Genomic DNA, 144,179 nt, shown 5'->3' on the forward strand with positions numbered 1-144,179 from the left:
TGCCAAGAACTCAGGCTAATTACCATATTGTGGTTGTCCTGCATCTGCAGCCATGAACTCAAGCAACTGGCTAAAAGAACCTCCTTCTCCTGGTTCAAACTGTGACATACCCCAATATTGTTGAGGCATTGGAAATGACGGGGAGAACTGTGTATGAGGTACATACTGGCTTGAGAACTGAGGCTGTTCTTGTGGAAGTGGATTCGAAGTAGGAGGTGGCATCGACTGTGGCTCCAGTTCCTCATTGTCATCATCCGCATCCTGACTATCCTCATCCATACCCTCACCACCATCATCCATATCCTGATTACCCTCATCCATATCCTGATTATCCTCATCACTTTCTTGACCCACAAGATTCGACAAGTTCAAGTGGTCCCCATATTTTGACCGGTACTAGTACATATAAGTTTCCAAAGAATGTTGTGAAGGCATGCGAAGCTCAGAAAGAACGTAGTGATACCTGTTTGTCCAATGCATAACCCAACTTGAATGAGTCGGTGTTATGGCCCAGTTAAGATTCTTAGGACCAGTCAGGACTTCTCCATGCGCCTTGTCCAGATTTTACTCCTGCTGAGGTACTCCCTGAACGAAACCGAACTGTCACCTATACCTATCGGTAGCATGCCACTCGATACATTCAAATGACACCAACAGAACAGTAGCAGACCACACAACCGGCTGCATATAGATCTCAGAAGGAATTATGTTTGGATCCACGCGATCCACAGCATATGCAACCCACACAAACTGGGAAAAATAAATGAAACTCATGATTACAACCCAGAATATCAATAAGCATAAAAATGCCTCATAAAAATGCCCCAAACTCATAAATCTTTAATTAAAACACACCCGGTCTTCTTGGAGTTCATCAAAGGCCTTCCTAAAGTGAGGTAGATTCAAATATCTATATCATCGGTCACCACGCTCCCAGTTACGCCACCTAATATCATATATTCAATTAGCTAAACTGAATTTTAAATATAAAGCTACGGGTAGATTGTAACGTAACACTACCTGTTGGCTAGTGGAAAACTGTGGGGTTCTCTAGGGAGCGGCGATAGATATGGCAGTCGGATCCAAGGCCAACCGAGCAGAAGTGTTATTGGACCATCTATTTCCTTACAGTTATAACGAGATGTCCTGCATAACCCCCTGTAGAGGTGTGTTAGGCATGCCGAACCCTAACTATAATGTCCAATACTGGCAAAATCACGAAGCAAGGGTAGAAACTTCCAGTGCACACCTGCCCCAAATTTATCCCCAAACAAGATCGTCCCGATCAGCAACATAATATGCAACTTCACATACCTCTGTATACTTAATTCATCAGTCAACTAAATGTTTTCTTTTAGTTTCTGCAGCCAAGTCAGGTTTATGCAGCATCCTCTACACTCCGACTTACGCGGTGCCACTCTAAATTGATGCAAACATTCTGCCTCCAACGCTGAGAAACTACTCATTGTTATCCCAGTAACTGGAAGACCATCCGTCGGGAGACCAAGAATTAGAGCCACGTCTTCAAAAGTTACGGCACACTCACCAATTAGAAGGTGAAATGTATGTGTATTTGGGTGTCACCGTTCTATTAGAGCATTCACGAGTGCTTTCTGATTTTGTACGACACCAATTTGAGATGCATGATAGAATCTAGTAACTCGTAAATGGTCCTCCACCCGATCGTTGTACCGATCCGGCGGAACTGGATGGTCACAGGTCAACATTCTTAATTTCTACAAAAAATATAACAACTTATTAGTCAACTCACAAACTATTGCTAATTTACTACTACAAAGCAAGAATTTTTAAACTACAGACACTTATTAACAAAATCTTCACAACTAACTCAACAACAAATATTACTTAAAACCAAACATCTGTTATAAATTATTTGACTTAATTTGATTAAAACAAATAATTACTACTTCCAAAATGAATTATTAATAACATTAACTAATAAATACAAATACATAGATTCATAATAATACATACATATACATACTTTCCAAATCAAATCTCAATAAAATTAGTAAATTATAGATGCTGTTTGTTTTTTTATTTACGATATATCAATAATTTTTCTAATATATAACATTATTATTATTTGTTTTATTAATTACCTATTAGCTATTACTTAAATAAATTTAAACATATATTTCAAAATTTTAAAAAATATTAATAATTATCGTCAATATCTTCTTAAATTCATTTTCTAATAACAATAATAATTAACTTTTCTAACAATGATAATTACAATTAACTACAATAAAGTAACACACTTTTATAAATTAATACTAATAATCATTCGGTTCTTATTTATTTCTATGTCCAACTGTTCATTGTAGTCCCAATAATATTTAATAATATCGTAACAATTATAAAAAATTAAAAATTTATAAAATATTTCAAAAAACAAATTGTATCCAAAAATTAATAACAATTCGATTTAAATTTTATAATTTATTTTCTAAATATTTTAATATTTCACTTCTTCTTCCGAAATTCTAAAAATTATAAAAAAATATTAAACAAATTAAAAAAATATTGCGTTTCTTTCTTTTAAACTGCAAGAACAAGAATGTATATAGCATCATCGTTAACACACTAACAATAATAATAATTAACACACTAACACTAACAATAATAATTTTTATACAAAAATAGTGAATAAATTAAAAAACAAAATTAAAATTAGTCCTAATCATTCTATGTGTATTTCTAAGCTCAGATCCTAACATCATTATTAACAACTAAATTTTTAACAATAATAACTATAATTATAAAAATTAAAAAAATTTTAAACAAACTTACATAATCTGGCAAACTGAGATAGTGCATAATATGAAGCTCAGGGCGATCAACATCTTTAATTTTATTTCTTTTTGACATTTTTCTATGCTCTCCACCATGCAAACCCACCAACAGCAGAATGAAGAACAGCAATGGAGTTTTGGGTGAAAGTGAAGGCTCAATGTACAAACTCGGATGGTGAAAATTTTTGTTGCATCCAGCAACTCGGTATGTGGGGCACTGTCTGGGGAGCAAGGATTGAGCGCCGCGTGTCCACCATGCATCAACTCGGACCCTCCGTTTTCATTTCAACAAGTCGGACCCTCCGTGTTGCACATAGTGTGTCGCACGGTCCGATTTGTATGATATCCTGACACCACATCCATGTTCAGCACCCCCTTCCATAACCCGGTTCAACACATTTCAGGAGTCCATATGAAAATTAAAAAGTGGTAGAAAATCAATAGAACTACATAAACTCATATCGCAAAAATGAAAGAACAAAGAAAAAATAGGAAAAAAAGATTTCAAAACAACAAAAAATAAAATGACACTAAAGTTCAAACAAACCTAGGAGTCACATTAGTAACATGATGCATACAAAAAACACAATAATAAACACCACCCTCAGATTGAATTGATTTTCCAAATACACATGCAGAATACCACCAAAGTCTCTCTTCGACAATAGCCCTTATTACTCCAAACACCACAAAACAACCCTCTTGAACAGATCAACCATTTTTCATTATTCATCACTACTCATAATACAGGGGAACAAAATTATCATAACTGAACTGTATAAATCATATAATCAACTAAATCTAAAAATCATTAACCCAAATATAGACCTCATTGTTATCTTGAAGATCTTCAATGGTGCATCTCCTAGTTAAACGCATGAAATTATCTTCTAATGAGACAATCTTACCCTTATTGGCAATAAACAAAAGTTGAGTACCATGAATATCCTGCTCAATCATACTAACAACTACAACAGAAAATTCACAAATCATATGCAGAAAAAATGAATATATAACTTAATTGCAACAAAACTGCAACAAATAAAAAAATTTAACAAAAAACACACACACAAGCCAACCTTTTTTGAACTCCAAAACCTCAGGAATATCAGGGTTAAAAAATATTTTAGTAGCATGCATCACATTTTTGTAACCCAACTTGACCTGTCAAACACAAAACAAATTATAACCTTTTTATCTATTATCACATACAAACCTTTTCACAATACAACCTAATAACACAACTCACCTCTGAACACTCTAACCTTAGCAAGTTGAAGAACAACAACTGGTTGCTCTACATAACCAGATCCTAGAAAATGGTTCACCTGATCAACATACTCTCTAAAAAGAGTGTAACGCATGGTCAAGCTACAATATTTTTTTTCAAAAGTAAACAAAAACACAATAATCATACAACAAATAAATAAAACCAGTGGAATAAAAGATAATGCTTTAATATAAACAAAAATCTTTTCTATAAATATTAACACATTCTTAAGAAGCAAGCTCAACAACAATCATCTTCATAATCTTCCCTTCTCTTGCATACTCTTTCTCCTCACCAATAGATGTTAGCAGCCCAATGACATCTATAAAAATATATCAAACATTTAAATCAACTATAACTCATTGTACACAAAAATTAAGGAAAAATAAAAAACAGAACATACCAACTAAATAGGGATGAACGTCAATCATATTCAAAAGTTCAATAAAAGGATAAACACTGAAACAAGTCCTAGAGATGATATCATCATTAACACTAATAACAGTAGTACAATGCAAGAAAGCCAACTTGAACTCATGCTATGTTGCTCTATAACCACCTTAGTTGGGAACAACAACAAAATAAGTCATTCTATAGACTTCTCCTTCAACAATGACATCTCTAAAGCTATTAATCAATTGCTTCTTAACACTAGCTTGTATCTTGCAACGCTGAAAATTACAGAAAGGCAGAAACATTATGAAAAAGTTGATAACATCAATTTAAAACAAAAAATGTATAGAACAAAAACCATCCCAATATCAAAGATTAATTTTTTTTTTCAAACCAAAACATAAATTCCTTTAAAATAAAGTGAAGATAAAAAAATCACTATAAGAAACAATTAAAAGATCTAAACAAAAAATATCAACATATAATAAGAAAATTACATTTTCATCAACCAAGACCATCTCTATTAAATTAGCCACCTCATGATTTCCAAAAGAAGGTATGATGAGTCCATATTTGACGATATATTTTGGATTGATTTGAGTGGATTTCATCATATAAACCCACATTTATTCATCTAAATAGCATACTTTTGTGTTCTCTCCCTAAATTGAGCTTAATTGTGAAAACATGTTATTTTGTGCTTAATTTAATCAATTTTATCCCACTTTCATCCCCTTCGATACCTTGATAGTTTTGATGAGTGATTTCAGGTATAATAGGTAGGAATGACTTGATAAGAGTGGAAGAAAAGCATGCAATTGGGAGAAAACATGAAAAAAACAAAGGAGAAGTACACACTGGAGTGTGCATATGCACAACCTACTATGCGTACGCATAGATCAGCAAGTGTGCGTATGCACCCATCCCTGTGCGTACGCACAGGTCCCGGCACGTGACTCACTTAAAGGAAATTGTTGGGGGCGATTTCTGGGCCTCCAGAGCCCAGTTTTGGACCTTCTGAAGCTGATTGAGTGCTATATCAAAAGGCCATCATTCTATGTGTGAAAGGGGAAGAGTAATTAGGGTTAGTTTAGTATCATGTAGATCATTTTCTAGAGAGAGAAGCTCCCCTTTCTCTCTAGTCTCTAGAAACTAGAGTTTTTAGCTTAATTTCTTTGTAATTTCTCTTTTTAATTCTTGTTTTCATCTAATTTCTTCTACTTTTCTTTGTTCTGTTGTCTTAATTTCCTTAGTTTATCTTGTTAATTTCTTAATTTGGTCACTTTTATGTTAATGGATACTCTTGTTAATTTTAATTTCAATTAATGCAATTTATGTTTTCATGTTAATTGTTGCTTCCTTTAATTGTTATTATTATTTTCTTGCTTTTGGTAGCTTTAGAATTAAATTTCATTGCCATTTAATTTGATTTTTTTCATGCATACCAAGTGTTTGACAAAAGGCTTGGCTTAGTTTTTGTCTAATTTTTCATATTCTTGGTTGGAAAATTGAGTAATTAGGTGAACTTGAGTTGTGGATGTCCATTCTACATTGTGTTAGGATTGTTAGTTGGTTTGGTTTTCACTAACTCTAAGCCTGCCATTAATAGAGTTGGCTAGGACTTGTGGATTGAGGTTAATTATGCCCTTTTGACTAACCCTCGATGTTAGAATTGACTAATTGGGATTAATCTTACATAATTACCATGTTTGTGGTCCATAACTAGGATAGGAATCCTCAATTTTCCAATTCTTGCCAAGAGCTCTTTTTGCCATTTAATTTTCATTTTCATTGCTTTTACTTGCTTCCCATTTAATTACTTGCCATTTTAATTCCTTGCCTCTTATAATCAAAACTCCCAAATCCCCCCATAGCCAATAATTGATCACTTCATTTGTAACTCCTAAGGAAGACGACCTGGGACTTAAAACTTCTTGTTTATATTTGTTTTGAATTGTGACATCCTTAAATTAAAATTTAATTGGGAGTTAATTGTTGATTTAGACTATACTGGCAACAAAGAGATTCTATTTCGAGAAAATCTTGATCACTACTAGAAATATGATTTTTTCGGACGAAAATTTCAAACGAAATTTATTCCGTCTGAATGACTTTTTTATTTTGGACAAATTTGAGACAAATATTGAACAATTTTTAATGGAGACGTTGGAATAATATATTTTGTCCTAAATTTGTCTAAATTTTATTCCAAATTTTGGCGCCAAATTGTTTTTGGATGGCGCCAAAATTTTCATACAGATTAGCAACACATTTCGGACAAAAACTATAATTCGTCCGTATTCCATCTGAATATGCGCAATAACTTCAGACGGATTTGGGACACATTTTAAAAAATGTTAATTCTATTCTAAATTTATCTATAATTAGTCTTAAATGTTTTTACTATAGCTAACCCTTCAAAATAGCTAAAATTTTTTCCCACAAATTTGGGACAAAAATAACATCATTTGTAAATTCCGTTTGAAAATGCATCAGTTTTCAAATGGATTTCAAATGTTTATTGAAAAATTTTAACATTTAGTATAAAAGTATTGTTTATATTTTAAATTAGTCTATGATTTATCCCAAATATTTTTATTATTCTAAAATAAAGTTTTTTTTTTCGTAAAATAACCTTAACTATATATAACTTATAAAAGGTATATTTTTTCGTAAAATTTTAACATTTCGTATAAAAGTATTGTTTATATTTAATATTAAATTTTTTATACTAATTTTTATATACCATGTTATATTTAATTTTTATTTTTCTAGTTATCTCATATTATTTTTCAATTTATTCTTTTAATTATTTACGTCATAATAATTTAAAATTTAATTTTGTAACAAATTTAAGATAAAGTGTATCTAAAAGAATCACATATATAAAAATTTAAAAATAAATTATATCGAATCTTCTAAAAAAATAGTAAAAACAAAATATAATAAAAAAATTACGTAAAATAAAAAAGTCATATACTTTTTCATAGGAGTAAGGTATATTGTAAATTAAAAAAAATATAAATGAATACATTTTATAGTGCACTTTTTTTATACTCTTCATTTTGATCTTCATCCTCATTGTTCTCATCCTCATCCTCGTCTATGTCTTCATCCTCATCATCATCATCATCATCATCGTCATCGTCGTCATCATCATCTTCATCTTCATATCTTGTACTATTGGTATCCAATAAATCAACAATAATATCAATATCATTTGAGATATGATTGTTAGATTGATTTGTGGCATCTTATTGATATGCAGAATCATCTGTTGTTTTAATCTCAATCTCACCTCTTGCTTTAGTCTTGAATACAAACCACCATTCTGCTTTTTCCTTGGTGTTGCTTATTGGATGAGGTGCAAAATATACTTGAATTGCTTTATGTGCAATAATAAATGGATCATATTTACCATATCGTCGATTCTTTCAAATCTGTATGATTTCATACTCTTTGTTTATCTTTGTTCCTTTGCCAATCGTGGGATCAAACAATTCACATTTAAATAGTATAACTCTTTTTAGTGGTAGTCTAGTATACTCAACTTGAATAATTTCATCAAGCTGGCCATAGAAATTATTTTCATATTCACCACAACCTGTGTCTTTGACACATATTCCATAATTCTGAGTTGACTTTCCACTTGAGTGAGATCTTGTGTGGAACTTGAAGCCATTGACTTTGTAGATAGACCAACATTTAACAATTCTCAAAGGACCCCATGCCAAAGAATGAATATCTGAATCTGTCACATTATTTAAAGGATCATGAACATATATTAAATAAGAGCCAGTAAGTTAGAATACAATATGTCATCTACAAAAAAAAAGTGTACAACAAGACTATCATGTTATGTTGACTTACATAATTTTTAAACCACTTTGCAAAATTTGCTTCAATAAATTGATCAATTTGTTCATCGCTTAAAGTAATATGATCTTAGCGTATGAAGTCCACAAAGATTCTATAGTACATGAATTTTAAAAAACTAAAATTATTGATATAAGAAAATATTATTAACATGTAAGAATATATATATATATATGAAAGATAAATACTCACTCAATATATGGCTTAATTTAGTCACAATTTATTAGAATATGATTCATGGCTGCATTGAATTTTTTGTCATCTAAATAACGAGTTTTGCATTCACCAGCCAAACAACCAGGCAAATTAAAAATAGATAAAGTTGGTTGCATTGAATTATCACCCGCATCATTTTGTTTTGTGTTAATGCTAGTTTAGTTAAAATAGTACTCACAAAATTGAGAAATCTTTTCAATTAGGTATGATTCAATGATAGATCCTTCAACATATGCTTTGTTCTTGACCTTTTTCTTAAGATGATGGAGAAACTTGTCATGAAAAAATTTATAGAAAAAATCAAATAACAAATAATTAACTTAATAAAATAATAAAAAAAAAGGTTTCGAATAAATATAGAGGTGTAACTAAGGTACCTCTCAAAAGGATATATTCATCTATATTGCACAGGACCACCAAGCAATGCTTCAAATGGCAAATGAATAGGTAGATGTTCCATTGAGTCAAAAAATCCAAGAGAAAAAATACATTCTAACTTGCATAGCACAATTGGAATATTTTCTTCAAGCTTATTGAGAACATCTTCTCATAACGATGTTGAGCACGAATCTCGGAAGAATTGACTTAACTTTGTTATTGGCTTCCATATTTGCTCTAGCAATAAACTAAAAGCAATTGGGAGTAAACGTTCCATAAATATATGACAATCATGACTTTTCATTCCATATAACTTGCCTTCCTTCATGTCAACACATCTCCTTAAATTTGAAACATATCCATCAGGCATCCTTAACTCTTTTACCCATTCACATATTGCTCTCTTTTGCTGGAGAGTAAATGTGTAATTTGCTTTGGGTTTTATAATTTTACCTCCACTTTCTTCTGGAAATTCTAAACTTTTTCTCTTGCAGTATAATGATAGATCCATTCTAGCCTTTATATTATCTTTAGTCTTCTCTTTGATATCCATGACAGTATTAAATATATTATCAAATACATTCTTCTCAATATACATTACATCAAGGTTATGACAGATTAAATTATGACGCCAATAAGGCAAATCCCAAAATATGCTTCTTTTGGTCCAATTATGCGTAGTTCCATATCCTTCTATCTCAATATGCTCAACATCACTTATCTTATCATAATTCTGAACTATATCCCATATTTGCTCTCCAGTCAAACTTAACGGAGGTTCTGATCTCTCAATTCTATTATTATAGAATGCATCCTTGTTTCTTCTAAACATGTGATTATCTGGCAAGAATTGTCTATGGCAGTCAAACCATGATGACTTTCTCCCATTTTTTAATTGGAATGTCTTGGTTCGTTCTATGCAGTATGGACATGCTAGCCTGCCTGTTGTCATCCATCCAGTTAACATTCCATATGTAGAAAAATCATTAATAGTCCACAACAATGCAACTCGCATTACAAAATTTGACTTGGAATGAATATCATAAGTTAAAACACCATCTTTCCATAGTAGTTTTAGCTCATCAATCAACGGCTGCAGGTATACATCAATCCTAGTTTTGGAATTATGAGGACCAGGGATAATCATAGATAAAAACATGTAAGGAGTTTTCATGCACATAGAAGGAGGCAGGTTATAAGGAGTGACAATTATTGGCTAACATGAATATTGTTTCCCAGATTGACCAAAAAGGGTGAATCCATCAGCACATAATCCTAATCTGACATTGCGTGGTTCTTGAGAAAATTGTGGATGTTTTCTATCAAAATACTTCCATGCTTTTGAATCCGATGGATGCTCAAGAACTCCTTTAAACTCGTAATCAAAATGCCATCGCATGTGAGATGCTGTGTGCATTGAAGCATAAAGTCTTCTTAATCAATGTATAAGCGGTAAATAGTGCATTCATTTCAAAGGCAATTCTTTGCCCTTTTTACCTATTTTGTACCTTGGAGAATGACAAAATTTACATTCTTTTCTTGGTATATCATCCTCCTCGTAATATAGCATACAACCATTAATGCAACAATCAATTTTATTGCTTTCCATGCCAAGTTTTGATACTAGCTTCTTTGCTTCATAAAAATTGGAGACAAGTAAGTTATCCTTAGGCATCATTTCCTTCATAGCTTTCACGATATCATTAAAGATTTGTTGAGATACATTCCCTTTAGCTTTTATACTCAACATTTTAACTGCCATTGATAATTCTGAATGACCAACACATCCCTCAAATAATGGGCGCTGAGCATATCGTAATAAATCATAAAATTTTTTAGCTTCTGCATTCGGAGGCTCCTCCATGTCATCTTCAATTGACTCATCAATTCTGGTCCAACAGCATCAACCACCAGAGATTCATACGAATTTCTTATTGGCACACTAGCCTATGAAGAAAAACATGTGCCTTCTTAATTATCATGCTCTATATTCAAATGCAATAGACTCTCTCCATGTGAATCCCAACAGCAGTATCTTGGCATAAAACTATTGTTATATAAATCTAGTGAAACCTCATCCTGAGTTGAGAAAACTTTATTTTTATGTTTGTTGCAAGGACATCTAAGTACACCACCGTCAAGTACAAATTGAGGTTGTTTTGTAACTATATCAATAAAATGTCGAACACCATCGATAAATTCCGGTCGTAATCCTCCTCGGTTTGCCAAATTTCTATTGTACATCCACTTTTGATGTTCTGGAATTTCCATATCTACATATAAATTAATTAAATTATACTTTTATGAGATAACCAACTATGAGTAGAACTAATTTAATTTTATAAAATTATAATATTATATTTTGATAAATAACAAATCATCTTAAAAAATGTACCACACTTCACTGATAATTTAAATTACTATTAAAAAATTAGTATATATACTATTTAAATGAAATATTTACAATAATTTTTTAGAAAAAAAACTTAAATGTATGTGTTGAAATTTATATTATGAAAAAACGACAATAATAAATAAAATATATACTAATTTTAAAAACACATGGTAAAAATTTCACAAAGTCAAATAAAAAAATAATATTATTCTATAAAAAATATATATATCAATAATAATGATAAAGAAATTTATATGAACAATGAATAGTAAAAATTATGTAAAAAATTATAAAAATATACATCAGTGAACATAAAAAATTCTAAAAATTCTAAAAAATACAAAAATACAAAAATAAGCTTGCAAAAGATCTTATCCATTGTTATTAAAATCGGACCAGATTGGCCAGTTCGACCAGAAAATTGGTGAACCGAAGTCATTATCGGTCCGGTTTGATATTTGGACCGCAGAAGGTTCAAAATCGGAGAAAACCTGTCAAATCTAGAACAAACCGGTCAGAATCGGTCAAATTCGATAAGGTCGGCCGACCGAACCGTGTGAAGTTTAAAATTTCTCAAAATGTTCAATCCAAGGTTCTGAAAACTGGTTCAAAATAGCCGGTTGAACCGGTCAAACCATGAATCGTTACAAAAAACGGATCGGTCAAATACTAAAACCGACTATTTTGAAAACCGCCATTAAACTGACGAACCGGCCGAGAACCGGTCGGTCAAACCGAACCGTGAACCAGCCGCTTTTTTTGAAATAAAAGCAAACGCCGTCGTTTATATTGGTGCCGAGCCTTAACTCCACTACTCTAGCCCAACCCTAACAAAACTCCAGATTCTAGAACTTGTCGTCTGCCTCTCTCTCACACTTAGTCCAGAGCTCGTCTCATCGAGCTCCTGGTCCTCCCTCACTCCCGTCCAGCCACCACTTGCTACCACCGCCGTCGGAACTTCCAACTTCAAAGAGCCACTGATTGCTCCCTCGCTTTCCCTTCATCCCGCAGCAGCCATGGCAACCTTCCTTCCCTCCATCGTGCAGCCACCGTGCGAACGTGGAAGCCTCTGTCGCGTAGCCACGGTCCCGCCGGTGCTAGCTCTGTTCCACCGTAGCCACTGTCCCATTCGAAGGTGCTCCTTGTCTCGGTGTCTCCCTCTTGCGTGCTCTGTTCAAGGCTTCTAGCTTCCAGGTAATTTTTTTAACTATAATTGAATAATTTTTTGTTATTGTGAAATTATCTGAACTGTGAATTATGAATTGTGAACTGTGATTTTTGTTTTTTGGACTTATGTTCTATGTGATTTATGAATTTTTTTACTTAATTGATAATGCTGAACCCTAACTTTTATCTGTGTGTATTAAGTGAATTTGTGAATTTTGGATATTCATAAGTTTTTTTTTCCCTACATATATGGAGCTTTAGGACTGAACTGAGAGTTTAGTTGATTCTTTGTTAAATTGTTTCCTCTTTTTTTAAAATCTTTTTCATTTTTGTTGAAATTTCATGTTCCGTCATTGTTTATGAAGCTAAATCCAGTTTTTTTTAGGGAAATACTTATTGTATTGCTTGGTTGTTGCTATAGGTATTTTCGAACAATATGGGAAAAAAGTCTTATCCCGTGATTACCAAATACAAAGAAGGTGAGAACTGGACCAAGGTAACCTTTAAGCCAGACTTGGAAAAGTTCAAGGTTGAAGAAGTTGTAGTTTTGATGGAAAAATGGGTGGTTGACATGGCTGGCTGCCTTGGAAAGACTGTCAAGGTTGAACTCAACAACAAGGCAACTAAACTGAAATCCTTCCACAATTAAGCCGATCTCTACCTGAAATCTGCAGAGAAATCCAAATCAGCACCCCTTCCTAGGCTTGTCTCTCTTTATTGAAGTTTGGTTTTGGGAGAATTATCTAATATTCTTGAGAAATTTTTTGTACTAATTAATTTTCATGTTTGTTGTTATTAGGAGCTTTGCCAAAATTGGTGATAGATGGGAGATTTGTGAGAGTCTAAGTGATGGGCAGTTTCAACAGGTAATTTACAAAGCAGAATTATAACTTATAAGTACCTTAAGGAGAGGTAATTTTTGTGGGTAATTGTGGACTGTTGAGGTAATTATAAGTACCTTAAGGAGAGGTAATTGATGTTTGATTGGTTGTTTTTGTTATCTGACGTTTGAGTTTGTTTGAATGAGATCATAACATTGTGGTTATGTAGTACTTTTAATTTGGATATTTTAAAATTTATATTAGACTATAATTATATTCTAATTTATTTATTTAAATTTTATTTATTATTTTATTATAAAACGGCTTTTTCGGTTGAATTATAGTTGAACCGGTTGAACCAATAAATCAATAAACCAATCATTAGAGCGGTTTGATGACCGATTCGGTTGTCAAAACCTTGGTTCAATCATAAAAAGTCAAAGAGATCTACTGGAACCTTACTAAATCATACCAGTATTATAAATCTCATCATTTTGAATATGACCGTTCATTATTTCAAGTTTTTAACGTTATTTAATTTAAAACTTAAAAAGTATTCCATCCGTATATGTTTTTAAAAAGATAAAAAAGATGTTTTTTTTTTAAATCAATTCAAACTTATTCTTTATCAATTCTACCCTTTATTCTTTTTTCCATAAAGAGACACAAATAACTTTTTATCTTAAAAATTATTAATCCAACTAAACAAGATAAATTAAATAAAGAACTAATCTTAAAATAATAATAAAATTATTAATAATGAAAAATTATACTTGTAAACATTAAATCACATAATGATAGATATTAAAAAAAGAATTTACCTATGTAAAATTTTTTTAGGAGATCTCTTAGCACACTGCTATAGATACACTAACTTAAAAGAAGAATTTACCGCAATTCTTGCAATAAGATTTTATATATATGTAAGTGTAGCTTCATACATTAATTTATCTATTAATCAAATAATTGTGTCACGCATACAAGAATTATATAAACATGGTAAAGAATTTGGAGAAAACTTTACTTGGGATCTTAATTGAAACTTATCGACATGTGTATTAGATGTCTCTTGTACGGGTTGTGAGATGGATCGAAAACTTGCTAGTCGAGACAATTTGTCTGATTGGAGCGATGAGGTGGGTACTTATAAAGATACTCCTGACACTTAAGTTAGAATAGATTTAGGAAGTACATGTGTGTGGAATGAGTAATGTAACTTAGGGGTATCTGGCACCTCTTTATATAATTTGATGCAGTTATCTTATCTTATCTTATCTATCTTATCCATTAGTATAAAAGATGTATTTAATTATATTGATCTTCTAAATATTTATTTTTTAAGATTATTATGTAACAAAAATTTAAAAACATAATTTAATTCAAATACTTTAAAATTAATATTAGATATAATTTTTAAAATATCTATCTTTTAGAAATCAATATTCCATAACTTATTTTTAAATATCTTCGTTATAATCTTATCTTTTTTTTAATTTGAAAGTAAAAATTAGATATAATATTAATTTTAAATCTTTTCGTTATAATCTTATCTTTTTTTAATTTGATAGTAAAAATTAGATATAATATTAATTTTAAAATTTATTATATGTAGTTAAATTAAAGCCACTTATTTACCTGTGCCAAAAAACAAAATTTTAATCAAAACCGCCATTTCGTTTCAGGGATTTCAGATTTAGAGTGCCTTCTCCCTCCTCATATCACAGCTATAGTCACTTCCTTCTGCGTCCTCTGCCTCCTGCCTGTGGTCGCTAGGGGTGTTCAAAACCGATCCAATCCGAACAAAATCGATCAACCGAACCAAAAAAACCGATAAGCGAATAAACCAAAAACCGAAAAAATCGAAAAAAATGATTTGTGCAGTTTTTTTGCGGTTTGGTTCGGTTTTCGGTTTTGGTAGAAAAAATCGAACCGAACAAAACTGAACCGGTGTTATTAAAAACCCTGCTATAAAGCAGCCTCTCTCCTAAACCAGCCGTAGCCAATAGCCATCCCTAGCAGAAACCCTAACTCCCTCGAGCTCTCTCTCTCAACCTCTGTAGCGCTGAATCTCAGCGGAAGCTCTTCCTTCTTCTTCTCTGCCATAGACGCCGCCGGACAGCACCATCGCGGCGGCGCGGCTCTTTTCTCTTCCTCTCTCTTTCTCATAGCTTGTAGCGCTTCTCTTTCTCCCTCAGCCTCGACAGCTCCACACACCACCTCTCCAGCAGCCGTCACCTCCACGAACAAACATCCACTGTCTTCTTCGACGAACCGCAGCAGCACGCACCAGACGCAGTCGAAGCAACCACCGTTCATCGTCCGTCTCTCGTTCGTCATTGATCTGTCCAGTCTCTCTGGTCCTTGGTTCGTCGTCGCCGCCGTCCCACCATCCTGGACCTCCGTCGTCTCTGTTATGGAGCCTAAGTCTCAGGTAGTTTTTTTTTGTTCCGATTCTATTTTTATTAATTCTAGTTTAGTCTTTTTACTGATCTTAATTTATTGATTTTGATTTTGCTTTTTTAATTTTGAAATTTTTGTTCTGTTTTGATTTAGGGAAATTCTTTGTTTAGGGTTGATTTTGATCTTGCTTTTTTATTTTGAAATTTTTGTTCTGTTTTGATTTAGGGAAATTCTGGTTTAGGGTTGATTTAATTTTGAAATTTTTGTTCTGTTTTGATTTAGGAAAATTCTGGTTTGGGTTGATTCTGAACGTTTTGTTTATTCAATATTAATGCAGGAGAGGAGAAAGTGAAAGAGGAAGAACTTGTGGAATTGGTGCACCACATGAACATTTTTGGAATTAGTTTGGTTGTATTTTTTATTCAGTTTGGTTCTATTTCTTGATTTAGTTTGGAATTGGTGCACCATTTTTGCAAAATTTTTAGAATTAGTTTGGTTTATTTCTTTACTTTCTTGATTCAGTTCAGGTTGATTATTGTTCCATTTATTTCCCCTGTTTTCGCAACTTGCTAATGATTTTAATTTGTTTTGCTTCTGCTAATTTGTTAGTGATTTATGAGTCAAGTTGATCATTGTTCTATTGTTGATTTTGTGAAATTGTTAATTATTTTAGTACCCTAGATATGACTTGATGATTAGAATAGGATAGGTTTTCAAAACAATGTAAAAACTGAACAAACCGAATCGAACCAAACCGAATTTAATTGGTTTGGTTTGGTTCGGATGGTCTTAATAAAAAAACCGAACCAAACCGAACCGCATAATTAATATAACATTAGATCGGATGACTTTTCCTTAAAAAACCGAACCAAACCGCATCGCGAACACCCCTAGTGGCCGCCGCTGATCTTCCGGGAGGAACGCTAGGCAAGCTTCGGACCTCACACCTCAGGCAACCTCCACGCTCGTGCGTCACGCTCAAGGCTACAACCCCACTCGCTCACACTATTTTGTTCACACCGTTCTGCCTCCTGCATGTGGTCACTTCCTCCGGTTTTAGAACTTGCACCCCCGCCAGCCTTAGACGATGTACCTGAGGCGACTTCCACCCTCGTGCTTAGCTAGATTGCCCTTGCCTCCTCCTCTCTGTGCATCCTCTATCAGCTTCTAATTTTTATGAGTAGTGATTGTTACTCTGCCAGGTTCATTGTTAATTTGATTTTTTCATTGTTAATTGATTATTACTCAACATTGTACTTTTAATTTGGTTCCTAATTTTTGTGTGTCCTCTGCCAGCTTGATTTGTGTTTTTTTTTTTATTTATTTATGCATGATTTTTCTATTTTTAAGGTCAATTTCAATAATATGTCAATCTTTCTTTGCGAGTAACCAAGCTATTCAATGTGTGTATATACTGAGACTGAGATTGAGAAGATGCATCTATGTAGATCATGTATCATTCATCAGTTATATAAAACAATAAAAAGTAAAGATGGTGTTATATCTAGATATATGGATCAGTGTTTAAATCATGTTGCTGATGTTGCTGGATATATTGTGTTATTCAATATTCATTTCGTAATCTCCCAAATTCAAGACTGCAATCTAAGCTAAAGTGATTGGTAATGCTATAGATTGCTACTAAGTTTCTTAAACATTCTTCTAGATAACAAGTTTAAAAATTGATATAATGTTAATATGTTAGAGTAGTCTTAAAATTGTACCTTCTTTCTTTGAAACAATTAAGATTATTAAAAAGTTTAGAATGATAAATCTTGTATCCATTAAGATTTTATGATTTTGAAAAAGGAAAAAGGAGCTAATTAGCGACTTTAATTTGCTGTTTTCTTTATAGTCAATGATTCAGTGTGGTCTTTACTTGTAGAAGCTTTTATAGGCAATAAATAATAAATAATTAGTAGGAATTGAAGACTGTGGTCTTATTTTTATTTTTTTAGTCATATGGTGTGTGTGGTCCTTATACAATTTCAAGATTTGTGAACCCTTTCGTGAATAGTTTAAGTTTGTTAATCTTTTGATTATATCCTTTGTATGGCTTCTTTTTAGAAAAGTGGGAGTCAATAACAAGCTCTACGCACTACAGTTTGTAATTATTGAAAAGGCAATAATTTCTCTCGAGGCAACACACACACATACTTTGGTGGAGACTACGACATAAGCATGCATTCTTATGAAGAAAGGAGTAAAAAGGTATTTATGACTGGAACTTTGTTGGTAGAACACCTAGCATTGTATTATGTGATAATTTGATGTGATTGAGTTTGGTTTTTGGCTATGAATTATAGTTGTCTTTGATATTATTATGATTATGGTTTAATAGTTGGATTTACTTTAATTGTGGCTGTGTTGTGATTGTTGTTTTGGTTGAGTTGAGTTTTTGTGACTGAACCATGTTGCTGCCTTGTTGAATTAGTAAATTAAAAATTAGGAGGGAATAATTGAGGATTCGGTGCAGATGATGATTGAGGTTGTTATACTTGTATTGCACACATGGATGCAGGTATGAGTGTCCAATATAAAAGATGTATTTGTATGTACACTTTTGATTGAGTGAGTAATAAGAGTTTGTGTTGGAGTATGTGGGAAGCAACAGTTTTTTGAAAGGGTGTTAGAATGATGCAATGAATTAATGAAATTTTCTCTAGAATGCGTAAGGTAGGGTAACTTTACATTCCTTTCTTGTTTGTGGAGTAAGTGACCAACTATAATACTATATTTTCAACATAAATAACTGATAAATTAATTACTAGTATTTTTTGTTTCCACTTTTTATACAATCTGCCCCTTTCACACATGAAAGCGTAAAATGAAATATGATGCGGACAACTAGCAATGATGATTATAAAATTAAAACAGTGAATAATAATGGAGTTTTGTTTGGTGTTTTATTTGGATGCCTAAAACTAAAAGTGATGAAAGAGAATATATACTCAAATGAAAAGAATGGAATTTATTAGGACAATCCTATTTATAATTTTTTTTTACATAAACATATCATAATGTAATGTTCAATACTTATAGATTACTTATAGATTCTTATGCAAAATACTTGGACCCATAGATGTACCTTTCATTGGCTTTCCACCTTATATAAATATTAATTTAGCTATGAATGATTCAAAATGCTCATCTGTACATATATCTTAGTAGTTTAGTACTAAAGCACAGTAGCACTTTATTTTACATCATAATTGATTATTTTGGCAACTAAGTATTATTTTACATTGTTATTTATTTTAATTCTCTCGATGATGTACATGTTACTGAAATTTAAATGCAATGTGTTACTAATCTTATAAATTTTTGTTGTTTTAGATGTCAGGTTCTAAAAAAAATAAAAAACATCTGTCAATTAAAGTGCAAAAATCTATTAATAAGGATAAGTTTAGTACACACAAAACTAAACTTTCACACCCTAAACCTACAAAATCACGAGCTCCAGTTACTTCACATGTATCTAAAAAGCCTCCAGCATTACCACCCTCTTCTTCACAGCCACCACAAAAATTAAAGAAAAATTTACTATCATCCCATGCCGATCATACACCATCACCATCACCATCACCATCACTAGCTGAATCACCATACTATTCACCTATCCAACCTCAATCATTTGAAGATGTTCCTAATAATGAACGAAATTTATGTCATGCTCACTCATCGGATGAAAATCATCAAAATGAATCTCTTACTCAAGAAGGTGAACCTGTCACTCAAGAAGGACTCTTGAAAATAGTGCCTTTTGGAAACGAGTAAGTACAACAATCACTTTTGTGTTTTAACGTCCTCTCTATATTGCTTCTATTGTGAATGCATGTGTAATTACTCATTATTTGACTTGCTTATAGGTTTAATCTGTGTACTACTGTTCGTCAAGTAACAACTGCCATTAAAAGCAAATTTTCATAATTCTGCCCTACATGGGGACATGCCAGTGTTCAAATGCGAGATTTGTAATTTACTGAATTTAAGGTAAGTATTTATTATCATTTTTTTTGCATATTTTGATATTATACATGGTGGGTAATTCATTGTATATGTTTGTTTTCTTTTATAAAAAAATTGTGTATGGGATCCTCAACACAATGCAAGAGTTCGTCAAATTTTTTAAATTAAAGGGAGTGCTCGATTAAGAGGGTTGATAAAACAGGAGAGAATCAATTATTCAAAAGACTCTAACTATGTATCAAAATATATTCATGCACCAATTTGGCGTCAACTATTGCATTATTGGGCTACAGATCCGCATTTTAAGAACTTGATAGTTTTGATGAGTGATTTCAGGTATAATAGGTAGGAATGGATTGATAAGAGTAGAAGAAAAGCATGCAATTAGGAGAAAACATGAAGAAAACAAAGGAGAAGCACACACTAGAGTGTGCGTACGCACAACCTACTATGTGTACGCACAAAAAGCACAACAGCATGTGTGCGTACGCACCACAGTCTATGCGCATGCACAAGTGAAAGATCAGCAAGTGTGCGTACGCACCCATCCCTGTGCGTATGCACAGGTCCGTCACGTGACTCACTTAAAGGAAATTGTTGGGGGCGATTTCTGGGCCTCCAGAGCCCAGTTTTGGACCTTCTGAAGCTGATTGAGTGCTATATCAAAAGGCCATCATTCTATGTGTGAAAGGGGAAGAGTAATTAGGGTTAGTTTAGTATCATGTAGATCATTTTCTAGAGAGAGAAGCTCCCCCTTCTCTTTAGAAACTAGGGTTTTTAGCTTAATTTCTTTGTAATTTCTCTTTTTAATTCTTATTTTCATCTAGTTTCTTATACCTTTCTTTGTTCTATTGTCTTAATTTCCTTAGTTTATCTTATTAATTTCTTAATTTGGTCACTTTTATGTTTATGGATACTCTTGTTAATTTTAATTTCAATTAATGCAATTTATATTTTCATGTTAATTGTTGCTTCCTTTAATTGTTATTATTATTTTCTTGCTTTTGGTAGCTTTAGAATTAAATTTCGTTGCCATTTAATTTGATTTTATTTTCATGCACACCAAGTGTTTGACAAAATGCTTGGCTTAGTTTTTGCCTAGTTTTTCACACTCTTGGTTGGAACATTGAGTAATTAGGTGAACCTGAGTTGTGGATGTGCATTCTACATTGTGTTAGCATTGTTAGTTGATTTGATTTTCACTAACTCTAAGCCTTCCATTAATAGAGTTGGCTAGGACTTGTGGATTGAGATTAATTATGCCCTTTTGACTAACCCTCGATGTTAGGATTGACTAATTGGGATTAATCTTACACAATTACCATGTTTGTGGTCCATAACTAGGATAGGAATCCTCAATTCCCCAATTCTTGCCAAGAGCTCTTTTTTTTCATTTAATTCCCATTTTCATTGCTTTTACTTGCTTCCCATTTAATTACTTGCCATTTTAATTCCTTGCTTCTTATAATCAAAACCCCCAAATCCCCCCATAGCCAATAATTGATCACTTTATTTGCAACTCTTAGGGAAGATGACCCAGGACTTAAAACTCCCGGTTTATATTTGTTTTGAATTGTGACATCCTTAGATTAAAATCTGCTTGGGAGTTAATTGTTGATTTAGACTATACTTACAACGAAGAGATTCTATTTCAAGAAAATCTAGATCAACAATAAATTCCTCTATCAAGGTACAACTCACACTCTTAACACTCTAACTTTAAGTCTCCATGCCTCCCTAGGAGGACGAACTTTAGAGATCATATCAAAAAGAGGAGGCATTGAAACCCAAATAGAACCAAACAAAACAAATACAACAAGTCACTATAGCAAAGAAATCAGATTGATGTAAAAGATTACCAACTCAATGCATTAGAGGTGCAACATAAAGCATCCTTTTATAGAGAAAACCAAAGGGTGAAATGAGATTTTGAATTCAAATCCAACCAAGAATGGAGGGAAAAAAATACACGTACACTAAAACATATAAGAGATCATGGAAACACATGGCAGAGAAGAAATTATCCGATGAAAACTAACACCACAAATCCACAACAGTATAATCTGAATAATAGAATACATAGTATCCCTTTATCTAATTTATGCTCACCTAACTCACAGCCTCAATCCGTATAAAACTTCACTACCTACTTATATCACATTGTTATATCTCAAGAAACAACACTATTTCCAATAAAGAATAGACCAATCAAATAAAGTAAGTCAATGAATCACTTACAAATCAATCAAATCATACATCACCACATTCTATGACACTCTAATAACACATGTATATATTTATAATATTATACATGAGAAAATTCATAAGACAGTGAAAAATGATACATGCCACTTATAAATTAGAAGATAAAATCATCACTCTACCTAAACCATTAACAAATAGTTAAAACTTACACCCTACAAAGAGACTGCATAAATTTTCGTGTATACCTAACCACACCAACAAAAATAAATTGCCATCATATTAAAATAATCTACATATTGTCAGTTATACATACATACATCAAAAGATCCAAAATACTATCTTATTATGACTTCAGAAATTCAAACACAAAATATTATCTATTAACCACCTGATTTACTAAATACAAACTCAACAATACAACATTTTTAAAATCTTGAAAAACAAAAATGCTAACTTCTATAACAAACTAATCAGACATTCAAATTCATCATCCAAAAAATAACAAACACCCAAAAAATAACAATTACATAAATCCACATCAAACAGAAAAAAACCACATCTGGTATTACATTAAACCACTTGAATAGCATAACATATTCTGATTCTCAATTCTATTATTACAAAATGAGATCGGCTTTTTTTTTCAGAAGGCTTAAATAACACAAAAAAAACAAAAAACTCTTATCAATCCATTGGTTAAAAACAACAGTAATACCTACCACCAACAAATGCAAACATTGGTAAGAAGACCATGAATGAAACAGGAAAATAACATATAACCAATTCAACAAGAAATCAAATCCATCAATGGCACTATGATAACTGTTTACACATCCTCATTAGAAAAAAACTCGTAAATACCTGTTCATTCCAACCATCCTGCTTTAAACACCATCACCAATTATACCATCACATCAACTTGAATCTCTGAAAGAAGAAAAAACTGTTCATCCAACCACTCTGATTTAAACACCATTCCCAAGTATGTCAAATCCTTCAATTTCAACCTCTAAAAAAAAGAGAAAGAAGTGAAAAACATATAATCACAGCATTACCTTAAACCAAAAATCAAATTGCACACATTATTAAGAAGGATATGAATAAAAAAACCCAAAAATAGAAACAAACGAAAACCCTTGGGCCGCTAGCACACGAGCATGACCATGGCGAAGTAGAGGGTGACGAGGAAGAATGTGCGGGTAGCGGTCAACACAGGTTGGAATGCCTTTCCGATTAGAGAAAAAGGGTGTATGAGAGAGCGAGAGGAATGTGTATGGCAAGGGACCAAAAGGAAAACTTCATCGGTCAAAACTCTATCTAAACTTCTCTGAAATGGAACCTCTTCCATAACCCCTACATCATCTAACAAACAAAAAACAGAAAGAATAGGGTCAAGCGATAGGCAGAACCAAAGCAAGATTCACATGCAATATCACAGTAGGCCGTACAAACAGTGACTTGTGTCCACAACAAACACGATTTCGTGATTACTTGCAAACCTTAACCACTCGAAACCACAAACCATCATCATTGCAGACATCAACCACGGATAGCGACATTTTTCACCCTTTAAAAGAAATTCTAAAAGAGAGTGTGAGAGCGAGATGTTCAGAGAGAGAGAAAGAGGGAGAGAGAGAGAGAGAGAGAGCAAAGCAACCAGTAGAGTAAATCAGTAGACACCAAATTTTGACCAACTCTCCAACTTCATAAACATTTATTTTTAGAAATAAATAAAAAAAGAGAAAATGTCATATCAGCATAGACTCCACGAGGTTTCTATGATTTATAGATACAAATATTCTCTCTAGTTGCATCTCCTTTCCACACGTGTTGCCTGCTTTTGCAGAATGGAGCAGGGTGTTAGCAGAATGTGGGCACTCATGGGAAGGGTTCGTTGAGCTGAGCCAGAGGGTTAAAGAAGGAACATGATTTCATTGTAGTGGGTTCCATGAGTCCAGCTTCACGGGTTGGGCCTTATTGGTCGTTGGGAGTGGTTTTTAGAAAAAAAAAGATTGAAATAGGTTGGGTTGGGTTTTTAGTTCTCTCTCTGTAAAACCCAAGGTTCTGAAAACTGAACCGGTCATTGAACTGTTCTAGGCACTGGTTCACTAGTTCATAGGTTCAACCGGTTTGACCGTGGTTGAACCGTAAAAACCGTTTTATAATAAAATAATAATTAAAATATAAATAAGCACATGAAAATATAATTATAGTCTAATCTAAACTTTAAAATATCATTCAAATTAAAAGTACTACATAAACCAAATGTTATAATCTCATTCAAATACAAATTCAAAGTTCAAAAGTCAACAAACAACCAATCAAACCTAACATAGCAGCATCAAAATGATCCAAGTTTGTCATCAATCATCAAAATCCTCCATAATTTGCTGCAGATTTGCCTCATTAATTTCATCACCTTTATTTCCACTACTTGGACCAGAAAAAGCAAGTGGTGCAGCATAAAATGTACTAGTACTATCACCACCACCACCTTGATCTAAATCAGCATCAATCTCATCTAAGAAAATATAACACATTATCAATAAATTAAAGATAAAAGCTATTGTAATTTATTGTATGATCAATAAACTATAATACTCACGAAGCAAGTCTTCAATATTACTTGGAAGATCAGGCTCTTTTTCAACAACCTCTTCCGTCACCCAAAAATCAACCTTATCAATAGTTTCAATATCGATTGGATCATATTGCAACTTTTGCTTTCTTTTTTTTCTTTCATTCCTAACAAATTAAATACAATAGATGATAAGCCTAGTATATTAGCTATACAAAATCTAATGATATGAAATGAAAGGATGAAATATAGATTACCTGGATTTAAGACGCAAATTATATGTAATATACACAATATCACTTAGCCTATCATGCTCCAATCTATTCCTTCTTATTGTATGAATTTGATCAAAAAGACTCCAATTCCTTTCACACCCTGAAGAAGCAGATGCTTGGCTAAGAATGCGAACTGCAATTTTTTGTAAACATGGAGCAGAACTACCAAACAACCTCCACCATTCATCTACAAATTACAATCCCATATCTCAAGTATTAGTTATCAAGTTAAGGAAACCAAAACATAAAATAAGTAAATAACTAAAGCTTATTATCAAACAGATATTATTACCAGGTTGAAGTTTTTTTGCAGCTGGAACAGCTTCAGGCCTATCAAAGCTTTCCTTTCGATCTCTATATAAGTGTATTTCTTTCATTGCCTCAACTGAATCTAAATTATTAACCTTGCAATGCAATGTAACAAGATCAAGTAAAGCTCGCATGACATCAGGTGATTCTCTATAATTTTCAGAAAAAAAGCACCAGGATTCAAGAAATAGGCTGCTGCGTGAAGATTTTTTTTCAAATGTTTGTCCCATCTTGAGTTGATAATCTCTGTGTAAGGTTGATATGCACTCTTCCTATGCTTGAACATTTCTTTGATTCCATTTTCTGACCTCAGCATACCTTCATAAACAATTCCCAATGATGGTTTATCATCGGCATCTACAAACCTCAGCAATTTAATCAACGGACTCACAATTTGGCATACAGTAAAACAATCATCCCAAAATTTATTGTCTAGGATAATTGCACTGACAGCTCTACCATTAGCACTCCTTCCTAATTTGTGTCCGGTAAAGTGTGTATCAATAACCAATTGTTGTAATTCCGATTTGCGCTCAAAGATACTCATCAATGTGAGGAAGACAGTGGCAAAACGAGTTGGACCTGGATGAACAATCTCCTTCCAATTATCTTTTTGTCTTAGCCAAGACAAAAACACCGTATGATTATATACAAACACGGTAATCTTCGAAGCACGTGTTGCAAGGCTATAAATATGTGGCATGCTGCTTATATCTTTTAGAATAAGATTCAAGCAATGAGCAGCACAAGGTGACCAGTGAATATTTTCAAATTTCTTATTAATAAGCCTACCAGCAGCAACATAATTCGCAGCATTATCGATTACTACATGAACAACATTATCAGGTCCAATCCATTCAATCACCTCTGAAAACAAGTCACACAAGCTAGAAGCATTTTTAACCATACTTGAGGCATCTACAGATTTCACAAAGCACAACCCTTTCGAACAATAAACCAAAAAAATAATCAACGTTCTTTGCCTTTGATCTATCCAACCATCAGCCATGAGAGTACATCCAGTTTCTTTCCAAGCAGACCTATAGCTATCAACAACCATTTGACACTCCCTTTTGAGATCGGCTAATAAGTTAACCCTCAAAGAGTCATAAGAAGGACCTATATAACCAGGCCCATAGCCAGCTACACCATCCAACATATCTTGAAAAAAAGGTGACATAACCACATTGAAAGGAATCCTACAGTCCAAAAGCCATCTAGCCACTCGCTTATCAACTTCATGAAGCACATCTTTGTTATGAAACACGCTTTTCAGACTTCGTTGACTGCCCGGAGTTGTTCTTGGTGCAAACATAGGAGGAATAATGATTTTGGTTTCTTTTTTGGATCGCCTCCAACAACCTCCTTAGTTGGTAACTGACTCGGAGTTTTCTCTTGCGCTATTGCTTCATCAATTGCATCCTCACACTCATCGGTACCCTCTTCATTGAAACTTACTTTCCTTTTACTAGTTTTACTTTTCTGAATCTCTTTCAATAAACCTTCCATTTGTTTTTCTACATCATATGGGACCTTAGAACACTTCTTAATGTCTCCACCTATCTTCGCCAAATGCTTTTTCATTCTATTAATTCCCCCGCCCCCAAAAGTACTCAGACAAAATAAGCATTGGTAATGCGGTTTTCCATTTATATTCTGTAAAGCAATGTATCTTCAAGCAGGATCAGTTTTCCCCCGAACACTACAAGTTTGTGATTGATTTTCGTTACTCGCGGGAGGAAGAGAACGTTCATTCGAAGCAGAATTATTTTCAGCATTATTATTTCTAGGTAGGTCTTGGTTGATACTTTCTTCCATACCTAAATATTACCAGCAATCCAACCCAATAATCTCAACTCTCAAGTTCACAATAAATGAACAAACAACATCCAAATTTCAAAATCAGAGTATACAAACAACTGAACAAGTACAACATCTCAGGTTCAAAAAATTCTTATAAAAGAAATGTCACAAGTGCACATTAATTATTCTTACAAAATTCAAAACTAGTGGTACAATTTCTTATAAAAGAAATGTCACAAGTGCAAATAAATAAATGGAGATGCTCAACAACAACTGGCACACAATTAAAAAAGAAGACTCAATGAATTGAAGAACTGAACATAATATAATGTAGCCATTCTTATCTTTAATTTGTCGATCCAACCACAATTTTAATTTTCTCTTAGTCCTCACTCTGTTGTACACTGAGAAAATGAGAAGCATTATTTCAAAACTTGTTCTTATTATTTTTGTAACTGTAACACTTAATCATCATGTTGTGGAATGCCGCACTCTTAAGTCTTAACACTCTGAACAAGTACAACATCTCAGGTTCAAAAAATTCTTTGTTCACAAAAATATCACAAAATCAGTTCATATTTCATCACAGTTTCATGACTTTCATCACAGTTCACAGAGTTCACAGTTTCATGACTTTCATCACAGTTCACAGTTCACAGTATGAAATCACAAAATCAGTTCATAACACCTTCAAAGAGTAGAGACTCAGAGTTCAGTTCATCGGAATCAATGAAATCACAAAATCAGTTCATAACAGTTTCAGTTTTCAGAGAGTAGAGACTCAGAGTTCAGTTCATCAGAGCACAGTTTCATCAGAATCGGATTGCATCACAAAATCATGTTCATAACTAAATTAAAAATTACCTGGAAATGAGGAAATCTGTTGCTTTCTCTCAGAGCTCGAAGGACAACGCTTCAATGCTTCAACGCTTCTCTACTTCTTTCTCAGAGGCAGAGCTCGACGGAGGTAACATGCGAAGTGGCTGAGGGCGCGACGGAGCTGAGCGCGCGGCGGAGCTGACAGCGGGAAGGTACTGACTGCGCGAGGTATCGGAAGGCGCGACGGACCCAACGGCGCCAGGGAGATGACAGCGCGACGCTGGTGACGGCATCACCGTGCTTAAGGCGCGACGGAGGTGAGTGCGTTGAGGTGAGTGCGACGGCGGTGAGTGCGTTGAGGGCCTCTTGGAGTCGTGGGTAACTAGGTGGTGTTCTGTTCTGTGGGAGGCTGGAGTTGAGAACTGAGAAGATGGAGGAACGAGGAAGTGGAGGCTGCGAAGGAGAAAACTTAGAAAAGGGAATTAGGGTTCCCTCAGCACAAAACGGCAGCGTATTGAGGCAATGTTAAAAAACCGGTCGGGTCCCGGTTCGGTTCGACCGACCGGTAACCGGCCGGTTCGTCGGTTCAAGTCCGGTTTTCAAATCCTGCAGTTTTTCTTATTATCCGAACCGCTACAGCGACCGGTTCACGGTTCGACCGGTTCAACCGGCCGATTCGAACCGGTTTTCAGAACATTGGTAAAACCCGATTAATTAATGGCTAATTAACCCATAAATGAGAATTTATTCTAGAAAGCAAAAAATGTGATTTTTATGGCTTAATATGTTAGAGAAAAATGAGACGAGAATTTTGATACCAATTTTGTAGAAATCAGACCAAGATTGGACCGAACGGGCCAAACCGGGCCAACCGGACTCATATTAGGCCCTTGGCCCAACTAAACTAAACCAAAACCCTAATTTTTAGCACTCTCTCTCCTCACAACACACTATTCACGCTGAAAATGGAAGGGAATGGGAGAAGAACACTCTCTCAAGTTCTTTCTCTTATTTGATCTTCAAACCACCATAACTTTTGATCTAGAGCTCCGATTGCCGCACCATTTGCGGCCACGAGTTCACCGTGGAGAGCTCTACAAAACCCATTACTTTATTCTTGAGGTAAGACACGAAATTATTTCAGTTCTTCATCCCTAATTTTCGAATTTTATTGGTAAAAATGTTGAGATTTTGGGCTCTTTGATGTTATAGGACCCAACTTTCTTGAAGAAGAAGATTAATCTTATCTTCTTGAATCTTGGGTAAGGTAAGATATCTTAAACCCTAGTGAGAATGTTGAATTTGTGGTTTTGGGTATTGAGCTCTTGTGTTTTTGTATGATATTGTGGCTTAGGCATTTTATATATGTGTATTGGAGCTTGAATGGTGATTTTGGAAAGCTTGGAGAGAGCTTTGTATTTGAAAAATCTGTTCTTGGAGGTGTTGGAACCTTGAGGACTTGTGGACAAGTGATTTGGAAGTGCTCCGGTTGAGCGTGGGAAATTGGCTAAGGTATGGTCTCGGTTTCCTGTATCTAAAATGTAATGTGGTGTGAAAACTTGGGCTAGAGGCCCTAAGATAAGTATTAAATTGTTTATGTTATTGAATGGTTGAGGTATATGATGTGGTCATATATGTGATTATGAATATTGATGCCTTAATGGTGTGATATATGAGAAAATGCATGTTGTGATATATGCTTGATGAATGATTGAGGTTGAATTGTGGGTGGAACCATGTCGATGGTGAGTATGATATTGGTTATGTATAATGATGGTTGATTTGGAAATGGTATTATTGGAAATTGGAATGAGGAAGGATGTATGACATGTTAATATGTTTGCCTTTTAGCCATTTGATTGAGAAGTGTTAAAATAGTTGAATTGTGGTTTTGGGAAGTGTGGTAAAGTGTTAATGTGTGAGTTGAGGAGGCTTGATGTTGATTTTGGTATGTTTTGATTGATTTCAAAAAGGGTTGAAATTGGTATGTTTTGGTTGATTTTGAAAAGGGATGAAATTGGTTTGTTTTGAAAATGGCACTTTGTGGTTTTATATGAAAATATGATTTTGGGCATACTTTGACGGGGCATAACTTGGACTCCGGATCCCCGTTTTGTGCCAAACTTGTTTAGAAATGAAATTGGATCCGGGATGTTCATGCCGTTCGAAGAATGGGTGAAAAATGATTTGAAATGAAGAAGTTATATCCATTGGAAGATTAGGGATTTAATCTATGAATTATGTAGCTTTAACTTAGAAAACATTTTAGCAGAATACTCCCCACGCGTAGGCGTGCCTGACGCGTACGCGTCATTTTTTAAAAACGCGTCATCCACGCGTGCGCGTCGATGCGCTGCACTCAATGCGCAGCTATTTTTCCCAAGAGTTGTGCCAGAGTTGTGCCAGTTTTGTGCGTGGGGCACAAACGCACCCACGCATGCGCGTGGCTGATGCGTACGCGTCATTTGGCTATTTTCTCACCCATGCGTGCGCGTGGCCCTGTTTTCATGCCAAAGTTGATTTTTGAGTTTTAAAAGCCAAATTTCATACTTCTAAGCCTCCGATCTCACCCCTTATGTATTAAATCATTATGTTATGCCTAACAATGAGAAAGGAGCTAGAGGATATGGTAACTTGCAAATGAAGCAAGGGGGAAAGTTATGATCAATGATGATCAAAGATGATTATATGAGATACAGAGGATGGCGGTGGAAATGTTGTGTGTGCCATGAGCCGAAGGGCTGTATTTATGGATAAATTGGCTGGTTCTGGATTGAACCGTGAGCCGGATGGCTGAGTTGTTGCCGAGTTACGGCAGAGCCATTATTGATTATGACCGAGTATAAATGCATATATGCTATTGAATGAAATGTGAATGTTGCACTTCCATTATCTGAGATACGAGTTTTCCTGGGTGAAAGCAGTGGCTAGCCACCATGTGCTCTAGGTGGAGACTCAATACTATGCTGACCCTATGTCGTAAGGGTGGCCGAACACTGTGAAAGTTCCGGATGAGCTCGCCCCCGTGAATATACACCAGTGAGGGTGTTGGATATGAATCATGATTATGATCAAGTTTTTGTTGAGTATAACTCGAGTTAGGGATGCACGACAGAGGGACAGTCCAATGGTTAGCTACCAGGACTTGTCGGGTTGGCTATATAACCGACAGATAATATCATCAGCCATTAGGGACAGGCATTTATCATATGTATACTATGTGAATTTTTGATATTGCCTATTTGACTGCATATTACTTGCTAATTGTCTAAATGCCTTATCTGTTCTTATTTGTATATCTCTTGTTTGATATAACTGTGTTTGCTATATTATACTACTGCTGGTGGTTGGGAGGTATGAAGGATTTGGAAAGGGAAGTATTAGTTAGACTGAAGAATCCTCAGTTAGTTGCCAGTTATGGTTTAGTCTGTTTATAAGCTATGAAATTATCTGGTGGAAGTTCTAGGATTGTCTTTGGCTTTCTCAGGATATTACATGTTAGATATGTGGGTACTCTTACCATACTGAGAACCTCCGGTTCTCACCCATGCAGATTTTGTGGTTTTCAGATGCACGACGAGAAGCTTCTCGCTGAAGCATGCTGGAGACTTCTGGATTAGCGAAGATCCTTGTTCTCGGAACTCTGTTTTGGTCTTATATGCTTTGCTTAGATACTTTTATCTCCACTAAATAATACAAAATGTGATGACTCCTCTTAGAGGGGATTTTGGAGAATAGGTTTTCTGTATTTGTGTCCCTTTGGGTTTCCTTGGGGTTTCTTACTTTATTTACATGTATATATTGCTATGCTCGGACCGGTTATCTTCGCAACCGGATTTTATGCTTTGATATTCCTTTTTTGACACTCCTTTGTATATATATAATCTCGCGTTGATTTATCCTTGTTCGTTATGTCATCGATGGAGTGTTGCGCTTTTGAGTTACGATTTTTGTTCTACCCCTTTTTCTTCCAAGGCTTCTAGCTATAATCGTTATTCACACTACTATATGTACTAAATTTTTATTTTAGAGGTCGTAATACCTTCCCATCTCTGAATTATGACTTAAGCATAAGACTCTGTATGGTAGGGTGTTACACTATCCTCCTCTCACCATGCCTAGTTGCTCAAAGAAGAACGAGAATCTCCTTGGAAGGAAACCCTAGCTTCCTCCACCGCGATCGCCGCCGCTGGGCTTCTCACTGTCACCGTCAGTCACCCCAGAGATATTCGTTTAGTCGTCCTGCTCCAGGCCCGCATCTCAATCGCCAGTCGTGAGCTTCGTCGCGGTAATTTTTGAGTCGCCACGATCTATAACCCCTTATCTTGCTCACTTGGTCTTTTTCCGCCATCTCTCGTCGTGCTCGTCGTCTGTCGTGCTTGTCATGAGAAGGTAACAGCTGCTCTACCCACTAAATCATTAGCTTTGGCTCGGTTAAGAATAGAGAAATAATAAAACAACCGTATCTAGTAACAAAAGCAGAAATCATTTAGAAAATAAAACATCCTTATTACTAATGCTTTCATCGCCTAAGAATCTTGGTCCTCTGATGAGAAAAGTCAATTTGTTTTGTGTTTGAAAAACAATGTGTGCCTAACCAGCGTGCATTTATGGAGTAGGTTTTGATTTTTGTGCTCTATGTAGGTTGATCAAAACTAGCCTAAATTTAAAGTTAGTAAATCCATTACACAATCTCAATAGATATAGGCCTAATTGATGTCACTGGACAACTAGATTTCTTTGATTTATTGAATTGAAGATTTAATTACTATATTTAGGGGACAAAAAAATGCAAACACTAATGTTGAGAATTTGTTGACCAAGAATTATCATTGTGACTCTTCATAATAAATAAATGAATATTTCAATCAAAACTATATTGGTAAAAGTGAATCTTTAATTCATATAGCTGATTAAAAGTATAAGGAATAAATTAAAGATTCAGTGTTATAATTTGTGTAACTTAAGGAAAATGTCTTACAAGGGAAGCAATTAATAATGACCAAATATTCTTATTGCTTTTAGTGCAAGTCGTTAATCATATAACATATTGGGTCGTGCTAGTGTGAAATGATATTGTTCGTAATAAATGGATCTCACGCATACCGAATTCATCTAATACTCTAATAGAGTATGATTGTCATTCCTATTTGTTTTGGTTTTTACTATAATCTCAATTAAGTCACTTATTGTTCTTGTTTTTATTTTTTTTACCTTTTAGAATTTTGTTGAATAGCTTAAGTGAAACATTTAAATAGGTAGAAAATATAGAAAAATGACAAGTTTTGAGAAACTGATCAAAGATTCTATGAGTTTATTACTAATTGGATAAGTTTATTAAAGATAGTCACAAATTGAAAAAACATATTTATGTATGTACAAAAGAGTAAAGGCATTTACAAGTGACTACACATGGAATTAACTTTATTAAGCTGTTGTCCTCAAGAATTGATCACCCTACATACCCCAAAAAATTACACTCAAAGATGAAATAAATAACAATCAACATGTATGTAATAGTTTTATATGATTAGTTTTGACTCTGCTAACTGAACTTTTTGCACCAAACCCTTGATATAGTATTGTCGTTATTTGCTTATCATTTTTTATATTTTGTTACGTTGATATTTGATATCATAATATTTTTATTTTTTAATTCCTGCCATAAAATTCTATTGTTAACAAATGTGCTAAAAACTTTGTTCAAGGTATGATAGTATATAGCTTGTTAATTTTTTTTTTAACTTAATGTAAAAAAGCATAATTTGGTCAGCTTTTTTAAGGGAAGAAATAACTTATAAAACCTTGTTTTTTTCTTTAACAAAGAAAACTAAATTAGGTCAATAATTATTTTTCAACTTGTGACTTTTTTTGAGTTTTCTGGTGATATAATGAGCGTTAAATATATTAATTATTCCTACACTAATAATATAATGTGTTTTTTTAATTCTAAAGATTTGTTATTTGTGACTTTCTATTCATACATCGGTATATTTTTCAAATTAAACCAAATAGTTTTTTCGATAAATGGGTTCTTAATTTTCATTATTATTATTATTAATATTATTCGTACTTGCGAGTAATCTCTTCCAATTTTTTTTTTTTGTGTCCACTCGGTCATTCTTGTTGACTTTATTCTTTTTTTTTTTTTTTGGTTTCTTAATTGAAGTGATAATTTCTCTCTTACTTCAGAAGTAAAAACTTTGCAAAACAATTAACACTATACAAAAATATATGCACTTACCATAAACATGTCATTTATTAATAAGACCATAATTAGTTATTCAAACACTAAAAGAAGCTCATATATTTAACCCAATCCTTGTAAAAGAAGGGTTCATACAGAGCCCAACGCAACTATGGATCCTTTTACCTTTTTCGTATATATAGGTTCACAAATATATTACAATAACAGAAAAAATATGGTTACAAATAGGGCTGAAAGTGAGTCAAGTCAGCTCATGAGCTAGTTCGACCTCGACTCGTTAATAGTTTGATAAGTTAAATTCGTAAGTTAGTGAGCCAAGCTTAAGCTTGAAATTGAGCTTATAAATAAAATGAGCCGAGCTTGAGTTTGGATAAGCTCAGCTCATTAGCTCGTGAACTGACTCGATTATATATATATATAATTATTAATACACATATCCTATATGCATTTAATCTATATTTTTAATATTATATATATACATATGAAATAGTACTATATAACCATATATATTAATGATATTAATTATTTAAAATTTTATATTTATTTTTTATATATAATTTTGATGTAGGACATAAATAAAAAATTTATAATTTATTGATAGATAACAATATATCAAATTGATCTTTTTAAATATTTTTTAAAATATATAAGTTATAATTTATTGATATAGAATTATAGATTATGTATTTATGTTTCTATTATTTGAGCCAGCTCGTGAATTTTCGGTGAGCCAAGCTTGAGCTTAAAAAATAGGCTCGATTGTTAATGAGTCGAACTGTGAGCCAAGCTCAATTTTTATGAACCAAACTTGAACTTAGTCTAACTCGATTCAACTCGACTCACTTCCAGCCCTAATTACAAATACAAAATACGAGGTGCTCTCAAGCGTATGTCTTTGTCAAAGATTTATGAGAAAAACAAAGATTAATTCAACAACTTATTACACATTAATAGAGTTCAAATAATTAACGAGATCATAGCCAATTGTTGTCCAATCGTCAGTAACCATAAACTTGTAATTTATTCTAGACACAGTCAAGGCCCATACGAACTCTGCTATCTGGTTAAAAAGGTCTTCTGTCCTCATCGAGAAAGAATTAATGAATAAAAAAAATGTCTAATTATTCTGTTGATCTTTATAATTTCACCAAAATTTAAATTATGATTTTATACTTTTTGTTTCTTTCAATTGGATTCCAACACTATTTTTAATTTTATAATTAGATCATTTCTAGTATAAAAAATATTAGAATTAATTGAGTATTTCTTTGCATGTTAAACGTATTTATAGTTAAAAACTTAATTAAATCTTTGACCGCATATATTTTGGATAAAATATTCTACTAATTTTAACGTCTTTGTTTTGAAAAGGGACTAATTACAAAATTAAAAGTAATATAAGAATCTAATTAAAAAAATAAAAAATATATAAACCTAATTAAAAATTTAATATAACTATAAAAATCAATAAAATAGTTAAACCTAAAAAAAAAAAAGATAAAATGCATCTATAACCGTCTTTCAAATTCAAAACCAAGATATCTAAAACTCTTCTTAAACTACCACACACTCATCATTGTTTAAGGGTAATAATTCGCTTCCCAATATATGAAGCACTAACTCCTTATCCCTTGAAGTCTCTTATTTGGACGTTCGAATTAATACACACTGTGGTACAGAAATAAATTGATATAGATTTATAGATATTTTTTTTTGTTTAATGCTATAACAACACATGGTCTGGATTATTTCTTTCAGCAATCAGATTTGCAGGACTGGTCGCTTTTTTTTTTTTCAAATGGATAATGTTAATGGCTTAAGAGGATGTAGTGTGTTTGCTTTATGATTATTTCCTTAATTGGACTGGTTTTGGCATGTGGATTTTTGTTTGTAAGACAAGTGAAATCCATAAAAATAATTCATAGTTTGCACCCTGGAGGAACAATTTTTGTTTTTTATGATAACTAACAACTTTACACTAAACTATCCTCATTAGATATTCATCAAATATATTTACCAAAAAAAAAGTTATTCATCAAATATTGTCCTCGGGCGATGATTTGGCATTTTTATTTTTGGAATAGATGAAATTATTTTTTGATGAAATTATTTTAACTCAACATTTATTTTTGATGGTTTCTTTTATACCTCAATTAATTAAAGATAAAAATGATTTTTTAAGAATTTAATTTTAATATATTTATAATATGAAATATTTTATACAGTTATTTAATTATATTTTTTATGACCATTCATGTGATCAATGTAAAATGTAATTATTTTTGTTAATGTAATATTATGTGATTACATATACGTGTAAAACTACTTTACATTAATAGTATATTAAAATTAACTTCTTTTTTTTAGTTGGTATTATTTAAAATTAAACATGTGACAATTCAATGTCATAGTATTAATAAATAAACAAATTGCATTTTAAATCCAACAATTTATATTTTTTTATAATTTTACCTCAAATATTAATTAGATTTAAAAATATACGACATGTTGTAAACTCCAAGTGTAAATAATTAATCAATAAATTAATTATTATTTAAAAAAATTAAAAAAATTAAATTTTATAATTTCATGAAATAAAAATAATTAAAATATGAATTTTAATATTAATTTTAAAAAGTTTAGTCCAAAATTAGACCAAACAAACCAAACCGAACAAATCGGCCCAAACCGGACCCAAAGCCCATGTATATGAGTAACACATCAGCCTTTTCCCTCAAAATCATAAGGGAATTCACGCTGGGAATGAAGAAGGGAGATTGAAGAACGTAAAGGAATCCTAACCTTGTTCCAAAAATTCAATCTTCCATAACTTTCAATTCGGAGTTTCGATTGATGAGCTGTCAGTGGTTACGCGTCCGTCTCGAAATTCTTTACCAAATCACATATCAATTTGGTAAGTGAATCACCTTTTTTCACCTGATTTTTTCCTTTTTAATTCGTGATTTTCGATTTTGATCATTGAGAGATTTTGTGATTTTGATGGTTTAAGGGTACTCTAGCAGTGGATAATCACCAGATTTTATCTATTTGACTCGTGGGTAACGGTAAAGAAATCCTAACCCTTGTAAATATGTGATTTAGTGAGTTAAGTGTTGATTATTGTGATATTGTATGAATTAGATCGTGTTTCTTTTTGAATTGGAGTTAAATTAGTGGATATTAGAATTTTGGAACTGAATCTTGAGAGCTAAAAATTCAATTGGTGAGGAGTTGGAGCTTTGGAGCTTGAGGAACGGTGGATAATTGAGGTGTTCCGAGCATAAGGGAGGAATCGGTCAAGGTATGATTTTGGTTTCTTGTAACTAAAATATAATGTCTTGTGAAAACTTAGGCTAGTTGACCGTAGGTTAGGTTGAACTAGGATGACTTGTTAAAGTTTAGTGAATTAGTAAAACTGTGGAGTTGAATATGTGAATGTGTTGCTGAATTATTGAGTAATAATGAGGTTTGAGTTTGATTGTAAATGATGATGATGTTATATTGATGATTTATGAGTATTGTTGCTTTGGTTATGATTGTGTGGGTTAGAGTTGATGAAATTGAGTGTTGAAGTATTGTGGAATGAAGGAAATGGTTATGGAATTGTTTTGAGTGTATTTAATGTTATTTTGGGTTGTGAAATTTGGTTTGAAAATGAGAATTTGAAAAATAAAGGTTTTGAACTCTTTTAGTAAAAGCAGATTTTTAATGAACTTCAGCGGTCCATAACCTAAGCTTCGAATATTGAATTTGAGTGAATTTTGATTCAAATTAAAGATAGTTTTAAAAGCTTTAAGATGGTATAAACTTTGTGAAAAACGAAATTTTATAGAAGAAGTTATGGACGTCAGAAATTATGTGTAAAAACTAAATTTTTGAAGTTGTAGGAAAAACTAGAAACTCTGTTTAAGGTTTATTAGTTAGGTTTTGGGTTACGGAGTAAGGGTTAGTGAGTGGAAAAAGATGGAATTGGTGTCGAAGGAGTTGAGGAAGGGGAGGCTTGATTTGATGAGGAAGATGAGAGTAACGAGAATTTGTAATTTAAAGAGATATATGTGACTGGATAGTAGTGTTATTCACTTGCTCCGGGTATGAGATCAGAAATGAAAATTATGAAAAACTGAGTTAATTATAGAATTTTGAATGAACATGATAAATGAGAATGATTAATGATGAAATGATTATGAATTATACTTAATGTTTGACTTGAGATTGAATGAATTCTTGAATGAGATAACTAGGTAGTAGTAAGGATTGTGGTTCGTCCCACTTGTTCCAGGTCAGTGATTGAGATACCTAGGCAGTAGCAAGGATTGTGGTTCGTCCCGTTTACTCCAGGTCAGTGTTTGTGACGCCTGGGCAGTAGCAAGGATTGTAGATATTCCACTTGTTCCAAGTTGAGCTTTTAAACACCCGCCTGAGTAGTAGCCGCAGTAGTAGTTATTCCGCTGGTTATGAGTTAAGCGGGTAGTAGCAAGGGGGTTGTAGCTCAAATCCACTTGCTCCGCAATGGGTGTTTCAGTCTATGGTTAGCTACCAGGACATGTCAGGTTGGCTATATAACTGACAGATGATATCATCAGCCATAGGACAGGCATTCATCATATGCATTTGTCTATTTTACTTGAGTTTGTATTTTTTTGGGATTGCCTAATTGATAATCTATGCTTACCTGCTATATTTGTTACCTGCTATAAATGTATTCTACTTGTGTTTGCTATTGTCTGTTTGCTTATCTGTGTGGTTCTACCGGAATTGGAAGTTTTTGGAGGAAAGTAGACGACAGAGGGTTTCAGTTAGAGTTTAGTTCAGATTTAAAACCTTAGATGACCTACCCTACTTATGGTTTACAATTTATTACCTTTAAGTTTTATAATCTATTGTCGAAAGTTCTAGGATTGCCTTCGACTTTTTCACGACATTATGTTAGAGATGTGGGCACTGTTACCATGCTGAAAACCTCTGGTTTTCACCCTATACATATGTTATAGTTTTTAGATGCAGGTCTAGACGCACCTCGTTGAAGCATTCTGGGAGCTTCTGTCAGCGAAGGATCCTAGTCCTTTGGGTTTATGTTTTGGTTAAGTTGGACATATAGATACTATTATATCTCCACTATGTATATTTTATGTTTTTGTCCCTCCTAGAGATCGACTTGGAAAAACAGGTTCTGTAATTGTATTCTGGATCTTTTGGGAATCTTATATATATATTTGCTTTGGCCGGTTCTAGTTTTGCGAGCCGAGTTAAAAGCCTTGCTATATAAATCTTTAGAATTCTTCTTTCATATTTATCACTTACGCGAGTGATGCGATTTTTTGTTTAACGCCTTGCTTAATTCTTCTTCACAGGCTTCTAGTTAAAATTCCTTTCAACTATTATTATATATATATTTTTACTTTTAGAGGTCGTAATACCTTACCACCTCAATTTTATGACTTAAGCATAAGACTCTGTGTAGTAGGGTGTTACACATGTTATTTATACTAAAATTTCTTTTTAACTATCTATTGAAAGACTAAAATATTTATTTTGATTAATATTGCGAAAAAAATAAATGCCCATTTTAATATTTCGACAATAATAACATTTTAGCATAAATATTAAAAAATTAAAATACCATTTTAAGTTAAAGTTTGGAGCATTTTAGTCTCTTAAATTTATTAATTAAAGGATAATGTCAATGGAGGTTGATCCATACCCAGAATAACTCGAATGCACGATGTTATACCTCAAAACTACTTATTCAAATTTCGAGATAAAATCGATTTTAAGCAAAAGGCTGTTTTACACCTCTATAGTAACAGCATAAATCTCGGACTACGCAGATAGGTAGGTTATCGTAAGATGACAATAAATAGAGATCCATGCGAGCTATAGAGGGACATCACATATAACAATATTCATAAGAAAAAGAAAAGACTCTGACTTTAGAGATTAAGTATTCTGAGATTTGACATTGACTTGAGTGTTAGAGTCCTTTTTGCAGGTTTTATGCACTGGTCGGACTAACGAGAAATCCATAGCACAACACATAGGAGAGGGGCATCGCAAGAATCCTTTTCGGTGTCGACGAGCTATATCTCGGAGTCTAGTTTTACGCTAGCACAGAGGTTATTGATCAAATCCATTATTAATATTAATGAGAAGGTAATGTTAGTGGAGACTCTTAAATGAATAGAGACAATTAAAAATAATTTAAAAATTTAAAAAACTTACAACATATAGAAAAAGCTTATATGGTAATCGAGTAATAGATGAGATATTAATTTTTAGTTGTAGTAAAACTTGTGTATCAACAAATGATAATAGAAAAAAGAAAATACTGTCTAATATGAGATGTAATAAAAATAAATATTAATAAATTTTAAAAAATAATGAAAAGATAACTTAATTTAAACATAATTATTTTACCTATGAGAATTAATCATAGTTATAAAAAGATTTTAGTTTATAATCTTTTATATTTGCTTCAAATTAAATACGATTTAGAAAATAAATAAAATTAATAACATTTATTCATAACTAATTTATAAATTTTTATCTTTATTTTATCACACACAACAACAATGTGTTATTTTTTTTTTCAGGGATAACAATGTATTAATTTTTTATGGATAACAATGGGTTTATGGATAAATCCTTAAATTTAGAGAACTAATAAAAAAAAAAAAGGATGTTGCCCCATCTTTAAAATAATTGAAGGCCCGTTATTGTTTTTTACAGCAACTATTGCCCAATCAGCAAAACTAAATGCCCAATAAAACTACCGATACAAAATTTAGGCCCATGATCCTCACGGCTCAGAACGAATCAGCCGCCCACTGCCTTCCGTCTGCTTCATCTGACACCAATAGCAGTTTCACAGCCTACGTGTTAGTACTATAAAAATAAAAGAAAACATCTTTTTAAAAAATTGTACATTTTTTTTTAAAGATTTTTTTTAAAATATATTTTTATGTAATAAATAAATAAAAAAATATTTTTATATTATTATATCCAAAACATAATTAATAAATAAAAATATTTTTTTATGAAATATTCAAACATAAAATTATTTTTATTTTTTTATAAAATTTTTAAAAAAAATAATTCAAAAAATATCTTTTTTTAAAAAATTATCCAAACAAACCCTTATCATATCTTCCTCAATTATTTATTTCACAACAAAATTTTAATCACACTCCGTAAGTAAACTCGGTGGCAGATGAGATAGCTAAGGTCCATGCTAGAAATCATCATAGTCATGTGAAATGGCTGAGTCCAAATGAGGACATGCAGCGAATCTTTGTTCAAATTTCAATAGCTTCATCATTTTTGTTAAAAAGAAAAAAGAAAAAGAAAAATACTAAAAGGCACAAGAGCAGAGTAGCAGAGCGTGATTTACTAACTCATCTCTTTCAATGTTGCATTTCAAGAAGGGCGAGGCAGTGGAGGCCACCCACCCTAAAAACCCAGACAACCGTAACCGTCTCTACCCTGCTTCCGTTCTCCGCGCCACCAACAATAACCGCCTCCTCCTCCAGTACCACACTCTCTTCTCCGACCACCCTCCCAACAACCCCCTCCGCTACTCCCTCCCCCTCTCTTGCGTCAGGCCCAAGCTTCCCGACCTCCTCAACCCCTGGTTCAAGGTTGGCGATCCTGTCGACGCATACTGCCACTCTCACGGCGGCGCTGCCTGGTGCTCCGCTACTGTCGACGATATCCTCGAGAACTCCAGGTATGCGGTGTCGTTTTGGGATGAGAAGGGGAATGTAAGCACGGAGCGTGCGGTTATTGAACAATGCAGGATGCGCCCTCACCGTGAATGGGTCCATGGATACTGGGTCCCACCTCTTCCGTCTCAAATGGTTCTCATCGCTCTTTTTCCTAATTTCACATTTTATTTCTTAATTTTAGTGGATCATCGATTCTGAAGCTTTGTTTGTGTTTGATTATGCTTTTATCAGAGATTCTTATCTGTTTTATATACAGTGTAAGGAAAAAGCTTCTATTTTTGGAACTTAAACCCTGTTAATTATTATTATTAAATAATAGTATAATAATTTGTTATTTATTTGGTTGTATGTATATTGTTTGAAACGATGAGTACAAGTTGCTGAATAAAATAATTGCCTTCTGGTGTTAGAAGAGTTTGTTAAGTCAAACAAACCAATGATCTTTGATCAGTATTCTATAATGTAAATGTTGACTTCGCCAAGTTGCTTGCATGGATACATGCATGCTATTTCTAACTCATGTAAGGATGGAGTTTCCTTTAAACAAATCACATAGTTTGTTCACCATGTAACAAATAAGTTGATAATTGGACCACATGGGTTTCTCTTTCTTTAGTTTGGGGGATACATATTTGTTCACTGAAAATAGTTCTTGTCATTAAACACCCTTGTTCTCCAATCGTGGTTCGGTATATGGGGATGTATTTGTACAAAAATAAAAGTGAAGTAATTAAACTGGAAGATCATTTGATTTCCACAGCAGTCTAAGTTTCTAATTCCATTGTTTTTAGGATAACAATATCCAATATACATCAAGCAAGCCAAAGAAACTCAAAGCTGACGAAACCTATAAGGTAAGCTTTCAATGTTTGAAGTGGCTGAAGTTTACTGTGTTATGCATAGTTCAGTTGTGTTCTTAACAAGTTACAACTATATGCATGTCTACTCACTCATGCATCTTAGGTGCCAAGGTTTTACTGCTTGAGAATGAATTCTACTTAATGTTGGCTCTATGATTTATTACTTGTATCATACTGTCCATGTAGTATTTATTGTAGTCATGTTGTTGGAACTCACTAGAGATAAAGTCAAAGGGCATGGCTATGAGCACCCTCGGCTTTGTTACCACTGTAAGGAAAAAGTATACTCATGAAAATATGTGTATTAGCATTGCATGATTCATCTATCTTGATTATATTAAATTCTCTTTGAATAATTCATAGCATCTGGCATAATACATTTGGAATTGTTTGTTTATTACGGTCCAGGTTATTACAGACAAGATCAAAAGGAGATGATAAGATGATCTGATCTTGTGAATTGTCCTTTGTTTCAGTTGTAGCTATGGTTTACTCGAAAGATAAACCTATAAGTACAAAAAAGAAAAAAAGAAAATCAAACTCATTACTTGGATAAGATTATCTCTGTTTATCGAGTCAAGAATCGACAAAAGAGCATTATTTAAGCTAAAATATCAAGAAAAAATTGTATATATATTACGTGTGAACCTTTGTTGAAACTTGAAAAGGAAAGTAAGCTAGTGGTTCTGTGAATTTCTTTTCTGGCATCTGCTATGTTATTCTTCATTGAGGTTGGTTTCTTTAGTAGGGAATCCATGATACTATTCATCTGTAATAAGGGACAATATTTATTTTCCGGCTACGCTGTTATCTATTCAAATCGACATAAATTGTTGTATTACATGTTTGTTAATTTATGTAAACTTGAGTTGCAGGAGCAGCCACCTGAGATGGTGTCGATGACGAATACAGGAAATTTAAGATTTAAGATCAAATATAGCAGGAGACAATTAAAAGAGTCAAAGTTTAAAAAAGGCAGAATGGTGGAAGTCAGGGATGAGGATGAAGGTTACGAAGGTGCTTGGTTCGTTGCTACTATTGTTAGCTCAGTAGGAAAAGACATGTTTCTTGTAGAATATAGGGACCTCTTAGCAGATGATGGAACTCATCAGCTCTTGCAAGAAGTCGTCTATGAAAAATTCATAAGGCCCTGTCCACCTGAAGTTCCCTCTGTTAGCTCTTTCAAACAGTTTCAAGAGGTTGATGCATGGTATAATGATGCTTGGTGGGAAGGCGTGGTTCTTGCAGTGGTAAATAGCAGCGAGTATTTTGTTTCTTTCATGCACAACGATGTTTTGAGATTTGAAAGTTCCAAGCTAAGACCACACCAAGACTGGTTTGATGGAAAATGGGTCATGGCATCTAAGGTAAAAACACTTAGAACCTTAAGATTTTATTTCATGTATGTTTAATAAATACAAACCTTGTGTCAACTGTTCATCATTATAGCTTCTGGAATACAGTAACCAGTAAGTTCTGTTTATAGGGGAATGTTTAAATTATCTGACATAATTGTGATTTTAAAATATCAGGGGTCAAGGGAACTGACAAAGAAGTTTGGAGATGTGATGTCAAAAGCCAAGAATCTCACCGGTAATAAAATAATATTGAAATGTCTGAAATCTCTCGAGCCAGAGCTGGAACAGATGCCAAGAATTCTAATGTCAGGGTCCAGGAACAGCAGCATTCAGTTTGCATCGCATTTATATAAAGGTGCAAAGGTAGAAGTCAGGAGTGATGAAGAAGGTTACCAAGGTGCCTGGTACACTGCCATCATTGTTAACTCTTTACAGAACGGCAAATATGTGGTGGAGTATCTCACCCTGAAAACTAACGACTTAACCGAACAACTGAGAGAGGAAGCAGATGCTTCAGATATCAGGCCAGTTCCACCAGACATTCAACATCGCCATCGCTATGTGCTGCGTGAATGGGTTGACGCTTGGTACAACGACGGATGGTGGAAAGGCCAGGTATGCGGTTTCGCTTGCTTCAGGTATAGTGTTTACTTTTGGCCTACAAAGGAGCAGCTGGAATTTGAACATTGTCATCTAAGGCCTCACCAAGAATGGATTGATGGAAGATGGGTACATGCTTGATGCTCCTTTGGTACAAGGCCGTTGATCATCACAATGTGTTTATATTTACTTATCGTGCAGGCAAATAAGAATGCACCTTTAACCTTATGCTTGCTTTTTGTCTGTTCATTGTGCAGTCCTTTCTAACTTCTAATTGTTTCCTTATTAAGTTATTTTAGATACTCTTTGTTGATCATGGATCTCTTATTAGGCTATAACATAATGTTAACTGCAAGGCTTTTTCTCACATGTATATAGTTCATCTTGCGCCATTCTTGCTTATCTTTCCCTCATGTCTTTTGGCTTTATATTCAAGAATTCATGCTTATTGGATTCTTTTCTGATGCATGATATAGCTTTGATTCTCTGTTCTTTGAAGTATTTGATGCAGTTATTCTTTAACAAATTTTGAGACGAATTTTCTACTTGGTATTACCTATACCACCCTGGTGTTAAGTACTAAGTGCAATGACAACATTTTTTTTAAGTGTGAGATCCATTTGAGATTACTCCTGTCCTGCATGCTTAATATATCTCTTTATTATTTTTGTATATATGTCCCAAAATGACATCATTCATTATGATTGTATATATTGAACACGTGTTTTCCTTTTTCCAGATGAATTGAGTATATGATTTGATTATTAACTAGTAATTATCAGCCAACGCTGCGTTATTGTTTAGTCAATTATTGCTTACAATCTTCAAAATCACTTGTTTGATTTACTGTTTGGAACTGGCAAAAGTGTATCATGTTAAATTTTTAACGGTGTGATGAGTTATTTAATAGAAAATGGTTGAGGGACTAATATGGTATATTTTTTTCAATTTTATAGACATACAATTGAAATCTTGAAGAATATTTTAGGTGAATATTTCTGTACTATTCTTTTTTTCAAATCTGTTTCCATTTCGAATTAAGAGATAGATAAATAGACCTGAAAATTCAATTTCTACAATAATTTTTATTAGGGGTTGGTGATCCCGCTTATGGGGTCAAATCAATCGCCCGTCATACTATGGGCGCTGGCTATGCTTCTTTGGACTTCTATTGAATCGAGAAATAAGTTTGATTGTCTATCTCTTTTATAGAATATATAGTCCCATATTGGAGTAGGAGTGAAAGCGGATCGGATCGAATTCAATATCCGCAGTTTTTTAATTAGGATCCGATCGGATATCGGATATATCCGCAAAATACAACAATATTTTTAAAAGTTTATTTTATTAAAAAATATCAATAAAATTCATTTTTTCTATTTTCTAAAATATATTTACTCTTAAAATAATATTAAACATATTTTTCTTAAATAATAAATTAAAATAATACAACATATATGATAATTATTAGTTGAAATAAAACATAAAAAGAATATTTATTTATTTATTTTTTTATTTTTACAGATACGCGGATATGCGGATACCTATACAAAATCCGCAATCCGATCCGATTAGTGTGCGGATCTGATCCGATCCGATCCGATAGCCTTGCGGATCGGATCCATATCCGCAATTTTCGGATCGGATTTGGATAAATATCGCGGATATGCGGATCGGATCCGATCCATGAACACCCCTAATACTATGGGAGCTTCTTTCACTCCATTCCCATGTGACTAATTTGAAAAACCGTTTTAGGGCTTAAATATATAAAAATTATTTAACACAAATTAGATTATATATATAGTTGCAGCTTAATAGAACGAGATGACGGATAAGGAACTAATATTAAGTAAGAAATGCTTCTTGTCTTTCGCCAAGAACTACAAATGTTGGCAGTGACCCTTAATTTCTGATTTTAACTCTTATGCTAAGTAACATAAGGCACATATTTCACATTTGTCCCTCTAGAAGGTTACGTGAAGAAATGGAAAGCAGAAAGATATAAAAAAAATAATGACTTGTAAGCATATTCTGAACCCAACAAATATTGCTCAGCATATTCTTTTGTTGTGCACCTCAATCTTTTACAGAGGTTCACTAATTTCTGAGATACTTCTACCAATAAATCATTAAAAATATACATTAACATTAGCATAATCCAATGCACAATCCATTCTACAATAATAATAATCATACTACTACTACTTTATTCTTGTTTTTGTTTATTACTCTCTCTAATTCACAATAACAAAGAAAGTAACTAACTTTATAGTTTGATCATTCTCCACCATTTGTCTTGCTTTGCTTCTTCTATTGCTTCATTTCCTGCCATGAACAATGAAACAGGAAAAGACATAGACAAACCAACTAGTGACTTGAAAGTGATGACAGGCCCCTGTTGTGATCCTTCTTCCCCTTTGACATGAATCTCAGTCAAAGTGAACCAAAGCAAGAAATCCTTGGCCTTCACGCCAGTGAGGTTCTTGATCTTGTTTGGCTCAACATGTGCAGTGACAATTGTGTCATAGCACACAACTATGTTGTGTTTGTCAAACAAAGCCTTCTTCTTTGACGTAGCCGCACTCCTCGATGTCCTGAATGGTTAGTAGGCCGTCCGGTAGGCCTATTTCGGCCAACAACAGAGAGAACTTCTGGCGACAAACTCGGTCGCCATAGTACATCTCTGCCTTGGCCTTAATCTCCTCTGTTAACAGAGACATTGTGTTGTGGTTGGAATGTTGTTTGATGGATTGTGTGTGTAGTAGGCAACAAAAGGGTGCAAGTATTTGGAACTTGGAAGGGTATATACCTTGTAGGAGCTGGGAATTTGAAGATAGAAAAATGTTTTTTTTTTTTTTGGTCTTGTAGATAGAAAAATGTTAGCATATGCAAGTTGGCCTAATTGGATCCTTCTTGTGTTAGTTCTTTTTCTTTTTGGGTTTGAGGATCTTTCTTCTATTTTGAATTTTATCTTTCTTCCTTAAAAAGCCCTTTGTCACCAACTAGGCCATTAACCTTCGACCCAAACCAAATATGGGCTATTATTAATCTAATAAAAATTGTTAATCGAGAATTTTTAGATGATTTAACATGTTTAATTAAATTTTTATCTAATGACTTTTAATTATTAATTTCATATAAAAAAAACTGCACGTGATTCTTCAATTGAAAAATATTCTACCTCTAAATTGTTTTTTTAAATAAATCGATTCTCACATCAGACTATTTGTCTATATAAAAGAATTATGCTTGATTTGATAAACCTTTTATTTTTCAAAAATAGTTTATAAAAGTTAGTTTTTAAAAGTTGTAACATCTATGTTTGATAAATTAAATTAAAAATATCTTTTAATATGTACAAGCAACAACAAGTATGTTTGGTAAAATAGTTTTTAAAATTAAAAAATGCTATAATAGACATTAATGTAAGAATTAAATTTAGATATTAATTAATATATGATGTTCTTCGTACCTTGACCCAAAACTTAAAGTCAAGCCCAGACAAAGCCCAAACCATAAAGTATACACATGACCTCCTCAAACCGACCTCCTGGCAGGACCAGAACTGCCTATACTAATAAAGTTCATATATTCAAAATATGCGATCATAACAGCTCCTACAATCTCTCATACACATCTAGAAAGGAGATCTCAATAATACCCCTAACAAAAGAGAGTAACAAACCCACCATCAAAGATGGAACTATTTCAAAGGTAGTTATTGACTCTACATCTACACTTATAAATATGCTGATACCCCCAAGTATTCTTCGAACCCAATCTACTAAAAACCTGCCTAAAACCCATGCTAACTTAAGCATTGGAGTTTCTTACAGGTACCACCTCCCACCATCACCAAGACGTCGGATGGCGGCACCCCAGCAGCGGAATACGTCAGACACAATTCCCATAGGAACTTGGACCTCACGTTCAGACCCAAGTCACCGTTTCAGGTAAATCTCGAAATATTGGCGACGTTGTCAGAGACCTGGACCTCAACTCTTGATAATGGTGGATGATCAACATCAAGAAGGACGAATGCGTCCAACTTCAGATCAAAGAATGGAGACCTTCACAATGACGATCGAGCATTCTCTGTTCATAATAACACCCTGAAAGGAAAACGGGGATGTGGTGGACACAGAGTGAGTTTTCAGGCTCACATCCCTGAGGAATCAGGGAATCAAAATGCTGAAAGGATCATGGAGTTCTTTCATGATCATCAAAGTCGACTTAAACAGCTGAAAAAGGAGTTAGAACGACTAAGAGAATAAGAGAGACAACTCCGAAAAAGAGTTGCGCAATAGAAGAGAGATTGAAGATAAACAAGGAAAACTGAAATCCGAGTCAAGGGAAAAAGAAAGTCATGCGTAAATAGGTCCCAAGAAATTTTCAACATCCCAACATGGATCCCTACGTTGGATCTACTGATCCAAATAAACATTTTAGCAACTTCAAAGAAGTCTACCAGGTCGGGGAAAGGTTGTACAAAACCCAACCTTTACACTATAACCTTTGCACCAGAAGATACCAAAGGGAGTTCTGTAGATATCCTCTTCAAAGTTGCTTTCGACGAGTTTGGATTAGACGAAAAGGACTTAAAGGTGTACTCCAACACTCTATTCGGATAATAAAAAACACCAATGTGGCCTCTTGGTAACATAAGCCTTTATACCACCTTCGGCAAAAGTCCTAGAACTTGTACTATTAGTACTGACTACATTGTGGTAGATACCCCATCTATCTACACTGCAATAATAGGTCGGACTCCTCTAAACCATATAGTTTTCAACAAAGGAGGGGATAGCCATCATTTATGAAAATCAACAGTCGGGGCATAAATGTTACAAAAGGTTTTAACTTTAGAAGCAGTTCTACAAGAAAAATTTCACCTTTTTTAGAGCTCACGAAGAAAGGTCGAGACTCTACAGTAAATTCGAGAAACTCCAAGCTTATAAAGGAAATTCCAACCTCTTTTGCTTGAAAGGATTTTGATATGTCGAGTATTTGACCTCATGAACTACAAGCTAGCTGTATACCCAGGTGTCCGACCTATACAATAGAGGTGACAAAAGCTTAGCCCTAAAAGAGCGCAAGTCGTGGAAAAATAGGTCCAAGCACTCCTGAAAGCTGGGTTTAGATCCCTTATGGTTTCCCAATGTGGTATTGGTAAGGAAGAAAATGGAAAATGTTAAAGTATGTCCCAACCTCAAACCTGAAGGGGTCTTAGATAAAATTCACAATGGCACCTGTGGAAATCATCTTGGGACAAGGTCACTAACAAAAAAGATGCTACGAGCCGACTTTTATTCGCCGACCTTACAAAAGAATGCGATTGACTTCGAGAAGAGGTTCCTGTCTTGTCAGTTACATGAAAAATCCCACGTGGCACCTCTAAAAGAAGCTCATCAAAATCACCCCCTATGGCCCTTTACAAAATGGGGTTTAGACTTACTCGGGTCGTTTCTTCAAGCACCGAGACAAGTGAAATACCTCATAGTAATGACATAAATGGTGCAATAAAAATTTTAGCTTAAGCATCTCCCCGAAAGCAAAGAAGTCAAAACGTTATAGCACATGCTGAAATCATAGACACATTGGACAACTCCACAAATGGGGAATCATCTTATCTACCCTCCTACGACATTAAATTAGTAACCCCGACTGGGGCAAATAAAGAGAGCCAAAAGAAAAATCTGACCTTTTTTAAGGGTCAGACTTTACAACAAGGTTGGATATGCTTGGGGATTACAAAGAAAAATCTGACCTCGTTTTTGAGGTACGACTTCAAGAACCAGATTCCAAGACAAAATGGCCATGAGAAGGTCATACGAATAAGTTTCTCACCTGGTATCCTCGTCCTGATCTAAAATGACATCAGGCCAAAATCGAGCAAAGAAAAGCTAACAACAAAATGAAAAAATCCCAACAAAGTCACTTAAGACTTGGAAAGGAACTATTACAACATATCCGAATTGCTCAAAAATGATCTACCTAGATTGTACCATGCCTACAACAAAAGAGACGCTATAACTAGAAAGTGCACCTTACTCCCTGATGCACACTTTTTCTGACTTGAAGCGACTAGGTCCGAGTTCAAGGATGGATTGTATAAACAAATCAGAGTGGAGTCAAAATTGTAAAAACAATCCTATGATCTGTAAACTCGTATAAAAAATGAGTTAGGAGAAAGTCGAAGATGACAAGTCAGAATCATGCAAGTCAAAACATGTGTCGAAAAAGCTGATAAAGCCCTTAAAATGGTAAAAGCAAAAACGACAACAAAAATAATCCTCCAAACGACTCGTACAGAAATGAGTTGGAAAAGAAAGAAAAGGTTGTAAACATTTTGAACGAAATCAAAACGTAAAAAACAATCCTCCAACCAAAACTACTCACACATAAACGAGTTGAAAATAAATGGAAGGATGGTAAAATCGTTTCGAACAAAATCGAACGCAAAACAAATCCTCCAATCAAAACAGCTCGGGTAAAATAAGTTGTATCATATACAAGGATTATAACCTTGTAAAATTTAGAAAGGCGAAGGAATAAGCATATAATCCATTCACTTAATGCACTAATTAAGCTCGACAAAGCGCAAAAATCATTGCCCGACGTCAATGATCGGCAAGATAAAGTGACGAGGTACAAATTAGTGTAAGAAGATATAAAAGTATATCGTGGTCCAACCTTATTAAGCCACTTGTACTAAACAAGCCTGACAAGGGAAAAACCTAAAACGAATCGCAAAAATAACTTGAATTAAGACATGACCAACCTCTTAAAGACAACGTGTTCATAATCAAATATCACGTGAAGAGAAGGTAAAAACAAACCTAAACCCGATCTCACAACAATTTGTCTAAACCAAATTGAAAGAGAAGGGTGATTTGTAAGAATGCCTCCTCAAGCCAAGAGTTAAATGTCCGACCTTACTAGGTCGACACAGCAAACATAAAACAAGTTATCCGACTTCCCAGAACAGCTCGGCCAAATGAGCTGAAACAAGAATCCAAAATAACTTGTAGAAACCTCATAGCAATGAAAAAGCACCGACCTCCCATGGTCGGAGCACGGAAGAACTAACTACAAAATCAAAGTAAGATCTCCCCGACCTCTAGAAAAGCTCGAAACAACATAGTTATGAGAAGAAAGTCTTGCAAGAGCAACATAATCTCGTCTACTAAAATGTTTATTACGAAGTGATAATCCAAATCACACAAGCAAACAAATAACGAGCACCAATTCTGGATAAAACAAGTCGTACAACAAAGGCACTCTATCTAAAAAATAATTTGTGAACTTCCACTACCAGCATGCCATGTCATAAATAATGCAAAAATCATAGAAGATAGGATAGAAGGCAAAGAAAGTAGAAACAAAGTGTTATAAAGCCCAAAGGCAACATAGTATCAAAAAATATTACAATAAATTATTTATAAAAGACCCACATGCTAGCCATCAAAACAAAGATATAAAAAGAGATCAAGGAGCAGCTCCAACATTGGCTGGAGCGGCAATCTCCACTTGAGAAGCTCCAACATCAGCATCTGGAATGTTCTCATCCTCTTGTACGACCTCCTTAGGAGAGGTTGGATGTAGGACCTCTTCCAAAGCAGAAGTAGAAATGTTCAAGTTTTGAAGAGCTGGGGCACCTTCATCGTCCTCTGGAATTAAAATAATCTGACCACCAACCATAATTTTGTCAAGATCAATGGCGGAGATGTCAACTCCAGGGGCGATTATTTGAAATTAGGCTTTTAAATTTTCTACAAGGTCGTCCATACCCTTTCCAACAGAGCCCTCAAACTCTTCCAACTCGGTCATTAAATCAAGCTTTTCCCCATAAATTCGGGTATAGCTCTCCTTTGCTTTCTTTTTCAAAGCCTCCGTCTTGTCAAGCTTTGCATCAGAACCCTTCACTATTTCCCTCAGCATGACAGCATCCAATCTGAAGGCATTCCTATCAACTTTTCATTGTGTTTTGGCATTCTTCAGTTCATCCATCCATAGTTGTAAGAACCGAATCAATGATCAAACCGGTCAAGCTATGGTTTACTGGTTTATTGGTTCAACTAATGAGTCATTGGTTGATCGGTAGAACTAGTCCTATGTAAATAAAAAATCTAAAATAGTCAAAAATCTAAAAGTAAAATTTAAAATACATATCTTAACTAATAGTTTAAAAATAATTAAGCTTCAACAAATTATAATCAACAAGTTATAATATGATTATTACTAAATAAGTATATGAAATTCTAGTGTTTTTTCATGATAAAGATTTTTTAATTTTATTTTTATATTAAAGTATTTTTATATTTATTATATTGTTATATACTATATGTATTTATTAAAAAATAAAATTAATAAATATCATATAATCATAAAAAAATAATTATATTGTAATTAATAAAAATATTTAATCTTTTTTATTTATACATATTTAATAATATTTATATTAATAATTAAGAATAATAAAAAATATAATTAATTTAAATATAAGTGAATATAAAATTAAAATAATATCTAAAAAAATTATTGTGTGATTTTACTATATAATTAATAATTAGCATATGAAATAACAAAGAATAACATAGCTTAGTGGTAAGGGAAGCATGTAGTACAAGGAGAACCCAAGTTCAAAGTACATCTTTATCAATTTTGGAATTTTCTCTTGAACGGTTCGGTTGGACCGATTTTTGAGCGAAAACGCTTTGGACTGAACCGGATCGGATCGGTTGGGGGTCTGATTCATCGATTTTTTTGCCAAACCGACCAGTCCGATCCAATTTTTACACCTATCCATCCACCTTCCTGCGAAGGTCGGACACTTCTTTTTGGGTGGCATTAAAGGGAGTTTGCCAAAGCCTTTTCAGAAGGGCAGTACAAACTCCAGCAGTACGAATGCCCCTTTTTGCTACCATCTCCATATTTTTCTCCAAAGAAGTACCATCCATGGCAATAGAACTCCTAGGAAAGATGTACTCTTCAGTAAAGGAGTAGAGTCAAATTCTTTGTCGTAGATGCTACCATACTTATTGGAGAGAGTTTTGCGCTTACGAGAAGTGCCTGAGTCCAACTCCTTTCCTGTGTCCAAAAAGGAAGGAACGCGTGGAACAACTCGGGTACCAAAACCCTTAGGAGGAGAAGAAGTTTGAGCAAGCTGTTCAAGCTAAGAAGAAATCGGTCCCTGATGGAAAGAGGAAGTAGGAGTAACGACCGACTTCTCGGTCTCTTTAAGCCGCACCTGTTGAACTACCGCGTTTTTCTTTGCTTGGCGGAGTTTATTATAAAAAGTTGAGACACTTTGGAGGTCCAAAGAACATCCATATCAAAGTTAGAAAAAGGGAATGTTACCCTCAATTTGGTAAAAAAGACACTCGTACATGAATAGAAAATGTTCACCTGACGTGTCACATCGGGCATAACAGATCATTTCCTTAGGGTTTGGGGCCTTTAAAACATAGTTTTCTTCATCCTCCTATTTTTTATAAATTCGATGTTTAAGTCGGAACTCTTCTAGCATCTCCCTATCTACTACAGACATTGTTGCCAAAACGGTGTTGTCAACCCAATTTAGGTCCTTGGAAATGTTAAAAGGCATAACTTGTACTATATATCGAGACATAGAGAAATATACATACAAAACAAGAACAACAACGCAAATCACTACAAGGCTACAACAAGTCGGGCATACTACTATGGAGGTTACAAGCAACTTGGGTATGACTCCACATAAAGATGCACAAAATCTATGTATGTAATCACCATAACCCAATCAAAAAGCATGGCCATCAAATGACACCATTATCAAAGAAACCAACAAAGGTTCCATTTGGGGGCAAAACACACCAAGAGTACACCCTTGGTCATAAGGCAACAAAGACATATGTGCAAAGAGGCAGAAGCATTTTTTCAAAAGCAGACACCAAGATTCAACTAAGAAGCACTCATCTTTTCATCATTTTTGAAAAGAACCAAAATGAATGTCTATATCAAAAATATCACATTGAATATACAACAAAGGATCTACGAAACATGTAAAGAAAACACCTTGGTAAAAGAGGGATGTTAAAGCAGCGCAAGCAGCAACTCTGGAACTCGGCAACCAACTAAAGAATGTAAGCAATACCTTCAAACAATCACCAGAAACAGAAAGCAAGGAGATTTTCTTTCAAGGGAATATAGAGTCTTTCGAAAGAAGAACAAACAGAAAAAGAAGAAGAAGAAGGGGCTACATTTATATAGTGATAGGGGTAAAAAAGTAAAAACTGCCCCTACTTTAAAATGATGGCGCATGTTTCTTGAAAAAGAAAACTCAAACGGTTACGTCACAAAAACGTTATAACTTCCCACATCACGTCGAGACGCTGACTTCTATGAAATATGAATGCCGATCTCTTCAAAATTTTCCAATTTAATAAGATTGGGAAATCGACATGAAGAAACTCCTCAAAAATGACTTTAGCAGAATCTTATGGCCGACTTAAATTAACTGCTCGAGTCCGACTTTATGAAGCTCGACCTCAAATAGGGGCACTGTTCATACCTTAACCCGAAAATAAAAGCCAGATCCAGAAAATAGACAAAGCCCAAAGCCATAAAGTCTACAAGTCCGACCTCCTCGAACCAACCTCCTGGCACGATCAGAATTGCCTCTACTAATAAAGCTCATATGTTCAAAATATGAGATCATAACAACTCTTACAATCTCTCTTACTCATCTAGAAAGAAAATATCAATAACATCCCTAATAAAAGGGAGTAACAAACCCACCATTAAAGATGGAACTACTCCAAAGGTGGTTATTAACTCTACATCTACACTTATAAATACACTGACACTCTCAAATATTGAATAAATGACCATTTGTACCCATGAGAGATGAAAACGCTGACATTTGTACCCATGATAGCTCGAAACTAACCTTGTACCCATGAGAGATGCTGTCCGTGTGACAAAAGTACCCCGCCTTGGATCTGAGCTTGGTTCGTGCCTTTTCGAACCTACGTGGCACTCCCAAATCCTCCCCCCAATCTGAGCCAACCATTCACCATCATCATCTTCATCTTCTTCACCATCACCATCACCATAACCTCCATAACCTCCATCACCATCACCTCAGCACCGCCACAGCCACCTCCCTTCACCACAACCTCCGGCGACAACCCACACCACCGCGTCCCTTTCTCTTCTTCTTCCCCTCTTCTCACCTCCGCTAAGCCCAGAAATCACAGCGCCAGCTCCTCCTCTCCACCAAAATAGCAAAATTTTCAAACACCAGCATGAATCAAAACACACCTAAATCCACTAACATGCATTTCTAACTAACCAAATTAAGCAAAATGAACTAAATGCAATACAATGAAAGAAACAGAACTCAGGAAAAAACGCAGGGGATGAAAAATTATTCTTTTGCAATTGTTCCACACAGCCTCCAAAATCAGAACTCCATGGAGCTCAAACTCCACTCATCAATGGCGTCACTGGGACCCGTTCCCAGCAAATTAAACACCGTCATCTCATCCCATTCCAAATTCCCACACTTCTCTCCTCTGAAGCCCTCCAATTGCTCTCTTCCTTCCACTCCTCTATGCTCCTACACCGTTCCCGATTCCAAGAACCCCACCACCAACAGCAACAAGGTCCAACCCCGCCGTAAAAATGCCACCCCCACTGGTCGTTTTGCTTAAAAGACCCAAACTTCACGGAAGGAGAATCTTCCCAGAGAACCAAAATCCAAACTTGATAATACTCATAATAGGGTCGACCAGAACCGCCAAAACGCGCTGTTTGATGCAACCACCCTGAACGTTAATTTGATTGAGTTGTGCGAATAGGGTAAGATTGCTGAAGTTTTGGAACTCATGGGTCAAGGTTCTGTTGCTGATTATGGTGTTTTTCTCGCCATGTTGAATTTGTGCGAGGGTACGAGGTCGCTTGAGTATGGGAAAAGGGTTCATGAGTTCTTGAGAAGATCGAGGTTTCGAGGGGAGGTTGAATTGAACAATAGGGTGATTGGAATGTATGGAAAATGTGGTAACATGAATATTGCACGCAAGGTGTTTGATCGAATGCCAGAGAGAAACATGAGTTCTTGGCACTTGATGATCATTGGATACACTGAAAATGGCGCTGTGGTTTCTGGGCTTAGCGGAGGTGAAAAGAGGGGAAGAAGAAGAGAAAGGGACGCGGCGGTGTGGGTTGTCGCCGGAGGTTGTGGTGAAGGGAGGTGGCTGTGGCGGTGCTGAGGTGATGGTGATGGAGGTTATGGAGGTTATGGTGATGGTGATGGTGAAGAAGATGAAGATGATGATGGTGAATGGTTGGCTCAGATTGGGGGGGAGGATTTGGGAGTGCCACGTAGGTTCGGAAAGGCACGAATCAAGCTCAGATCCAAGGCGGGGCACTTTTGTCACACGGACAGCATCTCTCATGAGTACAAGGTTAGTTTCGAGCTATCATGGGTACAAATGTCAGCGTTTTCATCTCTCATGGGTACAAATGGTCATTTATTCCTCAAATATTTTTTAAACCCAATCTACTAAAAATCTGCCAAAAATCCATACTAATTTAAGTATCAGAATTTTTTTCAGGTATCACCCCTCACCATCACCATAACGTCAGATGGTGACACCCTAGCAGCGAAAGACGTCAGACACAATTTTCATAGGAACTTGAACCTTACTGTTTCAGGTAATCTCCATAATAGATGTTATATTAGGCTTTTTAATTTTGATTAGCACAAGCTAACTTAAAAAAAATTCTTAAGTTTTTTCAAAAGCATCCTAACTTTTAGAAGTTTTAAGCACAAGCAGATGAATTTTTTAATTTACCAAACACAAAGTGAGATATTTATACTTTTGAAAAGTACAAGTACCTATTCAAAAAATTTTACTAAACCAAGTCTTAGAGAATTTTAAAATTTCTTAAAATCTCTCATATTCTTATTAAATAATAACATAAAGTTTTTTACCAAAATTTAATATAAAAATTAATTTATCTAACAAAATAAAAAGGTTAAAACTTAGAAACTGATTTACAGATTAAAATTTGTTAAAATAAAATTATTTTACTAAATTTTTTTTAAAAGACTTGGGTCTTAATTTAATTATTCTTATTGAATTTATAAATCCCTCACTCAATTAACTTTTATGGGCCGATGTTCAAATTTGTAGATCATTGGAAAAAACACTAAACAGAGACACTCGAAGAAGAAGATGATCAGCGAAAAGAGAACCAAAAAGAGAGAAGAAAGTTTTGAGTTTTGAGCTTTGACCGCTTATTTTCCGTTTGCGTGTCGCATATTCCGTTGGCGAGTCCCTCTTCATCCTTCGATTCCCTTTTCACACTGTTTATCTTCCGTTCTCCTCTTTCCTTCTCATCACTTCACAATACTCAATTACTCATTCCTACTCTTTCATTCCTTTGCCCCTCTTCTTTTCACACTTGATCCAAATCTCCCCCTTTTTCGTCGTCTTCACTTTAATATTGATCTATTCCTTCTTCCGTATGCGTCTTCTCTCAAGAAATTAATTTTGACAACTCAATTTTCCTCATCCCTTCTTCTTCTTCTTTCTCCCAATGCTAACGCCAATTGAAAACCCCATTTTTTCCCATCCCCAAAAGCTGAATCCTTTTCTCTCCATTTCCATCATCATCGGATATCCGTAATTTCAATTTTTGGGTTTTTCTTTGGTTCCGGTAAGCAAAGTTCGAAACTTTACCTTGTTTTATTCGGCCCCCAGATTTTATTTTAGTTTTTCAATTTGTTTGCATATTTTTAAGGTTTCGTTTGTTATGGATATTAGAGGGGAAGGGATTTTCCCTGATGAGGTGGTTATTCAGATTCTTGCTAGGTTACCTGTGAAGCCGCTTCTTAGGTGCAAAACAGTGTGTAAGCTTTGGTATAAGTTGTTATTTGATAAGTATTTCATTCAAGTTTACAATGAGGTGTCAAGGAAGAACCCTATGATCCTTGTTGAGATTTCAGACTCATCATTAGTCTCCAAATCTAGTTTGATCTGTGTTGATAATTTGAGGGGTGTATCTGAATTCTCACTAGACTTCTTGAATGATAGAGTTAAGGTTAGAGCATCTTGCAATGGCTTGTTGTGTTGCTCTAGTATCCCTGATAAGGGTGTGTTCTATGTCTGCAATCCTGTCACTAGGGAATTTAGGTTGCTTCCCAAGAGTAGGGAACGGCCCGTGACGAGGTTTTATCCGGACGGAGAAGCGACTTTGGTTGGCTTGGCTTGTGATTCTATGTATCAGAAGTTTAATGTTGTCTTGGCCGGTTGCCATCGCACTTTTGGCCATAGGCCTGATGGGAGTTTCATATGTTTGGTGTTCGATTCGGAGATGAACAAGTGGAGGAAGTTCATTTCGTTTCAAGATGACCATTTTACTCACATGAATAAGAACCAAGTTGTTTATGTCAATAATGCGCTTCATTGGTTGACGGCTAGCGCGACTTACATACTTGTGCTTGATTTGAGTTGTGATGTTTGGAGGAAGATGCCGTTGCCATATGAATTGAGTTACAGGGTGGGGAATAGGATTTATCTCTTGGACTTTGATGGCAGCTTGTCAGTTATTCAAATTTCGGAAGCATGGATGAACATATGGGTGCTAAAAGATTACTGGAAGGATGAATGGTGTTTGGTGGATAAGGTAAGTCTGAGGTGTATCAGAGGAATGGTGCCAGGCATTTTCCCTATAAGCCAGACGGGCGAATACGTCTTTCTTGCGACTCATAAGCAGGTTTTGGTTTATCATCGCAGGACTCAGGTTTGGAAAGAAATGTACTCTGTGAAGTATAGCTCAACACTGCCATTGTGGTTTTCGGCACATGCTTATCGCAGCACGATGTTCTCATGTAACTGAGGCGCGGCGGTTAGTGAATACGATAGATAAGTTCTGTACATACATTTCTAGTTGCAAAGTTGTTTACACTCATTTTAGCCGATTTTATTTGCTGAAGATGTTTTACATTTCAGGTACAGCCTTATTATTTTTAGAACAGTTATTTTGGATCTGTTAAAATCATAGCACAATGTTCTTGTGTAGCTTGTAGGTGTTGCTATCTTCATTGAGTAAATTTTGTACATATATTTCTAGTTGCAAGTATATGATACTCATATTTATTCTAAAATTATTATACTGTTTGTAATTGCAGCTCTACTAATATTTGAATACCATCTAATTGATTGTTTTTTCTTCTTTTCACTGCAAAGCTGAAAACTGTGGTGATATTTCTCTATCAAATAAATACTGAAGGAAGTAGATTTTTTAAATGTGATAGAATTATTATTAGTCAGTTGACTCAGTTATTTATTGTTTGTACTAATTTTGTGTTAGCTGATTATCATCTCAAGTTATTTATTATCAAAGACTTGCTCCTGCAAATATTCATGTCATGGTTTTGTCAAAATGGTTTGTGCAAATCATTATGTTATATAACATGCATATGCATACTGAAAAAAGAAAATCATATCATAACAATTGTGGTAACATTCTTACTTTTGAAACTATTGTCGTAATCAATCATGACAAAGTCAAGTGTTGTTTGTTACACTAAATTCTTCAATAAGATAACAATATTCCCATTTGTTTGCTACTTATCCCTCCAATAATGTGTTTGATTTGGCCATGTGGCCTAGATTTTTTTTTAATAAATTAATTGAAATCCAAATATTGTTGTATAACATTAACTTAAAGATATCATTTACATTTATTTTATTTTATATTTTGGGGCTGGAAAGATTTCATTTACCTTATTCATTGACCATATGCAACATAAATATATTGAAATAATAGACTTATCTTGTATGATGTATATTTTAATCTTTGGGCCTATCTTCTTGCAAAAATGGTACGCCAAATGACACCAACAACTTAAAAGAAAAAACTACGGTAGACAATTACAAAAAAAAAAAGAGAGAGAGAGAGAAGTGTATCTATTTATGGGGGGAATGTGTATTGTATTAGATAGAAATTAGAATAGTGCAATTTTTTTTTACAGTAGAAATAGGTTGTCTAAAGAGTTCTCTAATTGAATCGGTTGCTGTAGAAAGAGTAAAATTGAATTAAAAATAAGTGACTATAAAATTTTCTAAATAAAAATTAAATTAAATATACTTTTTGAACTACAAATTTAGTCTATATTCAGAAGAGTTATGTTAGATGTACAAGTGTTCGTATAACTAAGTTTAATTAAGTTGGTGTAAGTCCAGCAATAAAAAATACGTGTATACGTCACTATTTTTTTTTCGTATTTTTTTGCAGTATATAAATTTTTGTTTGAAATTATAAAAACTTATTGACATAACACAAATTATGCATATAACACAAATTTACCGATATTCTATACAAATTTGGCATATAAGATACAAATTTTTGCACACACAGCACATATTTTTGCGCTTAGGAGATGTGTTTTTTAATGTTATCAGAGAAAATAATTCGGTATCTTAGTTGTACAGTGATTTCTAAAAATCGGACCTACTAAATTTATGTTGTTTAACTTTTTTAAAAAAATCCACAAATCAAGTTGTCCGATTTACGTTTTTGAAAATAAAAAAAAAAACATTAAAATCAGACTCTTTGATTTTTTTTTTTTTAAAAAAAATTTAAAGTATAAATTAAAAGGTCCGATTTATAACTTATTTTCCTTCTTCAAACAAATCGGACCGTCCGATTTAATTAATATCAATTTTAAAAAAATAACTCCATATCAAACAAAAATACCCAAACTTCCAACGATAATTAATTACACATATTTAATTAATATAAAAAAAATTAGCTAAATTTTTACTGTAAATATATTTTATTAGTTAGGTGAATCAATATTTTGGGTTTGTAATTTTTCAAAAAATTCTGTGGTGCATATTTAAATTTCTATGCTATGCATCAAAATTTTTGTATTATATACCAAAATTTATGTGTTGTGCGTATTTCATTAATACAATATACAAATTTTTGTATATAGCACATAAATTTTTGCACATAGCATAATTTTTGTTTGGGTTAAATATAATTTTGGTCCCTAACGTAGAGGTTGAAAATTCATTATGTCCTTGACTTTTTTTCGCTACAAAATGATCTCGAAAGTTTCGGTTTGTTTTAAAACCGTCTTTTTTACCAAATTTTTAATTTTTATTACCATTTTACCCCTAATGAAAAAATTATAAAATAAAATAAGAAAAAAAAAGAAAGAAAGGGAACGAAGTGGGGTTGGGAAAGAGAACGGGGAGAGGGAACGAAGGGGGTGGGGAGAAAGAGAAGGGGGGGAGATAGTCCGGGGGTGAGGGTGGGAAAGGTGGTCATCACGCCGCCGCCTGTGATGGAGAGCACGTCGCCGCCGCTATCGCTGTTTTCTCACCGCTGCTTCCTCGCCGTTCTTGTTGCAATTCGCGACGTCGCCACCACGCGATCCGCCACCACCACCGCATCTCTCCTCTCCTCGTGATTCGCAGTTCACCGCCGCTGTCCCTCTTCTTCCATCACCGTCGCAGCCCTTTTTCTTTAATTTTTTTTGTTTTTGCTTCTGCTTCTGGTTTTGCTTTTGTTGTTGCTTTAATTTTATTATCTATTGTTGTTGTTGTTGGTGTTGTTTTTCTAGTTGTTGTTGTTGTTTTATTGTTGCTGTTGTTTCACTGGTTCTGTTTCTGCATGCTGTTTCTGCATTTTGCTTCTGCTTCTGCTTTTTGGGAGAAGATGGGGGAAGGGGATTTTCGTCCGAAGGACGATTTTTAAACAAACTGAAACTTTATAGACCATTTTGTAGCGAAAAAAGGCCAGGGACGAAATAAATTTTCGACCTCTACATTAAGGACCAAAATCGTACTTAACCCTTTTTGTTTGTGAATGTATTTTGTTAGTTAGGTGAGTTAATATTCTGGGTATGTAGTTTTTCAAAAATTTCTGTATTGCACATCAAAATTTATGTGTTGTGCATATTTCATTGGTACAGTATACAAAGTTTTGCAGATAGCACACAAATTTTTGTGTGAATGTATTTTGTTCGTTGGGTGAGTCAATGTTTTAAGTATGTAGTCCTCCAAAAATTTTTATGCTTTACATCAAAATTTTTGTGCTATGCTCTAAAATTTGTGTTGTACACCAAATTTTATATGCTGTGCGAATTTCATTGGTTGGGAGAAGAAGAAGATGAAGGACGAGGAGTCGAGGACGATAATGATGATAATAAAAGAGGATGATGAGAAAGAAAAAGAAAAGAAGAAATTAAACAACATCATCAAGAAAAAGATAGCAATAGTGGCAGCGACAATGTTGATGGCAATGGCAGCAGCAACAACGATAACGACGTTGAAAAAAAAAGTGCACATAAGAAGAAGATGGTGATGACGACGACGATAACGAAAGAAGAGGAAGGGGAGGAGAAAGAAGAGAAAACACGTAAGGATTTGATTAAAAACTTGGTTTAAAAAATGTTTAGGCGCCTACAGTGGGGACAAATTTTATATAACATGACAATAATTTTTATAATAAAAATATTATGTGTACATAAAAAATCATCTATCAAATCATCTATTAGCTGCTATGTATTTGTGTATAAATACATGCATTATTTAATTCATTTTTTATATGTATTTTATATTTTAATATATATATTCTATGAATGGTTATTTTTTATGTACAAATCATGTTGTTATAATTATATTTTATTATTGTAAAATACGATTAGTCTTCAAAATATCTAATTTACAAATTAAAACACAAAAATAGTAATTTAAATAATAACATATAATTTAAAATTCTATTTCTTTAGGTTTTATATTTTAAAAAAATTAAGTAATTTTTTCTTTAACAGTACAATCGAAAATTTTCTCTTTCTATATATATCACTAAATAATTATTTAGAAATTTACTTTCCAATACAATTAGAAGCCGACTCTTATTGATAGTTATAGTTAGAAAAATTCTTTCAATTAATGTAGTTTTTACGAAAAATTAAAGTTAATTTTAAAAGAAGATAAATAATATTCTTTCGAGTCGATTTTTAATAAAGAACACCAATCTCGTTTAAATTGAGAATTGATCATTTTGACAAACATTTAATATGAAGGTCTTAAATTGATTGTTAAGTGCCAAAAATTGAATAAAAAATTATTGTGGAGTCAAATTTAATAATTTAATAAAAGTAAATATATATTACTATTATATACTATTCAAAAAATTCCAAATTATAACGAAGACGTTTGCCATGACAAATGTATGCTTAGAACCGTCGCTAGGCACGTAGCATTTCTGTATTCTAAAATCTTAAAAGATAAAAAAATTAATTGATAAGAAAAAAATATACAAAAGATATGATATGAAATTGAATAAAAAGATATATTGAAATTGAAATAGAAAAAAAAAGAATAAGTTGAAATTGAATACAAATAGAATTACTGTATTTTCTATTCAATTTTTTTTATGTAACAAGAAAGGAATTCCTCAACCTAACTTGTCTGCACTATAATTTGGGAATTAAATCAAAGAAACTCACTCAACCTTCTACCAAATTCTCCGATGTAACTAGAGATGGACTCACTCAACTTCACTTGTCCACATCTTGATTTCATCACGAAACCAAAAAATACTTTGACACTCCTCTATTTACTCTATATTATGACTACAATAGTTTAGAAGGTATTTATAACCTCTTATTAGGTTAAAACAAAAAAATCCTAAATCCATAATTATAAAGTCCAATTTACTAACTAAATAATCAAAATCAAAATAAATCAAATTAAATTGAACATTCTAAAAATATAAACTAATAACTTCTAAATAATATTTGAAATCTTTATATTACGAACATTTGAAGCACGTATCATTCTCTTCCTCTTCAAAAAAATTTGTCCTCGAATCTTTTAATTAAAAAAATAGTGTATGAAAAAAATAAATACAAGAAAAATAATTTCAGTTTTTTTTCTTTGTTTTTTTTGGTTTGGATAAAGTATTTTTTTTAATATTTGCGATTTTCTTCAAAAATATCCCTAACGTTTAATTATATTCAATTTTGTCCTTAACGTTTTCGGTTTGTATCAAAATTATCCCTTGATGTTAATGCCATTTGAAATGTTGGAGACAAAATTGAAAACATTTAGGGATGATTTTGAAATAAATCGAAAACGTTAAAGATAAAATTAAATAAATCAAACACATTAGAGACAAAATTGAATAAAATTAAATGTTAGAGATATTTTTAAAAAAATTACAAATCTTAGGGACAAAAAGTATACTTTACCCTTTTAGACACAAACACAAAAGACAAGGACGACAAAAACACAAAGAAGGATGCGAGGGATATGAGAACTTTTTTTTTGACACAAGAAGAAAAATATAGAGTAATAAGAATTAATCTAATAGCTGAAATAAAATATCAAATAATACGAAAAAAAGATAAAAAAAAAGACATGAATTGAAATTGAATAAAAATGATATATTGAAATTGAAATAAAGAAAAAAAAGATTGGTTAAAATTGAATACAAATAGAATTACTCTATTTTCTATTTATTTTTTGATATATAAAAAAAATGACTCCTCAACCTAACTTGTCCACACTATAATTTGAAAATTAAATTGAAGAGACTCACTCAACTTTCTACCAAACTTTCCGATGTAATAAGAAGTGGACTCACTCAACTTTACTTGTTCACAATATAATTTCGTCACGAAATCAAAAAAGTGTTTTGGCACTCATCTAATTACTTTATATTACGACTATAATAGTTTAGAAGGTATTTATAATCTCTTATTAAGTTAAAACAAAGAAAATTCTAAACCCACAAACATAAAACCCAATTTAGTAACTGTTCCGCGGGTTACCTGAAACTGGGTGGTATTTGGGCTTAGACGTGAGGTCCAGACTCTTTCTGAGGCAGCGTTCGATTTGTATTAGTGCCGAGGTGTCGCCGTCCGAGTTCCTCGTGAGGAGGTGAGAGTGATATTTGCAAGGGACTCCGATACTTAAGTTAGCAAGAGTTTTAGACAGATTTTTAGTAAATTAGGTCCTGAATATACATGAAAATGTTAATATATTTATAGTGGAAAAGATAACTATTTTTTAGAGTAGTTCCACTTTTAATGATGGATAACTGTTCCATTTTTCTAGGAAAATTGTTGAGATTTCACTTATAGATAAGTAAAAAATATCTTAAGAGTTAATTACTTATTCAAACAAGTAGAGGTGAACTGCTGTCGTCACGCTCGACCTCTATGAAATCAGATAGGTGTAGTAATTATATCTTTTTAATGAGCTTCTATTTATTTGGATCTGACTATATCTTTTGAGTCAGGACAAGAATAATAACTAAATAAATAAAATCAAAATACATCAAATTAGATTGAATATTTTAAAAATATATATTAATAAAAAATTATAAATAATATTTGAATTTTTTATATTACGAATATTTGAAGGAGTATTTTTAATTAATTAGAAAAATCAATTACAATCATAAATTATTTTTTCATTTTAAAATAGTACTAGTAAGCATTATTTTGATGGAAGTCAATTTGATTTGGAAGAAGTTTTGTTGTCTTGGAATTGAGCATGATGCAACATTTTCAGTTATCTAGTGGGATATGTAATATGTTGTTAATTAATTGAGAAAATCCAAGGCCAAAAGCCCAAAACACATTGGGCAGCGCTCCATGGGGAAGAGAGAGGATTTGGTCCCGTTTCTGTTGTGTGCTATGGATGCAACTACCACCCACATATGCACCTTATCCCAATTTTGACCCAATACTCTTCCATTCCAAAATTGATAGTATATTTGGTTGACAGTTGTATTTATTTTTAACTAACATATATTTAAATGGTATTTTTTTAATAATTTTAAGAATTTACTTTTATGATGGATAGTGTAACGAATTTTATATAGTCATTAATCAAAGTTTACGTATCGAAATAATTTTTAAATAATAAATTTAAAAATTAATTATTTTTATTAATTTAAAAATATATAATTGATTATGTGTAAAAAATTCTTTTATATCAATAATATATAAAGATTAAATTCTATTTTTAATATATTAAATGTAATAAAAAATAAAAAATGCAGAAAACGTCCCAATTTTTTCAGTGTTTTCTCCATTGTTAACGAAGATTTTTTATTTAAATAAATAAAATAAAAATAATATTTACTAAAATAAATAATTTAAAAATATTTAACGTTTTACGTTTCCTAATCTTATTTCGTTTACAGTATAAACGAGATGACATTGTATGTATCTCGTTTACAGTGTAAACGAGATAAGACACGTCAGCTGCAACGTGTCTATCTCGTTTACACTGTAAACGAGATATACATATGACAATTTCAGTATTTATAAAAGGATGTGTAATTTTTGGTATTCTTCACAAATTTTTTCTATCTTTTTTATGTCTCATATTTCTCACAAATACAAGGCATTAATGGCCAGTAACAATCCATACATAGTTGTGCTTGTTTATCCCAATTGTCGTATGAAAAATGGCGACAATGGGGTGACATTTGAGTGTGAGGATCCGATATTGTGTCGCACTCAGCGTGTGGACACGTTATCCGATTTGAGGAGTTTGATATTGAGCAAGTTCGGTGGTACACAAGCGAGGAAAATCAAAAGGGTGGCCTATAGGTTGCTGGCACCCATGGGTAACAGAATCTTCCGATTTTGACTATTCCAATTTCTAGGAGACGAGCATGTGCGACTGATATTCGACATCCATGGGAGGATCATGGTGGAGCAGGTAATGGAGCTTTTCGCAGAGGTGGAACACAGTGGTGGTGGGAGTTCCGTATACCCGACCTATGTGCAGGACGACCGGCCACTCGCACCACCGCCAATTCATGTCGCCATGTCCGTGACTCCCCGTTGTGCCACTAAACATAGTGACTGGTACGTCCAAGCCAGCACAACAGAACCCCAAGATAACGCCCTACACTCCGCGAAGTCCCGGAAAAGCGGTAGCCAACGTATGTGCACCAGGTTGTTGGATTTATCTGTCAACAGATACCCTCCGATCAATAACATAATATAGCACCAGGCATACTGTCGGAGGGTCTCCGGGTCGTCGATCGAGGGCATCTGGCGGACACGGTCACACAACTACACTAGCTTCAGCGTGAACGACTCATTCTTCTGCCCAGCCTGCTATGCCGCCACCCGCCACTGGAGGCCTGGCACCAAGCAGCTGTTCCACCATGGCCCACGTCTCTGTTCCGTACCACCTACCAAAGTCACAAAGGTACCCCAATGGGATTTTTGTGTGCGCGTAGGCCTAGGTGGTATGCCACGTCTTGTAGGGTGTAGTGACCTCACCCCACGGGAGGTGAAACGTGTGCGTCTCCGGACGCCATCGCTTCGCGAGTGCCGAAATCAGGGAATTGTCAAAAGTGAAGTCCCTAAGGGGCACCGTGTCGCCGAAACTGGCCTTAGCCAGATACAGGAGGATGGCGTCCAGGTAGAGGGAGGGTATGGCTGACTCACGGGGCAGTAGAAGGCGAGGCCTATGCGGAATAAATAAAAAATTTTTAACTTATAAAGAGATAATCATAAATTTTTGTAGTCTATTTAAGAATATAGAGATACTTCTACTTAATAACATACTTTCGTGTCTCTAGTCTACACATGTCTCTAAATTACATATGTCGGTAAGCAAATTCTAATTAAGTCATACCAATTTTACACAACTAAATACAATTCTAAATTTATCATACAGTCCAATCCCTAAAGTATTTTACTCAGTGCTTGTCACTACGAGACTACCCTGACAATGTCCACATACTTGGATTAACCGAACAGAACGCAATTAACCTTGAAGTCGGCCGCCCCGGCGTAATGCGACGTCTCGTTCAATCTGTTGATGTCCTCGTCGTTCCCCCTGACGTACCATCACCGTATTAGTTTCAAATATGGTAGGAAAGGGTAAAAAGAGGAGAGAAAGAGGTTGACTAACTCAAAATGGGGCCCAGAGACTTGTTGTGAACGACTTATACTTATAGGTGCGGTACGGTTTTATCTCGTTTACAGTGTGAACGAGATAAGACTAAGAAACACAAAATAATAAATATTTTTAAAATTATTTATTTCGATAAATATTATTTTTATTTTATTTATTTAAACAAAAAATCGAATCCTTTTATTTTTTTTTCTTTACATTCAAATCTCCACTCACACAAAAATGAAAAATTCTTAAACATTTGGTAACAAAATACTTAATAATAACAATAATAGATATATCTTAGCTATCAATTATATAAATACATTTTTATGTGAGCGTTACCAAATAAAATAAATTTTAACTTTTCAATCATGTGATATATATTCTTTATAAATATTATTTTAATACTAATATATTCGTAACAAATAATAGACATTTTCTTTTATTTATTAATTAACAATAATTAATAATTATCGTAGTTTTATATAAATATCAAAACAATTTGGTGTAGAAATAATATCAATATTATTGAATATTATTAAAATTAGTTATTATATATATATATTAAAAATAAATTAAATTATATATATTTATACATAAATATATAACAGTTGTTTATTTTTTAGTAGTTAATTTTAATGTATAAGTAATATTATTATTAAATTTTAACTAAAGATGCGACATGTGACATGTGACATGTGAGATTGTGACTTTGTGAGTGGATGAGAGCTGAAAATGAGTTACTGGGTAAATATTTTTTTCTTAAAAATAAAAGGGAAAAGAAAGTAAAAAACCCCTTACAATAAGGGGTAGGAGGACGGGATCCAATTTTGCTCGAAACGCAACAACGCAACATCGTTACTCTCTCTCTCTCTCTCTCTCTCTCTCTGCTAAACACAAACACCAACACCAACACCAACGCCCAATATTCTCTTCCTCTCTTTCTTTATCTCAGACGCACCTACACACACACTCACTGTATCAGAGACACTCTCTTTCTCCCTTCTTCTTCATTTCCACATCCCCAATTAGGGTTTCTCTATGCTCCGAATTCCCCTCTTTCTCTCCCTTGCTTGCCCCTCTTTTTTCCCTTTTTTGTTCCTTCTGCTGTCTCAGCATCGTCTTGCAGCGCGCTTCAAGGTTCGTTCTTTTCTATGATCTCAAGCTCTTTCCCTATTTCTATTCCTGTTATTCGATATACTTCACTATTTTCACGCTTCTTTTGATTTTTTCTTTTCTTTGGATTTTTTTATGTGGTCCTTGCTAATTGATGAAATCAAGAACTGGGTTTTGCTGAATTTGGGACTTTTAGGGTTTTGATCGCATGGGCTATCGAATTTTCGATTTTTCTTGCGGTATAGGCCCTATGCGTTAATTTCGGGCGTAACCATTCATTTTTGCATAACTATTCAGGTGTTTTAGGACTGAACATGGAGTTTGAAATGGCTTAACTTGAGCCCTAGCTTTTGGGTGATTCCTCAAGGTTTTAATATAGCTTAATGGCTCGGAAGGGTAATCAGCAGAAGAATGGATTGGCAAACAAAAAGGGGGTTTCTGGGGGTGTTCTTCCAAAGGTTTATCCTGGGGAAGGTATGAAAGGTCATGCCAAAGGAGGGACTCAGGTGAAGGTTTATCCTGGGGAAGAATTAGCAAATGGCGACAGCCCGAGCCATTTTTCGCAGAGTGGAAGTGAGGTTGCTTCTGCTTGTGATGACATTAGCAGTGAGCAAAATTATGAGAAGTCTTTGAGGAAAGAGAAGCAAGAGGAATTCGTAAAGCATGATATGGAGGAATCTGTGTCTTCAGGGAATGATTCAGGTGGGGGAAGATTGAATCATGATGTGCCAATACAGGAGGAAAATGGGACCTTGCCTGGGAGTGATCTAGGTCAACAGAGTATGAAGAGTAGATTGAGCTGTTTACTTGATGGTTTGAAAGTGAAAAGTTTGGTGGAAAATGCTGAGCTTGCTGATCGTGTGATCATTAGGCGTATAAGGTTGTCGGTGTTATCCATTTTTACAGCAGTTACTGGATGGGTAACCCGGCAGAAGCCACTGGCTTTATCCTTTGCAAATGTCACTCTTAAAACCTGTGATAATCTCAGAATGAAAATTAAGAAGGCATATCCTGTTTTGTTAAAATGGCTCATGCATCTTGGGAACATAATGCTTCTGTTATCGGTGTTTTGGCTGGATTGTGCGATAAGGGGTTTCGATTCATTTGTACGTATGGGGACAACGTCCTTCTTCTCTGTTATATGGTGCAGCGTATTCTCTGTGATTAGTATGATAGGGATGCTCAAGTTTCTTGTTGTCCTGGTAAGTCCCAGTCACAGTTGTTATTTCTTCTTATTTAATTACAGTTTGTCTAGTGAGAAAATCTTTGCAATTGAAATTGTTATGATTAATTGATTATACGACCAAGTCAATCTTATCTTCTTAGTCATATTGTTGAACCGTTATAAATTTCTGTTTTTACCCTTATGACAATGTAACATCAGCATTCTAGTGTTCACTGGTGGTTAATCAGAGGTATGATTTGGAAACTTTTACATTATCCTGCATCTATAGCTTTATAATTATATTCCTGATTAATTTTATTTACTATGTTAATCTTGCACATATTGGATGCTGTTTCCAACTTCCAATAGATACTTCTTTTTGTTGCAATTTTTTGTTCAGATATGCAAGTGATTATCCAGCAAGAAATAAATTAAAAAAGAAAGAAAGAAGAAAACGAAAAATCCGAATGGTATTGTTCTACTCAATGAATAAATGTTCATATGAGCTGAAAACCATTTCCAGAAGATGGTTCTGTTTTTACATAGGTTGAATTATTGTGAACTGCAATTGTCTTGGAAATTATTTGACTTTCAAAATTTGAACCCCCCCTAAATGTTACACTTAATTTAGCAGTGACTATATGTACCTCCTCACAATCCTTTATCATTCGATGCTTTGTATATTTGTTCGATGTTAATTCTCTCCCATTCTTAAATTAGGTCTTATATTTGTTTCCCCCTTATTCTAGCTGACTGGATTTGTTATTGATCAGGGCCTAGCTGCCTTAATTGGATTTTTTGTCGGGCTCACCCTTGCAGTTTTGGTTGTTGCAATCATTGGGGTTGTATTCTTGTGGTTTTATGGTAGCTTTTGGACCACGACATTTTTCGTCATCCTCGGAGGTGATTATTTTTCCCGTGTCTGTTGCTTTGAACGTCTTCTATCTATCTTCTCCTCTACAAGGGATCATATTACAAAAGAATAGATATGCATTGAAAATGTTGATATACACCAGTTGATATAATTCTTGCAAAACTTGCTAAGCCTTTGACTCTATTTGAAATTCAGGATTGGCATTTATGTTAAGTCATGAACGTCTGGCACTATTTATCATGACCTCGTATTCTGTCTATTGTGCTTGGTTGTACGTTGGGTGGCTTCGTTTGCTATTGGCTTTTAATTTAGCTTTTATCTCAAGTGATGTGTTGATATACTTCCTCAAGAAAAACATCGAACAACAGAGTAGGTCCAATCCTTTTGAACAAAGAGCTGGCATGCATGCTCAATCAGGTTTCTCTAATGATGAGACAACACAGCCTTCCTCCTCTGAAAATGGGCCTGGACCATTTGCTGATCGTAATGCCGGAGACCCTTCAACTAGTGGAGTGGATTCTGATTTGACGTCTGAAGATGAAGTTGTCCGATTGTTGAACTGCTCTGATCACTATTCAGCATTGGGTTTCACGCGGTATCAAAATATAGATGTTTCAGTACTGAAACGGGAATATAGGAAGAAGGTTGTCATTCTCATCACAGCTATCTTTAAATTTGTTTTTTTAATCTTCTTTTTTTCTTTTCTTTTATATTTTTTGAATGAGTCTAAGCTTTTGTGCTATTGGAGTTTGGTTGGATATTTAGTTGCTTGTAGTACGCAAGTCAAATTTCCTTCAATATCACTAATTGTTACTTGATAATTCTCGTTATTTCTAATAGCATGTTTCACTGGTTATCAGGCAATGTTGGTTCATCCCGACAAAAATATGGGTAATGAAAAGGCTGCAGAAGCTTTCAAGAAACTTCAGAATGCATACGAGGTAAACTTTTTATGCTTTTGCTCGCCCTGCAAATCATAAAAGAAAATCCAACCCTAAGATGCTCTATGTATATAATGATTTTTCAGATTCTTATGGATTCCTTGAAGCGAAAAGCATACGATGACGAGTTAAGGAGAGAAGAGCTTTTGAGTGTATTTCGCAGATTTCATAATGATTCTCAAAAGGTATGATTTATGCCTTTTACAGATATTTGAGTACTGAGGAAACTACAGAGAAATTCTACTTATTCTTATCACTCTTAAGACATATCATGGTCAGGATCAAAGTTCACGAGTATTGGGGGGAATAAGAACCGCAACTATTTTGTTTATATTTTATTGCCCCATTTAACAGCCAATTGTTATTAATTTTTTTATAATCTTGTTTCTATTGTTATGTCTTACAGATAAAACAAAACATGCAGTGTGTGCGTGCACATGCACACACTCACTCTGATGTTGCAGACCATTTATTGAACCTAATAGACAATAGTCTTTTATTATTATTGTTATTATTCTCTTGTCTAACATTAGCTGTGGTTTCAACTGATGTTCCAGAATGGTAGGCACGGATTCTTTGCTTCAGGATTGGCACGATCAGATGCAAATGGTGAGGACCCATTTGGTGATTCAAGGCGGATAGCCTGCAAAAGATGTGGTGGCTTTCATGTTTGGATACACACTAAGAAACAAAAGTCTCGAGCTAGATGGTGCCAGGTGTTTCCTCTATCTTTTCTTTAATCCTTAAACCCTGCATAGAATAAATAATTGGCAGTCTTTACATCTTTGCAAGAGATTGCCAACATTCTGTCGGCGTGCTTTCCGTATTGACTATTGAGACAGTTATCTTCTACCTAGCATGGCACTAACATTTTCCTATGGGTTTTCTTTTTTTTTTTTCTTTTTGAAGGATTGCCAAGACTTCCATCAAGCAAAGGATGGTGATGGATGGGTGGAACAATCTTCCCAACCATTTTTTTTCGGCTTATTGCAGAAGGTATAGATTCATTTTCCTTACTGTGGAGATACCTTATAACTTGTATTTGAATTCCACATTTTGTGAGCATTACTTACCATAAGAAACATTATTTTTCTTAACAATTTGAATTGTTTTATCTTTAGGTTGATACCCCTGCTGCATATGTATGTGCTGATAGCAGGATATATAATGCCACTGAATGGTATATCTGTCAGGTAATCAGGTTCCTTTTTTTTAGGACTTGCTTGTAGAAAGAATTTATTCACATAAGATACCAATGGTGGTTTCAAAAGAAAAAGCCTCTGATTGTGCAAATATTGCAGCTTTGAACTGTTCTGATATGTGTACTGATCTAGGACAACATATTATTACAAGATTTATGTGATTAGCATTGAATTGTATGTAAAATAGTGATATGTCATCTCCGTAATACCATTAATATTTGGTTGCTCCCGGTTCATAGCTTGCACCTTGATTCTTGTTTTGATTACTGAGATTAAAGATCCATAAGGCTTTAACCTTGGACCCTTTAATTGCAGGGTATGAGATGTCCAGCAAATACTCACAAGCCAAGTTTTCACGTCAACACTAGTTTAATGACCAAGCACAATTCCGGTAAAGGAACAAGTTCAGGTCAAAGAGGTGCGCGAGTGCCACCTAACATGGAAGAAACCATGACCGAGGAAGAATTCTTTGAGTGGTTGCAGAATGCCGTACAGGCTGGTGTATTCGACAATTTCAACGGCACTGCTGCAGCCGAGAGTCCCTCTTCCAAACCTGGAAACGGGACGAAAAACCAGGGCAATGGTAGTGCCGGTGCAAGCGGCGGCAGCAGCAAGAGAAAGAAAAAGGGGAAAAAGCAATGGTGATAACTAATTAACAAGGTCATGTTTTTTTTTTTCCTCATCATTATGGCTGTATCACAGTGAGCACATGTGAAGTCTTATATAAAGAAAAAGCATGTAAGTTTTCTGAGTAGTTATAATCTGTTAATGAAGCCCCCTAAATAGAGTTGGATCCCATTGTATAGTGTCATATCTCCAAGCTATTTTTATTTGACTAAATAATTTTTTGGTATACTAGTAAAGTAACCTTTCTGCCCCTTGATTTTGGAATTCAGTATGGAAAATTAGAGAGCAGGGATCAAGGCATTAACAACGTGCCTTGTAAGCAATTAGATGAAAAATGTCACATACTCGGATGATTTCTTTCAAAGCTGTCATTTGAGTTCTAAAGAGCTTCTATAAGACTATGACTATGAACCTAGATTTTATTTGGCAAACTTCCTTTAAAGATCTTCGTTTGGCTTTGTCTAAAGATGACCTAACTCAGATCTTATTGTAAAAGCTTACCTCATATTTAATTAAAAGGAATAAAAGAGTAATACTTCAAATTGGTCTCTACTATTTAACAATATTTGTTGTTGGCAAATTAGTTTGACAATTTTAAAAATGTTCTATGGCAAAATTTAGAAAATTAAAGATTAATTTGTCGCATTTTAAATACTATAAAGAATTAATTTGTTTCTTCATTTGTCAATTTTGTCTAGTATTTTAAAATATTTAGAACTAATTTATCGAATTTTTTTAAAAGACTTAATTTTTTTTATTGGCTACGGTATCTCTTAATTTGATAGGTTAAGAACTAATCCATTTAAGGGTATGCCGTTGGTCAATGAGTTGTTGCATGCACAAGGCAGGAACTTACAACATTTGCTTAAATGGATAAATAAACAGAACATTCGGCTAAATGAAATTAATTTTTCAAATGACTAATTTATTTAAAACAGATATCGTTAGAGATTAATTTAGGACATTACTAAAGAGAATACCAAAATAAGGACCTTTAAATAAATGATGAGATATACTATTAAGTAGGTTTGAAATACTTTTAAATATGTAAAATAGATCAAAGTACGAGTTAAATCTCAATTTGGCCCTTAAAATTTGGTCCGATACTCAAAATGACCCCCAAAATTTTGTGGGCTCTAATTAGAACTCCCAAATTTACAATCGTGGCTCTGTCTTGTCCCTACGATTATTTCCGTCACTAGAATGTTGATCTGGCGCAATTGCATAATATGGTGGACACTACTTAAACGACGGCACATTGGTTTCGCGCCCAAACCCTTTGAAAATCACGTAGTGTAAGGATTTTCTTGATATTTTTGCAACTTATGACCGTCGATTCGTCGCAGTGGAAAAACAAGGAGAGTTTTAACTCACAAAAAACTAAAACGATGTGGTTTCCAAAGGGTTTGGGCGCGAAACCAATGCGCCGTCGTTTAAGTAATGTCCACTGTGTCATGTAATTGCGTCAGATTAGCATTTTGGTGACGGAGATGATCGTAAGAGCAAGACGGAGCCACAATTGTAAATTTAGGAGTTCTAAATGGGACCGACAAAATTGTAGGGGTTATTTTGAATATCAGACTAAATTTCAAGAGTCAAATTGAGATTTAACTCATCAAATACATATAAAATAAAATAAATCTCGCAATGTAGTCAAATATAATTTTGTGATTGAAATGAAAAAAAAGTTCCCAAAAATAGCAAAAGTCGGTTGATGAATAATGATTTTTACTTTTTTTAATGTAAAATGTTAGCACTTAGCATCAAAGTAAGTTAATAGTTATAAAATTAAAATGACTCAATCAACAATTCGCCATATTTCTGTCAAAAAAAATTTTGCCATCTCATCGCTCACATTTGTCATGTTCCTACGAATGAGTTTGTGAATATCTTACCATCTCATTGTTTATTTTAAGAATTTACTCTTCTAAAAATCTATCATTATATGTGAAATTATTTTAAATGTAGTTTAACCTCAATAATAATACTTTCAACTAGCTAGTGATCTAAGCATACTAGTTAATGGTTTTAATATGCAAAAATCTTTATTGATATACTATAAATTAAAAATTTTTAATGCAATATTGAATTATAAAAAACTTTAGCTTCTCGTGTAGACAACTTTAATAAATATTTTCACGTAAGTTTTTAAATTTTATTTTACTATTTTAAAAAATAAAAATAGGTAACTAATATATTCGATAGAATCATTTTTTCAGTAAATAAAACATGGGAATGTCTTTGGTGGGGAAAGTATATTCATGACCTTAAAAGACCATGCAACAAGATTCCAAATGAAGGGTTGGGATGGTTGCCCACTTGCCGTACAATAATTGTTAAAAATGTCAATTTTGATCCAAAATTAAATGTATTTGTAAATCTCGCTAAGATCACTTGGTCTTCTTCTCAGCCTCCATAGAAATGCAGTAATCAATGCCATCAGAACCACAACTCCACCGGGAAATATCAACAATCTTTTCATCTTAAATGGAAAATCTGCTTGGTCGTTGCTCCATAGTTATTTCTTGCTACCATTTCAAAGTTTGAATCCCAATTCATTTAAATACGGTAAATGCAAGAAATTAAAGACACACAAACTCAAACACACTGCTTGTTTTTGTTGTAACTTCACTTCTTCCTTCTTTCTCTCTCTCTGAACTTTTTTGCTTCGATCTCAATTTCAGTCACAGGAGTTAGAATTTGATCTTTTCTCATTCATGGGGTTGTGAATTTACTCAAAAAGTGTCAAACTTTGATCACCGTTTCTCTCTAAAACCATGGTTGGTGTTCATCTTCATCGGATCAAAGCTTGCAACTTTCTCCCCTTCTTCTGCACAATGATGATGATCACAGTGTGTTACATGCTACAAACCCAAATGATCTCAAAATTCTGAATGATTTCAAAAAAGAAGGAGAAGTGGGTGGTGTTGTGGAATGAGGTGGAGGAGCCAGCAATGACGAAGTGGAAAGGGATGTTCTCAAGGCAGTGCTTGAGGATGGAGAAGACGACGGCCATGGAAACGGAGGTTGCTGGCATCAACATGTGCACAATATCCGAGCACTTATCTTCTTCAGTTTTTTAATTAATTAAATTAATATTATAAATTCACCCCTATAATTTTTTATAATTTTAAACTATACCTGGTGCTTAGAGGTCATGAATATACTTTCCCCACCATAGAAAGCTCCATAAAACATACTCTTTCTTTGTTTAGAAACTTGAACAACTGCAACTGCAACTGCAGCTTCTTGTTCCTCTTATCTTGTTCTAACACTTCTCCCAAAACCCACACTCATGATTCACAACACCCTTACACTCATTCACAACACCAATCACCATTTCTTCATCTCCGCAAATGGGTACCCTTCCTTTTCTTCCTCTTTCCTACCATTTTCAATTCGAACCAAGCCCAGAAGAAAATCAACATCACTGGTTGTGAGTGCCCACAAGAAAGACAACAAAGAAGACAGCCATAGCTTTGTTTCCAACCCCAACGAGTCCACTGGCTTCTTCCCCGAAGCAGTACTCCTTAAAAAAGTGAGTTTTTTTACGCACACCAACTGTTTGTTTAATTGTTTTTCTTCTTTCTCGTTTTTCTGTGGGTTTTCTTGTGTTGAGAACAAGATACCCTTTTGGATATTCGTTCACCTTAAGCTTGTAGCGGTGTAAATTGCTTTGGTTTTATTAATACTGTGCACTTCTAGTGTTTGAAAGTCGTTTCTTTCTATTGCAAAAGCAAAATTCTTATCTGTTTTCTGTTTTGTTCAAAAGGAAGAATTTCAATCATGATAGAAGGTAAGGAAATGGATTACTTTTCCTACTCTCTTTTATAGGAAGAATTGCTAGAGAGCAAGAAATTTTGCCAACTTTAGAACTTGCTAGATTGTATGATATGATTATTGAGGATTGACTCTTGGATGAATCATTAATTATACAGTTATACTATATACTATTTAGTTTCTTCCAACTATGACCTTGATTTTTGGTGGAGAATTCGGGGAGTATTGTTTAGGTGTGTAGCATGACAAGTTTTTGGGGAGACTCGGAAGGAATATGTTGCATCCTTTCCCTGCTTTGCCTATATTATTCGGTTTAGTTGTTACTTGTTTAGAATCTATATACAGAGATTCAGGAAGGATTATGTTGCATCATTTCCATGTTTTGTATATATTATTCTGTTTAGTTTTTTAGAGTTGGTATTTGTTCTTTGTGAGATGGAATTTCTCATTGGTATGGATGTTGTGTTTTTATCTATTTTCAGAAATCAATCCAGGAAGATGGCAAGGTTCTGCCGGAGTTCGAAGATGCTGAAGAAAGTGAGTGGTTGTGTTTCTGCTATTTATTCGGTTCTGTTCTGTCTTATGGATTACTGTTCTCAGATTATTCGTTTTTCCTTTTTTTATTTTTTATTTTTTTTCCAGGACAACTTTTTGAAGCGCTTATGCTTGAGCTGGATAGCGATACGAGTGTTGATCAAAGTATGTTGATTTCTTTACCTTTCTATTAGGTGGAATTATAATTCTTTTTTAGTTAAAGGCAAAGAAAATGGAATTTCTTTTGGTTGATCAATTTCCTTTTCTATAAAGATAGTCAAAATTTCATATGTATTTGTATCTATCGAAGTAATTGAACACAGCTGGTTGCTAAATTATCTGTTTTACATGAGTAAGTGGGAAAATGAAAGAGCTTTTTGCCAATGTTTGTCTAGTTCTCATGGAGAAAGTAAAATGTTCTACCTTACAATGCCTTGCTTCTTTGTCTGTGCAGTGCGCCATTATGAGATTGTTTACTTGATTCATGAAAAGCACAAGGAACAAGTTGCAGCTGTCAACGAGAAAATTCAAGGTAATGTTTTCCTTTACATGTGTGTATATTTTTAGCCATTCATGTTCCCTGAATGCCTGTAGAATTACTTCAATAGTTTTCCGGTTGAGGGGGTCATTTCCTACTCTAGCTATTTAAAAAATGGCTGAACTGTGGCTAGACAGAAGCAGCTGGTCTGTGACTGCCGCAAAAAGATCTCCGATTTGGCTAGGTTTTTATGTAATTGATCCGTCTAATTAACTCTATAGATATTGTTTTTAACCGTACTTTGCCGAAACCCAAGTTACTTAACAAATCATAATCCTTGGTAGACATGCTAGGTTTTGATTTCTTTGTTCGTATTTATTCAGTAGGAAGACATTGTTATGAGAAGGAAAAAGAAAGGGGAAAAAAAAAACCACTAAATATACATTATCCGCTTTTGGGGAATATTGGGAGTTCTATATGCTCCAAGGAACTGAGCGTAGTAAAATGTAAGCTGTGTGAATTCATAAACAAGTAAATTGTTAATTGGATTCTTCCAAAGATGCTAGATGTAACAGTGGTTCTTGTAAGAATTCGGAAAAGTTTTCTGCTATATTTAGCTGAGTTTAAAGTTTATGATTTAAGATTTGCTAACAGTGATTAGCAAAAGTATATTTTCTTCGGAGACTACCATCCAATAGAAATAATAGGACTTATTGCATGTTATGATGGATTGTTATATAGAAATGGAGTTATGGAACATGCCAGCAATTGAAATTGGATGATAGTGTGAAATTGTTTTATTAAGGATTCTTTTCTTTTCTTTTTTCTTTCATTGTGATTGTTTTCCGGACATGTTCGCAAACATTTGCAGACTTTTTGAGGGAAAAGAAAGGCACAGTGTGGAGATTTAGTGATTGGGGTATGAGAAGGCTGGCTTACAAAATAAAGAAAGCTAAAAATGCACACTACATTTTGATGAACTTTGAGTTGGACGCGAAATATATCAACGAGTTCAAGACAATGTTGGACCAAGATGAGAGAGTTATTAGGCATCTTGTGATCAAGAGGGACGAGGCGATCACCGAAGATTGTCCTCCTCCTCCCGAGTTCCATACTCTGCGTGCCGGTGCAGATGATGATTATGATGATGAAGGATATGAAACAGAATATGATGAGGATTTCGATGATGATTGGGATGGTGAAGGTGATGATGATGGCGAAATTATCATTGTGGATGATGATGATGATGATTATGATGATGATGATGGTAGAGATCATAGAAATGATACATCAGCAAATATGATACAGCCAGATAGGAAATTGAGGGCTGGGAACGTAGCTAGGTAGATGTAAGTATGTTACCTTTATTTTATCACATAGAAAAAAATGCAGAGCAATTCTATACTTTGTAGCTCTAATTAAGCATATATAGATCCAAGTAACTAGGAGGTTTATTTAATTGTTTTATAGGATTGGAGTTACCCCCTATCAATAGTTGTCTCATTGCTTTATATTTATCCATTTTCCTTGGTTTAATTTGGATTCAATCAAAGAGATAGAATAAAGTAACAACCACGACATTTCTAACAAAAATTAGTTATCAAATCAGCTACATGTAAAATAATACATATTAAAAATAAGTTAAACAACAAATATATTTATCATAAATACAATAACAATAATAACAATAAAGTTTTATCTCAGGTGGAATTGACGATATAGATCAAATAACGCCATTAAATCCTATTATATATCATATATTGATACAAAAATATATGGTGGTTAACTAAGTCTTAATTTGCACGTATTATTTTTGATAAAGTAAACTGAGAATGTTTTAATATTTCATGGTTTAATTGATTAATTAATAGGTGGAATGAGATAAAAAAGGATTTTATATTATTTTGCAATTAAAAATATTCAAACAAGTATTATTTTCAAAGTTAAACAAAATTAAAATAGACATGTAAGAAATTACAAATAATTATGCTCGCTAGACTAGGGTTGGGCCGAATTTCAGCTAACTCAAACCTTTTTCTACAATTTATTGAAGAGAGAAGTTTTTTATTTTATTTTTATATACCTATAACTATATTTAAAAATACAAAAAAAATATTAAAAAATAAAAATTATATATATATATATATATATATATATATATATATATATATATATATATATGTTAAACACATATAATTGTATTTTAAATATTTAGATATGTTCACTATCAATTATATTATATGTACATAAAAATCAATCATTATATAAAATATATAATGAAATATTGTTTTATTAAACATAATATAGGAGAGTAAAGACAAGTTTGACGAGAGCAGCACTAGGAATGGCAACACTACTCGAATCTACGGGTATTCATTCTATCTCTATCCGCTCCGGTGCGGGGCGGGTTTTTTGCGGAGTGGGATCTTGGCGGGGCGGGACTTGATCAGATTTAGGTAATATTCGCTCCTACCCGTCTTGGTATATATATAATTTTAATATATAATATAATATAATATATGTAATATATGTAAAATAATTAATAATATTGTATTATATTTAAATTTTTACCTTAATTTATATTATGTATGCGATGATAGTTATAAAAATTTTAAAATTTATTTTTATTTGTTAAATTTTAATAATTATAAGAACGGATAAGAACCAAATAGGTACGTGGATTAATATTCAACTTTTTACTATCCACCATTAAAAATAGAATGAATTCTATGTGAATTATTGTAGGATAAACGACCAAGATCGTATAGGCAGTGACGGAGTTTAGTTCAGACAAGGGGTGGCCATGGCCTCCCCAAACTTTTATTAAAAAAATTAGTAATACTTTTTAAAAAAATAAAAAATAGTTCAGTTGGCTCAAATATTTTATTATGACTTAAAATACTAAAGTTTAATCTTCATCTCTTATTTTTATTGCACAATAATTTTTAGTTTTAAACATTCAAAACATATTGGATTTAGACTGAATTGACTATATTCGCATTTCGCAGCTCTCTATTCAATAAGCAACACTCCCTCTACCTTTGAGTTCAAATATAAAAAATTAGGTATTTTTTATTTATGTAATTTAATATTATTTTATATTTTACTGTTTATTTAATTTAATTTTTTATATGATAAAAAATATTAGAATATTCAATAAGTATTGATATTATTGTATTTGTATAAATTGATAAAAAAATTCAATAAATATTATAAATTTTAATATTTGTCCTTCCAATTTCTTTTTTACATATTTTACCGGATATATATTCAAATTTTTATATAAAATAGTCATAAAAAATCAAAGAATTAATGATGCATTTTTTAAGAAGGCTAATATTCAAGAAAAAAAAATATATAACTTTTACAATATCAACACCTGTAGATAGTTCTTCTACTTTAATGAATCATGAAGAAAGTAAAATACAACCTTCAAAAGTTTAAAGAGTTACATCTGATGAGTTTGACCTTAATTCTTTAGAACAATACCCTGAAAAATGACTTTAAATTTGGCAATATTACCCAAATCAGAGAGATGAGGTTAGACGAGCTTATTTTAAATGGGATTCATATCAAAAGTATTTTGACAATTATCTTCTATCTGACCCCCCAAAATTTCGTTTCAAGCTCCGCCACTGCATAGAGGACAAAAATCCGTTCTATTGGCACCTATAAGTAGCACTCAAACTCCCTTTTCTCGTAGAGAGGGTTTAATTCCCATCCAAGTATGTACTGCGAAATGGATGGATGATACTTGTAGGTTGGGTATACTATTATCCCTAGAGTTTAGATAATTTAGATATAAAAATTCCATAGAGACAAATTTTTTTTTTTATATTTATTTGCAAAATTATCGATACACGCACATATAATGGATGATCCAATATTATTGGTACGACCATTGTAAAAGGAAAAAAAAATAATTAATTATAGGTCGAAAAAATTTATTCTCAATATTTTATCCCATGTATATAAATTAGATAATTAAGAATTTCCTTGTACCATGTACATAGCCTACCTAATTATTATATATACTAAAACACTATGTATAGCTAAGAGTATTTATTTTCTCTTAGAAGACCGAAGAAATTTTCTTGTATTTGGTACTATTCATCATTGCTACACTCTCTAGGTAAACTAACTAGGCACAAATCCAAGTTAATCTTTCAAAGCTACCCCAACCAGAAGTTCAGAAAAAAGAATAATATAAGACTACTCGTTTAGTCCCTCAAACTCAATTACCCTAAAAGCAACATGCATTTCGCCACGTGACATTTCATTCCTTGTTATATATAGAGAGGTACATGCATGCATGCAACATCAACAAGAAGGGGAAAAAAAAAAAGAAATATTCTAAAAAGAAAAACATGGCTGTTAAGATTATTTCAAAATCCACCAAACTCTTTGCTCTACTACTAGTGCTCCTCTCTTATTCTCCTAATGCAGTTCTTGTGGGATCAGTCACAATTATTGCACCAATTGAAGATCTTCTTTTTAAATTTGCTTTGAATTTTGATTACCTCTTTGCTGAGATCTTTTTGAAGGGAGCATTGGGTCTTGGATTAAACGAGGTTGCTCCAAATTTAGTAGATGGAGGACCCTCTCCTATTGGTGCCAGTGTGGCCAATCTTGGTCCCCTTGTTAAGGATATTTTCTCCCAGATTGGTTACCAATACGTTGGACGTATAAGGTTCATTCTCTCGTAACAATCAATATATATATTCGTATGATTTGATTATTCTGTTGATTTTTATATTTTTATTAAATTTATAATTAGATTTTTATATTATTTTTTTTCAAAATTTTTATATTATTTTTAATTTTATAATTAGATCATTTTTAATGTAAAAAATATTAGAGTTAATTAAATATTTTATTGTAAATTGAAGATATTCATAATTAAAAATTTAATTAGATATTTGATCGCATATATTTTGAAAAAAATATTCTGTTAATTTTAACATTTTTACTATAAAAATGACTTAATTACAAAATTAAAAATAGTATAAAAATTTAATTAAAAAAATATAAAGATTTAATTAAAAATTTAGTAAAACTGAAATCAATAGAATAATTAAATATATTTATTCTATATAATTTTAATATATATTTTATATTTTAACAAATATTTAATATGTATAACTGATTTTTAATTATCATTATGAAAATCGAACCGAATCAAATTAACTAAAACCAGTTAACAAATCGGTTTGGTTCAAATAAAAAACAAATTAGCAACAAATTGGATAAAAAAAACTAAAAACCGATTAAAAAATCAGTTAGTCAATTGAACCCATATAATTATTAATTTAAAATAATAAAATATAAATTTTTTTAAAAATGATATAATTTATATATAAATATATTATTTTATTATATCCAATTTAATTTTGGTTAAATTTTTAAATTTTTAAAGTTTTAAATTTTTTATTATATTGATTTAATACCTATTCGATTTATAATAATATTTTGGAGATAATAAAATCAATCCAATAAACATTCTAAAATTAATTTATTTAATATTTATTAATTATCTCTAAAATAATTATATAATTTTAGATATCTAATATTACTATTTTAATATATACATAATTACATAGCATGATTATATATAACTTTGCTAACATTAATTTTGGTTGCAGGGCAATAAAGAGGACATTGATCAATGGTGGGATCGCAAGGCCATTGGTGAATATAAGCTCAGCAACATTTGCAGAATTCATGGATAATGCCTTTGGAAGACAACTTGTGCCTCCATTTGATCCCTATGCCAATGACACAAACTTTTTGCTTGCAGCTTATTTTCTTCCTTATATTGGTCTTACTGGCTTAGTTAATGCCAATGCACTGCTCCTAACTCCAGCCGCCAAAACGGTAATAGTAATAACTATAAAGTATTATTTTAATGTTAAACAGTTAAATTTAACTTTGTTTTTAATATTTAATATACTTTATTTTTTTTTATTTTCTAGTCAAAATTGAATTATTTTTCTAAAATTACTATTTTTCTTTAATTATGATTATTATTATTATTGGTGGAAATTTAGATACAATCAACTTCACGTGAAGTTGATAATTGAGAGCCGTTAAATGAAAATTTAGTCAAATTATTTAAATCATTTAACGACTTTTTAACTATCAACTTCATGTGAAGTTAGCTGCGTCTGAATTTTTACCTTATTATAATTATGAGTTATACCGTTATCTAAAAAACTTATAATAAAAAAAGATATTTTAAAAAAATTTAATTTTAATAAAAAATTAAAATACAACAAAATAAAATATTATTTCATAAAAGTAATACGATTGAAAGTTAGAAACAAAGTAAGAACTTAATCTAAAGGTTAAGAATTAAACCTAATAATAAAAATAAAAAATTATAAACTCTGAAGCCTAAAATAATCAAATATATAACCTAATTCACATTATTTGATGGTGCAATGCAAGTGCAGCTTGCAGCAAGAATTCTAGGTGTAGAAGCTGGGCAAGATGGGATTATCCGAACGCTGCTATACGAACGGCGAGACGAGATAGTAAGGCCATATGATGGAGTGAGTGTGGCAGAGTTTACGAATCGAATCTCGGATCTTCGGAACCGGTTAGGGAAGGAAGGTGTGAAAGATGAAGGTCTTGTTGTCCCTATTGAGCAAGGTGCTGAGGGCAGAGTCACTGGCAATGTTCTTTCTGCTAACAATGATTCTCTTTCATACGATAGATCTCCACAAGCATTGTTGAGGATACTTTATGGCACCGGAAATGAAAGTGTTCCTGGTGGTTGCTTCCCTAATGGAGCTAATGGTGTTCTAGCTGATTCTTTTCGGCTTCTTTAATACTATAAATAGTTATAATCATCTAATGAATAAAACAATCAACAATGCTATATTTTGTTGAACAATAATTATTGGTTGCATGTTATATTATATATATACCGGGTTATTAAAAAATTTGAACATAAAAAAGATCATATGATTTGAAAACATATTCTATACATATATCCTATAAATTTAGTAGGTAATTAAACTTTTCCTTTTTCCTTAATTAATTAGTTTTATGATTCCCTTGTATTTTTCTTGATTATTTTAAAATTTAAGTTCAAAACAGAAACATAGTGGTGAAAAGGATTGAAAAATTAATCATATTAGGTATATATCAAAATCAGCTATAAAAAATAATTACTACTAATATAAAATATATATTAAAATATAAAATATATATTAAAAATAAATTAAATATTAAATATATTTATATATAAATACATAATAATTAATTATGATAGTTAATTTTATGTAAAAAAAGTTCAACAATAACTATAAGGTAAAAAACACAAATAAACCATTGAAGAAAACTTGTAACATGAATAAGCCAAATAAAAAAGTGACTCACGAATGAGCCAAAGCCTATTTCTATATAATTCGAACCTAATAGGTTCGAACTCCATTTCAACGTAAATCGAACCTAATTGGTTCGAACTTCACCTATATAATTCGAACCTAATTGGTTCGAATTACTATACATTTCGTGGCTCAAATAATTCGAACCTAATTGGTTCGAATTACATGCAACAAAAAATTGAACCAAGATGGTTCGAATTACTAAGGAACAGAGCTGAATGTGTTACGTGCATGGGCATAAATTAGTGTACGAGTTACATTAATCAAGACATGATGCGGCAATTAAGTAACATCAAAATACTAACATGAAAGTACTAAGTACAGATGTTTTCAGAGTAACACAGAGATACATGTAAAAAAGGTGGATACGAAGTAACACTGGTAACAAAATACATAGACCAACATGGGTAACATACAACTCGGCACATAAATCATCTAAAAAGGTGCGACCCCGTGAAGCAACGACGTGGAACCCGTGTCCTCTGACCTCTCCGGATAAGCGGCTCCTCATCCTCGATCTCGTCGTCCTCGTCCTCGTCTTGCGGGGCTGGCTGTGCAGGCGTCCTAGACTGAACATGTACCAGTCGGGATGAGGACGGCCCGGCAACTGAATGTGACCCAGCAGTATGTGCCGACGCTGGGGTACCACCCAAAGCGAAATACTGAGGAGGAGGCATGGAGGGCGGCTCGTTCAGATCGACATCTAACGCTGCCTGTGTCCCCGTCGTCTGACTCTGCCCAGGGACAGCCTCATCATCATGCATCATGGCACTGATGTCATCAAAGAAGGGGGATCCAAGATCCCCATCAAACCCAACACCGGCAAGTAAGTCCGAAAACGTGCTGCCTGGACTCACCCATGGCCTAGTCTCTTGAGGTGTGTGGTCGTAAGGGGGAACTCCAACGAAGTAATCTCCCAGCGGCACCTCCCCAAGTCCAGCCTCAGCATGGGTAGCGGGATCTCCGGTGGCGTGCCCCTGTCCACCAGCCTCAGCATGGTCCTGGCCCACAACGGGTGGCCTCCGTCTGCCTCCACGCCCTCGTCCTCGACGACCACCCATACCTGCCTCATCAGCCTCGTCGATAGCCTGCTCTAGCCACATTCACTCACGCTGGCTCCGTCGTGTCCCGACACGAGCTCTCCTCTCAACCTGTCGCCTATCAGGGACGACGTCGACTTGATCCATGTCGGGAACTCGCCCAGGACCCCTCTGTGATGCCTCGACAGGAATAGAAACGCCCCTCGGATCCCCCAGATCAAACTCGGGTGATAAGAACCTCTTTCCATGCCGAGTCCACCAGTCTAGGAAGGCGTGAGAAGGTCCAGGGTCGGCAACAACATCGAACCGGAGGACGTGGTCCGCACGGGCCTCCCAAAGAGTATGCCAATGTCGTAATACAGACGGGAACCAACGATCACCGCCTCTCCCGTCCTTCGACATCAGAAAGTCGATGTTAAGGGCGGGACGCGGTAGGGACTGCACACCACCGAACTGAGGTAGAACCCTATCTACCTAATGCCACTCTACAACGGCAAAGTATATAAACGACGTGATAGACCGTCAAAGCGCCGTGTGGCGAGGCTCCAACGCCTCCGGATGCACAACCTGAAGTACATCGGGGGAGCTATACGGCATCCAGATAAACTGCACAGAAAAATAACTATGTTGACACGCCAACTCTTATAATACAAAAACATTGGATGTCTAATTATTTAAATAAAAGTATGACAGAAACAACACTCACATCCCTGGGTTGTAACATGTCTATCTTCAGTCGCGTGCTCTGTACTCTAGGACCCTTCTCGCTGTAGGAAGGGCTGTAACCTGACCACTTGCAGCGCACATGCGTGTGATGGTAAATCAGAAGTATGACATATTTGTAATACACTACAAGCGTACATGAAGAATATCTATCTTAACTTGAAATATTAAAGCGTGAGTAGCATACCTCGATGCCAAAGGCCAGCTGCATGTGTCATACCCAGCAGGCCTAAACCTGGGAAAGCGGTAGAAGATCCAGGACCGAAGTAGCTGTAGTGGGCCCGCTAACTTCACCACATGTCTGTTTGCCACTCGGCACATGCACCGGTACAACCAAGCCAATGCAGCAGACCCCCAACTGTAGGAACCCATCTCCTCAAGCCTAGCAACGTAGGGAAGCCATCTGATGTGAATGCGGTTGCCGGACTTGTCTCCAAACCACTGAGTGCCTAACAACATCATGATATAGGCACAAGCAAATCGGCACACAGTCTCCTCATCGGCTCCCTCGGGGCACTCTCCGAAAGTCTCCTGGAACCAGGTGCAGTTAACTGCGAACTTCTGAACCTGGCTCAGAGGAGGAATCACTCCAAGCAACTCCTCGAACCACACCCAAGCTGGACGTCCGCCCTCGATATACATATGAAAATCTGTAAGGCAACTGCTGACGTAACGCCCGTCCACTGCCAACCCTAACTGGTACGCCATGTCCTGAAGCGTGATGGTGCACTCTCCGAAGGGCATATGGAAGGTGTGCGTCTCAGGACGCCACCGCTCGACAAAAGCGCTGACAAGGGGCTCATCTAACCGATACCATCTATCGTTGAGCCTAGCGAGATGGTATAAATCGGCCATCTGCAAGTATGGAACATAACGCTCATCGAGTGGCATGCCTTGTTGCCGCCGCATGCTCCTGATGCATCGCTGTGGCTGCGCATTAAATGGACCGCATTATTAGAACCACATACAATACTGGTAAGCCAAAAAAAACTAACACAATAAACCACTTACATAAACTACTTACAAAAAATCACTTATCATAAACCACCAACCAAACCGCATGCAAAACTACTAAAATAAACTATTTGCAATACCACTACAATAAACCACTAACAATACCACCGAACATAAACCACTAACAATACTACCTAACATAAACCGCTAACATAAACCACTAACAATACCACCTAACATAAACCACTTACATAAACAATTAACACAACCACATATAAAACCACCTATAAAAAAAACCACTTAGCATAAACCACCAACTAAACCGCATGCAAAACCTCTAACATTAACCATTTGCAATTAACACCACCACTAAAATCACAGGCAAAACCACTAACTCAAATAAACCGTGTGCACAAACTATTATATGTACTAACCTCGTCCTTGATCACCCCGGCTATATGAGCAACCCCGTCCAACCGGTACAGCCTTTTAGGATTGTCCCCCATAAGCTGAGTCCTCGGTTCAACTATTTCTTGGATCGAATATGGGTCGTTTTCTCTGGGATTTGGTGGGGTATGAGAAATGAGAAGTGGTTCGAATTTGCTTGATTCGAACTCCTTTTATACCACAATTGCATGTAATTCGAACCAATTAGGTTCAAATTATTTGAGCCACGAAATGTATAGTAATTCGAACCAATTAGGTTCGAATTATATAGGTGAAGTTCGAACCAATTAGGTTCGATTTACGTTGAAATGGAGTTCGAACCTATTAAGTTCGAATTATATAGAAATAGGCTTTGGCTCATTCGTGAGTCACTTTTTCATTTGGCTTATTCATGTTACAAGTTTCCTTCAATGGTTTATTTGTGTTTTTTACCCATAACTATATTATTATTATGTTACTTATTACAAAGGAAAATGTATAATTCTAAATCAAGAATATGATAAATTTTCTGTCAAACAACTTCCTTGTAATATGTTATACAAGTGTAATTATCTGTGCCATGCACATGATAAGATTGAAATTATAATTTTAAATTATTTTTTAAAAATTAATTTGAATAATAAAAAAGTAACATGTTATGCATTTTTTTAATCTAGTGTTAATTGTATTAATTCTAAAATGCTTATTAATCACTTTTAATAATCTACTTTATTCAATAAATCAGACATATATACTGAATGTGATCATAAATAATATAGTAATAATTAAATTCACTAACAAATATATTGGCTATTATTACACTATAAAACAAATTAAATATAAAGGCTATTAGCACTTATAAATCTATAAAAATTTAAAATATGAACAAAAAATATTTATAAAATGAAGCTAGTATCACTTGAAAGAATCATGAAAAATAATTAACTTATTTTATTATCCATAAAAACCATTTTCATGTAAGTCGTCTTGTTCTTATCAAATTTAGATGGGACTTTCTAAAACCTTATATATTAATTTTGTTAAATAATATATATATATATATATATATATATATATATATATATATATTATGGTAGTTTTTCTTAATATATATATACATATACATAAATAATTCTATACATATACATAAATAAAAAAATATATGAATTATATTTTGTTAAACTCTATGTTATTGGTTATTAAAAACATTTAAATCACATATATTAATTATTTTTTGTTATAATTATTTCGTTTTATATATATAATTAATTTTTATGCTACAATCGTGTAATAATTTTTTATTTTTTATATCCATATATATTCCCCAATTCCGACCCCATTTATACGCATATGAATAGTTTTTTTTCTAATAATGATGTTTTAATTTTTATTTTCCTTTTCTTACGTATCTTTCTTTTTTTTAAATAGTAATGTTTTAATATTTTTTTTTAAAATATTTTTTTAATAATTACATTACTAATTTAAAATATAAAATGAGAAAAAAAGGTGATACATATATCCAAGAAAGAAAATAAAGTTAAAAATTAGAAAAAAAATTTTATATTAAAAAATATAAAAATAATATATTCAAAAAGAATAGTCGTAATATATAAATTGAGTCAACACTTTAAATTTCTCTAAACCTAATTTAATCAAATACCAATATTAGAAATAAATTACTTAAATAATATTTAATCTATTCTAGTTCTTAGACTCGTATAGATTTGAGTCATTCTCGTAACGACAACCAACTGAAACAACATCATAAGTTCGAACATTTAGAATTCGTGCAAATTCAAACCATTCCCTTGTTCTTTGAAAATCTTCTATATCCCTGATAGAGTTGAATCGCAATTCCTTTTATGGAAAAAGAGTTACAGAGGTGGCTTTGATGTGTTGGAGACTAAAATTCGAAAGTCACTATTTATATTTGACTGTGACACCCATTAAATCCTAAAGGCCAAATAAAATAGTATCTCTGATTTTATTATCATTTAATTCTAAATCAAAAGTAATAATGACTTATTTAATTCAACATTTATGATAATAAATGAAATGAGCATTATATAAGTTATTTAATGTAAAATAGCTTAATTTGTGATTATAATTAATATATGTATTGCCCATAAATAGATTAGGAAATAATAATTTCGTAACAAAATAATCATTCAATTTGAATTACAATTAATTGATTGATGAAAATTATAATAAATTGAATGATGTTTAAATAATTAACCAAATCAATTAGTTGATATAATTAATTTATTATAATAAATTAAATTTAATGAGTTAAAAAAATCGAAAAACACCATAAAAAATATGCCAGTGATGCCACGATAGTTTTATCATTAAGTGCATAAATTTAATTTTTATATAATAGAATAGATATTTACAGATTATTATATTAAACACATTAATGCCACGACACTTAAATTCAAAAAGAACCTGTGATGAATTATAATAAATCTATATATGAGAAGTAAAAGTAAAATAAGTAATTAAAAATAAAGTAAAGAGAGCAATTAAAAAAAGTAAAAGAAGATAAAAAAAGATAATGTGTGTAGTAGATAAAAAATGTATTACAATAGAATATTAATATAATTGATTAATACAAAGGATAAAAGAGAAAAATCAAAATACGATCTTATTAAAAAATTTTCAAAAAATAAAAAATAAAAAAACCTATTAATAAACTTTTATAAAAATATTACAAAAAATTTAAATTATCTTTAAATGAAATAATAATACCCTTAAGAATTAATAATCAAAATAAATAAATAAAATTAATATAAAATAAAATCATAAAAAATATAAACAAAATTAAGATAAAAAAACAAAAATTACAAATTACAAATTACCTGAAGTACAAAATAAAGAGAGAAAAAAGGGATATATAAAATAATAAGATAATAAATTGAATTAATTGATTTCATTTATTTCTTTGCTTTATAAATTATTTATTAAATAATTTAATATTTATCTCAATCAAATTAAATAATAAATTAGTTATAATTAATTTGGTTTAATGAATCAAAAAAATTTAAAATAATTTGATATTTACTCTAATTAAATTAAATATTTGAAGTTATGATTAATGTAATTTAATGAATCAAATAAAATATTAAATGATGAAATATTTATCTTAATCAAATCAAATTACATAATTTATTAGTTATAATTAATACAATTGAATAAATCAAACACATTAAATTAAAAAATAATTTAATTAATTTGTGTCTTAAGGACACATTTTAAAAATATTTATTTTTCAATAATTTTTATAAAATATTTTTTTATAATATTTTTAACCTATAGTCTAAAGGCACATATATAATAACCCATTAAAAAGTACTTAATAGTTAATACAAATAATTAGTATAATTGATTTAGTTTAATAAATCAAAAGAACTAAATGTGAAAGGAAGAGATAAAGAAAAAAGTGAAATTATAAAAATATGTAGCCATTAAAATTTAAAAAGCAATAAAAAAGTCCCTTTTTAGTTTTTTATTTATTAATTATTAATTTATTATAATTAATTTCACAACATTTATTATACATTATTCATCTTACAAATTAATACAATCAATTAATTGATATCAATTATCGATAATTAATTATAATTGATATAACTCATTTCGTTATACTTTCTAAATAAATAATTAAAAATGCACATCTCAATTTTTTGTTAAAGTAAAATAAAATAAATAAAATACATAAATTGAGTAGATATAAATCTGAAAATTATAAAATTTTATTAGCAACTCAAATAAATTAGTATCATAAAACTAAATTTAATGTCTATTTTAAAATAATTACTGACTTTTTATTCTTTTAATTATTAATAATTTAAATAAAGTAATACCCTATAACTTATTTTGTTATCTATTTTAAGTAAATACTAACATTCTATTTTTCTAATTACTAACATTCTATCTTTCTTTACTTACTCATTCTAATTACTAACATTCTATTTTTCTAAAAAAACTAACATTCTATTTTTATTTTGTTATCTGTGAAAACAATTCCTCAATAAAAAATTGAGCTCCTTTCAAGAAAACTAACTTTAACCACATTCCATTAGGTTGGCTATAATAGGTGAGTAGATCTAACTATTTTTCGGTAAAGTAGAATTTATTGCCCCTTCTTTGGACGCTTACATCCATGTAGTTAAAACCCGAATCAGTGAAGACAACTCGATGAGGTATTTCATGGATGTGATGCATTGTAAACGATTGTGGCAAAAGATAATCGAACTGGAATATTATACGATAAGAATAATTTAGAGTAACAACAATTAATAAATTATCAAAAGAATAATATAATAGAATGAGTATATGAAACATACTATAAAAAAATTATAAATTATACCTTAAAATGATCAACTTCGATGAAAAATAAAAAATACATTCTTATTCTATGAAGTAGTAAAAGAAAAATAAATAATATAAAATTATGAATTGACTTTCAAATTTAGATTCATGTACTACAGAAAAACACTATATATATATAGACTTTAGTAAAATAAAAATAAAAATGTAAATTACTTATTATTAAAGTAATTTTTTATTATATACAGTAATTAAACATCATATAATCAGAGAAATCTCGAACAATGAATAAGAATATTATACCTGATATACACAGATTGAAATAAAAATATATGTCTTAAAATTTAGAAATATAAATTCTATTATATCTTTCTAAACAAACCTAAACAACTCTACACTAATAACCCGTGCCATATCATGTTTTTCAAAACTTATATTTAGGAACATATAAAATTTTAATAATAATACACGGGTAATTGAAATAGTTTATATACGGATTTTTCAAGTTGTTATTATTATTATTATTATTATTATTATTATTATTATTATTATTATTATTATTATTATTATTGGATAATAAATAAGAATTAGAATTATATCAATATTTTTAAAATTAATATAATTAAAATGACTAAAAATATTTAAAATTAATGTGCGTTATTAATATCATAAAATTTGGTCATTTTATGATTACCTTCAAATATTCTTAACGACCGGTGCAATTATATTATCATTATCATATATTATTATTATTATTATTATTATTATTATTATTATTATTATTATTATTATTATTATTATTATTATTATTAAAATGATTAAAAGTAGTTTTAATTGATAATTAAGTAGTTTAATAATGTATTAAATATTGATTTGATATAATTATAATGAAGATATGTTCCTAAATTAGTATAATTATGTATTATTCATTAAATATTAATTATAATATAATTATAATAAATATATTTTTTATAAAATAATTTAGAATGGAGAATAAGAAAGTTCATTTTGGAGAGAAAAACGGTGTCATGAGAGATCGACACATCACCTTTATTAGTCGGAGAAAAATCCAATTTTAGTATATTAAGTAGATATGTAATGTATCACAAAAATATAATATGCTTATAACAAAAAAATAACTAATATGACGAGAGAGAGGAAGAGAGAGAGAGCATGTGAGGTGGGAAAACACAGGGTGGGAAAGAAATAAATAGATTAAACATGATAAAGATCTTAGGGTTTGAAACAAAGAAGAGTATCAACGATTAGAGCTTGACTCTTTCTCTTTGTCGACAATTTATCGAAAGATATATCAAAAAGAGAACTCTTTAATCTGTTTAAATGGACAGGCAGAATCATAGACATATATTTGTCGCGAAAGAATAAAAATGGGCAGATTTATCTATTTGCATTCATACGGTACACTATGAAAGGAAGAGCTTTGAAGGCTGTTGTAGATATGAAAAGTATGGTGCTGAGAGGAAAAAGAGTGTTTGTTAGAGAAGCTAAGTATAAAAGGGGAGCTGTTATGCAGAATACGAAGAGCAAAGAAGTGAAGGAGATCACAAGACATGATGTTAGAGGAAGAGATCCACAGACAACGAGTGTAAGAGTAGCTGAAGAGAAAGTGGTGAAGCAGCTGAGTGTTGCACCCATCAAAGATACAAATAATAATAAATGGACAAAGAAGTTATAAGTACTGATAGCGAATGAGAACATCGTCAGGCTGCAAAGAAGTATTATTGGAGGCATGAAGTCAGCGATTGATTTTCACACACTGTAGCAAAAGATTCATAGGGACTGGTCATGTGTAACATAAGTAAGGGAGCTGAGAGCATATAAAGCAATGATAACTTTTGACACTATGCTGAGTGCTGAAGAAGCTTACACTTTTAGAATGAACGATTTATTAAGTTTGTTTTATATGGTATGGAGATGGGACGAGATTGAGAAAAGCGAGTCTAGAAGAGTTTGGTTAGAATGTTATGGGGTTCCATTACATGCATGGTCAATGGAGACTTTTCAAAGGAGAGAGGAGCAATGGGCGCGAGGTGGTTAAGTATGATAAACTAATGGAATCGTGTAATTCATTCAGGGTTTGGTCGAATTCTGATTGATACGTGTGTTTTGATATGATTAACGAGTGGATTCACATTACAATAGGTATAAGTGGGTTTGACGTCCTAGTAAGAGAGGTCGGTAGAGAGGTGTATCGGGAAGAATGCTTTCGAGAGAGAAAGGATGAGCAAGGAGATAGACACATAGTAAATAGAGAAGAGATGCTGCATGAAAAAATTGGTAGCATATTGAATAATGGTGTTGAACGGCTGGTGGTTGGATAGGACCAGGCAGCAGTGCTAATAACAGAGGAACGTCAAAATGATGAACAAAATAACGACAGATTGGTAATTTCATGTTTAGATTTGAATGAATGGAATCATAAGAATTCAAAGCATCATTCTGGGAATACTAATTATGCGGCATTTAAGGAAAATAAGGATTCTCAGGGATCAATTAAAATCAGCCTGGAGGAAGATTCGGATAAAACAGTTTCTTATGTTTATGAGGAGTGTAACAGAAACCAACCATATGATTATAGAGGAGATGATATTGGGCTGGGAGCAAATAGGCCCAACAAGTGTGATGAGCGGATATTTTATACGCTTTTTGGGGGTATTTTCATATAGTTTTTAGTAGGATCTAGCTACTTTTTAGTATATTTTTATTAGTTTTTATGCAAAAATCACATTTCTGGACTTTACTATGAGTTTGTGTGTTTTTCTGTGATTTCATGTATTTCTGGATGAAATTGAGGGACCTGAGCAAAAATCTGATTCAGAGGCTGAAAAAGGACTGCAGATGCTGTTGGATTCTGACCTCCCTGCACTCGAAATAGATTTTCTTGAGTTACAGAAGCTCAATTGGTGTGCTCTTAATTGTGTTGGAAAGTAGACATCTTGGGCTTTCCAGCAATATATAATAGTTCATACTTTTCCCGAGTTGTGATGACGCAAACTGGCGTTTAACGCCAACTTTCTACCCTATTTTGGCGTTTAATACAAGCTGGAGTTAAATGCCCAAAATGGCACAAAAACTGGAGTTAAATGCCAGGAATAGCCTCTACACATGAAAACTTCATTGCTCAGCCCAAACACACACCAGTTGGGCCCTGGAAGTGGATTTCTGCACTATCTATCTTAACTTACTCATTTTCTGTAAACCTAGGTTACTAGTTGAGTATAAAAACTACTTTTAGAGATTCATTCAGTACCTCATGACATTTTACATATGAATTTGTATCTTCTACGGCATGAGTCTCTAAACCCCATGGTTGGGGGTGAGCAGCTCTGCTGTGTCTCGATGGATTAATACAATTACTTCTGTTTTCTATTCAATCACGCTTGATTCTATTCTAAGATATTCACTCGCACTTAAACATGATGAATGTGATGATCCGTGACACTCATCACCATTCTCAACCTATGAACGCGTGCCTGACAACCACTTCCGTTCTACCTTAGATTGAGTGTGTATCTCTTGGGTTCCTGGTTCACAAGTTTGACTGCCTCTCTTGACAACAGAGCGTTCAATCCGTGAGACCAGAGTCTTCGTGGTATAAGCTAGAATCAATTGGCAGTATTCTTGATATCCAGAAAGTCTAAACCTTGTATGTGGTATTCCGAGTAGGATCTGGGATGGGATGACTGTGAAGAGCTTCAAACTCACGAATGTTGGGCGTAGTGACAGACGCAAAAGGATCAATGGATCCTACTCCAGCATAAGTGAGAACCGACAGATGATTAGTCATGTATATGGACCTTTTTCACTGAAAGGACAGATGGTAGCCATTGACAACGGTGATCCACCAACATACAGCTTGCCATGGAAGGAGCCTTGCGTGCGTGAAGAAGAAGACAGTAGGAAAGCAGAGATTCAGAAGACAGAGCATCTCCAAAACTCCAACCCATTCTCCATTACTGCATAACAAGTATTTATTTCATGTTCTTTTTATTTTTCGCAATTAAAACTAAGAACCATTATTGATATCCTGACTAAGAATAATAAGATAACCATAGCTTAGCTTCAAGTCGGCAATCTCCGTGGGATCGACCCTTACTCACGTAAGGTATTACTTGGACGACCCAGTGCACTTGCTGGTTAGTTGTACGAGTTGTAAAAAGTGTGATTTACAATTTTGTGCACCAAGTTTTTGGCGCCGTTGCCAGGGATTGTTCGAGTTTGAACAACTGACGGTTTATTTTGTTGCTTAGATTAGGAAAAATTGTCTTTTGTTAGTTTAGAGTCTCTTTATTTTCTTTTCAAAAATTTTCAAAAATCTTATTTTTCCTAGTTAATTTTCTATTTTTACTTGAGTCTAGTTTCATGGTTTAAGTTTGGTGTTAATTGCATGTCCTTATTTGTTCTTCATATTTTCGAATTTGTGTCCATTGTTCTTTCTTGATCTTCAAGTTATTCTTGTTTATTTTTTTTCTTGTTTGATCTTTAGTGTTTCTTGTTTTGTGTCTTTCCTTGTTTTTCTTGTGATTTTCGAAAAGTTCAAAAAGATTTTTTAAGAAAATACTTTTTCTTTCATAACTCAGTTGGTTAGAGCGTTGGCCTATGTTTTTGGTATCTTCTTTTCAAAAATAATTTTTCTTTGATTAAATCTTGTGTCAAATTTTAAGTTTGGTGTTCTCTTGTTAATTTTTCTTTAGTTTTCGAAAATTTTATTTTGGTTTTCTAAAAATTTTAAGTTTGGTGTTCTTTCTTTTTGTTCTTGTTGTTCTTGTGAGTCTTCAAAGTGTTCTTGAGTCTTCTTTGTGTCTTGATCTTAAAATTTTTAAGTTTGGTGTTCCTTGGTGTTTCCCCTCCAAAATTTTTGAAAACAAAGAGCATTAGATCTAAAAATTTTAAGTCTTGTGTCTTTTGTGTGTTTTTCTCTTTCATAATAAAATTCAAAAATAAAAAATATCTTTTCCTTTAATTGCTCATAATTTTCGAATTCATTAGGTTGATTTCGTCAAAATTTTTAAAATCATATCTTTTTCAAAAACTCCTAACCACTTCCTCTCTCCTCATTATTTTTCGAAAATCCTCATAAAATATTTTCAAATTCTTTTTATTTTATTTTATTTTATTATATAATAAAATAAATAAAATAAATCCACATCATCTCCCTTTCTCCATCATGGACCTAAGTGGAAATAAATAGTCCAGAAGGACTCTGGGGTCATATGCTAACCCCACTACTGCTTCATATGGGAGTAGTATCTGTATACCCCCCCATAAGAGCTAACACTTTTGAGCTAAATCCTCAGCTCATTATCATGGTGCAGCAAAATTGCCAGTATTCCGGTCTTCCACAGGAAGAACCTACTGAGTTTCTGGCACAGTTCTTACAAATTGCTGATACAGTACGTGATAAGGAAGTGGATCAGGATGTCTACAGATTATTACTGTTTCCATTTGCCGTAAAAGACCAAGCTAAGATGTGGTTAAATAACCAACCCAAAACCAGCATAAGAACATGGAAACAGTTGTCAGACAAATTCCTGAATTAAATATTTCCCTCCAAAGAGGATGACACAGCTAAGGCTAGACATCCAAGGATTTAAACAAGAGAATAATGAATCTCTTTATGATGCCTGGGAGAGGTACAGAGAGATGCTAAGGAAATGCCCCTCTGAAATATTTTCAGAGTGGGTGCAGTTAGACATCTTCTACTACGGGCTTACAGAAAAAGCTCAGATATCTCTAGACCACTCAGCTGGTGGATCTATACACATGAGAAAGACAATTGAAGAGGCTCAAGAGCTTATAGATACGATTGCTAGAAATCAGCATCTGTACTTAAATAGTGAGTCCTCCATGAAAGAAGAAGCTAAGGCAGTATCAACTGACTTTAGTCCTCAGGAACAAGATGCTGAACTCAATCAGCAACTATCTTATATAACAAAACAGTTAGCAGAATTTAAGGAGATCCTACAAGAAACCAAAAATGCTAATAAGGCTATGGAATCACAATTGAATCAGACAAAACAGCAGTTATCAAAACAGATAATAGAAGAGTGCCAAGCAGTTCAATTAAGAAGTGGAAAAATATTAAATACCTCAACTCAAAGCAGCAGAAAGCCAAGAAAAGACAACTGACAGAGGATGAGCAAACTGCCATCCAAAATCCCTCTGAGGACAGTAAGAGCCCAGAGAGGAATGATTCTGGCGTTTAAACGCCAGAAAATGGTGAAAAATTGGCGTTAAACACCCAGTGGATGCCCAATTCTGGCGTTCAAATGCCAGAAAAGGGTGAAAAGTTGGTGTTGAACGCCCAACCCATGTCCAGTTCTGGCATTCAAATGCCAGAAAAGGGTAAGAATCTGGCGTTAAACGCCCATTCCTCCTCCCATCCTGGCGTTTAAACGCCAATGAGGGATCAGACACCTACAAGTGCTGATAATAACTCCCTCAAGAAGGATTCTCAACCTGCCTCTGTAGGAAATAAACCTGCAGCAACCAAGGTTGAAGAATACAAAGCTAAAATGCCTTATCCTCACTCCGCCAAGCGGAACAGGATAAACAAATTTGCCCACTTTGCAGACTATCTCAGGACTCTTGAAATCAAGATTCCGTTTGTAGAGGCACTTGAGCAAATACCCTCTTATGCTAAGTTCATGAAAGAAATCTTAAGTCAGAAGAAGGATTGGAGAGAAACTGAAAAAGTCTTTCTCACTGAAGAATGCAGTGCATTCATCTTAAAGAGCTTACCAAAGAAGCTTAAGAATCCTGGGAGCTTTATGATACCATGCACATTGGAGGGTACTTGTACCAAGATAGCTTTATGTGATCTTGGGGCAAGTATCAACCTAATCCCTGCATCCACCATCAGAAAGCTTGGCTTGACTAAAGAGGTCAAACCAACCCGGATTTGTCTTCAACTTGCTGATGGCTCCATTAAATATCCACCAGGCGTAATCGAGGACATGATTGTCATAGTTAAGCCATTTGCCTTTCCCACTGACTTTGTAGTACTAGAAATAGGGGAGCACAAGAGTGCAACCCTTATTTTAGGAAGACCTTTCCTAGCAACTGGACGAACCCTCATTGACGTCCAAAAAGGGGAAGTGACCCTGAGAGTCAATGAAGATGAGTTTAGGCTGAATGTTGTTGAAGCAATGAAGCATCCAGGCACATCAAATGACTGCATGAGAGTTGATATTATTGACTCCATGGTAAAGGAGATCAGTATGACTGAGAGTCTTGAATCAGAGCTAGATGACATCTTTAAAGATGTTCAGCCTGATCTAGAGGTACCAGAGGAAATAAAATAACCTCTAAAAACTCCTCAGGAAGAGGAGAAATCTCCTAAACCCGAGCTCAAACCATTACCACCATCCCTGAAATATGCGTTTCTGGGAGAAGGTAACACTTTTTCTATAATCATAAGCTCTGCTTTAGAGCCACAGGAAGAGAAAGCACTAATTCAGGTGCTAAGGACACACAAGACAACTCTTGGGTGGTCCATTAGTGATCTTAAGGGCATTAGCCCAGCCAGATGCATGCACAAGATCCTACTGAAGGATAATGCCAAGCCAGTGGTTCAACCACAAAGGCGGCTGAATCCAGCCATGAAGAGGGTGGTGCAGAAAGATGTCACTAAATTACTAGAGGCTGGGATTATTTATCCTATTTCTGATAGCCCCTGGGTGAACCCTGTCCAAGTTGTACCCAAAAAGGGAGGCATGACAGTGGTTCATAATAAAAAGAATGAACTGGTTCCTACGAGAACAATTACAGGGTGGCGTATGTGTATTGACTACAAAAGGCTCAATACAGCCACCAGAAAGGATCATTTTCCTTTACCATTCATAGACAAGATGCTAGAAAGACTAGCAGGTCATGACTATTACTACTTTTTGGACGGCTATTCAGGTTATAACCAAATTGCAGTAGATCTTCAGGATCAAGAGAAAACAGCATTTACATGTCCATCTGGAGTATTTGCCTACAGAAGGATGCCTTTTGGTCTGTGCAATGCACAAGCAACCTTTCAGAGATGCATGCTCTCTATCTTCTCTGATATGGTGGAAAATTTTTTAGAAGTCTTCATGGATGATTTCTCAGTATTTGGAGACTTATTCAGCTCCTGTCTTGATCTTCTAGCACTTGTTCTGAAAAGGTGCCAAGAGACTAACCTAGTTTTAAAATGGGAAAAATGTCACTTTATGGTGACTGAAGAAATTGTCGTTGGGCATAAAATTTTGAACAAAGGAATAGAGGTGGATCAAGTTAAGGTAGAGGTAATTGAAAAATTACCACTACCCACCAATGTTAAGGCAATCAGAAGTTTTCTGGGACATGCAGGATTCTATAGGAGGTTTATAAAGGATTTTTCAAAAATCGCAAAACCTCTGAGTAACCTGCTAGCGGCTGATACACTATTCGTCTTTGACACAGAGTGTTTGCAGGCCTTTGAGACTCTGAAGGCTAAGTTGGTCACAGCGCCTCTCATTTTCGCACCAGACTGGACACTACCATTCGAACTAATGTGTGATGCTAGTGATCATGCTATTGGTGCAATATTGGGACAGAGGCATAACAAGCTTCTGCATGTCATTTACTATGCCAGCCGTGCTCTAAATGACGCATAGAAGAACTACACAACCACAGAAAAGGAAATGCTTGCAGTGATTTATGCCATTGACAAGTTTAGATCTTATTTAGTAGGATTAAAAGTGATTGTGTACACTGACCATGCTGCTTTCAAATATTTACTCACAAAGCAGGATTCAAAACCCAGGCTCACAAGATGGGTGCTGCTTCTGCAAGAGTTTGATATAAAAATAAGAGACAGAAAAGGAATAGAGAACCAAGTGGCTGATCACTTGTCCCGGATAGAAATAGTGGCAGGAGCATCCCTCCCTTCCACTGAGATCTCTGAAATCTTCTTCGATGAGAAACTTTTGCCATTCAGGAAGTGCCAGGTTTGCAGACATTGCAAACTATAAGGCTGTGAGATTCATACCCAAGGAGTACAGCAGGCAGCAAACGAAAAAACTGATCTCTGATGCAAAGTACTACTTGTGGAATGAGCCATATCTCTTTAAGAGATATACAGACGGAATAATCCATAGATGTATGCCTAGAGAAGAAACACAGAAGATCCTATGGCATTGTCATGGATCACAATATGGAGGACATTTTGGAAGTGAGCGAACAGCCACAAAAGTCCTCCAATGTGGCTTTTACTGGCCTACCCTCTATAGAGACTCCCGAGAGTTTGTACGTAACTGTGACAGTTGCCAGAGAGCTGGTAATCTGCCTCAAGGTTATGCCATGCCTCAACAAGGGATCTTAGAGATTGAGTTATTTGACGTATGAGGTATTGACTTCATGGGGCCTTTTTCACTATTATACTCAAACACTTATATTCTGGTGGCTGTAGACTATATATCTAAATGGGTAGAGGCAATTGCAACACCCACTAATGATACTAAGACAGTGCTGAAGTTCCTCCAAAAACATATCTTTAGCAGATTTAGTGTCCCTAGAGCACTAATTAGTGATGAAGGCACTCATTTCTGCAATAAATAGCTTTACTCTGCTATGGTCAGATACTAAAAAGAATCCTGGAATGGACTATAATTGCCCGTAGAAAGGATTGGGCAAGGAGCTTGGATGATGCTCTCTGGGCATACAGAACAGCATTCAAGACCCCTATAGGAACTTCTCCATACCAGCTTGTGTATTGGAAGGCCTGTCACCTGCCCGTGGAACTGAAGCATAAAGCCTACTAGGCAACCAGATTCTTGAACCTTGATGCCAAATTAGCTGGAGAGAAAAGATTGCTCCAGCTGAATGAGCTAGAGGAATTCAGACTCAATGCTTTCGAAAATGCATAAATTTACAAAGAGAAAGCAAAAAGGTGGCATGACAAGAAACTATCATCCAGAGTCTTTGAGACAGGACAAAAGGTTCTGCTGTTTAACTCTAGGCTCAGACTATTCCCTGGGAAATTAAAATCCCGGTGGAGAGGACCATATGTGATTACAAGTGTGTCACCATATGGATATGTAGAGATTCAAGATATTGACTCTGACAAAAAGTTCATTGTTAATGGACAGAGAGTCAAGCATTATCTTGAAAGCAATGTTGAGCAAGATTGCTCAAAACTGAGACTAGATTAAAGCTCAGTAAGGTCCAGCTAAAGACAATAAAGAAGCGCTTGCTGGGAGGTAACTCAGCCATTGGCATAGTTTATTTTTTATTTAAATAATAATTATAGGAGTTTGATATAAATTATCTTCAACATTGATTTTTAATTACAGAAGTTCACAGAGTTACAAAAGGATTCAGAGCATAAAGCAGAGAAAAAAAAGAGCTCACTGGCACAAAAACGCCAGTAAGGGGTATTTTGGGCGTTAAACGCCAGAATGGGCACCATTCTGGGTATTTAATGCCAGTAAAGATACCTTTCTGGGCATTAAACGCCAGAATGGGTACCATTCTGGGCGTTACCCGTTCTGGCGTTTAACGCCAGAATTCCAGCATCCTGGGCGTTTAGAAAAAAGCCCAGTGATAAAGGCTTTCTGGCGTTTAACGCCAGTCAGGGCACCTGACTAGGCGTTAAACGCCCAAAACAAGCAACAATTGGGCGTTAAATGCCAGAATAGATGCCATTCTAGGCGTTTAACGTCAGAAATATAGAGGGGAGGAAGTTTTGTTTTCAACTCAATTTTTTTTTAATTTTCATGTTTTCATCCATACTTTCTTGTGATGAACATGTTACAAATTCTCATTTTTTAATTTTAATTTCAAAAAAATCTTAATCTTAAAAAAATCTTTCTTCAATTTCTTTTCAAATCTTTTTCAAGTTACATATATCTTTTTTATTTCTTTTCAAATATTTTTCAAAACTCATCTATCTTTCTAATATCTTTTCAAATCTTTTTCAACTCATCATACTATCTTTTCAAATTTAGATTTATCTTTTTTCATAACTCTCTCATATCTTTTCAATTTTAAAATTACATCTTTTGCATATCATACTTATCTTTTCTAAATCATATCTTCTATCATATCTTTTTTTTCAAAATTTTTGCCTACCCCCTCCCTTTTAAATTCCCATTCGGCCTCCCCCTCTCCTCCACCACTCGAATTTGACTCTCCTTCTATTCCTCTCCTTTCCTTTATTTTGCTTGAGGACAAGCAAACCTCTAAGTTTGGTGTGTTTTTTGTGATCACTGGGCTAAGATTCACCAAGATCATGGCTCCTAAGGGAAAATAAACCACTCCAAGAGGCAAGAAAGAGAACACTCCAAAACCACTTTGGAATCAAGAGAGGTTCTTAACCAAAGAACATGCAGACCATTACCACAAAATAGTGGGTCTAAGGTCAGTGATCCCGGAAGTTAAATTCGATCTGAAAGAAGACGAATATTCGGAGATCCAAGAGCAGATTCAAAACAGTGGCTGGAAAATTCTAGCTAATCCTGAGACAAAGGTGGATAGAAACATGGTTCAGGAATTCTACTCAAATCTGTGGCAAATAGATAAGCAGAGAATGACTGGAACTGCCTTCTATACCTTTCAAACTATGGTCAGAGGAAAGATTATTTACTTTGACATGGACAGAATAAGAGAGGTTTTCAAGCTGCCTCAACTACAAGATGATCCAGAATCCTTTAATAGGAGAATGGTGAGATTAGATAAGCGCTTAGACCAAGTTCTAGAGGACATATGCCTTCCTGGAACCAAGTGGATAACCAACACAAAGGGTGTCCCAAATCAAATCAAGAGAGGAGATCTCAAACCAGTCGCTAGAGGTTGGCTGGACTTCATTGGGCGTTCTATACTGCCCACCAGCAACCGCTCTGAAGTTACTGTCAAAAGAGTAGTGATGATCCATTGCATTATGCTGGGAAACAAAGTGGAGATTCATCATCTGATTTCTTGTGAGCTTTACACAATTGCAAACAAGAACTCCACTGACGCCAAATTGGCTTACCCAAGCTTAATCTCTCTGCTATGTAAAGATGCTGGGGTAAATATGGGAGTGGATGAGTATATCTCAATCAAGCACCCAATCACCAAAAAATTAATGAAAGGACAACAAGTGCAAGATAACTCCATCAAAATGAGGACGCAGGAGTTCCTCCCAGAAATCCCTTAGATTAACTACTGGACCCGCCTAGAAGCATCTGTCACGAAACTACAAGAAGCTATGAATCAATTTAAGGAAGAACAGTAAAATCAAAATAGCATGCTTTGCAAACTGCTTAAGGAACAAGAAAAGCAAGGGTATGAGCTACAGGAGCTGAAGCGCCAGAAACTCTTCCTTGAGGGACCAGACACCCCACAGATTGAAGGAGCATCCATCTCCAAAAATAAAGGTTGTTGAGTCCTAATATTAAATCTGTGATAACTTTTATTATTAGAAACCTATCTTAAGAATTATATGAGTATTAGTAATTAGGGTCCTTATTTTTGTTTTTATTTTTTTATTATCTCCAAGTAAGCTATAATTTATTCCTCTCATCATCACTAAACATGAATAAAATAGTAGATTCTCTTTAGAGTAAGGAGGCAATTATTTCAAGTTTTCAATAAGGAAAATTCTAATTATTTTTATGTGGTGGCAACACTTTTTGTTTTCTGAATGAATGCTTGAACAGTGCATATTTTTGATAGTGAAGTTTATGAATGTTAAAATTGTTGGCTCTTGAAAGAATGATGAACAAAGAGAAATGTTATTGATAATCTGAAAAATCATGAAATTGATTCTTGAAGCAAGAAAAAGCAGTGAAAAAAAGGCAAAAGAGAGAAAGAAAGAAAAAGAAAAAGCAAGCAGAAAAAGCCAATAGCCCTTTAAACCAAAAGGTAAGGGTAAAAAGGATCCAAGGCTTTAAGCACTAATGGATAGGAGGGCCCCAAAGGAATAAAATCTTAGCCTAAGCGGCTAAATCAAGCTGTCCCTAACCATGTGCTTGTGGCATGAAGGTCCAAGTGAAAAGCTTGAGACTGAGTGGTTAAAGTCGTGATCTAAAACAAAAAGAGTGTGTTTAAGAACTCTGAACACCTCTAACTGGGGACTTTAGCAAAGCTGAGTCACAATCTGAAAAGGTTTACCCAGTTATGTATCTGTGATATTTATGTATCCGGTGGTAATACTGGAAGACAAAGTGCTTAGGGCCACGGCCAAGACTCATAAAGTGGCTGTGTTCAAGAATTAATATACTGAACCAGGAGAATCAATAACACTATCTAAAATTCTGAGTTCCCATGGTTGCCAATCATTCTGAGCTTCAAAGGATGAATTAAGATGCCAAAACTGTTCAGGAACAAAAAGCTACTAGCCCTGCTCATCTAATTAGAATCTGAGCTTCACTTAAAACTCTGAGATGTATTACCTTTTGATCTTCTTTTTATCCTATTTTATTTATCTAGTTGCTTGAGGATAAGCAACAGTTTAAGTTTGGTGTTGTGATGAGCGGATATTTTATACGCTTTTTGGGGGTATTTTCAAATAGTTTTTAGTAGGATCTAGCTACTTTTTAGTATATTTTTATTAGTTTTTATGCAAAAATCACATTTCTGGACTTTACTATGAGTTTGTGTGTTTTTCTGTGATTTCAGGTATTTCTGGATGAAATTGAGGGACCTGAGCAAAAATCTGATTCAGAGGCTGAAAAAGGACTGCAGATGCTGTTGGATTCTGACCTCCCTGCACTCAAAATGGATTTTCTTGAGCTATAGAAGCCCAATTAGCACGATCTCAATTGCGTTGGAAAGCAGACATCTTGGGCTTTCCAGCAATATATAATAGTTCATACTTTGCTTGAGTTGTGATGACGCAAACTGGCATTTAACGCTAATTTTCTACCTTATTCTGGCGTTAAACGCCAGAAATAGGATACAAGCTGGAGTTAAACGCCCAAACTGGCACAAAAGCTGGAGTTAAATGCCAGGAATAGCCTCTACACGTGAAAGCTTCATTGATCAGCCCAAACACACACCAAGTGGGCCACGGAAGTGGATTTCTACACTATCTATCTTAGCTTACTCATTTTCTGTAAACCTAGGTTACTAGTTGAGTGTAAAAACTACTTTTAGAGATTCATTTAGTACCTCATGACATTTTACATCTGAATTTGTATCTTCTACGGCATGAGTCTCTAAACCCCATGGTTAGAGGTGAGAAGTTCTGCTGTGTCTCGATGGATTAATACAATTACTTCTGTTTTCTATTCAATCATGCTTGATTCTATTCTAAGATATTCACTCGCACTTAAACATGATGAATGTGATGATCCATGACAATCATCACCATTCTCAACCTATGAACGTGTGCCTGACAACCACTTCTGTTCTACCTTAGATTGAGTATGTATCTCTTGGGTTCCTGATTCACGAGTTTGACTGCCTCTCTTGACAACAGAGCGTTCAATCCGTGAGACCAGAGTTTTTGTGGTATAAGCTAGAATCAATTGGCAATTTTCTTGAGATCTGGAAAGTCTAAACTTTGTCTGTGATATTCCGAGTAGGATTTGGGATGGAATGACTGTGAAGAGCTTCAAACTCACGGATGTTGGGCTTAGTGACAAACGCAAAAGGATCACTGGATCCTACTCCAGCACAAGTGAGAACCAATAGATGATTAGCCATGTATATGGACCTTTTTCACTGAAAGGACGGATGGTAGCTATTGACAATGGTGATCCACCAACATACAGCTTGCCATGGAAGGAGCCTTGTGTGCGTGAAGAAGAAGACAGTAGGAAAGCAGAGATTCAGAAGACAGAGATCTTCAAAACTCCAACCCATTCTCCATTACTGCATAACAAGTATTTATTTCATGTTCTTTTATTTTTTTGTAATTAAAACTAAGAACCATTATTGATATCCTGACTAAGAATAATAAGATAACCGTAGCTTGCTTCAAGCCGACAATCTCCGTGGGATCGACCCTTACTCACGTAAGGTATTACTTGGACAATCTAGTGCACTTGCTGGTTAGTTGTACGAGTTGTGAAAAGTGTGATTACAACTTCGTGCACCAAAGTGCAGTTTGAGACATTATACTTGGGTGAAGGAGAGGGCCCATAGGACTAGAGCCTCCAGCAGGCTCCCCAACTGGATATGGTGTGACCCAGATTCCATGTTGACCCGGCAAGGGATACAAGGTCTGAACATAGCTGCTACGCATATGGAGCCTACACGTACAAGTGGCACAGGGGCTGGAATGCTGGACAGAATGGAGGACGGCTGTGGACAGTATAGAGCCACAGAGGCAGATGCACAAGAGGTGGCGGTTGGGGGGCTTGATAGAGGGATGAGTGCTGCTATGGAAGCCACCAACGGTGAGAGGGAACATTGTCAATAGAGGCATGAACGGGGCACAATCGCAAAACCAAGAAAAGCTCACTTGGTTGATTGTAACTCAAAAGAGACAGAAAGAATGCGGGTTGCGACGGTGGTTCCGGGAGCGGGTGTAGGATCTGATGGGCATGGTAATGTCAATGATACAAATAGAAGCCACATCGCATAACAGGAAGAATGTCAACTCTAAGGTGTGATAGGTATAAGGCTGGAGGAGGCGGAAAGCTTGAAGGATGACTGGGCAGAGGTTTATGGCAATGGACAAGAGGAAGAATGCGAGAATTGTACAGAAGCAGGAGTAGAGATGGAGGCTGGTTTGGATGGAGGAAGTAAGCTTCACAGTATAGAACAAAGGCCGAGTTGGGAAGAAGAAATGGCTGAGAATAGAGAGGCTTGGAAACTAGATGTAAAGTCAGGTGTTTAGTGTAGTGATGAGGAGGACATTATGGCTATTTTATAGGAGCAAAATGAAGCAATTGCTCTGAAGTGATGACAGACAAAGCAAAAAGAAGAAAAAATTCGACGGAGTTGGCAAAAAAATTGTAAATAGGTGTGTAATAAAACTGTTAAATGATTTTAAGCTCTTGGAATATTAGAGTTTGGGAGGTGTTAAAAATTTTATTATGCTAAAGAATTTTAAAAGTAAGTTTAGGTTGGAAATATTGGGTTTGGTAGAAACAAAAAAATAAGTAGTGACTAAATTTGATGTAATACGTATTTGTGAAAGTGATAGAGCTAGCTGGGAGTTTGTAAGTTCAGCTAGGGCTTCTGGAGGGTTATTGTTAATAAGGAATGAATTAGTTTTTAAATAAACTAATTGCTATAAAGGGGTTAGGTGTATGTGTGTAGAAGGGGTTGTGGTAAAAGATAACTTTCATTGTGTTATTTGTTTGGTGTATGGGTCACATGTGAGAGCTGAGAAGATCTCTATGCGGGAAGAGTTGAGTTATATTTCAGGGTTGTGCCAGGTGCCGGTCTGTTATTTGGGAGATTTTAATGAAATTTTGTATTTGAAAGAAAGAAAAAGAGTGACTAGCTTATTAGCATCTGCTAAAGATTTTAGAGCATGGATAAATGATATGGAGTTGATCGATTTGGGGCTAAATGATCACAAGTATACATGGTTTAGGGGACAGTCGTGTAGTTATATTGATAGGATCTTGGTTAACTTGGGGTGGCTCAATACGTACCCGGAGACGCGATTGAGGGGAGGACCATGAGGTTTATCGGATCACTGTCCTTTGATAATGGAAGACAGTAGAAGATTTGATGGCTCAAGACCATTCCTAGCTTGGACTCGTGGTTCACGCATGAAGGGTTGTTGAGAATGGTGAAAGAAAAGTAGAGGGAATTAGGAGATGTACAATTCTTAGAGAAGATGAAAGCGCTTTCAATACCGTTGGGTAGATGGCATAAGCAGCATTTTAAGGATATAACTAAGAAGATAAAGAAGGTGGATGATATGGTTAGTAGTGGACTTTATGATGGTATAATGGAGGCAAGGAGAAGGGAGTTAGTGAGGTGCAGTGAGAAGTGGTATGTTAGACAGGATATTCACTAAAAGCAATTGTCTAGATCTCGGCATGCTAAAGAGATGGATAAGAACACAAGGTACTTCCACAATATTGCTTTGGCGAGAAGAAGGAATAACCGGATTGAGTCTTTGGTGATTAATGGGAGATTAGTAAGGAATCATGCAAGAATCAATGTTGTAATTCGAGACTTTTATAAAAGTCTATACTACCAGGAAGCTTCTCCAAGTTTGAGCTTTAGGGATAGAGAGGGAGGAAGCTGAAGCCCTAGAGGTGATGCCATCGGTAGAGGAAGTGAAAGAGGCATTTTGGGATTGTGAATCTTCTAAGGTTCCAGGGAGTGATGAGTACAACATGAATTTTATAAAATAGTGTTGGAATGAGATTGGAACGGAATTCACTGTAGTTGTGATGAGTTTTTTTGATATGACAAGGCTACTAGTAGACTCTAATGTCACATAGGTAACGTTGGCTCTGAAATTTGTTGAGACTAAGGAGATAAAAGATCTCAGACCTATCAGTATAGTTGGATGTGTCTATAAAGTTATCTCTAAATTGTTAACACAAAGAATGAGGTGTGTAATGCTAGGTTTAGTTAGAGAATCACAGATTGCCTTTGTGAAGGGGAGGAAGATATATGATGGAGCTTTAATTGCATGTGAAACTATGCAATGGTTGAAACTGAAAAAGAAGGCATCAGTGATAATCAAACTGGATTTCAAAAAGACCTATGCTAGAGTTAAATGGTGCTTTGTTGATACTATGCTAGAGAAGATGGGATTCGGTAGTACATGGAGAGCATGGATTAGGAAGTGTATTAGATCGTCATCTATTCTATTCTGGTTAATGAGTTACCATCGAAACCATTCAAGATGGAGATGGGGTTTTGTCAAGGCGATCTATTATCGTCATTTTTGGTTGTTCTGGTGGTGGATTGCTTAACAGGATGATCGGAAAGGTGGTACGGAATAAGTGATTATCTCCACTTTTAGTTAGTAGAGATAATATAGAGTTACCATATTTATAATTTGCTGATGACACTATATTATTCTCTCCGCCGGAAGAGGAGACAGTGAGAAATTATAAGAGACATCTGAGGTGCTTCTGAGGTGCTTCGAAATGATGTCTGTGTTGAGTATTAACTTTGAGAAGTGCAACTTGATACTCGTGAATTGTAGTTAGAAATGAGTTAGCCGGATGTGTCAACTACTGGGTTGCCAGGAGGCAGTTGGTGAGGTACCTTGGTATTAGCCTAGGAGCAAATCCGTGGCTAGTAAAAACTTTGAAGCTGGTTATAGATAAGGTGGAAGAGAAACTCAACTTGTGAAAAGCAAAGGTCCTCAGTAAGGCTGAAAAGCTGGTAAATAAGTCACTAATTAACAGCCTACCTATTTATTACCTGGGTTTGTATAAGATGCCAAATACAGTACAAAGAATAATCTATTTGCACAGGAGATTCTTCTGGGGGAAGAATGATGGACGACTTGGCCTGGCTCTTGTAAAGTGGGAGATGATCTAGGCACTGAAGAAGCTAGGAGTGTTGGGGGTGGGTGACGCGGTGGTCCGTAATACTGATTTACTATTTAAATGGTGGTGGCGATTTTCAAAAGAAGATTGTTCAGTATCAAAGAAGATTGTGTGCTCCTGTAATAGATTGAACCTTAATTAGTTGTTGTCAACTCAGACACTACCAGTGAGAGGGGTTTCGTGGAGAGACATATGTCAATTATAAATAAAGAAGTAGCATGTCAAGCAGAAGATGATTGATGGCTTTACTATGGAGGTAGGGGATGGCAGATCCACCAGATTTTGAGAGGATACTTGGCTCCAAGTGGGAAAGCTGAAAAATGCCTTTCCGAGACTCTTCTTGATTTAAAAAAAAAAAGATCAATAATTGGAGATTGTAGATTTTGGGATGGGAGAGGATAGAGTGGGTTTGGCAATTCCAATGGAGGAGGAAACTCCACCAATGGGAGGCAGATACCTTGGATAAGCTATTTCATGTTTTACAATCTGCTAGATTGATAGCAGAAGTACAAGATAGAGTGGTATGAAAATTTGACAGGGAAAAAGTTTATTCTCCTAACTCATTTGTGTAGATTTTGCATGAAGAGACTTTGGCCGATGAGATTGTGAACTACAGATTTACAAAAGAAATTTGGAAAGGATTAGTTCCGCCTTGAGTTGAGTTGTTCACTTAGTTTGTATTGGTAGGCCGGGTCAATACAAAGGACCAGCTAAGTAGATTGGGGATCATAGAACATAATGATAACTTGTACGTGTTGTGTAAGAAGGATGTTGAAAATGTACAACACTTATTTGTTACTTGTGAGTACTCTTGGCATGTGTGGTGTGCATAGATCACGGAGGTTGGACAGGCGTGAACTACTCCTAGTGCCTTGAAAGATCACTTTGAGAACTAGAGGGCCATGCCTATGAGAAAAGAGTTGCACAAGTATTGGTTAGTTGGATTCTTCTCAGCTGTATAAAATATTTGGTTACATAAGAGTGATATCATATTTCAGAATAAGATAATAGCGGTGGTAGATTGTGAGACTCAATCGTTTTGTTGTGCTAGGGAGCGATGTGATAGATAACTCATATTATTGATGGCTATGCTAGAGATGACATAGGAGTTATTTTGTTTTATTTTTGGTCATTCTTGTCTTTGTCGGTTATATGCTCCACCTTGAGTATTGAATTCTTTCTTTCAAAATAAATAAATAAATAAATAAATAAAATGCTTGTAAACAAGCTGGGATATAAGGTTTAAGCAACATAAGCTAAGATGAGAGTTGAGAGGACACATATTGATAATAAATATTATTAGTCATATACTTCTTCTTCTATCTTCTTAACGCATTATATATTTATTACATAACATTCAAATTCTGTTATCTGCGTCTTGTTAATTTGCCTTTCTTAGTATCACAAGATAAGTTAGAAAAGAAAAATGCTTGAGACCATTAGATTAAATTTTCTGTAATATGTGTAAATATTATGAAAGTTTAATTATAAAGAGTAGAAATTTAATAAATATTATATTTGATTCATTTAGCTCCCTTTTTGACAAATTGAACCTATCATAACTTTACCTTCAATGTCAAATTTGATATTCTTATAGTTCTAACATATTTTCTTATATATTGATATTCTTAATCCCTAAATTATAATTACATATTATATATTTTATTTGCATAAAACGTTTTAGGAAAAAAAAAAGCGAAAATCGATAACTAATTAAGAATATAATCATAATTTATTTTTAACACACTTTTAAACAGAAAGTACCACATTGTTTTGAACATTAAAATAATAAACAAAAAGTGTATTATTAGAGAATTGTGAAAGGAGGAATATCTTTATAGAAGAAGATCGTGCATTTGTGTACTATATTGTTTTAAAAATATTTATCTTATATTATTTTTTTTGGGAGTCATTATTGTAACTATATTGAGAAGTTAAAACTATTTTACAATACTATAAATTATGACTTAAGGAGATGTGTTTGTTTTTGAAAACATGATAAGACAAGATACAGAGAACAAGAAATAAAAGATAGAGACACAAAATTTTGTGTTTTTATATTCTAGCTATTTGGTGATAAACTAAAACGAAATATGAAAATTCAATTTATTTTCTTTTTTTCTATTCAAAAAATTTGTGACGAAAAATATAATAATAAAAAATATAATTATGAAAAAGTAACAAGAATAATGAAATGAAATAAAAAATAAGTTATATCTCTTGTTAGTGTCTTCGTGTTCTTTCTGTTAGAATAGACATAAAATACACTAATTTAGTGTCTCTAAACACATTGTCTCTGTCTATATCTCTTCTGTTAAATACGATTTTGTACCACTGTGTGTCTCTGAGTGTCCTGTCTTTGTAAACAAACACAGCCCTATGTCTCTGTATGTACATTGAATAAGAGTGGACCACAACAACACTACACGAGACCCATACTAGGTCCACATACACTATGCGTCAATACCCTCCCTGAAACAGAGGTGAGGGTTTTTGCCCACTCTCAGTTTGCTCGCAAATCTGAAGAGAGACACTGACAGTGGCTTTGTGAAGGTATCTATAATCTGTTCCGACGCCGGAACATGAACAACATAGACCTGGTTCTGATTAACCCTCTCCCGCAGAAAATAAAGGTTGAGCTCCATGTGCTTGCACCGAAAATGGAGAACCGGGTTTGCCGACAATATACACGCGCTTTGGTTGTCGAAGTACATCGTCGGTGGGATGGGTTGAGGCATCTGAAGCTCTGCAAGAAGTTGTTGAATGGCAATCAGTTTAGTTTGCGCTGCTACCAAAGCACGGTACTCTGTCTCCGACATTGAGCGACTAACCTTGCCCCGTTTCGTGCACTTTCAAGCCACGAGGTTGCAGCCAAGGAAGACACAATACCCATTAATAGTTTGTCAGTCATCGACATATGCTGCCCAAGCTACACTAGCAAAGGCAATGAGTCTAAAATCAAAGCATTTGTTAAAAGACAATCCATGATTTACCATTCCTTTAACATAACGGAAGATACGCTTCACTGCCGTCCAATGTTGAAGGGTAGCGGCGTGCATGAATTGGGCGACTCTATTGACAGATTAGACAAGGTCAGGACAAGTAATTGTTAGGTATTGAAGGGCTCCGATCACAGACCGATAGCGCTTGGGGTCTTCAAATACTTCAGAGCTTGAGTAAGACAACTTGAGAGAGAAGACCATCGGGGTCGGCACCAGGCTTGATTGCTGTATTCCAGAAGCTCAGTTTCATATTTTGACTGACTTAACATCACACTCCCTTCTTCTAGGTAAGTGACTTCCAAACCTAAGAAAAACTTAAATTTTCCTAGGTCATTGAGAGGAAATACTTGATTTAGTTGTTGTACTAATGTTTCAATCTCTGCTGAATTGTGACTTGTCAAGATAGTATCATCCAACAACAACAACAACAACAACAAAGCCTTGTCCCACTAAGTGGGGTCGGCTACATGAATCAAACGACGCCATTGTGCTCTGTCATGTATCATGTCTACAGAGAGACCGTTTACATGTAGATCTCGTTTGACCACCTCACGGATGGTCTTCTTAGGTCTTCCTCTGCCTTTCGCTCTTTGTCCATCTTCCATCTCATCCACCCTCCTGACTGGATGTTCTATCGGTCTTCTTCCCACATGTCCAAACCACCTGAGACGCGATTCAACCATCTTTTCCACAATGGGTGCTACTCCAACTCTCTCCCTTATATCTTCATTCCTTATTTTATCCAATCGCGTATGACCACTCATCCATCTCAACATCTTCATCTCTGCCACACTCAGCTTATGTTCGTGCTCCCCTTTAGCCGCCCAACACTCCGTACCATACAGCATAGCCGGTCTTATAGCGGTGCGATAGAATTTACCTTTAAGTTTTAAAGGCACTTTTTTGTCGCATATAAAACCAGATGCACTCCGCCATTTTGACCAACCTGCTTGGATCCTATGATTTACATCCTGTTCAATCTCTCCATTATCCTGTATGATGCACCCAAGATACTTAAAACTTTTAACTTTTCGTAGGATGTTTTTTCCAATCTTCACCTCTATATTGGAGTTTTCCCTTCTCAGACTGAATTTACATTCCATATATTCCGTCTTGTTACGGCTTATGCGCAGACCATACACTTCTAGAGCTTCTCTCCATAACTCCAACTTCTTATTTAGGTCTTCCCTTGACTCTCCCATAAGGACGATATCATCGGCAAAAAGCATGCACCATGGCACAGGCTCTTGGATGTGCTCTGTGAGTACTTCCAAGACTAATGTGAAAAGATATGGACTTAAGGATGATCCCTGGTGTAATCCTATACTAATAGGGAATTCCTCTGTCACACCACCTTGAGTCTTCACACTAGTTGTGGCCCCATCATACATGTCTTTGATTGCCCGAATATATGCGATCCTTACTCTCCTCTTTTCTAAAACCTTCCATAAGACCTCCCTTGGTACCCTATCATACGCTTTTTCCAAATCAATAAACACCATGTGCAGATCCCTTTTATTACTACGATACCTCTCCATCATCCTTCTTAATAGGTATATCGCTTCAGTGGTAGATCTGCCTGGCATAAATCCAAATTGGTTCTCTGTTACTTGTGTCTCTTTTCTCAACCTCCGTTCTATCACCCTTTCCCATAACTTCATAGTATGACTCATAAGCTTAATCCCTCTATAGTTTCCGCAACTTTGTATATCCCCCTTATTCTTGTAGATAGGTACCAAGGTGCTCTTTCTCCACTCATCAGACATCTTCTTTGACCTTAAAATCTCATTAAAAAGCTTGGTTAACCAGTTGATGCCTTTTCCTCCAAGACCCTTCCAAACCTCAATCGGGATATTATCAGGTCCTACTGCCCTGCCATTTTTCATCTGCTTTAGAACCTTTTTTACCTCGAAGTCTCGAATCCTTCGATAGTAGTCAAAGTTTTGATCTTCTTCCCTTGTGCATAATCGACCAAGGCTCGGAAGAGTCTTCTGTCCCTCATTAAATAACTCGTAGAAGTAGCTCTTCCACCTTTCATTAATCTTCTCCTCTTGAGCCAACACCTCTCCATCCTTATCCTTTATGCACTTAACCTGATCCAAATCTCTCGTTCTTCTTTCCCGACTCTTTGCGATTCTATATATACATTTTTCTCCTTCTTTCGTGCCCAAAGACTGGTAGAGACCCTCATATGCTCTTGTCCTTGCTTCACTTACAGCCACTTTTGTCTCTTTCTTAGCCGCCTTATATTTTTCCCAGTTATCTGCATTGCGGCATAAAGACCACTCTTTAAAGCATTCCCTTTTTATCTTTATCTTTTCTTGTATACTCGCATTCCACCACCAGGACTCCTTGTCTCTTGGTCCTATTCCTTTAGATTCACCAAAACTTTCTTTTGCTGTTCTTCTAATAACTTCTGCCATCTCCCTCCACATCTCTTCCGCGCTTCCATTCCCATCCCACTTTGCCTCTTCTCCTACCCGTCTTAGGAAGCTTCTTTGTTCCTCACCTTTCATCCGCCACCACCTCGTCCTTGGGTTCTTCGTATGATGTCTTTTCCTCAACTTTTGCTCAACGCGAAAATCCATGACGAGCACCCTATGTTGTGTTGTCAAACTCTCTCCCGGGATAATTTTACAGTTAATGCAAAATTTCCGGTCGACTCTCCTCAACAAGAAGAAGTCGATTTGAGAGCTTGTCATGCCACTCTTATAGGTTATAAGATGTTCGTCTCTCTTTTTAAAACATGTATTTGCGATGAGAAGATCAAAAGTTGAGGAAAAGTCCAAAATAGTTTTACCTTCGGCATTGATCACCCCGAAACCATGGCCTCCGTGAATACTCCCATATCCAGTCACTTCTCTCCCAACATGGCCATTTAAATCTCCTCCTAAGAAAATCTTATCTCCCAAAGGTATGCCTTGAACCAAACTCTCTAGATCCTCCCAAAACCTTATCTTGTGTTGTTCGTCTGAACCCACTTGCGGTGCATAGGCGCTAATCACATGGAAAGCACCTCCCTCCACCACTAGTTTGATAGAGATGATCCGATCTCCCACCCTCTTGACATCCACTACATCCTTCTTCCACTGCTTATCCACAATTATTCCAACCACATTCCTATTCTTCACCTTTTCTGTATACCAAAGTTTGAAACCAGAAGTATCCAACTCCCTAGCCTTTGCACCAACCCATTTCGTTTCTTGTAGGCACATAATGTTAATCTTCCTCCTTATCATGGTGTCCACCACCTCCATGGACTTTCCTGTTAAAGTGCCTGTGTTCCATGTCCCAAATCTCAACCTTCTGTCGCTTCGACTTTTATCTTTTCCTTTGTGAACTAGCTTATTTACCCTCGTCCGTTCACGAAAACGCGAGAACCCTTACTCATTTAACACTACATCCGGGCACCGATGCAGCGGCTCTTGCTTCGACACCGTACTCGAGCCATACGGCGCGTTGCTTCCGGGCAACGACCTAGCTTTAGCGCAATAATGTCTTTGATTCATGTCATGGGGGTTCGGCTATATTTTTATGTTAGTTGCCGAAGACCTAACACAACCCTCCTCCTTTATCCGGGCTTGGGACCGGCTATGTACCGCAAGTGTAACATAGGCGGAGTTTCAAGATAGTATCATCCACATAGGCTAAAAGATATAAAACAAAGGCATTAGTCCTTTTAACAAACAAAGATATATTTGACTTAGTTTGATGAAATCCAAATTTATTTAGAGTAGTGGATAGTGTTTCAAACCAAGCGCTAGGAGCCTAACAAAGCCCATATATAGCTTTTTGCAACTTACACACCAGATCAGGATTAGATTCACTAAAACCCTCAGGTTGTTTCATATATACTGTCTTAGTAAGCTGCATTATCGAAATCAAACTGTCATACAGGCCAGCCATTAGTTAAGGCTAAAGACAGCACAATTCTTACCGTTACATTCTTACCGTTACAGGCCTAACCACCGGACTATAAACCTCTTTGTAGTAAATTCCTTTTGTTTGATGATAACCTTTAGCGAAGAACCTCACTCTTAGGACCTCGTATAATAGTATAAACCCACTTACTCCCATGAACAATTGCGTTAGGTGGAGGGGTAGTTAAGGTCCATGTTTGACACCTAGTAAGTGCCCTCATCTCGGTTTCCATGGCTACCTTCTACTGAGTTGTAACGAAAACTTGCTTGGACATTTTAGGAGCATTGTTAACAAGGTCAATAGAAGGTGTAGATTTAACCATCAAACCTTTACAATGTGTATTCTTGCTCTTAGCTCGTGTTGTCATAGGATGAGAGTTAAGTGAAGTAGGCCCTGATATAGGAGAATTTGGTGATAGAATTTGTATCCCAATGCCTTTAATTGGAATAGATCCTGTTGGTAAAGTGTGAGGTGTAGGATTCAAGCTAGATGTTGAAAAAGTTTATGCTGATGGTAAAATGGAATTATTATCAATTTGCACAAAAAGGCTAGTGATAGGAAAAGTGGGAGGTTTATGTGTATGTGTATGTGTATGTTTAGGTATATAAAATGGGAAGGTTTTCACCTATACCAGCCAACTTTACTGCCACACTGCTATGCCACGTACGGTCCAGTAGCACGTTTACATTTTGTCTTATAACTATTAGTGGAATTACAAAACAATCCCTGAAATGTAATAGTAAAAGACGAAAAAGTCAAACGTAATAATGGCTAATACAGGATACGACCATAGCAGTATTTGATAAATTTAGCCAAACTGAAAGTTGGAAGAGTGGAAGCTGTTGGGGCGCGCTGTGGGTTGAAATGCTGGGCAAGTAATGGGCCATTAGTTGGGTCATTTTTTTAAAGTTTTTTATGTACAAGTTATTAATCTTTAAAAAATAAAAAATGTTATTTAGATACTAAAATTAATTACCAAAATTAATCATCATGTATTTATATATAAATACACATATTATTTTGATAAATCAATATGTTACACATTGTTAAATTGTTGATATCTCTACAATTGAATTAAACCACATTCTTCTAAATTTCTAAATAAAAAAAGAGGAAAAAGAATTCAATAAAAAAAAACTAAATAAAAGTACATTGGCATATTTTACACATTTAATTATCTATAAAAAGACACACTAAAAATAAAAACAAAAATCAAGGTATCAACGTATGTTTTAGAATTTGTTTTAATTTTATTTTTTATCTTTTAATTAAATTTAAATTACCTAATGTTTAGTATTTTAAATTTGTATTTTAAAATTTGAAAAAGAATATATCAAACATCATATTTATTGGATATGTTTGTTTTAATTTTTTTTTAAATTCATATAATAAAAGATTGATTAAAAGATGAAAATTTTTAATGTTATTGTATAATTAATGATCACTTTTTCATTAAAAATTAGATTCATACTACTTTTTTATTATCGGTCCTATTTTATGTAATGCAAAACTTTGATCTACTACTCTTAATTATTAGGCTTTCTTTACTTGGCTTGTCTTTTAATTTGGTTTTTAAACTTGTATGACTCAAAAAATTTCGGTATTTTAGAATCTTCTTAAGATATCCCTTTAATTATTTATAATCAAAAAGCTTTTAATGTTAATTATCGTTGCAGCCACATCATGTTGTGTTCTCTTTCGCCATTGCAATATTGATGTGTTTAGAATAAACATTACTACTTTATGCAATGTGGCTATCTGAGTTAATTCAACTACCACTTATTCGTTTTTTAATGCTGTTTTTTATTTTGGTGAATACTATGGTGTCTATCACTTTGTACCTAAGTTACTAAAAAAAATAAATAAATAATATTTAATAAATTTTAAATATTTTATTTTTTACTTTAAAAGGAAAGTTAGGCAATTTAAGCACCATAACAAAGGCACTGTAGAACTCACCTTTTATTTTACATATGATAATGTATATACATGATTCTAATACTAACAAGTAACTAGGGAGGTGCCAATGAGTTATAGCTCAAATGGCATAGTCTCTCCATACTCAATTAAGAGGTTGCTGGTTTGAGTCTCCTATCTTTGGTAAAAAAACAAAAAAAAATAACTAGGGAGATGTTTCTATTAAAAAAAGAACATAAAAGATATTGATAAGTCAACATGTAATTTAGAAATATTTTACGGACTACTTTCACTATTTATAAATTTTACTCTTCACCTAATATTATTTTTTTAGTTTTATTCATTAAATTATTATTTGTTAATATTATTTTTATTCGTCTTTGACCTTAACAATAATATCAAAGAGAAGCACGAGAATGACTTAACGTTTATTTTTGTATATATTATAATAGAACCTACATTTATGAATTATTTTTCAAGTTAAACTTTTCACCTAATATTATTTATTTCGTTAACATAGTTTCATTCATTAAATTATTATATATTAATAATATAACATTGACAAAAATAACAAAGAAAAATACCAAGGAGTCAACCATTATTTTTAGTTTTATCTAATTTATACTCTAAAATTACATTTTAAGATTATCAATTAAATTTTGTATATATTTTATAAAATTTACTTTTTAATACATTTGTTGTTCATTTATTAAAGTAAAAAATTTAAAAATTTTTATTGAAAATAATCTTAACATATATTTTTAAGATATAACTTAGCTAAACTCTTAATTCTTTTTTCTGTAAAACAGAACCTACCTTGTGAATTTTAATTTTAATCAATTACCTTAACTTCTACGGTTGCATAGTTATAATTTAAATAATTCATCCTCCTGTCCAATGATATTTTGTCTTATCTTTAATGAAGGAGATCCTATTATTTCCTCAAATTGCCCGTAGCCCGAATCGCTACCCACCAAAAATATATGGCCCAATCGTTTCCATTGGCTTGTGCTTGTAGGCTTGTAGCTGATAGCTCAGCCTTAAATATTGCCTACGAAAAATGACAAAAACAGCCTGAAGTGCAAACAAAGTAATTATCAATGGGTCTATTTTGGTTCACGCTTCTACCGGTAAAGAGAATTGCCTACACCATTCTTCTACCTACTCTACAACATTATTCTGCCAATTCATCTACACCTTTAAAATTTTTTAATATATATCTCAATAGCTCTGCTTCATGGCATAGCAATATGTCAATAAAGTGGTCTGGCATATGTGAAAACTTTCCTATAAAATGATAGTTGAGAGTTTGGAGATTCACTTGATTGAGACTGAACAGAGGTAGTAGTTTTAAAGATGATGTCATAAGAAAAAGTTTTTCAGAAAAGTAACATGCCAAACAAAATAAACCTTTTCAGTTTTAGCCATACATTTGTAACCTTTATGCTGACTATCATACCCTAAAAACATACATAATTCAGACCTATAATCTAGTTTTCTTTTATTAAACGATCTTAGATACGGGTAACACCCACAACCGAATATTTTAAAGGATAAATAATTTGGTTCTTTGTTGAATAAAACTTCAAATGGTGATTTAAACTGAAGAGTGAAAGTGGGTAATCTGTTAATGATGTAAACAGTAGTAATGAAGGCATCCTCCCAAAACTTGAGTGGAAGAGAGGCTGTAGCCAATAGGGAAACACCCATTTCTGTAATTGTCTTGTGTCTTCTTCAACATTGTCATGTTGCTCATGCGTATAGGGACATGATCATGATAAGCCGTGAGATATTCCATGTTCTTTCAAAAAATTAGTAAAAGAGTGTGAGAGAAATTCTTGTCCATAGTCAGATTGTAAGGCCTTGGTTTTAAAACCTATTTGATTTTTTAGTAAATTTTTAAAATTCTGAAATGCGAGAAGAGCTTGAAATTTGTTAGTAAAAAGAAAGAGACATGAGAATTCGGTAAAAGCATCGATAAAAACAATATAATATCAAAACCTGCTTCTAGATAAGATTGGGGTTGGCCCCAATATCTACAAAAACTAGCTCTAGGAGTGTAGAATAAATAGATTCAGAATTAGAAAATGGGTTTTTGTGCATTTTAGCCATGCTATAAAACTTACAAATATGTGTAGTATGTGGATCATATTTAGTTGGGATATGACACTTATAAAAATTGTTAGCCGACTCAGGGAAAGAATAATTCATCGGCGAATATGGAGTCGGGTTCTACAACAACATTAGAGAAATTAAAGGTGTCGTTTTCTGTACAGTCCAACGGAAAACTTTTTAAGGTGTTTTCTTTTTTTCACTGAAAATTGGAGAAGTCAAAGAAATTGTGATAAAAAAATCTTTGCCAACAGTCGAAGTATAATCATGAAGTACAGTGGTGGTTGAATGGGTTCTTTTGATAAAAATTTATATTTATAAGAGAATTCAATAATAATTATTTATTTCGTTATGCATTCTGGTCCTTAAAGGATCAAAATATTCTTTCACCGTCATAGAAAGCTCCACAAAAGATTGATTCTTGATGAATCTTTTACAAAGAATAAGAGGAACTAGCTAGTACGAACCGAGAAAAAAAATTCATCGAAAGAAAGTAATAAAACTAATAACCAACAGTTCTTAATACCGTATTATAGAAACTAATAAATTATTACAAATATTGAGAAGTCAAAACTATTTTACAATATTACAGATTATGACTTATATACATCTCCTATGCCTTTGCACGTACTTTGAACAAGATAAAAAGAGTGGACTATAATAATACTATACGAGCGTCAGACCAGACCCTCATATACTATGCGTCAATAGCCATCAACGATTGAACTCTAAATTTTGATACTATATTATAAATTAATTTTTTAATTTAAATGAGTAAGAAAAGGCATATATTTAATGATAATGCACTATCTTTAGATCCGTCAGGACCGCTATTCCACATATTATTAGATGGAAATTAAATTTGGTGCATAATAAAATTGGCCATGCATCCAATTGGAACCAAGCTAAAAATCTTTGGATGAGAAAAGGTCATTGTTCCTTTCGGTTCCCATGTAATTTCAAAATTGTGGTCCCCAACTGCCCATTAATATAGTAACTTCGGCTCAAGGCACGCAAAGTGTTGTTACTTGTAGAGCTGTGTTATAAAAATAATTAAATTTTTTAATTAAAATGACTTTATTATAAAATAAATATTCATATACAACTATTGTACTATTTTTCTTTTTGTTAACCAAAGATAGAGATATTCGAACTGTGACTTCTTAAGTGAGTATGAAAAAATTATACCATTTGAAGTATAACTCATTGACATTAATAACTTGTCATTCAACTAATAAATCAATATAAGTGTTATAATTTACATCAAGAGAACACTTAAGAATTTTTTCATAAAAATTATTCGACCGTGTCTATGTTATGTAAAGGAATTCCTTATATATATATATATATATATATATATATATATATATATATATGTGAACCACCAAAATATGCATGCATCATTGACAACAAACAAGAAAAAAATGGCAGTTACCATTATTTCCAAATCTAGCAAATCCTTTGTTATAATGTTGTTTTCATTACTAGTGCTCCTCTCTTATACTCCTAATATGGTTCTTGTAAGATCAGACAACACAACTATCACACCAATTGAAAAAGATTTGTTTGAATTTGCTTTGAATTTTGCTTACTTGGAATGTGAGTTCTTGAATGGGGCATCGGGATATGGATTGGATGTTGTTGACTTGTTGCTCCAAATTTAATAGAAGGAGGGCCCCCTCTTATTGCTGCCAAAATGGCCAATCTTGGTCCCCTTGTTAAGGATCTTATGTCCTAAATTGGTTATCAATACACTAGACAATTGAGGTTCATTCTCATCTCCAATTATATTATCACTTTTGGAATTATATATGTGTATTTTGTTCTTCAATCAATTCTTTAGAATATGCAATTTCAATTTAGTGAAGGATAGTTCATGTTATTGAATGAGTCTTGATTATTGAGTGCAGTTAGGAATCTGTTGAGATTAGTTAGTTAACTATATAATTTTCTTTATAAAAATTCTCTCCTCTGGCTCTCTATTCAACCAATTTATGTTCTTATCTCAAAATCACTTTATAGTATCAAGAGTTTAATATTGTTCCATGGTTGCCACACTCGAAAATACATTGCCCTTCCTTCTACATTCACACCAAAATTTTTTTAGAATCCCATTTTTTATAAACTTATTGGTGAAAGCAAATGTACGATTTGGTAACAACAAGCTTTAGCTGCAATTTAATTTGAGGCCAGGCTAGGATATAAAGAGCTGACACTTTTTATTAATATTAACCAGCACTTAACTAATACTCTATTTTCATACTATTAGAATTAGAATTAATACTTAAGATTTAGAGTATTACTGGTTAAGTATTGGTAAAAAATAATAAATTTTGTTAATTATCTAATATTATTCCTAAGAGATACCTATCATTTTAGGATAATTTTTAAAAAATAACGTAAGAAAAATGTCTTTTTAACATTATTTGTTAACCAAATTGAATCTTACTTTTTAAATTTATAGGATAAAACTACATAACAATCAGAGTTTATATACATAGAAATACAAATTTTTGTGTTAAAGTGTTGGTTTTTTTTATTTTTGGCTCTGTTAATTAAATATCAAAATGTAATGATATAATTATATTTAAGAGAATAAATTGTGATCATGAAGAAGAATATATCAGAATATGAAGGTGGCTAGACAAATGAACCCACAAGTTTAATTTTAATTTATCCTACTTAATCAGTACTTTATTTTGTGATGGTTTTATGGATTAGTAACAAAGTGTGATAGTAACAAAGATGATGTTAAATTTGGTTGCAGGGCCAAAAAGCGGATAGTGAAAGGGTTTCTAAGGTCATTGTTGAACATAAGCTCAGAATTATTTGCCCAATTAATGGATAATGCCTTTGAAAGGCCACTTGTACCTCCATTCGATCCTTATGTCAATGAAATCAACTTTTTGCTTGCATCTTACGTTATTCCTTATATCGGTGTTACTGGCCTAACTAATGCGAATACATTGCTCGAAACTCCAACCGCCAAGGTGATATATTATTAAATCTTAAATTCTAAATTTTAAACTACTTATTATTTTTTATTAGAATTTAATTTTAATATATTATCAGTGTAAATAGTTTTACACGTATATTTAATTATGTAACACCAATAAAAATAACTATCTTTTATATTAACAAAAAATATATATAATTGTATTACAGTGCATCAAAATTTAACTCTTTTATTATTATTTTATTTGATATATGTTGCAATGCAAATGCAGCTTCTTGCCGGAATTCTCGGCATGGAATCTGGCCAAGATGGAGTTATTCGAACGTTGCTATATGAACATCGAGCACGATTGGTAGATCCATATAAAAAGAGTGTGGAAGAGTTCACGAATCGCATTAAGAGCTTAGGAACAAGTTAGGAAGGGAAGGTCTTAAAGATGAAGGTCTTGTGGTACCTAAAGAGCTTGGTGCAGAGTGTAAAGTGAGTGGAAATATTCTTTCTGGTAATAATGATTCTCTTCAACATGGGAGAACAACACCGGAACTGTTGAGGATAGTGTATCTGACAGGCAATGAAAGTCGCCCTGGTGGCTTCTTTCCTAAGGGAGCTGATGGTGTTCTAGCTAAATCTTTTGGCTGATTTTTTTGGTTATGGAAGAGGTTAAGGTGTTGTGCCGGGTTATGGAAGATGGGGTGCTACACCAATTTGTGGGACAGCTTTTAGCTCAGATTTGGTGTGAAGAAATCGGACCCTCTGAGTTCTTTGTTTTGAAAATTTTGTATGCAAATCAGAGGATCCATTTTGCTTGGAGGATATGAAAATCACATAAACAAAATCGAACTGTGCGATATCTCCATGATCAAATCGGATAGTTCGTTTTCTCTGTTGATTTGTTTTTTGAATTTGGTTTTACTAGTCACTGGGTCCGAGTTGTGCATGAGGAATAAATTTTTTTAATTTACGGAGAATGAAATCAGACGATCCATTTTCATTATTATATAGTATTTTTGAATTAGGTTAAACAACTCAGTTGGTTCGAGTTGTGTGTATATATATATACTAGTGAAGGTATGCGAACCGTAGACAGCCGACCAAATCCAAGTTTCTTCATCTTGTTCAACTTCTCTTCTTCTTTCTCTGGGTCTGGTGTGTGTTTACTTGGGTTGGGAAAAAAAAGTTGATGGTGAAGTTTCTATTTTTGTTTAAGTGAGTGAGAGGAATGGATGATAGAGTCCTTTTGAAAGTGTATTATTTTGGTCAAATTTTGTTGCAGATGCCTGAAGAAGTAAAATTTGTTTGTGAAGATCCGTTAGATGTTGTTATTCCCTTTACAATTTCATTTGAAGAGCTTAAACGCGTGATTTGTGAGAGGATAGATTCGGAGATGTCAAGAAAAATATCATGTATTTTATATAGATATCCTATACCAGTATTTGGTAGATTCGTTCAATTTCAGACCAAATATATAACGGATGAAGCAAGCATGAAAGAGATGCTTTCAATGTATATTGAAAGTCATGCTCAAATCTCGTTCATCCAATTGTACATTGAATTCGAACAATCTGAGGCCGACCGAAATATTTTACAAGAAGACTACAATAGTGAGAGTGAGGAAGAGTTCGAAAGCAATTACGAAGTTGTTGGTCCAGATGGAGATGAAGAGCAAGGTGACGACACTGTGGCTTCGAATGTGACAGACATGGCAAATGCACTCGCTGATGCGTGAGCATCTTTCCTATCTTTTCCTAGTGAATTTGCATCTAATTTGTTGAGTTTAATAAAGAATTAATTATCTTTTAGCCAATATGGATGTTACTTTGAGTCTTTTGCAATTTTGTTTATTTTAGGTAGCATTCGACTGGATTTGATGGAGTTTCTGCAGCACAAGAACAAAAGGAAATGGCAGCGAGGAGCAACGCGTATGCGTGACTGACGTGTACGCGTGATTTGGAGCTTTCCATAGCAACGCGTGTGCGTGACTGATGCGTACGCGTGATTTGAAGATTTGCACAGCGACGCGTGCGCGTGACCAACACGTCCGCGTGACTCGCGAAAAAGTCATCGACGCGTCCGCGTGACTGACGCATACGCGTGACATGCGCCACGTGCAGAAAACGCAGAAACCCGTTGTGGGGTGATTTCTGGGCCCCATTTTAGCACCCAAGTTAGGCGCAGATCCAATGAAGCCAAGTGGTCCCCACGTTACAAGACGCGGAGTAGTTAGTTAATTCTGATTTAAATTCAAATTTGATTTTAAAATAGGAAAAGATATTATCTTAATTTTAGATACTAGATTTTAAATTAATTAGGATTAGTTATAAAAAAGGGAGACTTCTCTTCTATAGAGGACATTCCATCAGAGGGATTCCGTTAGGGAATTCTATACAAATTTACATTCCACATTCCATGAGCAACTAAACCTCCATTGTTAAGGTTAGGAGCTCTGTCTATTTGTATGGATTGATTTTATTGCTTTTTTCTATTTTAATTTATGCATGGATTTATAATTTAAGATGTTTTCACTCTTTATTTTATGAATTTGGGTGGAACGGAAGTATGACCCTCTTTCTATTTGAGTTCTTGTAAAACTTGGAAAAGTTCTTTACTTGAAAAATAGCTTGAAAATAATTTCTCCTAAATTTTAATTATTTGGATTTAACGGGATACGTGACATATAATCCCCTTATTTTTGGGTAATTAGAATTTTTGTGGCATATAAACTGGAATTTGAACTTCACCTTCTAATTGGAATTAATTGACCAAGAAATTGGCAGTTAATGAATTTTAGAGGAGACTAGAAAGGTCTAAAGAATTAGGGTCTAGTCACATATAGTTTGCCATAAATTAAATCCTGCATAATTAAATTAGTTAGTAAGAAAAGTTAATCCGGAAAAATAGGTAACTCTGAAACCTTAACTATCTTCTCCATATTTTATTTCCAATTTATTCACTTATTCACCTGTCTCTTCAAACTCTTCTTTACTTTTTAATGCTTTTTGAACATCTAAACACTATTTTCTGCTTGTCTAACTAAGCCTATCAAACACTATTATTGCTTAATCCATCAATCCTCGTGGGATCGATCCTTACTCACCTAAGGTATTACTTGGTACGACCCGGTGCACTTGCCGGTTAGTTTGTGGGTTATAAAATACCGCACCACTCGCGAACGAGGTGCCATTTGAGGAGCCATCTTTCATGCGAGTTTTGGATTTGGAAGCCATGGATGCTCCAGAATTTCCGGGCTATAATATGAGTGCAGATACTCAATCTATTAGTTGTAAAAGAGTTTATTTAGTCAAGTTTAAGATAAAAATATTTTAAAATAATTAATATTTATTAACCAGTATTTATTTACTTATTTAGTTAATTAGGATTTATTAATAAGTATGCGATTGGAATATATTTTTAGTTATTTAGTTAATTTGTATTTATTTAACTCCACCTATGTTACACTTGCGGTACATAGCCGGTCCCAAGCCCGGATAAAGGAGGAGGGTTGTGTTAGGTCTTCGGCAACCAACATAAAAATATAGCCGAACCCCCATGACATGAATCAAAGACATTATTGCGCTAAAGCTAGGTCATTGCCCGGAAGCAACGCGCCGTATGGCTCGAGTACGGTGTTGAAGCAAGAGCCGCTGCATCGGTGCCCGGATGTAGTGTTAAATGAGCAAGGGTTCTCGCATTTTCGTGAACGGACGAGGGTAAATAAGCTAGTTCACAAAGGAAAAGATAAAGGTCGAAGCGACAGAAGGTTGAGATTTGGGACATGGAACATAGGCACTCTAACAGGAAAGTCCATGGAGGTGGTGGACACCATGACAAGGAGGAAGATTAACATTATGTGCCTACAAGAAACGAAATGGGTTGGTGCAAAGGCTAGGGAGTTGGATACTTCTGGTTTCAAACTTTGGTATACAGGAAAGGTGAAGAATAGGAATGGGGTTGGAATAATTGTGGATAAGCAGTGGAAGAAGGACGTAGTGGATGTCAAGAGGGTGGGAGATCGGATCATCTCTATCAAACTTGTGGTGGAGGGAGGTGCTTTCCATGTGATTAGCGCCTATGCACCGCAAGTGGGTTCGGACGAACAACACAAGATAAGGTTTTGGGAGGATCTAGAGAGTTTGGTTCAAGGCATACCTTTGGGAGATAATATTTTCTTAGGAGGAGATTTAAATGGCCATGTTGGGAGAGAAGTGACTGGATATGGGAGTATTCACGGAGGCCATGATTTCGGGGTGATCAATGCCGAGGGTAAAACTATTTTGGACTTTTCCTCAACTTTTGATCTTCTCATCGCAAATACATGTTTTAAAAAGAGAGACGAACATCTTATAACCTATAAGAGTGGCATGACAAGCTCTCAAATCGACTTCTTCTTGTTGAGGAGAGTCGACCGGAAATTTTGCATTAACTGTAAAATTATCCCGGGAGAGAGTTTGACAACACAACATAGGGTGTTCGTCATGGATTTTCGCGTTGAGCAAAAGTTGAGGAAAAGACATCATACAAAGAACCCAAGGACGAGGTGGTGGCGGATGAAAAGTGAGGAACAAAGAAGCTTCCTAAGACAGGTAGGAGAAGAGGCAAAGTGGGATGGGAATGGAAGCGCGGAAGAGATGTGGAGGGAGATGACAGAAGTTATTAGAAGAACAACAAAAGAAAGTTTTGGTGAATCTAAAGGAATAGGACCAAGAGACAAGGAGTCCTGGTGGTGGAATGCGAGTATACAAGAAAAGATAAAGATAAAAAGGGAATGCTTTAAAGAGTGGTCTTTATGCCGCAATGCAGATAACTGGGAAAAATATAAGGCGGCTAAGAAAGAGACAAAAGTGGCTGTAAGTGAAGCAAGGACAAGAGCATATGAGGGTCTCTACCAGTCTTTGGGCACGAAAGAAGGAGAAAAATGTATATATAGAATCGCAAAGAGTCGGGAAAGAAGAACGAGAGATTTGGATCAGGTTAAGTGCATAAAGGATAAGGATGGAGAGGTGTTGGCTCAAGAGGAGAAGATTAATGAAAGGTGGAAGAGCTACTTCTACGAGTTATTTAATGAGGGACAGAAGACTCTTCCGAGCCTTGGTTGATTATGCACAAGGGAAGAAGATCAAAACTTTGACTACTATCGAAGGATTCGAGACTTCGAGGTAAAAGAGGCTCTAAAGCAGATAAAAAATGGCAGGGCAATAGGACCTGATAATATCCCGATTGAGGTTTGGAAGGGTCTTGGAGGAAAAGGCATCAACTGGTTAACCAAGCTTTTTAATGAGATTTTAAGGTCAAAGAAGATGCCTGATGAGTGGAGAAAGAGCACCTTGGTACCTATCTACAAGAATAAAGGGGATATACAAAGTTGCGGAAACTATAGAGGGATTAAGCTTATGAGTCATACTATGAAGTTATGGAAAAGGGTGATAGAACGGAGGTTGAGAAAAGAGACACAAGTAACAGAGAACCGATTTGGATTTATGCCAGGCAGATCTACCACTGAAGCGATATACCTATTAAGAAGGATGATGGAGAGGTATCGTAGTAATAAAAGGGATCTGCACATGGTGTTTATTATTTGGAAAAAGCGTATGATAGGGTACCGAGGGAGGTCTTATGGAAGGTTTTAGAAAAGAGGAGAGTAAGGATCGCATATATTCGGACAATCAAAGACATGTATGATGGGGCCACAACTAGTGTGAAGACTCAAGGTGGTGTGACAGAGGAATTCCCTATTGGTATAGGATTACACCAGGGATCATCCTTAAGTCCATACCTTTTCACATTAGTCTTGGAAGTACTCACAGAGCACATCCAAGAGCCTGTGCCATGGTGCATGCTTTTTGCCGATGATATCGTCCTTATGGGAGAGTCAAGGGAAGACCTAAATAAGAAGTTGGAGTTATGGAGAGAAGCTCTAGAAGTGTATGGTCTGCGCATAAGCCGTAACAAGACGGAATATGTGGAATGTAAATTCAGTCTGAGAAGGGAAAACTCCAATATAGAGGTGAATATTGGAGAAAACATCCTACGAAAAGTTAAAAGTTTTAAGTATCTTGGGTGCATCATACAGGATAATGGAGAGATTGAACAGGATGTAAATCATAGGATCCAAGCAGGTTGGTCAAAATGGCGGAGTGCATCTGGTTTTATATGCGACAAAAAAGTACCTTTAAAACTTAAAGGTAAATTCTATCACACCGCTATAAGACCGGCTATGCTGTATAGTACGGAGTGTTGGGCGGCTAAAGGGGAGCACGAACATAAGCTGAGTGTGGCAGAGATGAAGATGTTGAGATGGATGAGTGGTCATACGCGATTGGATAAAATAAGGAATGAAGATATAAGGGAGAGAGTTGGAGTAGCACCCATTGTGGAAAAGATGGTTGAATCGCGTCTCAGGTGGTTTGGACATGTGGGAAGAAGACCGATAGAACATCCAGTCAGGAGGGTGGATGAGATGGAAGATGGACAAAGAGCGAAAGGCAGAGGAAGACCTAAGAAGACCATCCGTGAGGTGGTCAAACAAGATCTACATGTAAACGGTCTCTCTGTAGGCATGATACATGACAGAGCACAATGGCGTCGTTTGATTCATGTAGCCGACCCCACTTAGTGGGACAAGGCTTTGTTGTTGTTGTTGTTGTAGTTAATTTGTATTTATTTAGTTATTTAGTTAATTAAAGTTTATTAATAAGTATTTATTATAGTATTTATGAAATTATTTAGGTGATTGGTGTTTATTTTTAGTTATTTAGTTAAATTGTATTTTTTAGTTATTTAGTTAATTAGGGTTTATTAATGAGTATTTGTTATAGTATTTATTTTTAGTTATTTAGGCGATTAGTATATGTTTTTAGTTATTTAGATAATTTTTTTTAATTAACAGTATGTATTAAGGTGTTTGTGTTTTTATTTTATTGAGATTGAGATAATAACGTAATGTAAAGCTTATTTATATCGTCATTGATGTTGTCAGTACTGATTTACTTATAATTTTGGTCATTACACAATCGTTTATTAAATACTGATGGTATGTCTGCCGTCCTGGCAGAAGTTCCTTTTGTCGCAGATGGAGAATTTACCGTGGGGATGGAATTCAGTTCTAGGAAAGCTGTTATTAAGGCGATGAAGGAGTATACCCTCCGAAGAAGTGTAGACTACCATGTGTACGAGTCGGAGCCGTTGACATTTTATGCAAAGTGTACACAGTACAGGTCAGGGTGTGATTGGCTTATCAGAGTTAGCATGATCAGCAGAAAGTATTGTTGGGTTATTAGGAGGTACAACGGCAGTCACACTTGTACGAGAGCAGCCATTTCTCATGATCATTCAAAATTGGATTCAAATACAATTGCAGAAGCCATAAAGCCGTTGGTTGAGGCTGACCCCTCGTTAAAGGTAAAATCAATTATTGCTGAAGTGCAGTCGAAGTTCAACTACACCGTCAGTTATTGGAAAGCTTGGTTGGCTAAGTAAAAGTTAGTTGAGAAAATATTTGGAGGTTGGGAAGTATTGTACGAAGCGTTGCCCATATGGTTCGAAGCCATGTGTCATAAGGAGCCATCAGCTGTCGTACATTTTGAGACTATGCCTGCATATCAAGGGGATGACTTGGTAACTGATATTTGGGTATTGCATCGAGTCTTCTGGAGCTATTATCCCTGAATTAGAGCATTCAGACATTGTAAGCCAGTTGTCCAGGTGGACGGGACTCACTTGTACGAAAAGTATAAGGGTTGTTTGTTAGTGGCCGTTTCCCAGAATGGTAACAACAATATCGTCCCGATTGCATTTGCTATTGTCGAGGGAGAGACTTCTGATGCATGGCTCTTTTTTCTTAGTAACCTGCGTTAACATGTTGTGACTCGGGATGGTGTCGGACTTATATCGGACAGACATGAGTCCATAAATGCAGTTGTGGAACGCAGTAACAGAGCTTGGTCACCTCCTAGAGCTTTTCACATGTTTTGCATCAGGCGTATAGATTCAAACTTTTTGAGGAAATTCAAGGCACCGTATCTTCAAAAACTTGTCGTCAATATAGGTAACATTAAGTGCTTCAAAGTTCGTTATTAACATAGCTGCGATTAATTTAAACTTCGTGGGCCTTATCTTTTGTCTGGTGGCTGATATTGTGCAGGATATTCGAGGATGGTTCGCGAGTATTGAGTGTGGTACCAGCGTTTACGAGAGCGGGGCGAGGCGTATACTAACTGGTTAGACCGTATACCCCGTGAACAGTATGCGTTGGCATTCGATGGTGGTTACCGATGGGGTCACATGACGACTAATATAGTGGAATGCATCAACTCAGTCTTGAAAGGTGCACGTAATCTCCCCATCACTGCACGCACTTGTGAAAGCAACATTCTACAAACTTAATGAGTTGTTCACACGGAAAAGAGCCGAGGTGGAGGCTCAGATCAATGCTGGCTATGTGATAAACCACTATTTTATGGTTTATCTTGTGCTCAATTGAGTGAATTTTATCAATCTTTCATACACTTATTCATACTAATTGCATGAGTTTACGTTTTCCTTTCGGATTTTGTGTTATGATTGAAAACATGCTTCTTTGGCCTTATATTTGCTAATATTAATCCTCTCTTATTACCATTAGATGTCGTGATATGTGTGTTAAGTGATTTCAGGAATTATAAGGCATGAATGGCTCATAGGATGGAAAAGAAGCATGCAAAAGTGGAAGGAATACAAGAAGTTGAAGAAACTGCTAAGCTGTCCAGCCTGACCTCTTCGTACTCAAACTATCATAAATTGAGCTAAAGAGGTCCAAATGTAATGGTTTTAGTTGCGTTAGAAAGCTAACATCCGGGGCTTCGTAACAATATATAATTTCCCATAGCTTCTCCGAAGTTAGGCGACGCGAACGCGTGGATGACGCGCCCACGTGCATCTGCAAAATCTCAATCCACGCAAATGCGTGGATGACGCCTCCGCATCACTTTGCCGCGACCTGTACGAACCAGATTTCACAATCAGCGATTTTTGGGCTGTTTCTGACCCACTTCTCGGCCCAGAAAACACATATTAGAGGCTATAAAGTGGGGGAATCCATTAATTCATCATGATACATTCATAATACACACTTTTCATAGTTTAGATGTAGTTTTTAGAGAGAGAGGTTCTCTCCTCTCTCTTAGGATTTAGGATTAGGATTTTTAGAACTTAGGAATATTTTTATCTCATCTTTCTATCAGGTTCAATATCTTTTTATTTTGACTTCCCTTATTTGTTGATTATATATGTTGCCTATTTGGCTTATGAACCATTCATGTTAGGATTTTCTTTATTTGATATAAATTGAGGTATTTCAAACTCATGATTGTTTTCTTTTATTTATATAAATAACTTGGATTTTTCACCCTTTTGGCTTTGGTTAGGTAATTGGTAACACTTGAGTTGTCAAACTCAGCAGTGGTTGAAATGGGCAAATTCTAATTGATCTAGATCGCTCTAAGGCTAGTCCTCATACAGGGATTGACTAGGACTTAAGGATCAAGCTAATTAGTCCACTTTACCTTCCTTTGTCTAATAAAGGATAACTAAGCGGGATTAAAACCCAATTCTCATCACACCTGATAAGGATAACTAGGATAGGAATTCCAATTCTAATACCTTGCCAAGAGTTTTATTAGTTATTAATTTATTAATTCCCTGCAATCTATTTTTCTCTTGCTCAAATCTTTTCAAAACCCAAAACCTTGTTTTCCATAATCAATAATAAAACACACCTCACTGCAATTCCTTGAGAAAACGACCCGAGGTTTGAATACTTCAGTTATCAATTTATTTCGGAGTTTGTTACTTGTGACAACCAAAACGTTTGTAAGAAAGGACTTTTGTTGGTTTAGAAACTATACTTGCAACGGGAATTTATTCTGAATTCTTGACCACACAAAAGTTCTCTCTTCAAAATGGCGCCGTTGCCGGGAAATTGCAAACGTGTGCCTTATTATTGGTTATTGTAAATATTTTTCTTTTACTTGTTTCTTTGTTTTTGTTTTCTCTTCTTATTTCTAATAGCTACTATGAATTCTCGCCCCTCTCACTTTGAGTTTGGTTCTAATTTTGTTGAAAGGAATGGAAGCTATAATAGGACTATGCATCACAGTCAAAGCAATCAAAGATGGATGGAGCCAAGAGGATATGATCAACCCTTTAGGCAACAACACCTTCCTAGATATCACAGACAAGGACCGTTCTACAATGCATGCCAAACTAATAGATATTGTGGACCCCCTTGTAGCTACCAACAAGCCCCACCCTATGCTCAGAGACCATCCTCTCAACATAGCTTCGAACCACCATACTCACAAGCTTCTTTTCACCATTCTCCACCGTACGATCCTTATCCGCCTCAACACCAATCCAATTACTCCCAAGAACCACTACTCCCCTATGCACCATGCCCATATCCATCAAGCCAAGAATCACAGGTTCGCTTCGAAGAACCAGTAAACCAATTTAATGCAACCTTTCATCAACTGGAGCAAGCAATAAATCAATTATCTTCCAGACGTTCAGACACTCAACAGACTCCCATGGCTTCATGTGGAGAATCTAATGAAGAACTCAGCGTGAAGAAGACACTAGAAACTCCAGTGGATAACATAGAGCATAACTTCGTACTGGAACAAGTAGAGGATGCTGTCATTGTAGAAGAAGAAGAGTTCGTTGAAGATTTAGGAGATGCTGAACCTCCACGGGAACACAGAGTCATGGAAAACTCCGTCAAAGATGTTACAACTGATGCTAAAGAGGATGTTGCACAGCTTCCAATGCAGATATCTTATGAAGAAATGGATGGAATAACCCAAGATGCAAGTTTCCTTGATGATGATAATCACAAGTCAAGTTCCCTTAGTGATGAACTTGCATCCTCAAGTGAATTCTTTGAGATAGAAGAATCTTCCCCAAGTGAATACGAAGATGATGCAGAGGTCGACTTTTCTCAACCTCCCAATTATGACTCAAGTGATGAGGAAGATATCGAAGACTCTGATCAAGACATGGTTGAATTTGAAGAAGTTTGCAAAGAAGTGGAGGAATTCACTGAAGACCACAAGGGAGTAAAGCTTGCAGAACCATTGGAAACACCTACCCCAAGGCCATTACCATCCAATACAAACTTCAAGTGGGTAAAATCCTTGACTTTTATCTTCAATTTTCCACTTGAATATGGTTTGCTTGAAATAGATGGCCAGCTTAGAGCTCTTTGCGGCTTTAAGAGCAAAAGGAAAATGACTTGCACTCAGAGCTGGTATGCAAGATTCAATGAGGCTTTACACTTCAATTTGAGGTGCAAAGATTGGTGTCAAGCTCAATCGAAAGGATCTCGGAAGCTGTTTGGTCACTGCAGTGAGGATTCAGATTACTCACCACCCGACTGGAAAAATGTAAATCAAGACAAACACGGGTGTAAAAGTAGAGTTTGGGATCCTGGAATCTATTCCGACATTCAACACTCCGGGAGCCTGGAAACCTGCTTGAGAATACTTAAGAGCTTTAAGTACCTTGTTTGGGACCCCAGAGGATGCTGGCATTCCAAACACTGGTGGAGATTTCTGGACAAATTCAAGCACAAGCCACCATAGCAGGAAGCTCATCAAATGTCCAACTTAAGGACTTTAACTAAAAGTGCTAGGTGGGAGACAACCCGCCATGGTATGATCGTTCCTTCTCCATTCTACTCTGTTTTTGAATTTTGTTTGAACCTGAATTTTTGCATGACATTCATTGTATTTTGTATTCTGCATATTATATAAAAAAAAGAGAAAAGGGCACGTGACGCGACAGCGTCGCTGACACATCCGCGTCCCCTGTGCCTTAGGAAGAAAAAGACTTTACAGAGAGTCACGCGAGAGTGTGGCTGGAGGCGTGCCTTTGGCACAACTTGATCCACGCGACCGCGTCACGTGTGAAATAGCCTCCCCACGCATCCGCGTCACCCACGCGATCGCGTGGCCCTGTAAATCGACGTATAAGGGTGTATGGCCGAAAGTTGAGCTGGAATTGGGCTGGACTCGTGCTAGAAGCACAAGCCCTACCACGCGAACGCGTGCCCCACGCGTCCGCGTCATTTTTCAAAATAGGCCATCCACGCGATCGCGTCCCCCACGCGACCGCGTCACCCAGATTTTTGGCGAAATACATTTCAACAGAGAGTTGTGCGAACGCGAGGCTGCACTCGCGCCACTAGCACAAATCGAGTCACGCGTCCGCGTGCCACACGCGTTCGCGTAACTTCATCAAAGCGCTATCCACGCGACCGCGTGCTCCAAGCGCTCGTGTCGCATGCGCCGCACAGCTTATCCAGATCAGCCAAGATATCTTATCTTTTCTTCCCCATATCTAAATCTTTTCTTTCCCTCTTATTTCTTTCTTCCTCCTTTCTTACTTTCTTTTTATTTTTTTTCATTGGTGTTAAAATTCTCTTTTTCAACTATTGCATCTGTTCTTGAATTATTCTGGTGCTTCATGACTTGTTTTATTCTGATTGGGTATTATTCTTAAGTCAATGCTAATTTTTATAATACTGATATTCCTTTTGCATTGATATGCACTTACACTTTCTTGCATTACCCACACTCTCTTCCCCATTGTTGCAACTTCTGCACTATTGATATGCCATTTGCTTCCACTATTTTCTCACTTGCATGTTGTAGCTACTATGTAATTGAGACCTTTATTATTTGGCATTAACCAACCCATATTTTATTTATTTTCTTATCTTTATTTTTGGGTTACTTTCCTTCCTTTTTCTCTTCTTTCAGGATGGCCACCACGAAGAGAGAGAAAAAGCTTCTTAATGGGGAGACAGGCAAGTCACTCTGCATAATCTATAAAGAAAGGCATCAGTTGGAGCAACCCCCATCCACTTGCACATCTTAGTATGCACCGAGGATGGTGCAATCTTTAAGTGTGGGGAGGTCGATACCGACTTTCAGGGGTTAGTTATCCTCTTCTCAACACCAATGTTTAAATTCTCTTTGTTAAATTAGTTGTTGCATTTGCATGTTTGATTGGATATTTTCTTGATTTTGTGCATATTTTACCACTTGGTTGAAGTAACATTTTCTTTTTCAAGAAAATTTTTATAGCATTTCACTAATTTGAATAAAACTTTTTGAAAAACTTGTTTGAAGAAATATTATATTGGAACATGGTTTAGAGCTCGAACACACAAAACCAGTGAGATTTTGAGCCTATTTGATTGGTTGCATTTTATCAACCAATATATTTTATTTTTGTGTGTTATTCTCTCTGAAATTGTAATCTTTATCTTGCTTAATTCTATATTTCCATTGTTTGATGTATGCATGCACTTATATGATTGAGGCCTTATTTCACTAAGCTTACATACCCATATGGCCTTACCCTTTCGTTATTCTTTGCAAACCAATTTGAGCCTATTTTACCCATTTGTTCTTTATTTTAGCTCATTACTAACTCTAAGCGAAAAATAATAATGTCCTTAATTTGAATCCTTGATTAGCTTAGACTAGTAAAAGTGCTCATGATTTAAGTATGGGGAAGCTGGGTTTGAAAATATTTGGTTTGAGTAATTGGGTGTTGTATATTTTTGTAAAAATGTGCAAAATAATAGTTGAACACATATTATTGCATTCAATACTTTTTCATATGCATTGAGAAAAATAAGAGAAAAAATATAATAATAGAAAAAAAATAATAAAGAAAAGAAAAAAAAAGTGAAAAAGAAAAGAAAAAGTGCAATTAATAAAAGGGGACAAAATGTCCCAAAGTAAGTGTTGGTATCAATGCATATGTGCTGTACTCAAATTTAGGATGCATGAATATGTGGAAAATACAGTTAATGGAAAGTTATATTCTGCATTTTAATTAAATGGATTGTCTTAAGTTAGGTGAGAAGTTTAGGTTAATTAAGGATTCAGATTTTAGTCCACTTGACCAAATACAATCCTACCTTGACCCTAACCCCATTACAACCCTTAAAAGACCTCTTGATTTGTGTATTGGTGCATTAAATTTTTGTTGATTGTTAGATGAAGAGCAAGCCTTAGAAAGCAAGATTAGTAGAGAATTGAGAGAATCGAACCTTAAATACCTGAGCGATTAGAGTGCATACACTTCCGGTGAGGGTTCGATGCTCGATTCCTTGTTCCCGGCTTTCATGAGCTATCTTCTTCTTACAAGTTATTTTTTACTTCGTTTTTATGATTTGAATTAGTGAAATCCAATTTATGTTTATCTTGGAGAGTTTGTTTACTTTTAACCAAGTAGGTAAAAGCATTTTGCATTTAGCTGCATTCATATAAATAGGTTGCATTTCATACATCTCACCATTCTGCCTTCACTCTTATAGCTTCTCTTGAGCTTAAGCATGAGGACATGCTAATGTTTAAGTGTGAGGAGGTTGATAAAATACTATTTTATGGTTTATCTTGTGCTCAATTGAGTGGAATTATCTATCTTTCATTCACTTATTCATACTAATTGCATGAGTTTACGTTTTCCTTTCGGATTTTGTGCTATGATTGAAAACATACTTTTTTGGCCTTATATTTGCTAATATTAATCCTCTCTTATTACCATTAGATGCCGTGATATGTGTGTTAAGTGATTTTAGGAATTACAGGGCATGAATGGCTCAGAAGATGGAAAAGAAGCATGCAAAAGTGGAAGGAATACAAGAAGTTGAAGAAACTGCTAAGCTGTCTAGCCTGACCCCTTTGCACTCAAACGGTCATAGATTGAGCTATAGAGATCCAAATGAGATGGTTTCAGTTGCGTTGGAAAGCTAACATCCGGGTCTTCGCAACGATATATAATTTACTATAGCTTCACCGAATTTAGGCAATGCGAACGCGTGGATGACGCGCCCGCGTCGCATTTGCAAAATCTCAATCCACACAAACGCGTAGATGACGCCTCCGCGTCACTTTGCCGCGACCTGTACGAACCAGATTTCACAATCAGCGATTTCTGGGCTATTTCTGACCCAGTTCTCGGCCCAGAAAACACATATTAGAGGCTATAAAGTGGGAGAATCCATTAATTCATCATCATACATTCATAATACACATTTTTCATAATTTAAATGTAGTTTTTAGAGAGAGATGTTCTCTTCTCTCTCTTAGGATTTAGGATTAGGATTTTTAGAACTTAGGAATATTTTTATCTCATCTTTCTATCAGGTTCAATATCTTTTTATTTTGACTTCCCTTATTTGTTGATTATATATGTTGCCTATTTGGCTTATGAACCATTCATGTTAGGATTTTCTTTATTTGATATAAATTGAGGTATTTCAGACTCATGATTGTTTTCTTTTATTTATATAAATAACTTGAATTTTTCACTCTTTTGGCTTTGGTTAGGTAATTGGTAACACTTGAGTTGTCAAACTCAGCAGTGGTTGAAATGGGCAGATTCTAATTGATCTAGATCGCTCTAAAGCTAGTCCTCCCACAGGGATTGACTAAGACTTGAGGATCAAGCTAATTAGTCCACTTGACCTTCCTTTGTCTAATAAAGGATAACTAATCAAGATTAAAACCCAATTCTCATCACACCTGATAAGGATAACTAGGATAGGAATTCCAATTCTAATACCTTGCTAAGAATTTTATTAGTTATTAATTTATTAATTCCCTGCAATCTATTTTTCTCTTGCTCAAATCTTTTCAAAACCCAAAACCTTGTTTTCCATAATCAATAATAAAACACACCTCCCTGCAATTCCTTGAGAAGACGACCCGAGGTTTGAATACTTCGGTTATCAATTTATTTAGGGGTTTGTTACTTGTGACAACCAAAACGTTTGTAAGAAAGGACTTTTGTTGGTTTAGAAACTATACTTGCAACGGAAATTTATTCTGAATTCTAGACCACACAAAAGTTCTCTCTTCACTATGTTTTTTCTGAGCACGTGACCTCCAAAATTCATGCAAATCAACTTGCATCAGGAAATATTCAGGTTAATTGCTTCGACAGACAGAATGAGGTCTTTGAAGTGCGCGAGATGCCAAGTGGAGTGGAGTATGTTGTTGACCTCCGTCGTCAACGATGTGACTGTGGTGAGTTCCAGGTGGACTGGATTCCTTGTCGGCATGTGTTTGCATGTTGCGCAAATCAACGACTAAATTGGCAGGTGTATGTGCATGACGTTTTTAAGATGGACCAAGTTAGACGCGTTTATCGGGCTAGGTTTAGGCCACTCAGGAATCCTACTACGTGGCCTTCTTACAATGGTCCTCGATTTATACCGAATCCGTATCTGAGATGCGTTTCCAAAGGTCGCCCCAGGATGACGCGCTTCTTGAATGAGATGGAAACACGGATGTTACGTCGTCTGAGGCGATGTAGGCAATGTGGGGTAGAGGGACATAGTCGTAGTAGATGCCGTCAGGGAGGTGGTCCAGGTACTAACCATAATGTGTAGTAGATTCATATGATATTTGAAAAAATGTAACTTATGTACATGTACCTTATGATCATTGTTTTTCAGTAACCTGAGTCAATGTACCTTTTGAGAATTGAATCGTTGTAACCTGTGTCAATCTACTTTATGAGCACACGCAATGGAGCCGTAGACAGTCAAGTCAAATCCAATCCACGAAATAATTTGATCTATGGACAGCATCGTTGTGGTGATAATTGAATCACTGTAGCCTGTGTTAATGTTCTTTATTATAATTGAATCATTGTAACATGTGTCAATGTACTTTATGATAATTGAATCATTGTAACCTATGTCCAAGTAAAGATTCACATGCAAAGTCATCATACGTATAATTGTTTAATGAAATTTAGAAAATTCAACTGAAACATATAATACTTAGTTGGTACTTAGGAAAGTTTAGTCATACATAAATAGTTAAAGTATACTTGACGGCAGATAAATGATACATAGAGAAAACTAACTACACCACAACTACTTTCTTGCTGTCCATTTTCCAATGTTCACAAGGTTCTTGCATTTCTTTGCGGCCTTTTTGAACACAGACGGCGTGTATCGACTCGCGCTATGACGCGGTGGATCAATCCTGAGATTGTAGCCTTTGACTGTCTCATCTGGAGTACTTATGTCACCTATATATAATGCAATCAGACCAAGCAATAATATAGTATAATCAACCTTAACCAACATACCATACATGAATATAATATCATCAATTGACCAAGCAACTATATAGTATAATCAGCCTTAACCAACATACCATACATGAAACAAATATCATCAATTGACCAAGCAGGTATATAGTATAATCAACATTAACCAACATACCATACATGAATATAATATCATCAACAGAACAAACAAGTGTATAATTTAATCATTCCTACCCAACAAACCATACAATACTATGATAACATCAATTGACTGAAGAAGTAAAGCAATATTGAACCTGCGTCATTACGGGATTCTTCATCCTGGTCCATGTCCTCATCTTCTTCCTCCGCCGTGTCCTCGTCCTCATCCTCCTCGTCTCCCTCATCATCCAGCTCATCCACTAAGTACTCATCAGTCTCATGCTCAAATGTCTTAGCATATTCTTCAATCAGAGTCATTGAAACACGGTTTGGGTTTTGACTATTCAGAACTCCTCGACCACCGTCACTGCTACTAGAATCACCATATACAAACCCTCCAGAAGCACCCGAGTAGGTGAGAAATGGATACCTAGCGTCAAACGAATGCTTACCCACCATGAAGTCGGCCTGGTGGCCATGTTGTGCTTGGCCGGCATCTGAGGCCATGAACTCAAGCAACTGGCTAAAAGAACCTCCGTCTCCTGAGTCAAACTGTGGCGTAATCCAATGCTGCTGCTGTATCGGGAATGACGTAGTAAACTGTGTCTGAGGTACATATTGG

The 144,179-nt window shown here is 34.6% G+C and overlaps 8 protein-coding genes and 1 pseudogene across 11 annotated transcripts; 6 read left to right on the forward strand and 3 right to left on the reverse strand.

The window, feature by feature from the left end:
• Positions 1-24,269: 24,269 nt before the first annotated feature.
• Positions 24,270-26,652, reverse strand: LOC130974668 (uncharacterized). The gene is made up of 6 exons (XM_057899527.1): positions 26,382-26,652; positions 25,377-26,211; positions 25,052-25,218; positions 24,742-24,946; positions 24,512-24,651; positions 24,270-24,427 (listed from the first exon to the last, which is right to left on the reverse strand). The coding sequence occupies exons 1-6, from the start codon at positions 26,650-26,652 to the stop codon at positions 24,270-24,272; spliced, it is 1,776 nt and encodes a 591-aa protein (XP_057755510.1).
• A 15,031-nt stretch (positions 26,653-41,683) lies between these two features.
• On the forward strand, positions 41,684-44,687 carry LOC130972925 (protein AGENET DOMAIN (AGD)-CONTAINING P1-like). The gene is made up of 4 exons (XM_057897266.1): positions 41,684-41,751; positions 42,411-42,473; positions 43,355-43,846; positions 44,012-44,687. Exons 1-4 carry the CDS (start codon positions 41,692-41,694, stop codon positions 44,576-44,578), a joined length of 1,182 nt encoding a protein of 393 aa, XP_057753249.1. The 5' UTR covers positions 41,684-41,691; the 3' UTR covers positions 44,579-44,687.
• Positions 44,688-46,535: 1,848 nt separating this feature from the next.
• Positions 46,536-47,278, reverse strand: LOC130977139 (uncharacterized). Its single transcript, XM_057902162.1, is given in 2 exon segments — positions 46,536-46,995; positions 46,997-47,278. Coding segments are annotated over 2 exon segments (453 nt in total). The 5' UTR covers positions 47,161-47,278; the 3' UTR covers positions 46,536-46,706.
• A 10,355-nt stretch (positions 47,279-57,633) lies between these two features.
• LOC130973296 (F-box protein At5g49610) lies at positions 57,634-59,599 on the forward strand. Of its 3 annotated transcripts, none has more exons than XM_057897759.1 (2): positions 57,634-58,147; positions 58,255-59,599. In XM_057897759.1, exon 2 carries the CDS (start codon positions 58,415-58,417, stop codon positions 59,327-59,329), a length of 915 nt encoding a protein of 304 aa, XP_057753742.1. In that variant the 5' UTR covers positions 57,634-58,147; positions 58,255-58,414; the 3' UTR covers positions 59,330-59,599. The 3 variants fall into 3 exon arrangements, with proteins under 3 accessions (XP_057753742.1, XP_057753743.1, XP_057753741.1); XM_057897760.1 differs by having other exon boundaries at positions 58,292-59,599; XM_057897758.1 differs by having other exon boundaries at positions 57,634-59,599.
• A 9,608-nt stretch (positions 59,600-69,207) lies between these two features.
• On the forward strand, positions 69,208-74,479 carry LOC130974106 (uncharacterized). The gene is made up of 10 exons (XM_057898857.1): positions 69,208-69,525; positions 69,799-70,703; positions 71,440-71,569; positions 71,736-72,184; positions 72,401-72,481; positions 72,568-72,666; positions 73,039-73,197; positions 73,391-73,477; positions 73,603-73,674; positions 73,999-74,479. Exons 2-10 carry the CDS (start codon positions 69,885-69,887, stop codon positions 74,326-74,328), a joined length of 2,226 nt encoding a protein of 741 aa, XP_057754840.1. The 5' UTR covers positions 69,208-69,525; positions 69,799-69,884; the 3' UTR covers positions 74,329-74,479.
• Positions 74,480-76,684: 2,205 nt separating this feature from the next.
• LOC130973240 (protein REGULATOR OF FATTY ACID COMPOSITION 3, chloroplastic-like) lies at positions 76,685-80,619 on the forward strand. Of its 2 annotated transcripts, XM_057897683.1 has the most exons (6): positions 76,685-76,878; positions 76,995-77,848; positions 78,573-78,627; positions 78,733-78,789; positions 79,079-79,156; positions 79,974-80,619. In XM_057897683.1, exons 2-6 carry the CDS (start codon positions 77,606-77,608, stop codon positions 80,447-80,449), a joined length of 909 nt encoding a protein of 302 aa, XP_057753666.1. In that variant the 5' UTR covers positions 76,685-76,878; positions 76,995-77,605; the 3' UTR covers positions 80,450-80,619. The 2 variants fall into 2 exon arrangements, with proteins under 2 accessions (XP_057753666.1, XP_057753665.1); XM_057897682.1 differs by having other exon boundaries at positions 76,699-77,848.
• Positions 80,620-83,469: 2,850 nt separating this feature from the next.
• Positions 83,470-85,932, forward strand: LOC130974669 (ferritin-like catalase Nec2). The gene is made up of 3 exons (XM_057899528.1): positions 83,470-83,792; positions 84,745-84,976; positions 85,555-85,932. Exons 1-3 carry the CDS (start codon positions 83,470-83,472, stop codon positions 85,930-85,932), a joined length of 933 nt encoding a protein of 310 aa, XP_057755511.1.
• A 2,123-nt stretch (positions 85,933-88,055) lies between these two features.
• LOC130974670 (protein MAIN-LIKE 1-like) lies at positions 88,056-89,716 on the reverse strand. The gene is made up of 3 exons (XM_057899529.1): positions 89,645-89,716; positions 88,444-89,186; positions 88,056-88,119 (listed from the first exon to the last, which is right to left on the reverse strand). The coding sequence occupies exons 1-3, from the start codon at positions 89,714-89,716 to the stop codon at positions 88,056-88,058; spliced, it is 879 nt and encodes a 292-aa protein (XP_057755512.1).
• A 35,056-nt stretch (positions 89,717-124,772) lies between these two features.
• On the forward strand, positions 124,773-126,943 carry LOC130974671 (ferritin-like catalase Nec2; annotated as a pseudogene).
• Positions 126,944-144,179: the final 17,236 nt, after the last annotated feature.

The sequence above is a fragment of the Arachis stenosperma genome, chromosome 4 (genome assembly GCF_014773155.1).
Source record: "Arachis stenosperma cultivar V10309 chromosome 4, arast.V10309.gnm1.PFL2, whole genome shotgun sequence".
Classification (NCBI taxonomy): Eukaryota; Viridiplantae; Streptophyta; class Magnoliopsida; order Fabales; family Fabaceae; genus Arachis; species Arachis stenosperma.

Coding starts and splice junctions, on each gene's coding strand:
- LOC130974669 (XM_057899528.1), top strand. CDS start 83,470: ATGGCTGTTAAGATTATTTCAAAATCCACCAAACTCTTTGCTCTACTA. Junction 83,793..84,744: donor CAATACGTTGGACGTATAAG/GTTCATTCTCTC, acceptor TTTTGGTTGCAG/GGCAATAAAGAGGACATTGA. Junction 84,977..85,554: donor TAACTCCAGCCGCCAAAACG/GTAATAGTAATA, acceptor ATGCAAGTGCAG/CTTGCAGCAAGAATTCTAGG.
- LOC130974670 (XM_057899529.1), bottom strand. CDS start 89,716: ATGGGGGACAATCCTAAAAGGCTGTACCGGTTGGACGGGGTTGCTCAT. Junction 89,187..89,644: donor CCGGGGTGATCAAGGACGAG/GTTAGTACATAT, acceptor TTTAATGCGCAG/CCACAGCGATGCATCAGGAG. Junction 88,120..88,443: donor AGCTGGCCTTTGGCATCGAG/GTATGCTACTCA, acceptor GATGCCGTATAG/CTCCCCCGATGTACTTCAGG.
- LOC130973296 (XM_057897758.1), top strand. CDS start 58,244: ATGGATATTAGAGGGGAAGGGATTTTCCCTGATGAGGTGGTTATTCAG.
- LOC130974668 (XM_057899527.1), bottom strand. CDS start 26,652: ATGAAAAAGCATTTGGCGAAGATAGGTGGAGACATTAAGAAGTGTTCT. Junction 24,947..25,051: donor TGCAAAAAAACTTCAACCTG/GTAATAATATCT, acceptor TGTAATTTGTAG/ATGAATGGTGGAGGTTGTTT. Junction 24,428..24,511: donor TAATATTGAAGACTTGCTTC/GTGAGTATTATA, acceptor ATATTTTCTTAG/ATGAGATTGATGCTGATTTA.
- LOC130974106 (XM_057898857.1), top strand. CDS start 69,885: ATGGCTCGGAAGGGTAATCAGCAGAAGAATGGATTGGCAAACAAAAAG. Junction 71,570..71,735: donor ATTTTTCGTCATCCTCGGAG/GTGATTATTTTT, acceptor TTTGAAATTCAG/GATTGGCATTTATGTTAAGT. Junction 72,482..72,567: donor AACTTCAGAATGCATACGAG/GTAAACTTTTTA, acceptor ATGATTTTTCAG/ATTCTTATGGATTCCTTGAA.
- LOC130973240 (XM_057897683.1), top strand. CDS start 77,606: ATGATTCACAACACCCTTACACTCATTCACAACACCAATCACCATTTC. Junction 77,849..78,572: donor AAGCAGTACTCCTTAAAAAA/GTGAGTTTTTTT, acceptor ATCTATTTTCAG/AAATCAATCCAGGAAGATGG. Junction 78,628..78,732: donor GTTCGAAGATGCTGAAGAAA/GTGAGTGGTTGT, acceptor TTTTTTTTCCAG/GACAACTTTTTGAAGCGCTT.
- LOC130972925 (XM_057897266.1), top strand. CDS start 41,692: ATGCGCCCTCACCGTGAATGGGTCCATGGATACTGGGTCCCACCTCTT. Junction 41,752..42,410: donor CACCTCTTCCGTCTCAAATG/GTTCTCATCGCT, acceptor CATTGTTTTTAG/GATAACAATATCCAATATAC. Junction 42,474..43,354: donor AAGCTGACGAAACCTATAAG/GTAAGCTTTCAA, acceptor CTTGAGTTGCAG/GAGCAGCCACCTGAGATGGT.